The sequence below is a fragment of the Strigops habroptila genome, chromosome 7, assembly GCF_004027225.2.
Source record: "Strigops habroptila isolate Jane chromosome 7, bStrHab1.2.pri, whole genome shotgun sequence".
Classification (NCBI taxonomy): Eukaryota; Metazoa; Chordata; class Aves; order Psittaciformes; family Psittacidae; genus Strigops; species Strigops habroptila.
In genome coordinates, this window is record NC_044283.2 from 54,148,676 (window position 1) to 54,292,854 (window position 144,179).

Genomic DNA, 144,179 nt, shown 5'->3' on the forward strand with positions numbered 1-144,179 from the left:
TTTTCTTTTCCTCCTCAGTGAGGAGGCATGGAGGATGTAGAAGTGCTTTCTTGGGTTCAAGATCATGATGAAATTGGTCAGAAGTAGGATATTAAGCAGTCGCTCCTGATTTGTATAAAAATTTCTGCACCTTTGATAGTTTAAAGATTTTTAGGAGGCTTAAAGAATGAGTAATGAAATAAAAGAATTGTCTGTGTCCACCTTTCCATTATTTCCCAGCCCTTCCTGTGCCTGTGTCTTGATGCGGAGGTACATGAGCCACCTTCCACTGCATGTAGTGTTGATGAGTGAAGTGGAATCTTCTGCTAGTCAGTACCTCAGACTACGACATGGTACGTTAGACCTGCTCTCGCCAGTCAGCTCCTCCTGAATTGTTAAAAAGGGAAAAGAGATTGCGGAGGTAAAAAAAAAAAGAGGAATAGAAGGGAAAGGAGGAGGGGTGTTTGGTTTCCCTCGCTACCTACTTTTAAAACCTTCAGCCTTTGTTTTCCTTTTTGTCAGCAGGCCTCAAAGATTTAGAGCATTTGCCCCACTTCAGTCAAAGCTTTGAGCTGTATGCTTGGCACAGCTTGAGGGGAGCTTGACAGCCAGCAGCTGAGGAGTCGGACGTGAGCCCAGCTACTGCAGCTGGGAAGATGGCTCCAGATTCAGCATCTGGGTCATTTCAGCTGCCAAACGTGCTCCATCTATGGTCTTCCTTGCTGCTGACGCGGCTGGGAGAAGATGGGAGCACAGCAAACTTTACTAGAGGGAGTTGAAAGCAGAATCTTAGTTGGACTAGAGGAGGGTGCTCTGTATGAGTGGCTTATGGAATATAAAGTACAAGAGGTGGCAATAAAGTTTGATCTGAACAGGAATTAGGTTTGTAGAAGTTGAAATTCAGCTTTGCTCTAATAAATGAAATATTTCCCATTCATGGCACTGAGCACAGGAATACTTGCATGTGGGTCAATAATAACAGTTGCCTGTTTATTGAGTGCAGATGTCCTGAAGTTCTGAATTTGCATCTGTGTTTGCAAGTCATTAAGCTTTTCCAGTATATTATCGTAGGAGTGTACCAACTTGCAATATGGATTTGAATCTGGAATGGAAAGTGCGGTTTGTTGCTTCCTCCTTCCCTCTTTGTGGGGCTTTGCAGAATATCACCTTGGTAGGAATTTATTTGGGAAAACAGTATTGCCAAAGAATTTAATGTATTGCAATTGTCTGTTAATGAAATTTAGCCCCTGGAAATTAGGAGCTGCCTTGAAGTGAATGGTCCAGCTCTGTCCAGATGGGAGTTTTGTGAACCTATACTTTATTTTACACAGCAGGAAGGGTTGACTGAACAAAACATAAAACAACTTGGTTTTTCTTTCTTACACAAGTTGTATTTTTCCCCCAGGCTGTCTGACCCAGGGGTTTTGAAGTGACGATGTAAACGTCCTTCTAAAACCAGTTGTTATATAAATGGCAGGCTATTGACAAGACAGGAGTTAACTACAACATCTAGCATGGGTTCTTCAGAGCCATGAGATCCAGTGCTACCAGCCCAGTGCTCCAGTAGTGAATCAGGCCTCTGAGAAGCATTTTAGTGGCTTCAGAATGAGATTCACAGTTTTGGTTTTGTTTTGTTTTCTTAATGCCATGTTTGGTGTTTCTTCTCCCTGATGTTTGTTCTGTGGATAAGGCTTTTATCACACTTTCAGATATTTCTGAAACTTTTGAGGCTTGTTAGTCAAACTCTTTTGTAGATCCCCTTACTATAAATTAATGAACGTTTATCAGGCTGGAGGAGAAAAAAACAAGAAACTTTCTAAGTGTAGCAAAATGTGATTAGTTAGGTCTGTACTTGTTATTAGAAAGAGAAATGCATCTGAAAAAGAGATGTTTCCAGATTGCCCGCCTTAAAGAGGAAGAGTACGATCAGCCATGAGGACATGAGTCAACATGTGCTGTTTCTGCTGATACTGACTTTTTTCACTTCATGAAAAATTCTTTTCCTTGCCAAGAGATTGGAGAACTTCTGTGAAAGTACAGATGCTTGCTGTTCTCTAGTGAATTCTTTGTGTGAGCATCCACTGCGTAGCATCACGAGATACAAAATGTTTTCCATGTCTGAGAGTATTGCTCTTCAAGCCTGTGTCCATTTTAATACATATATATCTGATGGTTATTGCAAATGTTCAGGCTAATAATTTTTAAGTTATCAACACATAATTGCCAAAGTTTGATGCGTGTTTGTTATTCTTACATCTAGAGAAAGCCATTTTACAGTACCAAGTGGCTTTAAAGATGTGGGCAAAACCAGAAGCTGGTTTTGTAGTTCATAGTGACGAACTTTCCCTGAAAATGTACTGCTGACAGTTTTGAAGTTAACTTTTTCAAGAGAGGCAAGAGTCTTCTTGCGCCTGTAGCTACAGTGCTACATTCTTACATTTCTAACTAGTACCACACCAGTGACCCGTATCTCAGGTTTTTTATTCACTTCAGTTATGCAACCTCATAAGCAATTATAAAACTGACCTGAACGATGCCTATTTTCCTGTGCTTTCTGGAAGAGCTGAGACCAGGAGCAAAAGCAGGTGCTATGATTATTTTCAGAGCTAGATCTTTTCAAATTATACCTTCCTTCAGTAGCTTTTCCTGTTGTTCACAGACAGAGGGAACTGCTTCTGCTGAATTCTGTTAGAGAGGGGTTAAGTAGAGGCGCAATCTGGTAATTGTAAAGATGATTTGTAGAATGACCTGTCTTGAATTTTATGATCTTCTGAAAAGTTCACATGAAAACTGAAATCCCTTTTTATATACCATTTGCTATCCAATATACTTTTCCATTTATAAATGCACTGCTATGCAGAGTCTTAAATTAAATGTATATGATCACAGAACAGTATGTAATCAGGTCTGGGGTTGTTACTGATAATATATTAGTCAGATTTAGGTTTGTATGCACATGGAGCAGCTTTACGCTTTTCACTCTTCTCTTTCATTGCCTTAGAGGCTTTCTGTTTGGTTTTCTATAAATTGCAAATAACTTGCAGCAATGCAGTTTTTGCAGAGAAACTAACACCATAAAGCGCTAATGCTGGCTGGATGTTTTGGTTGCTTCTGGGGTAGGAATAATACAAAACACCAAACCTAGTTATTAAAGGAGCTGTTTCTTTTGTCATATGGTGGCATGAGGCATCACAATGAGGCATAAGGCCAAGTTTTGTTTCCAGCCTTGGGTCAGATGCTGCAAGTTGGCCAGGGCACAGGAGGATATTCTAGCACAAGGCTTTTTCTTGGCGGGCACTAGGGAACTTGTCGCTTACTTTGGCTGTTTCATGCTGCCAGATAACAGGATTTTTTCCTAGCCTGTTGTTCACTGCTGCTTTGCTTGGTGCATCTCTGTCCTGCCTGGTAACAACTTCTTCTATTCTGGTCACATTTTTCTGCCAGCAACCACTTCTAGGGTGGTTTTCTGTAAATGGACAAACCCTTACAGTATTTGCTAGTTAAAGAATGCAAAATTTTTGTCATTAGTAACGTAAACCCCCCATTTGGAGTCTTGGCTTCAGCAACAAAAATCTTGCGGATTAACCACTTTCACCAGCGAGAGGCTTTCTGATGAGCTGTGGGAAGAAGTGTGTGCTTGGTGGTAGGTCTGCAGTAAACAGCTGGAATTTGCATGTGGTGAATTAGCACCAAATAAAATTCCTCCTTTTTTTTTTTGCTTAATTATCCTTGCATACTCAAATGGATCTATTAAACATTTGTGCAATAGAAATTGGTAAAACCACACATTTACAGTAAGCGGGTTTTGATTGTGCACAGACTGAGATTGCTCTGCTCTGCTGGTCGCAGGGCCTGTGTAGGTAACATAATGGTCTATGATGATGAAGGGACCACTCTGTTCACTGACTCCTCAGCACGCAGTGATGCCCTGAGCCAGGCTGGAGTACTGCAGCCATTGGAAGCCCTTGCTTCAACTCTGAATCTTCAACTACTTTATGTTAACTTTGAGACCTGCTGTTTTGAATCCTACAAAGCTGCAATAGCAGCTTTGCTGCATCAGCAGGTGTAAGATACACTGCACTTTGTATTTCACAGGCTTTTTTAGCTGTAGGTTTTCTCTAAAGCAGTTGTAAAAGGTAAAATGTTTCTGACACCTGCTTGAAGTCCTTATTTCTCTGAAAACTACAAGAGGGCTAATGGGTTCCTTACAGCTGATGTAGCAATTCTTCTTTGCAATTTAAGGTGAGATTTCTAAAAGCCTTTTGTTTCAGTTGGAAGCCTGCTGATATTTTGCAGAGTGTCTTAAGCAGGTGAGGCACCTACCTTCCAATGATTTTTTTTTCAGCACCAAAATGCCTCTCAAATTAGAAGAAGTATTTATGGAAGAATTTGATTTTGGAGGTCCTAGTTTTATTTAAATCTTCAACTTAATTTGCAAAAGAATGGGGAATATTAGAAGAGAAGTGGTGTGGATTTTAATGACAAGTTCTCCCACCTCCCATTCAGTTCCTGAGAAAACGTGAAAGAAAACAGCAGTTTTTAGCCTTCAGTTCCTGAGAAAACGTGAAAGAAAACAGCAGTTTTTAGCCTTTCACTCGTATGTTTGCTGTTCGTCTACTTTCTTGAACAGAATCAGTTGCAAGACAAAACTTTGCTCATGCTGCTAATTAGTAATTTCAGACAGTAGCAATCAGACCATACTTCTGTCAGAAAAAGTACTGCTTCCTGATTCTTCACTTTTCTCAAACGAAGGGTTATCACAACTGCTTGTGGATTGATCTCTGGGCGCTGTCGTGACATTAGTGTCAGAGAGCCAGCAGTGAAGGTTAGGCACACAAATAATGTCTTAAGTGCCTAAAAAACCTTGTCTGAGTCCTTTAAGGAAGGAGTGTGGGTGAAGTAGGTTACAGGGAAATAACTTCATTGAAAGAGGCTGTGGATTCTAAACCCATTCAGGGCGCTTTTAGGAAAACGGCAGTGTCTGTGAAGAGTGAGATCTATGATAAGCATTTTAATAGCTTGCTTTAGAGTAGGAGACGGAAGATACTTGGTGAAATTAATTTCATCAGTATTAGATGAGGTTTTTAAAGTGGTAAATATTTATTTTAAAAAGGAGAGAGAATATGGGAGGGAGAGGGAAAGATACCGTTAATTTCACATAAGTGGTTTTCCTGATACAATCTTTTTTATTTCTTTAAACAAAAGCATCAATTGGAACTGAGGAAGAAGTCTTTCTTAAAAACCTGGCATTTTATTTTTGGCTAGGACTGAAAGCTATTGTTGCCTAACTTGATGCTAAACTGGCAAATCTGTGAACTGAAGCCAGTATTGTTACTTGGATCTAAATTTGTAGGGACATTTGGTTGTCTTAGAATAAAAGATGAGCATATAGTTTACCTCAAGGGCAGAGTTATCCTCTAAAGATTATTTGCATAGACTTAGAGCTGAAAACATTGCTTAGCTTATTGACACGTGACATTTAAAGTAGCAAGTTGATGGAAGGGAAGAATAATAGCAAATGATGATGAATATGTCAAATGATCATACAGTAGGCATGATCTTCAGCCACAGGCTCACTGCTTTTTGGCAAAAGGCAGAGCTTTTCTACAGTGGCAGTTAACATTCCAAGGAGGAAAGCTTTTAATGAAGACAGTGATTTTTGAAAAATCTTTTTTATTGTGTTTTTAGGGAATGAACAGTTCCAGTGACAGATAAGACTGGGCTTTGCTATGGCTCGTATCGGTTTGACTTAGAATGTCATTTTAATTCCTGTTATGAGAGTAGTGCAAACCCACAGGCACCTAGCTCAAATTACAACTGATTTATATTGAAATTGGGAATTAAAATCTAAAAAGCAATCTAAATAGATAAATCGGTCTAAACAAAAGCAGTGCCCATACAGCAGGTTACTCAGATTTAAGTGTAGCAGTTTGCTAATGCTTGCTTGCCCAGAAAACTTGCTTTCTTTTAACTAATATTCCATGTAGATTTTTGGCTACTGGCGAGGAAGGAGAGCCACTTGCTCTGCCTTCTGCGTGGAAGGAAGTTCTTTTGGAAAAGCTGTTGGATCTGCTGAGGAATAGAGAGAGAAGTTAACAAAATTTGATGTTTGACATGGCAGCTGGAAATCCAGCATGTGTTAAAGGATTTTAGATACCTTTGAATAGAACTGATTTCATGACAGAAATTAGCAAGAATCCTTCAACCCCAATTAGTGTATGTTCTGAAGAACTTTGCAGGCTTTAGACCACAGTCAAAATCTTCCTTATAAAATCTCAGTTTTCAACAGTGATTAAACCCACTCATTGTTAAATTGGCTGAGGGACTTTAGAGGTGTTCTGGTTGTGAATTGTTTCAGGGCATTGTACGAAGAGTTGAGTTTGAGCTAGCAGGTTTCAATGGGAAAAAAGCAGTGGCATTTGTTTGCAAATATGAGTACTGCCTATCTAATTTAGGATTGAGTGGAGAGGAAGAAATTGTTGCTGGTGATGTTAGTCATGACAAAACATTTCACATAAGAGTAAGATGGAAACATATTTCAGGGTAGCATAAACAACAACGGGATTTTAAGAATCTTGTCCATCTTGGGCTTTGAAACTTCATCTCAGTCAAGCGGTGTAGCCACTGCCATTTCTGGTTGTCCTTCTATTACCCAGCACTGCACTTTCACAGGTGGGTGCTGAGAAGTAGTAACTCGTATATAGTATTTTCTTTGTCAAAATCTGAGTCTTTTTTTCTGTGGCTTGTTCTCTCTGTCTTAAAAGAAGACACATAGGTGGTCCTACCTCAGCCTAATCAATATCCTGCAGGATTTTTTAGCCACTTACCTTAGCCGTAGGAGATTAATCCAATTTCAGAGAGTTGCCTCTCCAACCATCTTGACCACCATTAAATTGTGGAGTATCTTATTTTTATTCTGCTGAAGATTTTGTTTTGTTGTAGTTACCTTTTCTCAGCAGTGAACAGGACAGACCAATTCTTGGGTGAGTTGCTCATGTGGTTTGAGGCAGATGGAGATTTTTCTCCTAGCTCTGCTGGTTCATGTGTATCCCAGACCAGGTAAGCAGTGACTATTGCCCCAGCCAAGCAGATGTTGCTTCTGTGGCTCAGTGAAGTTGTTGCAGGAGGAGCGTGCCACCCAGAGAGAAGATATCATTTAAAGCATATGGCCTGAAGGTACGAGGATCTGGGAGGATAGGGAACAGACTTTTAGTCCTTGCTTTGACCTGGCTGAAGGCTGGTGGTTAAGAGGTTCACTTCGCATATTTCTGGCAGACATGTCCCCTTTCCTGGTGCTGCAGATGCTTGCTTGCTTGCTTGCTTTCTAAAGATGATCTGTGTATCTGTGAGGAGATTAACAGCGTAAATTCATACATTAATCCAGAGGTTCTCTTCCTGGCCTGTCATGTGGAAAAATGAATGTGTTGGGGTACAGTTTCTAGCTTCATCTCAGAAGCATTATTTTGACTTTATCTCAGAACTTCTGTGTTTACAGCAGGCCATTTCCCTGTTAGAGCTGCGCTCCTTTTGGCTAACTTCTTAGCCCAGTAGTTTTGTCACTGTCCTGACTTAGGAGAAATGTTCATAGCTCACAGGTTTCTGGCTATTTGTGGAGTTGCTTCTTTCCTGCATAATGTTCTACTTTGCAGTAGGTCCTTACGCTGGAGGAGAGGCTTCCTGGCTTTTAGCCCACTTGTGAATGCAAGGGAACAAACTGCAGTTGCGTTATTGGAGAGGTTAGTGGGCATTTCTTAGTCTCTGCAGTGTCTTTGTTTTCTGCCTGTCTTGCTTTAGCCTAATAGCCACCATGTAGATCAATCGGAGCAGGAGGCCATCAGTAAATGGAATGGTTGCTTCAAAGCCTTGTGCACTGTAGCAGTTTCAAAGGAGTGCAGACAACTGATGCTCCAGATTCAGCTGTCCTACAGCCTGGAGCAAGGATTGGGTCCTTAAGGTCCCACATTTGCTGCAAATTGACCTAACCACTGAGCTATCACTTGTACAACTAACTTACTGCCTTTTCTATTAGATAATCCAAAGCGGAAACTACAACAGAAGATAATTCTCTAGAACTGGTGAGTCCCTATAAGCACAACTAGTGAATCTGTCATCACTTGCTGTGTAAAGAAGCCAAAGTTAGCCTGAAGCATTGTTCTTTTATGTTACAGAGGGGAAATGGCTCTGGTCCAGGTGATCCAGAAGCCTGAGGAGCCAGACCATCCCGTGGTGTTGGCCTGATTAGCTGTAAATAATCCAGGCTCAACTGCCCTGTTCTGAGTCTTTGCCCCTTGCTGGTTTTTCGTGGAGGGAACGGGGAAGGTTTTCTAGCTAGAAGGATATCTCCTGTGTTTATGAATGGGACTGCCTGTATTGTGAACTGGTTTTGGTGCATGCATGGAATGAAGCATGGAGAGAGAGTGGGTTTATGAATGCTTGTACAGAAGCGTCTGGATAATTAACTCAGCTATTAAGTAGGAGCATTTAAATCCTTAAAGACATTTTCTGTGGGATATACAGGCATGCAAGAGAGGCATGGTTCGATGCTGACTTCTGCCTAAATTGCTCATCAGGAATTGAGGTGTCGTTTTTGCATCTGACCTGGAATAATTTATTCGGTATCACAAGGATTTAAACCTAGTCTTCCTGCCAGGGTAACACCATCATCACTAGGCCATTTTTACCAGCTCATCTGTCTCCACTGACAAGCTGGTGTGCTACAGTTGAGGGCCCAGGTCAATTTGCTCTTTTGGTCCTGCAGGAACAAATGCCAATTAGCAGTGGGAGGCAGGAGCGGACACCAACCCAAGTCACAGAGGGTATTCTAGGATAGCATGGTCACTCTTTCAGGTGCTCTCATGGTAGCATCCTAAGCCTTGCATATTAGTTAACCTTTCCCACAGTTGCCGTATGTGAAAGGTCTTTGATCTATGAATGAGCCCAACACATGGTGCTTGCTCACTGTATGTTAACAGCAGAGATGTTATTTTTGGCTCCTGAATTCTTTTTCTCCTTGACTATTAGAGCTGAAAGACCTTTCGTCCTTAAGACAGGCAGCTGTTCACTATATAGTGTGTTTGGGACGACGTGCTACATAAGGCTGACACCTCTATTGGGAACAATTTTTTTTGCAGAATGGGTAAGTGCCTTTTTAAATAGCCATTAAAAAGCCTAAATAAAGTAGTCATATTTAAGTTTTAAAAAGAACTGGTATCTTTGGAACATGTAATTTACAGAACTCGCTGCAGTAATCCTTGGTTTAGAACAATTCTGCACTAAAGTACTTGCTTTTTTCCCTTTAAAAACAAAACCAAACCCCAAACCAAAAACCAGACAGGTTTCCAGCAAAGGCTGGGGTAAATGAGTGGAATGGAAACATAGCCAAGTCTTGCAAAACTCCAGTATACAATTGCTGTTCTCTTGGAGGTCTTTTCTCCTGCCATCTGAGAGCATTCCCTTGCCTGGCCACTTGTTTTGCTTTTTTTTTTTTTTTTTTAACATAATCACTAGTTGCTAGAAATAAATATTGCAAGAACTAATATGCTGGTTACATTCTTACAGTTGGGGTTGTGTGCAGTGCACGCTGCTTTGAGAGGAAGCTGTTTTATAACATTTTTAATTATGAAATTTCTTATGCAACAGAGTTTAAGGGTCAGGTATAAACAATCAAATCACAAAGCTTCCCTGTGCTGTAACTCACCTATGTCATTTGTTGTAGCTCAAGCTTTGACTCATTCCACTCTCACACCAAACAAGATTCAGGAGCTAGAATACAAGGTATGCTGATTCAATGTGCAGTACATAGTATTTATTTTGCAGTGGTGCTCACAAACCATTGGAGTAATTTATCTATGGCTACACTGGGGTTTTTTCTTCTTTTTCACAGGCAGCTGTGTTTGGTTTCAGAGCTGTGGAATACCAGTCCCTGAACAAAATGGGAAGGGTGTCAGAGAAGTTGTTGGTAGCATTTGGGGCTTGAAAGACTCAAAGGCCTGTGTTTTCAGTTTTGAAACATGCAGAGGAGCTGCTTGCTGTTGTAGGAATGTCTCACAGGCACCATGGGCAGTAGGGCAGATCATGCCAACTCTCTGGATCTGACACTGTGAAAGCAGACCCTCTGCAGCCAATTCTGCAGGCAGCTCCAGTCCCCGACTGCAGGAAAATTTATACAGCTATCAGAAATCTAACTGTAGGCTCATACCCCTTGTGTGGGCATGGACTGCATCCAGAAAGAAGGGAATCCGTATTCCTAATCATCAGCTTAGAACCACTGCTGCGTTCACTAAGATTTTAGTAGGAAACTGAAGATAGAGGAAGGGATCATAGAGCCTGGTACTTCCACTTGGGCCGAATCTAACAGAAGCATAAGGGAGCACTGAGTCTGCCCATTGCTTACCCCTGGTATGAAAACAAGAGACTTCTCTTCTTTTTAGGAAGAAAATGTCATCTTCCAGAATGACTTTACTTCAGGTGAGCAAACAGCCGAAAATATACATTGCACTTCCTACAAGGGAAGACTGAGCCAAAAGTCTTCAGCTTTAGAAGTGCCTTCCAAGGTGCCTTCCTTGGCTTGCTTCTAACCTTTGCCTTTGCGGGATGCTGGTGCAAGCCATTCTTAGTTATGTTAAGCCAAGCAATTGACTTTAGTTTTATTACAAAGCTTTTATTAAAAAACAAATGCTCAGCACATTAACTCAAACTGGAATGACAAAAAAAAAAAAAAAAAAAAGGTTGACAGTATTTTTGGCAAAGGCTGTGCCTTACTATTTTAAAAAATGGGTACATCAATGCTCATTTCAACAACTGGCATAAAATCCCACTAACAGGCTAACAAAAACAGATACAAATACAGAACAATTGAAGTAATAATTCAAGTGCTGGGCTTTTTACAAGGAGAAGGGGAATGGGTGAGAAGGAGAACTCACTGCAGTCAGATTTGCTGGATGTATTGCTTATGTTTACAAAGTAGATGATGCAAGACTAACATGTCTACTGACCAGCTGACTGTTGTTACATTTATTTAGTTCTATAGGACACTGTATTATATAGACTGAGAGGCCACTATTTGTTACAAATAGTTTAACAAAAAGCCACCTTTTTTTCCATACAGTTTTTTCTCTGGCAGGCAAAAAAAAAAAAAACCAACAAAACAAAAAACTCCTTTTATTTAAAAAGTATTTCAGATTTCTGACACCTGTTTAAAAGCTCATACCTAGTAAAATATACACCAAAGAAATTACAAACTAAAAGTTAAAATATAAAAGCATTCAAGTTTCTTAAAAAAGCTAAAACCAAAATTGATCCTGTCGCACCATTAAATAAAAAGAAGGTTGAGTGTGTCATCCTGGTCCAGGCAAATTCCATTCCCCGATGTGCTGTATGGGGCAGCTGTGGTCTATGTTACTCTGTTGGCTGAAGCAGGTAGAGACAGCCATGCTACTTTGTTTGCTGACGTGATATGGACACAGATGAGATGGGGCTTAAGAGTGCAAGGCAGAAGTGGAGTGAAGACAAAAGCTGCTCTGCTGACCCAGGAGCTCATTTGCTCTATTTATATCAGGGCTGGACCTCGTGATAGTGAAGGATTTTGGCAGTGATTGTCTTTATGATTCAGTGTCTCTAGCAGTGACATCAGGGTGAATGACATCCTAGACAGACTCCTTGGGGGTGGTCTGTGTGGATGAAGGACACACCGAGGGTTTAACAAGCTTCCATCTCCAGAAGGGGTCCTGGTGTCGCCGCCTTTGCTTTGCAAGTTGAGAAAGCATTTCTTTTCCCACCTACAGGGAAGGAGGGAGGGGAGAGAGAGAAAGATAAAGAATATATGAAGCGTTTTTTTTCAAATCCTTCAAATAAGCTGTAACTCCGTGACACAACTGTATTAGTAGAATGTGCGTCTGCAATGACAAAGTGCAGGGTATTGCTACTTGCTCTTGCTTGAAGTCTGCAAGAATATTTGTGTGTTTTGGATTGCAAATAGATGTCCACACCAACTAGAAAGCTAGGGGTTTAAGCTGTTTAGACATTCAACATATTACAGAAGAAATTCCCTTTTGTAGTGGAGTTAATTCATCTACAACATGTGACCCAGATATGTTACAAAACTAGACATCCTCAGGCCTTGATACTACAGTGGTTGAGGTCAATTAAATCTCTACTTCAGAGCTTCAAGCTCTGCTCCCTGAGGAAATGCTGTCTTCTGTAAGCAGCTGTTTAGAGGAATGTGGTGGGTGAGGCTTGTGTAAATACTGACCCTACCATGTGTCCACATGACTGGGGAAGATTCTTTCTGCTCTTCAGTGGGGTAGTGAACATCTCCCAGTTGCATAAGAGCCATGGTTCTCTTACCTAGCAGTAAAGTTCACTAGGATCTTGGAAGGACTTATGTTCTTATAGCATATGAAAAGGTCAACAGGGCAAGCCTTATAGGTGTTGCTCATCCAGAGAGGAACAGTTCTTCATCACTAGATCTCTGGGTTACATCAGCTGACTTACACAATTGCTAACTCAACCGTCACCCCTGCCCTTCTGACCCAGACAACTGGGTTATAACAGGGACACTCCACCGAAGACTGTCTGATGAGTCAGGCAGTTTTCCACAGACCGACACATGCTCTCCAGTAATGGTCTCAGGATTATTGGTATCTCAAAAAAATCTCCATTAACCTCTAGGCCTCCGTGTACTACTCAGCTGCCAAACAAGTAGAGGGTTCAATGAACAGAGGTTTTGCGAATGACCCAGATTAGCACAGGAATGTAGTCTGGTGGGGAAGGTGAGTGAATTTACACCAGAAGAAACACAAAATGCTTAGTCACACAAAGACAGGCTGCCAGCACCTCAAATCACGCAAGGCAAGACAGAACAAGTTCATGAAGAAATGGTTTAAACCACGAGTCAAACTTCTGTTAGACAAATCATAATAGATAGACTGCTTGAGCCTGTAAGAGCCACAGCCAGAATTAATCAGCAAATATCACAGCAGCAGTATTTAGATGTGGGCCATTTATAACTGGGCACCCACCTCCCATCTGCTGCAGCTTCCGTGCAAGCCATTACAATGCAGAGTGTAAGCGGTGTAGTGGTTGACTACAGCTCCTGAATAAGAAGTTACAGAGGCTAATCTCCTCCAGGATAGAACATCTCCAAAACTGATTTTGGACCCTTTGATTTTAGTGAGCACAAGCTGAGGCCCCAAAATCTTACTAAATAAGTTGACTGCTCATCAGAGGCCACCCACATGACCATTGTTTTAGTGGAAAGCTAAGGACAATGAAGAAGTTTGGCTGCAGACTAAAGTGGAAGGGGCAAGTACAAATTTATATATGTAGCTTTAATTTGAAGAGCACTCTCCCCTTCCCAAATACCACTATCCCTGATACATAATGAATAATTTTCACCTGCTCCTGGTAGCCACAGAAGGACATTTAAAGCCACTGTGGCCTCTTAAACATCACAGCTGAAAGTCCACTGGCAAACCAGTGGTTTCAACAGAGGTGGTCTGTATTGACTAATTCAGTTCCTATTTCCTCATAAAACCTGCCCAAGTCCCAACTAAAAAAAGCCTTCTGAGCTTCCTGCCTTTTTTTTTTTCCTTTCCATAAAGTAGCACAGTGCTCCATAACACGTGTGGATCAAAGTGCTGTGACGGGCTCTACCTTTCCAAGGAGCACGAAAGAGAGGCCAAGCAAACAGCAGAGGAACACTGGGGAGAGCACCCTGCAGCTTTATATTTATTCTGTGCCTTTTCATCCCAGATTTTCAAAGGTTTGGTCCAGGTTGCTCTTCCTGGGAAGGTTTTCCTCTCAGTCTTACATGAAAACATTCAGCTTCCTGTTGAGGAATGGCCTTGAGGCGCCAGGCCAGTAGTTCACAGCAGTCTGATACAAGCGATGTGATTCAGAGCTACTCCCCATTAGCAGCCAGGAATGTCTACTTCACTGAAGGAAATGAAATGCTCTGCTGTTGAGATGGTTCCCTGCCTCCTCCCCCCTTCCCTTACCAGCAAGCTGTCTTTGAAGTCAGGAGGTTAAAACAATGACCATGACCTTGCTCTGGCCCTCAGCTTTTTCAAGCAGCAGCCATCACTTCTTTCTCAATCCAAAGGCAGCTTTTGCAGCACTTGCCTCCTTTCCATAGCCCCTCTCGGTGCCTGATTATCCCCTGCTCCAACAGAGAGGCTGCAGATACTACTGGAATGCTGCGAGAGGACAGGCCCAGTGAAGCCCCAAATACTTTTATTTCTAAGTGAATACTGCAGTGCAGCAAATTACACAGTAGTTATCCTGAAAACAGCATCTAGAACCCAGCCTTTCCCCAGCTGCACATTAAGGCTACACACTGGAAATTGCTTCTACTGTTGATAAACCAAATAGTACCTAAAAAATAAGAATGATGATGGTGTTGCCTTACAGATATAAAACAGGTCAAATCAGGATTCTTTTCAAGAAACCACAGGCATGTGCTAAGGAGACTGAAGACTTCCCACATCTAAGGCTTCACTGGGGGGCTGTAGCTGAAGTCTGGCCAAGCAAGGCATGCCCTAGCAAAGCCTAATCCACAAGTGAAGTCGGCACAATCAAAGACTGCAATTACAGCTCCCTGGCTGTGGTTAGGCTTCAAAGAAAGTGCTGCAAGTCACATTTTACATATGTGAAGTCTTGAGTCTGAGCCACAATAGGAGGCACTGTCTGTGCCATTTGCAGTGTACATCTGACTGCAGGAGGAAAAGGGGGAGAAAAAAAAAGCCCACCTCGAGAAAGAAACAGAAATAAAATTCAACAATAATTCAGTTAAAAAGGAAAGCCTTGATACCAAAGTGATAAAACTGTTTTTTGGAATCACTACAGTAAAACACAAGCCTCCTAAGAAGCCTGGGCTCAATGGCTGAGGGTAAGAGCATCAGAGGGGGATCAGAAGTCCTCCCCACACTTGGGAATGAGATGGATTGAAGGGTGGATCCGCAGGGGCCTTGTGCTCCTCCTCTAGTCTTTAGCTCATCTTCTTTTTTCTAGAACAAGGGAGAGGATTATGCAGCTTCATCCAGGTCATGCTAATTGGAAGAAGTTATGGAAGAAAGTCAAGAGCGTCTGGCTTGGTGCAGTAGAAAGTACAGAGTAAAAGAGAGAGCTAATCCTTCACAGAAAGCAAAAAAAAAAAAAAAAAGGCTACATATAATAATGGCAGTTATATGTATTTATTTTTTTTCAAAGTCAGTCTCCAAACCTGGCTTTTAATCCAGTACTTCAAACAAATGGCAAATTCAGGGACCCGGTAGCTGAAACTGTCATTTTCTTTTGAAGTCCATAACGAACATGTTCAACTTACTGCCAGGGTTTATCCAGTACTCCAGAAACTTGGGTATGCAAAACCAGGTCATTATTTATCAGGAAAGTTCACACTGTTTGTGAAGCCCCTTTGTATTTTCTTTAGCAGCAGAGCTGGAGAGAGTTTCAGGCGCAAGCAGATAGATGCCGGCACTGCAGTCTGCTCCTCTTCCTGCCCAGCTGTGCCATGGTTTGTGGGGTTAGCCTAAACCAGATCCTTGAAATGTCCTGGGCAAACAAAAACAAACACTCCACAACCTTTGTTGTTTCTAAACAAAAAACCACCTCCCAACAAAACCCCAGTCGTTTTAGTAATCCGATTTGCTGCAGGGTCCAACAAGCTGTTAGAGCACATGGATGGAGAGACCTACGGGAGACAGGAAAAAGCCCTCTCTGCAAGAGCTGGATACCAGCAGGCAGCAGAGGAAACCTTTTAAAATGCCTTTGTTGCCAAAGAAAGTACATAAAATTGTACCATAACACTGTAACAGATCCCGCCATGTTGAAGCCATATCAGTCGTAAGTTTTTCTTGGTTTTCTTGGTCCCCCTCCCCTCCCTTGCTACTGTTAGCCTCAGCCCACTGCCAGTAACTGTGAATGGAGACTCAAGTAACAAATTATCCACTAGTGTTTCAGCAACTACCGCTGGAAATACCCCTCCATTGACTACGCAAGGGGTCTGGATTCCCAAATTGGAGTCCTAAATTATGACCTCTTAGCCTGGCCTAAGCTTGGTGCCTTAAGTGAACAGCAGGAATGCCCCCTCCTCCATAAGGCACAGACCTCTTCCAGAGCAGGTTAGTGTTGGCATGGGAAACGCCCAGATCCCAGGTATTTTAGGGCTCCTGCTTTGTGCAGCTGAAGTCGGTGATGCCAAAGCAGGTGTGGCTCTTATCAAAGGCCCCCAGTGTAGGCAGCATGAAACTAGCAGCTCCGTATCACTGTGCTACAATCTTTAAAATGATCCTGCTGGGAGACTCAGGACATGTTTTTCCTGTTGAGGGTGGGAGGGGAGAGAGGTTCCATGTTTATAATAAAGAACAGATTACCTCTAGGCAGCCATCTCTAGCAGCTTCTTAAAGAGGAATAATATACTAAAAGTGATCTGCAAGGGTGGAAGAAAAGGCTTGTCTCCTTTTTTGTATCTTCATGGCATATAATAAATATTCAGAAAGCTATTTTAAAAATTACTTCTTTCATAGACTGAGAGCTGCTTAGAAAGATGCATCAGATTTAGGGGCACTGAAATTGCTAATTCAGTTTTCACCTACTACAACAGAAAAGACATGAGGTAGGGGTAAAGTAGTAAGTGAAAATTCTTTCAAAAGAAAGAAATAACATACGTAAAATTTCCTTCGTAGATCATCTTTCCTGCCACAGGTTACTTAGAATTTACACCGTACTTAGAAAGACAATCTCAACATTTAAATCTTCTAATACATGGAATAATTTAAATAGTTGCTTTCGTGCAACGAAAGGTAACTCAGGGGTAACCTGGATATCTTTTTGAGCTTCATCAACTCTTCTACACACAGACATTCACAGAGCAACTCTACCTGTGTAAGACAGCAGTACACAGGAACAACTACAGAATTCAAACACATCAACTTCACTTTGATGCAATTAAGTCATCTCAGCAGAAAATCTCTACTGATCTGAAATACACAAGCCTCCTGTTGGGTATCTCAGAAGACACGCATATGAGAAGAAACCCAACTGTTCATCAAAACATGGTCTCACCTAGTGTCAGGGCAAATGCACACACCATAGAACTGATTATACACAGTTATTTTGGCAAGAAGATTTTACCTCATGCAATTTCAGGCATCCCCAAGATGAAGGATGGGGAGCTCTCAAAATGCATGAGTTTAATTCTGATGCAACTTAGTATTAATGAGGAAACATATCTTACTTTTGCAAGGAGGAAGCAACTTCAGAAATTATGTCTCTCCTCCTAGTTAAGCTTTCTTAGTTCTCTTACCCCCTGCTCCTGCTCTACTGATGCCTGTGGCAAGAACACCAATTCAGAGAGATCATCACTGGTACCATTTCCCTCAGTTGCACCTAACCCTGCTCACACACAACGCCAATGGCACCTTTACTGCACCAATGATTCCAGCATTTGCTCCTAATGCTGGAACCAACAGAAGAAAGCTGGTGTCCGGAAAGGTCAGACTAAAATCCTAACTGGCTGCCAGTCTCACATTTAACTGACCAGGCACTGGTGCTTCAGCTGGCCAGCCCTGCTGTGAGCCTCCTTCCTTGCACAGCTTTCCAAGCTGCACATGTTCAAATCTGTTTATATGGTACAGTCTTAACACGTGGGTAAAGGATCAGAGATCTGAAACATGACTTGCATGAAAACTCTTAAAGTAGAGGATTAAAGAACTGGACTGGTATGAGAAGGCTGGCTCTTCTAGCAATGACTTTTGCATGACCAGATTTAGGCTTTTTGGTTCGGTTTGGTTGGTTTTGTCTTCAGGATGGTTGGTTTTACATTCATGTATATCAGAAGACCTCTCCAATCCAATCATAATCTCTAAAAGTCAGAGTCAGACAGAAACAACTCAGTGCTAGAGTTTGCTCAGTTTTGACAGAATTGCATTTAAATACAATTCTGTTGAAATTAGAGGACAGATTTCACCAAGCTTAGTCTCCAGAAACAAATGGGAAAGACTTTGCCATTGGGTGTCATAACAACTTGCTCTCTAGCTGTTCAGGAATACAGTAGCATTTTCTCATTTTGAAGCTTTTCACGTAAATACACTGAAGATGCCGAGGTTTTCTTCCAATTGGGAACGAAGCCACGTTTCAAAACCTTACGCTTTCTTTATGAAACAGTTTGTTTCTACAGAGTTTTTCTCATGACCTTAGAAGTCTTAATCTGGTGGTGAGTTTACTAAATTCACTAAAATACACCGTTCTCATCCACAGAAGAACGGTGCACCAGCCGTCAACTCCCTGTCTCCACCCTATCCCACAGGAAGAGTTAGAACAATAGTTGTCCCACTGTTCCTTCATTATAGCCCAAGCCGTCTACTGCTAACACCTCAGAAGTAACACTCTACAGGGTTTTTTTTAATCACTTGTAAATGTGGCTGAGTTCAAACTCCATCTCTGACTTTGCAGCAGCATCTGCAACTTGAGCATCTCTGACAAAATAAACAGGTTCTAGACATTCACCTGCTGAATTATCTACTTTTGCCCTTTGTCAGTGCCAGTTTAAAACATGAAATGCTGGAGACCTGCTTCATAGCTGACCATGCTACACCCCTGCTTTGTAAATACTTAAAAAATATTCTTGTTTCTCTAATCCCACATCTGTGCTGATTGTCTAGTTGAAAGTGTTCTGCTGGTTTTTATTTAGAAAACCTATGCTTTGCCCCTACCCTGACTTACCCTTATCCCTCCCAGTCTCTGACTGCACCCAAAATAGCTTTTATACTCTTCCTTCCTTCCTTCCTTCCTTCCTGCACTTGACTAGGGTCCTCCGCCAGGGTGGTAAGGGAAAAGGGAGAACTCGGTCTGCTCTGCCGCATCTCTCCCAGCAGGTGTCAGTGCCCTTCTGTACCTGCCACCCAAACAGTGCTTCACGTTTGCTCTTTTGACGTTTTTCTTGATGTCAGAGAGCCTGAAAGAGAGGAGGTTTTCTGTCTTTCATCGTGCTAAGATCAATCAGAATTAAGTTGCAGGAGGGGATCTGTCTGAGGGCTATACAACTTGTCTTTGGAAATTTCAATGCCTATCTGAAAAAGGCTGAAGTTAACCAAAGCATTCAATATGAATGTTTCATCCAGCAAATTCTCTGCTGCTCATTCTGTCCCTCTTGCCTATGCTGAAGACCACCGTGCATAGGCAAAACAGGGAATAGGGAAACATGGGTCACATGGGAAACACAAGTTTTAAAGCAAATCAGGACATGTCTCAGCACCACCACCACCACAAATTCTCCCACACACCAACTTCTGCACAAATCCTCCAGGCTCTGCCTAAAGCTTCTGAGCAGTCAAGGGGTATGTAAAAGGGTGGAGTGTTTGTTTCATTTTCAACTACTGCAGCAGCAATTTCAAGAGCACTGGACAAGGCAGGTTAGAAAGCATGTGCCTCAGACAGCAAGGTACCACATCCTCTTTGCATCTCCTTTCTAGGATGCTGGCCAGAAACTCATGGTCAACCATGACCACAGTCACCAGATGGTTCTTTTCCCCAGTATTCTGGCTGCAGATTGTTCCACTTGACAGTCTGCTTTCACAGCTTCACTCCATTTTATTTCTAAGTAATAAGATAAAGATATTCTAGTCATAAATTTTTTGTAACAACACTATCCAAAAATCACTTCTGCACCAAAATTTTACTAGTTTCCATGTAGGAAGCTTGAAACATTACAGACAATTCATTGTTTAAAGTTAAACAATCCGATCCTTTTAAGTACTTCTGATGTAAATCAGTGTTAGTCAAAGTTTTCTCATTTTTGGAAGCTTTGCTGATCTAAATGCCAATTGTCGTGGAATTTTGCAAGCCACAAATACACTTCTCACAGGTTTTCAAATGTCTATTAAGCTTCTCTATCACCCTTTTTAGCCCTTGAAGATATGCCAAAACACAATGTTAAATTATGTAGCTTGTGAGGACTTCCCAATTGCATCCTGCCATATGTCAGATGATGTGCCTTTTACAATTACCGTACGTAGCAAGTCATAAGAAGTTAACTATTTCCATGTTGCAGAACAATCAGGAGTTTTCATTACTACCCTTCTATTTCCTTGCTGATTTAAAAATACTCATGAGATGCTAAAAAATCATCCTTTTTTCCCTTCCAAAAGTCAAATTGGATAGGAAATCAGAGATTTCCACTTCTGACACAGAAACAGAATTGCCTCCATTTACAAGACTTCTAGAAGGTTGTGCTTAAAGTAATAAGAAAATACCACCCTTCTGAAAGGTGCTCAATGGACAATCTCTACATTGTCCTTAATCTTAGCTTTCCTCATCTCCCCTTCCCTCCTGGCTTCTCCCAAAGTAATTTTTAGCTTTATCAGGTCTTATTCAATTCTTGGTTGATTTCAAAGGAGAGAATAAATATGAGTTATTTCTTCAACAAATAAAAGTTATTTCAAACATTGTGTTAGGCCATGTCAACTGAAAACAAGATCCTGCTTGGGGACAGTTACACAGCTCTTAAAGAATGGAGACATGCCTTGGAGTACCCCAGGATAATACAGCAGAGAATGGAGCACCAGGTTGCGGTACTCCTAAAGCACCCTAATATTAAAGCGCTTTATGAACTGGCCATTCAGCCAGCTGGAGGAGATTGTGGAACTCAGCTGAATCCTAAGCAGTGAAGCCGTAAGAAGCCTGCTGCTGTGTACAACCCTGGGCAGAGGGGCAACTTAATGCTACCACCTTCACTTCTCCACTCAAATGATGTCCAAGCCAAAAAGCAGGTGAGAGGTTCACCTTAAGAATCAGTTATGTGCTGAAGTGCTCATGGACATTAAAAAAAAAACCCCAACAAAAAAGCCCCACACCCAAAACTTTCACAGTATCTTAAATCATTTCTGTTTGCATGTCTCTTCCGTTACTTTCCTCTGAACATCCCACCACACAACCCTCCCACCATTTCATCCTTCTCACTTACATCACCGTAATTACAGCCCTGGCTGATCTCCTTTGTGCTGATCTCGAGATTCTTTCTTTGGTCTTGCCACCTACTCATTTCTGATTCTTCTCAGATAACAGAACGCTTGTCTCCTTCCCAGACCTCCCACCCTCCTTCCTCCTCTTCCATCTGTACAAGTAAGAAAGCTAGTGTTTTCCTGTCTTCAAGAGCTCTTTGCAGCACTCACTGAAAGGCATTCCCAAACTTATTATCTCCATCCAGTAAAGACTACAACAGCTCTGCTGTGGGCCTGGTAAGATATTATGCTTGTGGGCAAAACATTCTTTGGATTAGGCTTGGAAAGGGCAGGAGTCTTAACCTTCAGAAGTTTACTTTGAAGTCTGGCTGGCTGATTCAGGTTCCCTAAATCATTCCATGTATTTACTTCCAGCTACAGCAACATCTGTACGTCTCCAGTGGAGAATACTCACTCGGCACATGACATTTAGTGAGGCTGCCTACACGTGCATACATAGAGTCAAGAGCCCACTTCCCCTTCAGTGGAAGAAGATGATACCTACTGTTCTCATACTCTCTTACAAATTGCACAAGGACAGAGGCAGGTATTACCAACAGTTTCCACACTGTTACAGAGCTTAAGGGGAAGGAAGGGAAGAAGGGAGGGAGGGGTGTAGAGGTAAAAGGGAAAGAGAGAAAACCCATGTGCTTAGAACATGCATCCTCTATTACAGAAAATGCAAACAGAGAAGCTCCATCAAAAGGAGTTCAGTGTAGGCAAGGCAGTTATCCTTAGATTGTAAGGCATCCAAGAAACCAAATATCCCCTGGTTTTCAACTGCCATGTGAACCATAGTTGTATTCCGATCCCAATCAAGCGCTCAACATCAATTCAGATGAAATTATGTGTGTTTTGCTTACTCGTACCATGTTAACATCAAAGGTAAAAATACAACAGTCATAAACCTGGGCAACTAAGCTGAAACACCAATTATAAAACTCAAGGTTAAAGCACTTGCTTTTTTTCCCTTTTTTTTTTTTTGTTAAATACTTACAGCAGTCGCTGTAACAATACTTTACATCTACATTTGTTGTGTAGGCTACAGAACCCAAATGCTGCAATCCCCATCTACAATCAGCATGACTCAGGCATACTGCAAAGGGCGAGACTGCTTGCCTGAAAACCTTTCGCTTAGCATAAAGAAAAAAAAACAGAGCACGCATTTCACCTTTTCACTTCAGCTTTAAAGAAAAAACAAAGTCTTAAACCCAACCAAGTTTAGACTAACCAGCTAAATGGTATAACTGCAGAAGAGGCTTGAATCATGCTGACTGACTGACACTGACACACTGCACAGAGCAAACTTAACTTGACTTCTTCTAGCTGAAAGTCCCAGCAGAGCAGAGGGGCAACAGGAGGCTGCTTTGCTGACCACTCTGAGCGCTAAGGGCATCATGCAGCCAGACAAAGCAGAGGGGATAAAAAGACCAATTCTGTTGGTGACTTTAGAAAGTGTTACTTTTTTGCATGGTTCCTGGAATTCTTACGGGTGTCCCAAGAGCAGTCTGGGTTAATTAGGCAGTGTGGAAGCAACTATTCTGTCAAATGAATGCCATTCCTACTAGAGAACATTATCACACTGAGAGGAAGGGAAGGACCAGCCTTCCAGCACAAACACTGTGAAATGAGGATCACACTGTGCTGTGTGCACTCACAAGCAGACTAGATGGTGTAATCACTACTCATTCTACCTTCAGTGCAGATGATATGATGTGAAGAGAGAAAACACACTCTGGAAATACAACAACAACAAACCAACCTGCACACATGAAATACCACTGTACAATTGAGGGAGAAATTCTTGCTATAACTGAAATACAGTCCCACTTCCTTAGCAGATGTTTTGTTAGTATACAGGTGTACCCAGGCCAGCCAGCATCTTGTAGGTCTCAGCACATAAAATGTACTCCAAAGCCAGTGTCTAACCTGCTCTTACAAACTGTGACGGTCTGCTGGCTGGGAGGGTTTGCACTGCTCAATAAACCCATCCCTGTGCTTCTCAGGCAGACTTGTGGCACGTCAGTGAGGTTTGGTCAATTGGACAATATGAAGGTTAAGAAGTGAGATGGTGAACACCTAATAGATAGCCGGTATAAAAACCATCAGTAGTCAAAGTAACAACAGCTTTGGGATATGATACTTCTGCAATTTTTGCTAAATTCATATTATTGCATAAAATTGATAAGAAAGCTTATTTCACAATTCAGTTTTATCATCAGGAAAGCTTTAGAGATGTTCTTACCATGCTTCAGATGTAGGCAGCTGTCATTCTGGGGCCTGTACCTGTAGAAGATTGTTTTCCTTTAACAAATTTCTGTTACAGAGTTTTTGCACATTCCAAATAAGTTTGTTTGCTACAGCATTACATGGATTTTCTTTTGTGTTTTTGGTTTTGTTGTTTGTTTGTTTTTATGGTTCTTATACCAGCCATTTTTGTTGGGGAAAACAGGGTGTTTCTTTGTATATGTTTTACAGGCAAAGAGGAGACCTCACTGATGCTTTTAGCCAACCTACTAGGCAGCAGAGTACACAGAAATGTAAAATACAACAATAAAAAATACAGTGGCTACAAAAAGGTCAGTGTAAAGTTTCCAGTGTCCAATAATCCCACACAGTATTTGAGACATAGTTAAGCCTGAGGATGATACAACACTGATTGAGGAGAAAAGCAAAGGTAAAGCAGGACAGTGACTGCAGCAATGCGCAAGTTCAGCCAAAGATGTTGATGCCATCAGGATGCTGCATGGAAAGGCATAAGGGAAAGGAAACATGTATTGTGTGTGTTTTCAAGAGCTTGCATTCAAAGTGAAGTATCTTAAAACATCCATCAGAAGCAAGTGTTAAGAGAAAAGCATGTAAAAATTAGATAGCGCAAGCCCTGGTTTCTAAAATGTACCTGAGGTGAACGGTAAGTAAGAGCTGGCCATGGCCTACCTGATGCTGATTCCTGCAACTTTTCTCTCTTCCTCTTCTTTTTCTTTCCCTGAAAAATAGGAAATTTTACCATACTGTTACGTGCACATAACTTTCTTTTGTTGCTTCCCCACCTCACAGCATAGAAACAAAAGCCATCTCCACAATGAGAAAGCGGTTAGGAAGAAAAAACAGTTGTTTTTGAGGTAGCTAAAACCTTTTCTAACCCGCTTCCAACTGTTTCAATGGTAACAAGTTTTGCTCTTGGCATCTGTGGAGTAATATATGAGCAATACACATTTTTACATCCACATGGAATTATAATTTCCGGCAGTTTTTCAACTGGCAGCTGCAAGCATCTAAAAGACTTCTCACGCTTAATAATCTGATGACACATATGTTGATATCGTAATTAATGGCTCTTACAAGTACTCTTCACACATTCAGATACTTACACTGTCATACATGGCAACAGCAGACAGGGTGTTGAAAGTACCTAGGACAACCATGATTGTCCCCGGGGTACAAACCAGCCAACTAAAACTGTTCTGATAATGCTTGTATCTTAATAACAGCCAAGTCTTGTGCGGCTGTGCCAGGAGAACACAGTGTGCAATAAGCGAACAGCAGACTGCTGTTCAGCAGAGCACCCTTAATGTGACCGAGGTGCAGGACAGAAATGGATGTCTGACAGCTGTCTTTCTCGGACACCACACTGGCACCAGTGTGCTGGCACAGGCTCATCACGCCAACCCACACACTCAGCCTTCTCCTGCACCCCCATCTATGGAAAAGGCCAGAGCTCCCAGTTCACAGTGTCTTTCAGGAAACAAAAGGTCAGTTTAGACCCACAATTTTAAACCTCAATCATCTTGCGTCACCCTAATTACCACTTTGATATTCCTCCATGTGACTTCTCTTTATTGACCTGTGTGCCAGTCAAAGTTTTGGTTTTGTTTGGTTTTGTTTTGTTAAAAAAAAAAAAAAAAGGAAAAAAAAAGTCATATCCATTTATATTTGAAAGAAGCCTTCAAGCTGCCAGGACAGGCTCTAACAAGTGAGCTTGGGCAAACCTTGGTGCAGTTGCTGTAAGTGGGACTGCAGCCCACTGTCCATCCTTCTGCCGCCCAGCCAGAGGTTACTCCACTCAGCACAGCTGGCAACTGCCAACACACATCCCAGTGTAGACTGTGCCACACACAGCAGCTACACACTGGAAGGGCTGAGGTGGAGGGACACTCTGTTCCATTAGCTAGCTCTGCAAGGCAACAGGATGGACAGCAGGTGATGAGAACCACCTCAAACCACTGCAGTGCTCACAGGAGGACAGCAAGGGCTGTCCAAGCGAGGGCTCCAGTGAAGCTGTGGCAGATGAATTTAAGTAGTCTCTAGTCTGCTCTGACAGTCTGCCTGCCTGATTCTCAAGCTCCTGTCCTTATTTATCCTGTGGCTGGCAACAGGGCTGAGCAATGCCTTGTGAGTGAGCTCCCAAAGACAGGACCAAGACTAGAAGTTGGAAAGCAGATTTCAAGGGCTCTGGGAGACTCACAGTGATATGCTTTATCGCTTAGGCACCAACACTTCTTTACAGAGTAAAGTACATTAATGCAGATGTTAACATGGAAAATCATGGAAAGAAAACCGTGTTTTATTCTCTACGGCAGGCTGACTTTAAGTGTCAAAACATACTGAAAGCTCATCTGAGATCCATCTAGGAGATACCAGAAGCAGAGGAACAGAAGGAAAAGGCTGGGCTGAAAACTAGTTGTCAGCATTTCCAAATGAGGAAGTTTCTGACAACTCCAACACACAGACACCATTACATCATGAAGACACTGTGATTCTCATGACTATCACACAACTTTGCAGGACTTCTTTGGGCGTCAGTAATAAAAACATAATAAAAAGCACGCAGATACTATCAACAGTTGAATAGCAATGCTTAACATTTTCTTGCAATTTCTGAAATCCTGAATAACCAGACACACCAAAATAGAAGAATGAAAACCAAGTAGTACATATTTTTTAATTGTACTGTTTTGTGAAATTCAGCCACATGAAACAGAAGAGTCATCCCTAAGTCACTTTCAACTCTCGAAATACTGCAGTAATATCTGTGCTGAACGAACACAATTTCATTTTTTGACTGCTCAAGTTAGAAAAACTGAAGCAAAAAAAGAAAAAAACAGATGACATGTACCTGAAAAAGTTTCAGTGATAAACTGTGATCTGCTATGATCACCTTCTCACCACCACTGCAACAACAGTGTGCATTCCTGCAGAGGCAGAGAGGAGGACAGCAAGAGGAAGGCAGTAGAATTCTCCATTGTAACATGTAGGACAGGAGTATGTCAGCACTATATTTCCGCACAGGATGTAGATTGGAAGCACATCAAAGAGAGCATCCATACGTGCCACCTTACACACTCCTAATGTCTATCAAGGCATTTAAGAAACTGCGGTCCACTGCTTATGCTGTATGGCAGTAAGCGGTGGCAACATATATCAGGTTCTCAAAGCCAACATGAGCAAGCATCACAGGGCATTCTTGAAGCCTGATGTCCAGTAAGCATGAGCTGAAAAGGCTCCAAAGTGGTTTGATTTTCCAGCAAGTACACTCAAGACACTTGAAATCCCCTCATTTTCAAGGAGTATATCATTAAGGCCCTATTTGTTCCCAGCTGTATTTCAAGACAGCTCTGTTGATGTGGTCTGATTACTGGAAATAAACCCTACCTGCGTAAGGTCATGACAGCTCATCTGCTAGAAAAGATGACTGTATAAAACAGGCAGAAACAAGCTGCTAGGGCTTGCAGTAGTGTCTGTGCTTACAAAATTGGGCATGGATGTCAGCAAGGCCAAGGCATTTGCGTAGTTCCTGTGTCAATGCCTTCTGTACCAGTTTCTATGGTTTCTATTGCCACTGTATTTAGGTACCTCAATCTTTAACATCCACAAGACATCACGAAGTACTGAAAAACTACTGTCCACCTAATACAGATGGAAAATTGACCCAGATATAGCATGTGCACTTCCTACCACAGTGAATAATGCCACAACTGATGGGGGGACAGGAAGGAGCCCAGATCTCAGGCTACGATCAGTCTCTCAGGATTGTGGCTTCTGAGTTTCATAACTTAACACATGACTACACTGACAGCTCATTGTAAGCACAACTGTGTAATTGTGCATTGCAAGCTGTGCAATGTGCTATTAACACTTGTTGGAGATTTAATTATAAAATAAGAGTAATTGTAAGAAAACTTCTTAGCTTCACCAAACGATACAAAAGCAGAATCTACCACAAAGTTTATTTACACAGATTTTACAGGCTTTATTTCAGAGATGGACCATTCTGAATTACTTTCAGCTAAAGTTCATTCTGCATTGAGACCCCTGGGCTTCTGGTTTTCTTGTAAGAGAGATACCCCTTATTTGCTCAGGTCTAAAGAAGATTTCTGGGTAGCAAGTGACCAAATAGAAAATCATGGAAAAGTCAAAGCTGTACAGTAGAACCTAAGCTTTCAGGAAGTACTGACCACTGTCTTAGAAAAAAACCCCACAACTTTCCATGTTTGTTTTTTCCCCTCAAAACCCGTGACCTTCATGAGAAGCATCTCAACAACAGCAAAATCCCAAGTTTTCTGAATGCTTGAAATGCAAACAAATATAAGGCTTATGTTATATGTTTGTCCGTCATCCCTCCATCCAGAACTTTCCACAAGTTAAAGAGGAAAAGAAGAAAGAAAGAAAAAAGTTATGTAAAAGAGGTTAATTTTTTCAAAAAGCATTCAAGTGAGCCACTTACATAGTTGTCTCTTGCAGACCAGCCTGGATAAAGCTGCATGTGTAGCTGCCTTTCTTTACGAGCTAGTTCATAATATTTCGCTTGTTCTTCACGGGAGAGAGCATGCCACTGCAAATAAAATAAACATAGCAGTAGACTAGGAAATAACTCATACCCAGGCAACAGATGACCCGAGAAAGTGTTTCTGTGACTTTGATTCAGTCCTTCCCTGCTGCAAACATAAAATCCATTAGGAACTGCAAGTAGCCATGTTTATTAACCAAGTTTCAGGCATTTGTCAGCTCCGCAACTCTCAAGTGCCTTCAACAAGACAAAATTCATTTATGGAAACAGGGCTCACCAAATAATCTGCTCACAGAACCATGCTTTCCCAGCATCGTTGTACTTAACAAAAACACCCACAAAACCCCACAAAAAAACCCCAACCAAAAAAACACCAACACACATCCCCCCCCTTAGCTCCTGACAAAACAGAAAGGTTTTGTGCTGCTTTTAAAGGACAAGCGCCCCACCATAGAAGGGTTTGCTGTTTTGGTTTTACACAGCAGCTACACATGGGTTTTCAATGCCAATGCAGAGGGCTTTCTGGGCACCACCAGGCTCCTGTTCCAAGATCTACCTCTAAGTATTGAGCTTCAAGGTACCTGCTTTCCGATTTCTTCTTGTTGTAATAAAGGAAAAGAAACTGGCAACTGCAGAAAGTTTCTGAGATACAGAAACCACAGAAAGGTAGTCTTCCAAATTCCATGAGTTGACCTCTGTGGCCAAGTAGGGATAAACTTCCTGCTTTTATGTACTTCAAAAAAACCCTCCAAAACTCAAAACCCCCTCACAACCTGCACATTTGAAAAGACAGCAGCTACACTGGTACCAAATCATTCTGTTCTTGTTGAAACACCTATCATAGACCTGAACCAGGAAGAGTAAAGACCTATTTAGAATGAGGTTACACTGCTGCACCATTAGACATGTCTTTTTGTTTGACTTTGACAACATGCATGGGAGGACAGGAGGAGAAGAAGATACTAAAAAACCAAACCAAACCCAAAAACCAGACAGACATGAAATGATTAAGACACTCATGCAAGAATAATTTACAGAATTAGGATTTCAAATCAGATCACATTTGTATGATTTAATATGTCATTTTGTTACACATCAGAAGATGTGAACTAAAGCGATTGTCTGTCTTGACTTGGCAAGTTCAATGTGTTACTGAAAGCACAGCGGTTCAGCCTATTTGCAACTCTCAAACTCCACATGTGCATTCCAAAACTGGAAGATAGCAAACATTGAATGTTATCAGAGAGCCCAGCATCAGCTCTTGAGGACAGAGGTGGTTCCTTCTCTGGCATGACACAGGGTATAGTAAATAGCAACCATGATTACTGAACACAAAACATTTGACAATAATTAATCTCCAAGCAATTTGGAGTATTGGATAACTCATGCATTGTTGGTACCATAGTAAAAGTGGAATTTTAGGTACTTTCACGGAGAACAGTACCTTGAAAGGAGGAGTCCAAGCTGCAGAAAACGCAGGAGCACTGGGTCTTGATTCGTTACCAAAATAAAATAGAGATAAACAATCCCTACTCAAACTCGGACTGGTACAAAAGTTATCCCTTTTCTCATTTATGGGACAGTCGAGGGAAAAATGGGCATTACCTCTGCTGCTTTCCCTTGGAAAAACAACACTGACAGTGAACATGAAGTTTGTAATTGTGGGTTGGCCTGCATATCTTTTCTTGGAGCATGGAAAGAACAAAACATGCCTACAATGCCACAGAAGCAAACGGCTCTCAGCAAGGCTCTGGGACATGTACCGGGATCATCAGTACTCAGCTGGTGACTTTAGAGACATACAAAACTTGATTAGACAAATTCCTGAGCAACCTGATGTAACTGGACCTGCTTTGAGCAGGTGATGGACTAAATGACCTCCACAGGTCCCTCCAAACCTGCATGACTTTACAATTGAACCACCTTATATTAATTTTTGAGTTCCATATCCACTGTCATCTAGCGTTGGTCTTTGAATGATCCCCTCATGCCCTGATGGACACCCGCCTCAGGGAGGACCCAGAAGGTGATTTGAATACTCCTTCCATGTGTGAATAAGGATATTTCATGCCTGAGGTGCTGACACCATAACATGAGTGGAAGAGACACCAATTCTATGATGTTGCTAATGCTTTTATTTTTTAGTTGCATGTTTTATCTTCTATAGCTAATTTGATAGTTGCACATTAGTTAGCACCTCAAGCAGAAAGTGAGCTATCACACCCATCTAAAGGGAAACACACACAAATTAGCAGCACACGTGAGTACACACACCCCCTCCTGTACATACCCTTCTGCCAAGAATCTGGTTGATAGCTGCGCTTTCTTTCAGAGTACACTCTGCTACAACGTTCGCTCTCATTTCTTTCATGTACAACATGAAAGCATTCAGAGGTTTCTTAATATGAGGTCTTTTTGGCTCTTGTTCTTTTCTCTGTTCGTGCTGAGGCTTCCTAAAACGTGGTGGAGGAAAGGGAAAGGAGGGGAAAAAAAGCATCCATTTACCTTCAGCCTAGAAAACCCCAGTGGAAAATTACCAACCTGTGGTTACAGGAGCATTTAAGTAGTAAGAATGAGAATTTCAGTGGGCATGTACCATCCACTTCCATATCTTTTCAGAGAATTGACTTAATTTAACACTCACGGAGCATGTCAGGTTGTCATTCTTGCAAATGACATTTGAGCTCTGAATCTACTCCAAATTTATCACTTGTGTCAATTCTCTTTTTTCCCATAGTACCCTAAAAGACCACTGCTATGGGCAGGAGGATAGCGCCTCATCCACTTCTTTCTCAGGCCTTTTGCCTTTGAGTACTAAGCAAGAAGGCTGCTTTTTACTAGTTAAGACTTTTTCCAGCAGAAGTTTGTGAGTTCACACTCAAGCAACATTCACAGGTAGACAGGTCTGTGATCACATCTGAATCCAGGTGATTGTTGCCAATAGCTAAGAAAGTGCTGAACTGGAATGAAAAAATGGCTTCATGTCTCATTACTTTTCCCAAACAGTAGCCCATATCTCCTGCTTTAGTTATAAGAGGAGATTTAAAATTCAAAGAGGTCATGAAAGGCACTTTTTTGTTGTTGTTATACAGCCTTGACTCTTCTTCAGATAGACTTTTAGTTCTTAAACATTTATGGATTAAGGGCTAGTGCAGAAAGGCAGACTCACACATGCATTAGCTCACTGTCGTTGTGCAGATGTTCTTGTTTTACTTGAGGTGTTACAATAGCTGGGTGAGGGATTCCAGTTGTGTGAGGGCCTGGAGGACCAGGAATCATGTGATGTGAAAACCTAAAAGAGAAAACAAAGGGAGGTCTGTAACCCTACGGAAGACTGGCATCAAGCACGTATGACAGCATCAGGGTGCCCCAAGAATGCAAACATTATGAAGCTTGCAATGGAAGACAATTCTTCAAGAGTGCATGAAAAATATTTGGCTAAGATTTGTGCATTGTAGCCCATTTATTGAAGAAAAACAAACAAACAAAAAGATTAGTTAACATTTTGATTGTAAAGAAGCTATTTTATTACCTTTCAGGCAAACAGTCTTAGCAATGCAAACAAGAAGTTTAATGGATGTACTGTTGCACTGACTAGCAATAAAAATACACATTTCTTGAACAAAAGCTGAATTTCCACACCAAGATATAAACATTTTAAAAATATCCACCACCAGCCAAGGCAAAGGAGGGAACTGCCATGCAGAAACAAATAAAATAAAAGAGGAGTCTTTTCAAGAAGTCCCTGATGGCTTTCTAAGGAATCTCCTACTTTTCAAGGTACTCAAGCCAAAAGGTTTTAACATCACTTCACCTAACTCACTATCCTTCCCTCAAATGCTTAAAATAAATTTTAAGAATCCTGAATCTGGGGGGATGGAAGGGAGACACTTTTGTGCTAAATAAAGCTTCCTTTCCTTAGTACGAGAAGGAAAATGGAAAAGAAAACCAAAGTACCACTAACTCAGTCATCCCACGCTACTAACCCAGGTCATCCTCAAGGTTATCTGACACAGATATTGAAGGTGCTGAGCATTGCAAGGTCAAGTGCAGCAGAAAACCTGCATGCTTCATTTTGTATTTTATTTTATTTTGGTGGAAAGTACCATTAACATCAAAAGCAAGCTTATACTACAAAGGTTTGCTGAATGAGTGCTGGTTAAGGAATGGCATCCAGTCTCTCCTTTCTCCATTTCCTAGTCCCTTTGCCCTTTTCCTTCATGTCATAAAAATAAAGCAAACACAAAGCCCAGTAACCAAAGCAAGTCATTTTATCATGGAGAAAGAATGGGTTTTCTTCCCAATCACCCTGACAGGCACATGCTTATCATTCCCCTGTAAAGAAGTGAAGGGACAGAGATAATCCAAAGAAGCCCACACAAATAGAGGCAAGAGGACCCACCACTTATCAAGTGGCTTGTCTTAAATCCCCATGCAAGAGGATGTGTCTTCTACAAGTCACACAAAAAAACCCCCAAGAATGGTATATTGCAACCTTGTGTACACCAAGCACAGGATGCAGAAGCTGTCTTTAGAGTGCAAAAGCAGAGGAGAGGAGGTCTGGAGTGTGTCGTGGCCAAGTCTCAATTAGCATTGCTTGCTTGCACTTAGACACAAAGACACAGTGCCTGATTCACACACCAGTACAAACACACTGTGCTGGCATTCCCTGCCATTAGTGGCTTTGGGCTATGAAATACCTACTTGTGAGCAAGTTTCAACATGGAGCGATACCTAAATGATTCAAGACTAATTAGCAACAACTTTGAAATTAGAACTAGAGAACGCAGATTAGAGTGACAATCCACCTGGTTGCATACTTGCATGAGCAAAACCCAAGGATGCACACTATATGTTCCATCTAGAAATGAACTAACGACTCATTTCAGATGAAACAGCTCAATTAATTGTTGACAATTCACTGGTGCTCCTAATTGCAATACTTCAGAGACTGCCAAGAAAATGCTGAATGAAACCAATGTGGGATCCAGGCAAACTGTATATACACAAAACAAGTTAAATAAAAATGTATGCATAAAGTTTTAGCTGACTGAAAAGCAAGCAAAGGCAGATCAAGATGCAAGCAGAAGAGCAACTTGCCCTCTAATGCCAGCAGTTACTCCCCAGTCAGTCATTCACCTCCTACACCTACCTGGACACGGAAGGGTCGACTGAAAGTGAGGATGGATAGGGCTGCCTGAATCCACTCGAGATAGGATATACAGGCTGACCTTGCCTGAGGTCACAGAAGAAAGGAACCCATCAATCACATGATACGGTATTCAGTAGTTACTCTAGAGTTACAAGCACTTGATGGGAACTCACTACCAGTCACAAATAAATAGCAATAGGTAAAACTTTCAAGAGTTCTGCTGTATTCAAAGATAACGAATACTTGAACGCTTTGGGCTTTCTCCCTTGCTATTGAAAGATTCCCCGTCCAGGCTTCCACTGGGGAGGAAAGCAAAACAATCAGCCTTCCTCCCCAAAGCACACGTGCACACACACACCCGCATGCACATTCTTCCATCTCTATCCCTCTCTCATCTAGTTTTAAAAGCACTGGAATCAGAGTTGGTTAACTAGCTCTTAGGAAACGGGCATCTTATTCCAAGTTGCTCTAGTGCAGATCAGTGCAAGCACACCAGACTGTAAATTATTAAGCTGATAAAACTGTTCAAAAGGTTTTCTAAGTCTTTGAAAACTTGGGACTCTCCCATTTGCATCTGCTACAGTGAGGTACAAGTGGGCAGCTTTTCTAAGAAAGTGGAAGTTCATTTGATTAAAACAAAACAAAACAAACCCCCAAAACTAACCACAGTCACCTAGAAGCCCACAGCAACACAAGTCCATCTTAACTACTTAAAGAGCAGACTTTGCAATCCATTAGCAGAAGCTTGTGTGAAACTCTTACCTTCTTCATACTCCCACATATATAGAATATTTTGTCACCAGCCTGCCATTTGGACTCTCTAATTTTCATCATCATCATTAGATTTTGGTTACTTTCAGTTAGCAATGGTTCAGGTCGTGACTACGATCAATACCCTGAAGTAGTATGCTATGATAATGCAAACAAATGCCAGTTCAGCCCAAATACCTGAAACAGCCCAGAAAGATCACTGCACACATCAATCCTATTCAGTCAGTTACTATTGACTGGCAGATCAGCTTTCAGAGGGGAAAAAAACGGATACTGGTTCAGGATACAGGTTTCACATTTGGATTACATTACTGGAAATGAGCAGTGCTCAAAGAAAAGGGGAAAAAAAAGATAAAAGAAAATAGTGGAGGTCTCAGCAGTGCTACTGCACAGAAGGCAGCTGGAAGCTGTATAGCATAAGGGACAGTGGGTATGTCCCTCTGAACACATCTTATGAGATCGGATCTTGTCTCTCCTCTTCTTTCTCTTTTCCCTCTTCCCTCCCCACAGACTCTGTAATAACAAGCCATTCAGAAGAAATGATTGACCACATCTGGAAAATGCCTGCCAGGAGCTGCCTGGTGGTGGTGGTGGAGGTGGTGACTCAACCAAGCAGCAAATGGGGAGAAGAGGGTATGGGGGGAAATTATTTAAAAAAATAGAGTCAGATACTTCCATATTTTAGTTTGGTTTCTGATAATAATTTGTTCCAAAAAGGCACTTTTTGCTGCACTTCCTGAGAGATTTGTGAGCAATACAGCATTTCACCGTCTTCTGCTCTCTACTTTCCCTGCTTGTTGTCACCTGGACCATGTTCCCCTCCCGTAAACACATCAAAAAATAACCCCCTGCATCACTTGTTGTGTGGGCACAGACTAGTCAAGATACAGATTCAAAAGCACTGAAATTGTTGCAGTTTCCTTATTCCCTGCCCCGACAGCACTGAGGGCAAGTACCTCTCTACCCCAAGCAGACATGAAGCACCCTGCCAAATCAATTACTCTGAAAATACCATGTGTTTCCTCCAAAAGGAAAATGACACCCTGAGTGGCAGAGAAAGAACCCGAGAGTGCTAGTATTAGCAAGAGCAGCAAAATCTCCCAATGACAGAGGCTTCCCTCCATGTAGAAAGTGTAAAAAGCAGCAGACTACAGAAGTTTGCTCTCCATTTGGGTGCAGTTTCAAGATCTCCCCACACACACACACTTCAAAGTTCTTTCTCACCTCCCCTCCCCTCAGTAATTGCAATTTTGTTTATTAAAAATTTACATTTAATTCCTTGAGAAGTGTTTTCTGCTATCTTTCCAAATGCCAAGAGCCACAAATCTGAGCCATAAGAAATATATAGACTTCAAAGTGAAATCTACGCACTTCAATTTCTGTACATGTTCAAAAACCAGATTCAATTCATTTCAAAGATCGACATTTTTTGATCTTTTCAACTAAAATAACATTGTAATTTCTTACTGCAGCAACATTCTGATTTTGTAAATGCTGCAATTCATTCAACAACAGAAAATGGTGTGAACCTTTGTCTGAAAAGAAGCTAAAAGATCTTACCAGCCAAGAGGTGGTGTTATCTGTCCAACCCCCCCTGGAGACAAGGGATAGAAGGTAGGGAGATCAGGAGCTGGAGGATGCCTGGACATGCCTGTTAAAGAGCACAGAAGAATGAATGACTTTCCCCTCAAAAGACTACATGTGAGCTACAGTTCACAGCTAACACTGTCAAAGCTACAATGGAATTAGGGCTCTGGATGAGAGCCAACCACCTTCCTGGTTAGTGTTAAAAGCAAAAGGCTACCCACACCACCTTTAAAATAATAAATAACCTGCACATATTGCAGTTTGAAGTGAAATACTGGAAAAAACAAAGTGGAAGGAGGAAATGAATGTACAGGCAAGTATTTGTGCAAGTTTAGATCTCCTGCAAAGTGTGTTAGGCAATACTGTCCTCTCCATGGTTTTGCCAAACCCAGCTGGATCCTGAAGACCTCTTCTAACACAGCATGAAACAAGAAGAAAATAAAGCGTTGTCAAAGAGGCAGCACAGCAGAGCTATTAGATTAGGTAAATTGCTACTTGTACATTTTCACAGGTTCCCTTATGGATTCACAGATTTTGGAAACTTGCTACCATGGAGGATCAGTGGTTAATTAAGAATCATTTTCAGGCCTGTAATGGTCACACTTGATATGATTCATTTGGCTTCCAATTGTCACTCCAGCTCCAACTAAGCTCTTCATCAAGTTGACTCCTGTGGGCTCCAAGGTCAATCTGTTTTGCATCGGTAGTATTTCATGGAAAAATAAGAGTCCCATCAGGAACGATCCATCGGCTCACATTCCCCAGAACACAGAGTCCTACAACTGCAAGAATCACCTCAAGATTAAAGCTAATCCTCGTCCCAAAAGGGTCTGTGGTCTCCATTCTTCACCTAAACCTTGTGCCCTCAGGAGACATGGAATTACGGTTGCAGAGGCCACAAAGACATCGGTTTATTTAAATGTGTTTGGGGAAGAGGGGGCTGAAGCAGAAGGAATTGTTAAGTCTACTTCACATGTTAAATCAGCTGCTTTAAAAGGGTATTAAATATTTATGTGGTAACACTCCAAAGGTCCAAGACTGAGTGTGTGCTACCTTGAGACTTGGTTTATAGATTGATGCCACCGATTTATTCCCCACCCCCAGTTTGTATTTAAATCTTCTGAATTTAATTACAAGATTTGAAGAATATCCTTCAGGACTGTGTACAGGAAAGATGGAAAATAATACTGGTGGTGGTACTGTCTCAAAAATGTTAAATTCCCAGACTTGGGACCATGACCTGGCTGAGGATCGGATTTCGGTCCAGCTGTCTTTCCAAAGGTGTAAAAAACAGCTGGTGGCTGACAGGAGAGGGAACATTTACGTACCCCTGGGTTTTTATGTGAGAGGGAATGATCTTTCAGAGCAGTTTAAAAAAACCAAAACACAACAAAAGCAAAGGTGAAAACCAAGCCCAGCATCTCATCTCTTTGGTCTCTGGTGATGGCTGATGCTCCTGGGAGTGCTGATACGACCTTGCCCTTGCCAGACCAAATTCTGCACAGGGAGCCGGGCTGCTCCTTCCCCCAAATCCATATTTCTGACCCTCGGAGACAATGCTGCTCTCTCTGCACTAACACACAGTGATTGTTGTTAGTCCAAAACTTCTGGCCTCTTATGGGGGGCTGCCAGCTACCCAAGGCCCAGCAGGAACACATGCAGCTACTGAACAGCCAGTGCTCTCCAGAGCAAGTTCTTGTGCATGAGAGGGTTAAGGAAAAGAAAAAGAGAGGGGGGAGAAGGGGGATAAAGAAGGGGAAAGAAAGAAGTGACCACCTTTAGCAAGGCAGTGGCTGTGTGTCCATCCTGAAGCGCCTGCGGTGCAAGAAGCAGTGCTGCGGGCAGGGGGATTTTGGCAGGAGGAGGGCTAGGGCGCCAGGACAGTGCCTCATTCCAGACCCACGGTGGGAGGCAAGGATAGAAACAATGGTTGGAGGCATTTGGCAGAGGACCCAAGGGAAACAAAAAAAATCCTCTCTTTGCAGCAACTGCATAGGCCACTTCATTGGGGCTGCTCCCACACGCCAGCGGCGCTGAAGCGGGGAGTATGGAAGGACCACACACATCAAGGAGACCACCACAGCCACAACCAGAAGTCTCCATCCCACATTATCCATCCGCATCTTCAGCAGACACTGAGCAAAGGGACCAAGAGCCCATTCAGGAACACCAGAGGGGCACAAGCTTGGCACCAGAGATGCCCCTGGCTACCCTCAAGCAGAGCCCATCGCCAGGCCTGGGGACCTTCAGGAATGGGTAGGTGAGTGGTGGTATGCGCCGGGGCTGGGCAAGGGAGAGGGCGAGAAAGGGAGAAGAGAGGAAGAGCAGGAGGAAAAACAAACCGGATGTTCAGTTCAGGTCTGCAGGACAGGAAGGAGTACAAACAGGCCAGGGGTGAAGGCAAAGAACTGGGGTGCAGGAGGGCAAACCCATCATGCTGTAGGTGAAAACCTCTTGAGCTCATGAACTGCAGCAGCAGGGTATGCCCCAGACACTGAAGCCAGCTTGGGCAAGAGCTGGAAATCCCTTTCTCTAATGTGCAGCACCCCTGGGATTTCAAGGAATGAGCAATAATAGCCATCCTTCTCCTGGGCACTTAAACAAAGGAGGAAGACAAATGAGGACAGGAGGTCTCCATTTGCTTCTTTCAACTCTGAAAACTACATTACACATGTATTTACAGGCCAGGCTTTCCAGGCAGAGTGTTTTTTTATTCCCCCTCCCTAAAAAAACCCAACCAACTAACCAACAAAAAGCAAAACACACACAGAGCGACAAAGCCATGGTACCTTCTGAATGTTATTATCTGTGTAGCAAGGCCAAAATAAAAACAGGGCATTCAGCGAAAGTCAGAACTAAAAAAAGTCTCTCTCCCTGAGCGCTGGTGGCTAGACACCTCTCCAGAAAAATGGGACATCTGTGCATGTGGATGTGTGCCCAGGTAAAGCAGAGCTTCATGATCTTGTCAACTAGGTGTCACGCCATGTGGTGGGACATGTGAGTGCTGGAAGAGGCAGGGAGAGGCACCCTCCAGGACTGGTCCCAACACATGGACTTCACGCCCATGCACAGATGTCACGACTACAGGAAATGCCTCCATAAACCCTCTGCTCCCTCTCCTTCCCTCCTTGCTACCAGCTCTCCTGAGTAGGCTTTTTCTCCTCAGGCACTTACACAAACGCCCGCTCAGACCCATGCCGGCCAGGATCAGTCCTTGCACTTCCCTAACAACCATCATGTTCCCCAGCTCTTGCATTCCAGTGCAAGCAAGCACACCCTCCCCAGGAAACCCCTGGGCTCACCAGGGCAGGACTCTCTGCACAGGCTAGGCATGGCACCTTGGAGGTTGTTGGTGTTTCCCGGGGGCCTGCAGACCAACCTGGAGCCGGGCTGATCTGACACTCCCAGTTGAGGATGTGGAGGACTTTGTTTGGTGGTGAGGCACTGGAACAGGTTGCCCAAAGAAGTGGTAAATGCTCTATCCCTGGCAGAGTTCAAGGCCAGGCTGGACAGAGCCTTGGGTGACATGGTCTAGTGTGAGGTGTTCCTGCCCACGACAGGGGTATTGGAACTAGATGATCTTAAGATCCTTTCCAATCCCAACCATTCTATGATTCTATGACTGACGTTTCAGCATCTGCATGCTGCAAGCTTTGGGCACCACATGGGATGGTGAGGACTGGCTGCTGCTTACTGAGATTTTAAAAGATTTTGATGAGTAAAGCAAGCCAAAATTATCACATTCAAGAGAGCATCAAGATTTAAACAGCCAAGTTAAATATCAGCATCACGTCAGAATCACCATCTCTGAAAGCAGGCACGCACACCTGGAACCCTCCCTCTAAAATACTACAATAAAAGCTCTATCAGCAGCATGGGGACACTGGGACCACTCTGCACCCCCACCATGCTGGGACAGGACAGGCTCACCTTGTTTGGAGTTGACGTCAGAGGGGATGTGAGATGGGTGCGACCCTGGGGAAAAGTGCTCATCGCTGTAGGTGATAAGAGGGGTGAGAGGGTGAACCGCATGAGAAGGCTGTACCACTGGCACCTTGTTTGACTGCAAGAGAAGAAAGAAATTAAAGTGTGTCAGCGAGGTTGGGTTTTCTGCATTAAAAAAAATCCAAACAACTAGCAAACACTCCCAAAATGCAATTTTACATATCTGCATTATTGAAAGTGAGGGGAGCAGAAGGGACAGACATGACATTGGGGCTGGTGTATGGCAACCAGGTTTGCTGCCAGAATTGGCATCCTTGAACCACTGGCGCCTGAGGAGGGATAAGGGCGTTGAGGAAGTGCATGGAAATGGGTGGCGGCTGGGAACAGGAGGAAAGGCATTTGGGAGACAGGGAGACCGGGCGGAGGAAGCATTGACCAGAGCACCACAGGGCGGGAGGAGCGCCACAGGGCGGGAGGAGCGCCACATCGCGCACCAAGGGCTGTGAATGAAGGACAGCAGAGCCAGCAGCAGCACTGAAGAAACCCTTTGGTTATGGGATCAGACTTAAAAAATACCCAAAGGTTTAAAGTGCAGGTTTGCCATATCTTCAGCCTTCAGAGCAACATGAGCTTCATCAACTTCGCTCCTCCTCTCCATCGCTCTCCTGCACAGGCACAGGACGGCTCAGCGGGGACAAGCCCCCACCATTGCCAAAGGTATGTCGGGTTTTTTCCCTTCCAGTTTTACAAACTCTGGTTGAAATCCCTTAGTCTGCGTAGCATGTAACTAAAAAAAACCACCCTTAAAAGCCTGATTTCATATATAAGTGGTTGGCAGTGGCCTCTCAGGGGGGTCAGTTAGCGAGGAAAGCCTCTGACCGCCCAGACACAGCTGGGAGGCCTCTCACCACACCATGCCAAGGGGAAACCAAAGTGCTACAAGTGCCCAAGAAGGTCCCAAAATGGGTGTTGTAAGGTGATGTCCATGCAGGCCAAGACGCACACTTCCCATCAGCACTTCCCACAGAGGCTCAGGTAAGGGGTCACTCAGCATGAGGGAGGGATGCCACCCAAAATCCCACTCTTTGATCAAGGCTGCAAGACAACAGTACTTGTTTGTCCCCACAAAATGCTGCTGTATTAACACTGCTTGAAACACAAGTTGTTCTTCCCATGGTGGGACAAGCCATAGCAATGGTACCAGCGTGTAACAGGCACTCTCATTTGTACCCCAGCAGTCTAACCTACCCCAGTAAAATTAATTATGGCACAAAAAGGTGTTAATTAAAATCTAAATAAAAGCGGGGGGGGGGGGGAGGGCAAAAAAAAGCTGTCCTTCATACAGAAACGCGGATATAATTCAGCAAGGACAGCCTGTCAAATATAAGGAATGAAGAAAAATATTAAGAGCTCAATGAAATTCATTTTCTTTGCATTCACTACTGAAATCCCAGCACCAACAGATGTTAGGACAATACTCCCTAAGTAACAACCCAGGATTTCTCTGGACTTCTGGAAGCAGAAGGGTTATTAAATGGACAACTCAATTTATTGTTAAGGCTGGTAGGAGTAGAGGAAAGGGAGCAAATGGGAACCAGTGTAGCATTTTTTGCTTGCCTTGTTTCCAGAGCACCACCTTAAGGAACTTGCATTAGCAGGCAGTATCTTCTTACTGTCTGACCTATCCCTCCAGTCATATAGCTCAGAATCTGGTGCCATGAATTTTTGCTAAATTATGCTATCCTTGCTCTCCTCTTAATTTTACGGTTTTCAACACAGATTTGCTTTCCTGTGGGAAAGAGATAAGAACCTGAGGATTTTAATTTAAGCTTCGGCCTTGTCTTATATTTTGCAAGATGGAGAGAGAAAGCGGTGCTAGTAGGTGTTTTAAAGCCAACAAGCATTAGGTCCATTTTTGTGACCAAATAATAAAAGCAATATGAATTCTCAATAATATCAGTGAGTTGAGTTGTAAAGGGGATAGCTCAGATTGCTATTCATCTTCCCTGTCTCTATAAATTCAACAAAAAACAGATGCCAACAAATTTCATACGATTTACAAATCAGGCCTTAGTCTTTTGCTACGAGGCTTGAGGGCCAGCCCACCATTCAGCAACCACTTTATCAACAATAAACTATATATTATGAATAAAGATCAAGCAATAGATGTATTTAGGTCACACACACACAGCTGCTAATCAGCATTAATTTCTCGGAATTTAGTAATTAACATTCTGTATTATACTGGATGTAATTGTCATGCACGCCCCTGGTATTAGGGTTACTTGCTTTCAGAAATCATCCATTTGTACTTTGAGCAAGCCAATCCCCATACCCCCTCGCTCGCCAGCATCCTGGAGATTTTATTTTCTTTTCTAATTCTCAGCACCTTATCCCCTAAGCCCACGGCAGCGGCTTTCAACGGGCGGAGGAACCATGAGAAGTCAGGAGAAAAGCAAACCGCTTGTCAGCAGGCTTAAAATTAACATATAAACGGGCCATATCTCCATTAAGAGCATTTGGGGGTCTGCAGAGCCAGAAACGGAGGGAAAAAATAGTAACAATAAATAATATTAATAGTAATAATAATAACAACAACATCAATTACAACAATAATTCTAATAATCTCTCCAGCCCACCTGTCCCACACCACTTTGGGAGGACCTATGGAGCTCTGGCAGCTAAATTCTGCTGGGCACCCAGGTGTGTCTCCAGACACGGGCACAGGCTGAGCCTCCCCCTTCCCTGTGGTCCCACCAAGATGACCACAGGGATTGACAGGGAGAAAACACAAGGCAACACATGCAAAATGAAACCAGTATGAGAAAGGCCTGAGGACATATTTTGCAAATGCCCTACAGACTAAATCAGTTCTGCTATGGCACCTGCCCGACACATCAACCCAGGTGGGTTATCTGTGCCCTCCTCCCAGAAAGGGTTCAGGGCGGGAGACCAAGATCTCGTATGCAGACCTGGATGCCCCTCTTGCTGCCCTCCCACCCCCCAGGCCAGGATCAGGGCAGGAACAGATTGGCCCCACGCACCCCATTCAGTTCCATGGTGCTGGCCTGTACCCTTCACCCTGGGGGTATCTGGACTGGGGACAATGCCAAAGCCCCTTCCACTGCCTACTGCTCACAGTGGGCATTACTGCCCCAAAGGCTTTTCAGGGCTGCGCGACACAGCCAAAATCCTACCTCTCGCTGAGGTACAAGGCAGTGCTGATTAGACTCCTATTGCAGCCCAGCATCTTTGCCCATAGGCTTCCTCCTCCCCCCACAAACATGCCATTCCTACTCTATGTTTCCTCTAATCATCTGAAGATAGTGCCTACACCTGCAGAAACTCTTGAGCAACTGCCAGAGACTTGAACCCAGGGACCACCAATCTGGGTCAATGTGATCTCCATGCAGAGGGAACTCAGTGCCCCACGCTTCGCTCAGCACCTGCTAACCAAGCCAGCAACCACCACAGCTCTCCCCAGCACACTGGTGACATTTACATCTAATATAGGCACGGTTCACCAAGCACCTTTTTAACTCAACACAACCTTAAAATCTTCTCCTGCAAAACCCAATCAGTCCACATGCCTTCAATGAGACAATCACATAATCACCCATTGTCCTACATGAGGTTCTTCAATATAACAGAAATTATACCCACCTACTGAAACCTAGTATTTTGGTGCACATTGGTACCTACGCAACTTCTAGAAATACAGTAAAGCAGATGAGGATGCAATTCTCATATCCAAGACAATCTGAAGAAGTTGGATGTTTGTTGAAACAGTTCCTAAAACAGCCTCGATGCAGCATATGTGGGCTACTACCACACCACATCAGTTTAGTCGCATTCATTAAACTCTGGGCATAAGCTTCTTCACACGACCTGGAAAGTAAAGGAAATTGCACATACAGCCTAGCTCAAGAGCTGTACTTTGGAAAACGTAAATAACTAAGAGTGAGGACTGGCAGGTTACAAACCTGAAGACCTTTTGTTATGCTTTAAGACACCTTGTCACATGTGTGTCATAGCCTGTTATGACATTAAAGGTTAATGGCAAAGGCATCACCCATGCCTGTTGGCCTGCAGATACCCAACTATGTTCTACAGAAGCCAGCTCAAGGGGACGCTTGCTCATAAGTGACCAAACCTTGGTGGCCTCCTTCTCAGAGGCCGTTGGCCCATGAGGGCTCCAGTCCCACTGCACAGTCTTGCTGCACCACCTATGGCAGCACAGAATCATAGAATGGTTAGGGTTGGAAAGTTCCAACCCCCCGCTATGCGCAGGGACAAATCCTTTGGGAACTGGCCTTGCACTCAAGGGACCTCTCCCCAGCCCTCCAGGGGCACTTCTGCTTGGGCATTTGCTCATCAGCTTGGCCTTCACAGTCGGTATCTTTTATTTCTCCCTAGCACGTGCTCAGATGAAGGCAAGGCAGTGCAGGCAGGGGACAGGCCTCAGCAGGGATACCAATAGGGCAAACAGGCAGGGCTGGGAGAATATACGTGTACTGGAAACAGCAAAAGCCAAATTATTTGGCCAGTCAATGGTAGGATGAAGCTGCTATTTGGTTTTATGACTGACCTGAAAAAAACCCCATATCCCTAATAAAACAACGGTGAGCAAAGGGTAAGAGCTCACAGGGAAGAGGACCCTGACCCAGCAGTAGGCATTACCCCAGCAGGTGCTTCACCATGCAGTGGACACCACTTTAACTGTATTGCTGTCTAAAAGCAAGGCAGGAACAATCGCCCAAGTTGGTACAAGATCAAATGTTTCCCTTGCAAACAGCAGCGATGGTTTGCAAATGGTAAAGCTTGAACTGTACTCAGACACTTGGGGCAGGGCAAGGATGGGGGGAAGAAATCCCCCAGCCATGGCATTGGCACAGCTGCTGCCATGCAGCTGGGAAACCCCTGAAGTGCTCTGCATGGGAATGCTGTACCTGGATTCACAGAGCTACTCACCATTTAAAACATGCGCCTGGGCTCTCACCCGAGGAGTATGCATTGAGACAGTTTAATCTCTGGTGATTTGATGGTGAAACCCTGCATATCGGATTTGGTCTGAATCCAGGGAGTTTTCTCTCATTTTTAAATACTTCTAAAGAAAAACACAGAACTCAAGCCCCGCTCCAAACACTAGCTAACACTCCAGTGAAGGCCTGCACCTGTAAGGTATCCTATATGCAACAAGTCTGCAAAAACTATAAAAAGCCTGAGACAGCCATAGCAAAAATTCCTGTAGGTCAGCGCCAGGCGAGGCGGGCGGCTGGGAGCTCCTGCTGGAGCTGGGGGGACCATTTGTTCCAGCTGCTGCACAGACAAAGATATTAAATTAACAACCCTTCAAAGGACACGCATCTACAAAGGAGGTTCGCAGAGAACCGCGAGCAAGTGAACCTGTGCACACAAGACCCAAGCATCCCTGGGTCAACACCCAAAGAGGTGCTGGGTGCTTTGTCTTGTTTTTCCTCTTGAAACAAAAAGCTGCTTCTAGGAAGCCAAAAAAGGCCCCAGCCTGTCTATTTTTCCTCTCCTGTCAACAAGTTGTGCATTGGGTACAGGCACCAGCAGATGGTCTTCTCAATTCAGACTAAAATAAGCCAATAAAAAAAAAAAAAAGACAAAACTTAAGGATGGAGAAATGCATGCATTCCCTTTTGTTCCTGAAAGAGGGGGTCATTGTGAAATAATATGGCTTTGAGTTTTTGACAGCAAATGTTAAATTAAGGGGGAAAACACAAAAACACAGAGCTCCTCCAAAAAGCCCCAAAGCAACCCCAAACCATCCCATTATTGCTGTAGCAGTACCTCAAAATAAAAGGACCAATAACTTGTTGGAGGATGAGGATAACTTGACCTGAAGAAACAAGAAAAATCCATCCCTTTTTTAGCCTATTTAACTTCTAGTTTCTAGAGCCCCGAAATCATCCTTAGGCAGACAGTTTTTAGCAAACCCAGAAGACAGCAGTTTTAGTTGTCCTCTCAAAATAGCGATAGCATTTTAATGGCTAAACTAACTCTGCAGTTATCCCTTTGCTGACCAGCTGTTGCAATAAAAATGCAAGACCAAGAAGAATGTAGTTTTGGAGCAATGTCAAAACCAGGCCCTTGTCCAGATTCATCATGGACAAGCTTTAGCACAGGAGGTAGAAGAGGAAATACCAGTAAGGTTTTTTGGACAGAACTAGTTACCAAGAGATGAAACAAGCTCATCAACACTAGCAATAATTGCAATTATAATTTGCCACCTCCCTGGGAGCTATCGTACAATCTCTTTCCATAGGCAACTTTGCAGACATGCAGCAAGCTTGATATATAAAGAGCTCAGTTTACCCCCCGTCCCCAAACCATTTTTTTAGAGCAAATAGTTTTATATCCAAAGCCAAGTTCCTTCTAGCTCCTGACGTCAGAGATCATTTATGCTTAATTTTTAAAACCTTCTCCTATCCTTAAGACAGTACAGTTGGGAAAATGACATAGAAGGTATGGGGGTGGTGGATTTGTAGCCTCTTAGCCTCACCTGAAGCTAAAAGTAGCAGGGATGGGAAAGCACACCCACAGGAACACCCTGCTCACAGGAAACAGGGACTTAGGAATATTGTGATTTATTAAAGCCAAATAAAAAAGGCGCAGTCTTTTCACCCTGCTTCACAACTCGGAAATGGGAGGCCATTTATCTCACTGACCTTTTGTGCTTACAGTCAGCAGGGTGACACCCTAGGGACTCACCATAGTAAGAAAGCAAAGCGAAATGGTGTATTCACACCAATGTGAAGCTTTACAGCTTTAAAACTGATAATACTTGTTCAGAACAAAACTAGAATCGAAATCAACATTTCAGGGGATGAAGGGATGGCTTGCCAAGGTCAGAAAAAAAATCCTTCCGGTCCCCTTTTTCCTCACGTAACGTACTTCAGCGCTTTGCCATGTAACTGAGTTGTATCTAGTGCTGGGAGCCAGGGAAGGGGACAGCAAGAAAGGTACTTAAAGTCAGTCATTGAAAGCTTGCCCCGTACCCCAGGACACATTGTATCAGGCGACCGCAGAGCCGCAGCATCTCAGGAGACCCCCAAGGGACAGAGAGAAGAAGCTGCCAGTGCATCAGCAGGTGAAGGAGGTACCCAGGGTCCTTGCTAGAGCTTCTCATGGTTATTTGGGAGCAGAAAAAGTTTGTGCCCCGTTTCCAGCTACCCAGACCGCCTTCCTTTTTGGGAAGCCCAGCAGCAGGTGGCTGTGGCTGCAATGCATGGAAAAGGCAGCTTCATGATTGTGGTGCTGTGACACGGTCCGCAAGCACATACATCAGCACCAAAGGGGGTGTCACTGCTGGAAACACCGGCAGTGTACAAGGATAGGCAAAAGGAGTCAGAGCAAACCATTCTGCCCGGAGCCCGAAGGGTCACGTGCACTAAAAACTTCAGTACAACAGCCAGGAGAGCATTGTAAAGAAAAGAGTAAATGCTATTTGATAAAGCCTGGAATAAGCATCTGTCTTAGATTACAATCAGTAAGCGGATTCAGGCTAATTGCAATGTTAGTGAGAAACCACCATGCTAACGGCTTGTCTGCATTCTTTTACCAACTTTCTCCCCATCCCTTCAGTCTTGGAAATTAATATAGCACAACTGTGATGGGGTTTTGCTGAAAAGTTGTAATAAGCATTTGAGTTCCCTCAAGACAACTTTAAAAACACAGGTGTTGAACCTCTGACAGAAACACACTTTATTTCAAGTGTTCATTAAGCACTGCCATTAAGTAAGTGATTAAAGCACACCCAGTATTAAAATAGCTTGATTAGAAATCCCCTGCTATCTCAATTTTCTTCTCTCCCGTGTCTTCTTAATTTGTTTGTTCTTGCCTGCGCAGGAAGGCTGTTGGGAGACCTGGAGTGCTGGTGAACCATGCAGGGAGCCAGGCAGGTCTTGCAAGGCTCTGATCGGGGGAGGACAAGCCCATTTCTATTTATGTACTGCAAGTTCACATATACACAGATTATACTTAGTTTTGCACAGCCCATTAGTTTTAGATTGGCTGATATGACAGTAAGTCCCCAGCAAAGCCACGTGCTCACAGGGAAAGCTTTCCCTGTTAAAATACTTGCAATGTTTGATTTCCTTCTCCAAACTCGGCAGCGGGTCCTCTCTGACGGCAATTAGTTGCCAATAAATATCTGCAATTTGCCAGACGATGCTCATTTTAAGCTCTTGTTCCCCCATGATGGTCCTTTCAACTTTGCTTATCCTGAACAGTTAATTCATCTTTTCCCTGATGTAAATACGTGCACCAAGAAGCCCACACACAAGTGTCAACCTGCCACATCAAATTGCACACGCGACCCCAGCGGTCACTAAGCACTCCCAAAACCTGGTCAATGGGACCACTGGCACTGGAAATACTCTGGATGGAGACAGGCCCCATCCTCTACCTTGCACAGCATCCCTGCTTCTGCCTCATGCATCCTTGCATGAGACAGAAGCTGGTCCTGCGAGCCAAAAAGGCATTTTCCCCCATTGCTTCCTGACCAGCCCACAGCCCTTTCTGTTTTCTCTTGGCCAAGGGGAACAGAGGCACCGCAATGTTTTAACAAGCCCAAACTCGAGCCTCTGAGTCACAGGTCTGGCTTATTAATTGTTTTGACGATAAGGACTGTTGTCCTAAACCAGCAGAGAAAGCCCACAGGACATCAGAGGAATCGATGCCCACAGCCTGGCCGCTTGCCAGGGCAGGATCAGCAGGGATGTTAGTGCCAGGGAGCCCCAGGGGTTTTGGATGGGGGAAAGCTGCTGGAGCCCATCCCAGTGTCACCTCTTATGCTGCCTTCAGTTCTTCCCTGGGGACAGAGCTGCTCTGGTTTCTGTCAGCAGAGCTGTCTGCTGAGTTAAGACAAAGACACAAGCTTGTTTTGCTTGCCTCGAGGTTATCAGGATCCCTGCTCAGAACAACTTTGGCATCTTCTCCGGGGTACTCAGAACTGTGAGCTAACCATGCCTCTCCTAGGCAAAGGGATGCACTTCATGGAATCATGGAATGGTTAGGGTTGGAAAAGACAGAATCATAGAACAGTTTGGATTGGAAAGGACCTTAAGATCCTCTAGTTCCAACCTCCCTGCCATGGGCAGGAGCACCCACTGAAATCAAGCATGAAAACTGCTCAGGCAAGTGAAATGCTACATAAGCATACAAGTTTTGTGTGAGACCAGTGGTCTGACAGCAGCCTCTGAAGCCCAGCGTTCCTGTTCTGCCAGACAACATGCGTCACAGGATGGGATGACTTTTCCTCATCGGCCTCCTCACATCCCACAGGATACCAACCCAGGCTTCTGGAGGGAACTGAGGAAAAAACCCATCCTGCACCCTGGTGACAGGAAGATGTCTTTTGGTATTGCACACACAGTGGATCAAAAGTGCTTGAAATAGGACCTCTCTTAAATGTGTTTACATAATGTCTATGTTACAGCCTATTCAACACCACATGCCATAACAAAGACCATCAGACCAAAGACTGAGAGATGGGTCAAACTCTCTTTGAGCATCAATTTTTAAGATGTACCAAATAGAAATTTTCTTGGTTAAGAAAATGTGAGAGCATGATATGCATCGAGAAGACATCTTAGCTCTGTCTCATAGAAGGACAAGGGCTCAGATGCCTGTGCAAGCACCTGACCCACCTTTACGTGTCCAAAACCTGTTCACCATGCCTGAATTTGCAACTTAGAGGTTGACCAGGCAGCAACTGCTTACTTCTAGCAAAAACCAGATCAAGCTGCGCTGGCCACGCCACTCAATGTGACTGATGTTTTTGGAAGTGCTCCTGCTTTGTCTGCCTTCTAAAAAACGGCAAGGAGCCCTCACCGCTGGGGTTTAAGCCACTTGAGGGGAGTTTCATGGCCAAAATGGAACAGACCCACGCCTAGATTGAAGCCCAACACTGACAGCTGGGGCTGTGTGTGAGGCATTAAAGGTGGTGGGGGCAGGCAGGGCTGGGTGGGATCGATGCAGGGATCACTCAGCATATGACAGGGTATGAAGGAAGAACCAGAGGGGCCATCTTCTCCAAATTTGAGGCTCCCAGGCTCCGCTGACCCTGCATACGCACTGGAAAAAGTTTTCAAGTAACTTCCATAAGTCCAGCTAAACCATATTAACAAATTTATCCAATAACATGCAAATTCAGGCTTTAATGAAAGTCTTAAGTCCCTACTCTAAGTGATTTGGACTTTTCTGCTAATGGCATCTGCTAATGACCAAAGATTTTATGCATTAAGTCTTGGCATACATCAATGCAAACAATATAACCATTTAGCAGAGGCAAAAAGTCATCTCATTAGACATCCATCACTGGATGTGGGCAAGATGGTCCAAAGGCTTAAAATAAAATATTCATTTTTAAACTAAAAAAAAAAACAAAAAACCAACCCTAAAAACGTACAAATGATTAGGCCAAAAGCAGCAGTCTGCCAAAGCTTCACTAGGATTGAAAATGCAAACTGCAACGTTTATCTGGAGGTAAAACGCATTTGCAAGTACTTAATTTCTGCAGCACTGTTCCACAGAAGGCAAAACCAATTTTAACAGGAATTAAAGCAATAGGGCCCTCCAGAAACAGGATGTCTCTTAGACAGGTTATTTGAACCACCAGTAGAAGGTCACAACAGGAATTATTTCTACCACATTGTGCAAGATGAATTCAGTACAAACAAAAGTGTTGAAAAGCTACCAACTTCATTTTATACATTAGCCTCATGGGGGTTCGTCATGTCAGTAAGACACAAAAACATGCCCTAAAATTACATTTACATGCACCTAAAAATATAAAAATCAGAGCACACAGCTAAGGATGAGCAAAGAATGACTCAAGCAAGGCAATGGCTCAAAGGAGCAGGGCTGCAAACACCATTTTGGGCCCAAACCATCAATGTTGTTTCATATGGACTCTTGGCGTAAACAGGACCAATTAACCTACTGCAAAACACCGCTGGATGCTGAGCTGCTGACGCATAATCCAAATGCTTCTTTACTATTTTGTATTTTCAGTGAGTTTTAGTTTCATTTGCCAAAGAAGATGGAAAAAAGGGACTGATGCCTCCCAGCCATGGGCTGCTGATGGGAGATGACTTAGGTCAGGGGACTACTGTAATTATAATGGGCTTGTGCAAGTTGCCAGCCTGTTTGCAAGAGAAGCAGAAAAAGGAAAGGAAAAGAGGTTCTCAGAAAAGATGGAGCACCCTACGTTCGTGCCTGCTGTCTCCCAAGGTAGCTTAGGAAAGCCTCTTTTTTCCCCCTTCCCCAAAAAGCATACATGGCAACCTCATGGCAAGCCTTGCCTCTAGCCGAAGAAAGGAGCCAATGAAGGACCCTTGAAGGGACGGTTCTACATCAGCTTTGGAGCTAGATCAGCCTCTGAGGGCTGCTCATCCCTGCCAAAACGCACCCTCGTGACCCAGGAGTCCTTAGCACCCAAAATGGGTCTTTCTCAGTGTCGATGGCATTGGCTCTCCTGCAGCTTTGCTCTAGGCCCATTCACCACTCATCCTCACCCCCGCCCTACCACCCTGCACCCACCCCTGGGAAGCTGCCTGTACTCCCTGGCTGCGCCTGTCTCATTTTACTGCACAACACCCTCGGGCCCCCCAAAACCAGGAACTTCATTCAGTTTTCAGGCTTTACCCATGCAGGCGCACAGCCATAGAATCACTGAATCACAGAATTATAGAATAGTTTGGGTTGGAAATGACCTAAAGATCATCTAGTTCCAACCCCCCTGCCATGAGTATCCTGGGGGCTGACCTGAAGGCTCTCAGCTGATTGCGATGGCCCACGCTTTGGCAGCCCATGAGATGGGGTAGACACGGAGAAACATGGAGCTCACCTGCTTCCCCTTCTCAACCCACACAGTGTGGTCTGTTACTACTAAGCTCATTCCCCCAGTTGGCCATAGGGCTTAGAAAAAAGTTGTTGGTATGCACAACACATGTGATGCCTTTTAAATCCCATGGAGGACATTTCTGCCTGCTGCTACTAATTTTTTAATTTTTTTTTTTTTTTTAAATTCAAGAACTGCCCTTTAAAATTTAAAAATCACTCTTAAAAGTCAAAAACCACACCCAGCCCACAGGCTGGTGCAGCAGGCACCTACATCCTCATAAAAACCCTGGGCTGTGCTTTGTAACATAGGCAGAAGTCTAAACATCATAAAAAAAAAAAGAGCCTAAATTGCCAGATTGCCCAAGTCTCCAATAAATCACCCTTCCAGATGGGCTTACGGCTGCACACAGAGCCCTGCTAGTAGCAACAGGTCACCCCGCAATTATATTTCAATCCTACTAAACTCAACAAACAGTGTATGAGAATTATGCTCAATTTCATTGAAGAGGCACTTCCGAAGTTCACTGTTGCCCCATTACCATTACCAACAGTTTGATTTTTCATGCAATTAGTGCTCCCCTGTGCAATTAACTCCCCCCCGAAGCTTAGCAGAGGAAGAGGTGGACAATTTCTTATCATAACTGCATCCCTCCTCAGTACTTTTCATGCAATAAGGACCATGCTCGGGAGAAATACAGCTGTTGTTGAACTCCGCAAAACACCACTAAACAATTTATCAGGCAAAAAAATTAGCTCATGCCTGGACAGCCTGGGGAAGCATCCAGCCCTTCTCCTACCTCTGGCAGGGTGGATGGTTGGGAGTGTCAGAAATGCCCAAATGAAATGCTAACCCCTTTCTTCTTTGGGGTGGACACATGAGGGATCTACACGAGACCTGCCGGCTGCACAGATGCTGCCACACGGCAGTGGGGCAGTGAAACCTGGAACTGCTGCAGCACTCAGCATGGGCTGGCACTGGGGCTGGCACCTCAGCCAGCGATGCTCCCTCCAGCTGCCCCCACCAGCCAGGAGCGTGGTCAAGGTCTGCAACCCATACTAGAGAAAATGATTTATCTATTTATTTCCCTTCTCCTTCCTCCTTTCTTTCCCCTGCTCCCAGCAGACTCCTTCCCATCCCCAGCATGGTATTTCAGAGGTCAGGACCAGACCCTCCCCTCTCCCCTGTAGAGGGAGCAGGTTTTTTAGCTGGATGCTCTGGGATCTGAGGATCATCTGGATGTTGGGCAGCAGACACATGCACTCCTGCTGCAGGGCCCATGGATGCTACACACAGACACATGTTCAGTTTGCTCAAGAGGCTGCATGTCCACAGTCAGTTGCAGAGTTTGCCATGTTTATTTGTGGACAGGGTAAATTTTTACTGCCCCTTTATTCAAGAAACAAGCTGAGAGGTAGATTCGGGGACATCCATTTCGGACCTTTAAACAAGGAATCAAATGTTCTTTTCTAAAAAAATATTAATTTTCCCCTTTCATGGCAGTAAGTGCCCTTTCTGTGTAGTATCACATGCTGATGGAGAGAAAGCTTGTCTATGTCATTCTTACTCCTAACTTATACCTAGAATAAGGATACCATAACCTCACTTAAAAATAAAAACTACCCCAAATTTCAAGCTGCTAACATGCTTCCACCATCTCACTTGGTCACAGCCAAGATGTTATCACACTGTGAATTGCTGACAGAAGTCCCCCCTGCCTTTTGTAAAGTTTTGGTGCCTGTGCCTGAAGACAAAACTGGCAAAAACACCATGCCAATCAGCCAGGCTTAGGACAGTGAGCCCCCAGCCAGAGACAGGCCTGCGAGCCACAGGGTGAACCCTCATCACCCCAACTTCACGGGTGCAGCCTCTCATGCAACCAAACAAGCGCAGACGCAAAAATATGTGTACACCTAATGTGCGGAAGTAGGGACGGGATTTGCCCATCTCAAACATCTCTTCCTTCCACTCACCCTCCCCAAACCTCCCTGTCCACACAGAAGCTGCTCGTGGGGGATAACCAGTTCAAAATAAGTAATTAAATGCCAGTCTATCAAAACAGTGGGAAAACAAAATCATCTCACTGGAAGATACTGTGGGTAATTTCTCATATGCCCAGTATTTCAAAACTCACCATTTGTGTCAATTGCACCAAACTAGGAGCTGAGAAGATGAGGAAAGCAGCTCCTTTGCTGTAGCACAGAGATGGAGTACAGCTTTTCTCAGCACGGAGCTCTCTTGCACTAAGTCAGAGGAAGGAAATGCTGCCTCCCCCACAATTTTTTTTTTTTTTTTAAATTTTTTTTTATTTTTTAAAGAAAGCACCTTTCCTCTTCAGAAAACCCAGACCAGGTGTTACGTGCTCTCAACATCAAGCTAAGTCCAGGCTAGCTAATCTGTACATTTACTCGTTAGCAAGATAAAGGATTTCAGCGCGGCGCAGCAGCCTGGGCTGTGGGAGCTGTGGGCTGGAGGAGTGCTGCCGGCAGCCGAGTGTCACTCCTGGAGGAATGCCTGACCTTTCCTGGGGCTTTGATCATGCTGGCTCGCAGCGTGAGATAACCAGCCCTTTGCAGAATCCGGAGGTAATAAAAAAAGCAGCTTTGAGGCCTCGTGTTTTTGCAGGGAAATACTTACCTGTGTTCCCAGAACACAGCCTAGTGCCCACCACCACCCTCCTCAGATGCCAACCTCTTTAAAGCTGAGCCTATAGCTGTCAAATAGGGGATTCACGTAAAAGCATTCAGATGAGAGTTTTTAGCTCTTGTTACATTTCTCTTAATTGAGAATTGTACTGCTTTTACAGAAGATGCATGTACAGAGACTCAAAAAAGACCAGAGCAACAGAAGTAAGGTCTCCAATTAGTACACGATTAAGCTGTAAGTAGGATAATAGGAGGAGAAATTTTGTATCTTACACAAACAAGATACCAAAAGAGATAGATAAAAGCACAGAAGGGGAATAAAGCTTTATCCCCTGTTCCCTTATGAACACTGAACCCATATAGAAAGAAGCGGCTTTGCTGAGGGGTTTTTATTTGTTTGTAATTATTTTAAATGGGGGTGTGTGTGTGACTTTCTCAGGACAGTTCGTGATGGGCAATTTAAATGAGCCAGTGTAGTACCAGGTTAGTAAAGCGTGAAACACCTGGGTTGAATGTGCTGAATCTGTAAGTCATAATTAGATCAGTCTTGAATACTTCCTTTAAAGTGTCTATGCAAGCACCACCTCCACCCAGCCTGCTTTTGGACACCTACCTAGAGAAGTTCACAGATCTTCTCAAAGCTAGGGTTATTGTTTGTTTTTCTTTGTTTGGACCACTGCAGTACAGTCTCCAGAGTTGGAGCTACAATTTCTTGGTGCTCTCTGCAGGTTGTACATGAGGCATGGGGCTCGCTTTGCAGCACTCCTCCGCTGCAAGCAGGCTGATGCCAAACCGAGCAGACCTGGATAACTGACCCCTCTGGGGGGGAAAAAAGTTGTGCTCAGCTATGCGGTCTTCCTCATGGGGTTAACTATGTAGATTTCAGATGCAAATTTTACTTTAGGGCAGGCTTTATGGTATTAAGAGTCTCTTTTTCAGCCTTCTGAAATTTCATATGTATACATGCTAGAGCTCTCTCATCTCTGTTAATTGGGTTTTGTGGAATTTCGAGGCCCGGGGGCCAAGAGGGGAGGGCTGCTGATTAAAGTGCACCGTGCAGAAGTGTTGCACAGTAACAGGAGGGAAGCTGAATTCCTCTACCTGCCTTCACGTGCGCACCCCGCCTGCCACTGTGGGGGAACCCTGTCTTTCTCCCTAGCCTTCCTGAAGATGCGAGGATGGCTCCTGTCCCCTCTGATGGGCATCATGGAGAGAATGCTCACCCCCTCTTCTCTGGTTGTGCAAATCGATTTTAGAGATTTCAAGGCCAGTCTGCAGCTACATTTGCTCACTGCATGGTGCCTGTGTCCTTGTGGCAGAACTCGAACAGGGCCGTCTCCCCACAGCCCTAACCCCAAAGCAGTGGCAACAGTGGGCAGGGGGAACCCACACTCTGACCTACACACTTCAGGACCATAAAGGAGGAATAAAACAATGCTTAATCTCCCTTTATCCCGTTTCATAACCCAGCATGTACATGTGTGTCAGAATTTGTTAGGCTGCAATGCCTGAATTGATGAGACAAGATTTGTGTGTGTGCATGCGTGTGTGTCTGTCCCCACAATGAGGGCACAGAAAATACCCATTCCTGCATTTGGCCGAGCTGTATCTCTCCACATACAAGGATCCAGTCCAGGAGCTTGCTCGCTGGAGCTAAATACAGATATTCACACACCCATTATAAATGCAGTCTAGTTTCATTTTTAACCCACAGGAGGGTGTGGAGGGAGAAGACATCAAAGCATGGACACAGGCTACCCTGGCATTCTGGGTGTGCAATTTTATCTTCCCCTCATTTCCCTCCTCTCCAAACCAGCTGCTGCAACTATCATGATGCTTGCCCTCTGGCCAGTATGCTGGAAAACTGGCTTCCAAGGCAGTCATTAATCTCTCCCCATTACCCAGCTGGCACAGGATTTTGCTTAGATCGAGGAGAGTCAGCTCTGTGCCCTCTGAAACACCAGTGGCAGCTCCTGCAGCCACGCATGCCAGGCATCCACTGGCCCCGCTGCCTACACCAGGCACAGCCTGGCGCCTCTTGCGATGCTGCAGCAGGGGGACCACTGCATGAGGGACACAAAGATGAAACTCAAACACAGGCTCTGAAGAGCACTGGAAGAGGATCTTTGATGTAAATTAAGTAAAACCTGCCTGTCAGCAGTGATGGGGAAAAGAAGCCCTATGCATCTTCAGGGGAAGGTGGCTTGGATCAGGGCTAAGTTTAGAGGCTGACTTCTTGCATAGCAATAGCTGCAGAGAGCAGCCCCTACATATGCAAGTTATGCAAGTGATATGAAGATGCATTTATCCTTCAGCAAGAAAAGGCAGCTTGGCAATGTTACCACTTTTCATTCGGCCATCAGGTTTCAACCCATCTGAGGTAACGGGACTGGAAATACACAGATAGGTAGGTGGTATGCTGAGCACAAGCAAGGGCTGCTCCAGTAAAGCTGAGCTGAAACGACAATAAAGCAGGCTTAGAGAGTAATAACATGCACTGCTGAGAGTTTGTTAGGGAGATAAAGCAATAATAAGTGCTATTGCCACCTGAAAAGCAGCCATTTTACCATCCCCCACTGTCCTAGCAGCACCATGAGGCAATGTTTGACCATCTACATTGGGACAAAAATAACTTTTTCAGAGAATACTTTCTTGTGTGTTGATAGGGTGATTCATACCAAACCTGTCATATCCTCTAATATCACTCATTCACTACTTATACAGTGGGACAATGGGGCCCACTGAGAGCCCTGTGTGTACATACGTAAACCTGCAGTTGATCTGTCAGTAGGACTGCAGGTTCCCCCAAGAAAAAGAAACACACAGACAAGTTTTTGATCTTCCTTAAAGTACCACTTATCTCAGCTTTTGTTTGTTTTCTGTTTTTCGGGTGTGAGGTAGCATCTGATGTGAATGCCACCCACTGTAAGCTATCTAAGCAACGAAACAACCAACATAAACCACCACTGGAACAAAAATAGCAGCACCTTTCTCTCCCGTCTCCCCCAGGCATAGGCCACATGCAGGATGGTACAGTCAGCATGCACAGCTACAAGTATAGTTTGCAGATCCCAAACTCAGAGGTGCTATGCATGGGTCTCTTGTCATTATCTTGCAGCCAGACACTCATTAGGGAACTGCAGAGTCCTTCCTGATGGCTACCAGAAAGAGCAGCCCTTTCCAAACAGCCGCAGAGCAGGCATCCATGGTGTCCCCTCCCAGCTGCTGGTGGGTGTAAACTCCAGGTTGGCCCTAGGGAAGCTGCCGCCTGTGGCACAACTGGGTGAGTGAGCATCAGTAGCAACAGCTCAGAACAGTTTGGTCCCCTGTAACAAGCCTAAACCATGGCATAGAGCCTTCCCCTGCTGTCCAAGTCTTCATCTTCTGACCTCCTCCTTGCTGTCTAGAAGGAGTGCCAGACCACAGCTAGATGCAAGACAGGGTACCAAATCCTAACTTGAATGGGGTAAGTGGTCTGAAAGGGATTTACTTGAGGTTGCAGGTTAAATCAATATTTGCCCATGCTTATGGCTTAGTCCCTCTTAACTCCAGAGCATGCTGGCCAACTGCAGCCATACCTGAGCAGAGGGGAGAGGTCTCCAAGCAACTTCGCTCCTACCAGTTTTTGGAAGGGAAAGAAAGGACACAAAACCCATCATCCAGGCAAGAGAAGGAGCTCTTACTTAGCAGGAAGCAGCAATCACCTGCTTTGCAGCAGCTGGCCAGGTGAGAGCATTGGCTCATGGGGCCACGTAAGCTCTCCGTTCCTAGCACATCCTTCCTCGCCAGGAAAGGACACAAACACCCAGGAAACCCAGCTGTGGGGTCTGCTGCCGAAAGCCTGCAGGGTTGCTGCTGAAAAGTGCACATAAAAATAGAGCCTGCACTGATGCTATATTTAGCAGGAGGGTGCACGCTTTCGGAAGAGCTGTCGCCCCTCCAGCAACAGGGGCAAGGCAACTGGGCATGCCCTTAGGACGGTCCTGCATGCCAGCCCCACGGGCTGTGCTGGATCCCAGCATGAGTGTGCCTTGGGACAGCCACATTTTCTTACAGAAAGGTGAAGGCAGGCTGCAGGAGACCATTTGCAAGCCTGCTGAGCAGTGGTCCCTGCTCCAGAGCAGCCAAGTGGGAGGCAGGAGCTCAGCCCTTCCTGGGAGCTGCACTGCTTCCCTATCCCACGAGTGAATGCTTCCTTCCCTGGACCTGGGTTCTTCTACCTGTGTAAGTAAGTGCAACAATGAGCACTGGGCTCTTTATAAAGCACTTACATTGCTTCATCCAGGTGCTCGGGAAAGACAAGCATGGCTGTAGGAAGTAATATAATAAGGGCTACCAAAAGATTGTGAGCTAGTGAAAACACAAAACCTCCAGCTTGTAAAGCCAAGCATCTGCCCAGAGGAAAGCCAAGGGGATGTGCAGCACAAGGAGATGTTGCTACCCAGTCCCTGTGGATGCTGCATGGGACAAAGTAGCACCTTCCCCTGCTGACTTGCAGAGCTCCATGGGGTGGCAAGGCAAAGCGGGGGGTGTCCCACCTCCCGTGCCCGGGAGGAGCCACTGAAAGCTGAGCTTCTAATTAAGACCATGGCTTCAGTTAATTGAGTCCAATTCACCTGTGACATGAAGAGCCCCAATCCCATCAACAATAATGGAACTGCATCGGCTTACACCAGTAATGACTTCAAATCAGCAGCATAATAAAGCTAATTCAATACTTCTTCAGGTCCAGCTGATGAGGCTGCCATGGGAGAGCAGGAGGACAGTCTTCCTCCTGCTGCCCTGATACCTCCTCTGGAAGAGACAGCAACACGAACAGCCAGGGGGTTGGGTTGGTTAGAAAAGCAGGAAATGTAAAAAATAAAACTAAGTTTCCAACAACAAGGCTAAGACTTACTTTTAACATTGAATCACTCTTGCAGGTGACCCTGTGCAAGTGCTCCACACGATTACCTGCCAGGGTGAGGAGAAGCAAAACCTGGCAAGGCAGCCACAGGTTTCCAACCTGCTGTGTGCTGCTGAGCCACCCCGCTGAGCCGGACCCACCAATTCAGGGCACCAGAGGCAGGAGCCCTGTGTTCTGGGTAGCACCCGTTGGAGCGTGGGAAGGAGCCCATGGGAGATGGCTGCGCGCTGGTGGCCGCAGGGAGGAAAGCAGAGTGACATGAAAGTTGCCCGACTCAGGCAGACATGCAAATCAGCAGCTGCACCAGCAACCTCCTAATTGCCGCGATGACAACCTCCTAATTGCAACGACGCCTGCTGCTCTCTCAGTGCAGAGCCCAGGAGGAAGCCAGGAGGAGCTGGAAGGAGCAAAACCCTCCCACCAGAGCAGAGGATGTGCTGCTGGGACTGGTGCTGCCCTGGGACAGCCTGACTGCCCCAGAGGGTGGGAATGGCATGGCTTGGCCCCCGGCCGCCCCACACAGGCCACTGCCTTGTGCACGCAAATTTGTCTCTGCCTCCAGCCAAAAAAACCTAAGCCGCCACTCTTCTGAAGAGATGCACATTATTCTAGAGCAGTCAAGTTATGACTGGTCTGATTTCCATAATACACGGTCTGCAAACATCTGCCTGTTATTTAAGGCTCGGCTCCACTGGGACAGAAGTTGAACAGGGCAGACCTTTGAGCGGCATGTCTACAGAGGGCTCCTTGCTGCTAGAGTGACCTCAGGGCAGAAACTTACCCAACAGGAGGTCAGGGTGGTCACTCCTTGCTCCTGCGGCCGCAACCGGCTTCACATTTCTGAGCCATGTGCTGATGATGCTCCCACTCCCATCACAGGAGGGCTCTGCCCACCTCTCCACCCCAAGTACCTGCTTACACCAACAAGCAGCCCCCAGAGACCGTGCCACCCGCAGGAGGACCCAGCCAGGGTATCTGGGCTATTTATCACAGACATCTGACAAATCATTTGGTACATACAGGTTGTCAAATCCTGTATCAGAGACATTTGACAAATCATTTGGCACATTCAGGTTGTCTGCCCTTTTTGCAAGCCAACTGTTGAAACCCGAGCGTCCCAATTAGACAAAGTTAAACGCTGCTCTCAATAACAAGCATTGCTGGCAAGAAGGTTATTCTGGCGTTATTGGACTGCTCCCTCCCTACTAAGAGACCGCAAATTGGTGTTTACTTTAGAGGCCAAGTAGGCCAGCTTTAAGAAATCGCATCTGCCCCGCCATCCCGCAAGCTCCAGCTTCCCAGGGAATCCCCCAAGGCCACAGGACAGGGGCACCAGCCCCTCACCACACACACCTCCATGCCATGCCCTTGCTCTACATTTAGGCCCTGCTCCATCCCAGCCTGATGCAGTGTTTGGATACTGGTTTTATTCCCTGCACACTGTACTGAGAGGGATGAAATAGCAAAGTCTGTGCTGCAGTGAGTTGACACAGGCTAAATCAATTAGCTGCTATTGCTGGGATGCTCAGCTAGGCCAGATCAAAAAAGACAAAGGAAGAAAAGCCCCATGCTGAGAGGAACCAGGCCCAGCCAACACATTTATCTCCAGTACTTTAATCAACATATTTGAAATAGGAAAGGGAGATGGCTGATGCTTCCCAAAGTGACTAGGTTCAGGCTTGCCTTCCTAGGGCAGGAGGGGCAGAGAGGCCAGGCAGACCGCTGCAGCTCCCATTCACCTCTGCTCCATCCTTTGTTTCCATTCAACACACACTTCAAACAAACAGAAAAAAATCACAATACTCTGTAAGCTCACTTAAGGCACTTTCCATTTCAGACTGGGCTGTTTAAGCCCTGTAAGTCTCCAAGTTCATCCTGATTCAAAAAACAGATACTGCAGCTTGAGCTTTAGCATCCTTCAGGAAGGACAGAAAACATCACAACACACCACATCCCTTGCATGTCCCTCTTCTCTGGCCAGGATTTAGTATTTTGCAGTAATCTTTGCTCTGAATCAACTGTCCCAAGGACTACTGGTCTTCCTCCCACTGCAAAACCACACCAGTCATCGGTGTCTGAGTCCAGCTCTGAAGTGCAGGAAAGATATGGACCTGTTGGAGATGGTCCAGACGAGGGCCACAAAAATGATCAGATGGATGGAACACCTCCCCTGTGAGGAAAGGCTGAGAGTTGGGGTTGTTCACCCTGGAGAAGACTCCGGGGAGACCTTATTGCGGCCTTTCAGTTCTTAAAATAGGCCTATAAGATGGGGAGAGACTTTTTAGCACGGCCTGTTGAGATAGGATATGGGGTAATGGTTTTAAACTAAAAGAGGGAAGATTCAGGCTGGACATGAGGAAAAAATTCTTTACAACGAGGGTGGTAAAATACTGGCACAGGCTGCCCAGAGAGGTGGTGGATGTGCCATTGTCGTGGAGGCATTCCAGGCCAGGCTGGATGTGGTTCTGGGCAACCTGATCTAGTTAATATGTCCCTGCTCACTGCAAGGGGGTTGGACTAGATGACCTTTGAAGGTCCCTTCCAACCCAAACTATTCTATGATTCTATGATCAGTAAGCAGCACATCCTGCACCCAACATTTTGAGTACCAAGTCTGGGACCTGGTTTTGCCTCTGCAAAACATAAGATGTTTCTTTCAAGAGACTGGCAACTATTGCTGACAAGACTTCACCTACAGCTGGGACTGGAGGAAACCAAAACTGGTAAAGGATGAAAGTGGCTCTGCATCAGCCAGCTGTATCTGGGCAGCCTCCAGCTCAGTTCCTCTTGCAGCCGCTCCTGATGAGAGGTATCATGCCATGCTGCTCTTCACTTCAAAGAAGACAACCATAAGGAGAACTATTAAAGCAATTAAAAAAATATTATCTTTAAGATGCAATCTACACAGAGATGAATGGGAATAATTATCAAGCTCCAGATTTTTATGTTTTTGTGTAGGTGGTTTTTTTTTAAGGCAATAACTGGATGAACAGTTCTTCTGAGTAGAGTTACCTACAGGAACTTCTACCTTATTGAGAGATCTGGAGATACCATTTTTTCACATGGTGGCCCACAGCTTCCATACAGTATCTCATAGTAGCATCTATACTCACTCACCCTTTTTCCATTCAGTTCATAATCCTAAAACACCTCTCTAGCAGGTCATGCAACTGATTACACAGAAAAGTGTGATTTCTGGTTTTCTCAAAGCAGCAAAAGCAGCAGTTCAGCAGCCTGAATTGAGAAAGCCAGCCCCGGGTTATCAGGCAGCTGTCTGAAATCATATCCTCAAATTCGCAGTGAAAAGCAAGACCTAACATCAATACCTTTGCCTTACTTGCATCTGCATATCCTGAATCCTTTATTCTTCCTTTTCTGTTCAGTTGTCCCACCTATAAAATGAATATTATAACACACTGCAGATGGCAAACAGGCCCTGAAATATCAGCTACTGGGCTGAAGTTGTGCACCAACTAGGCTTTCCCAAATCCTTTGAATATTAGTGCATTCCAGGTATTTCTGCACACGACGTACAATCCTTGTCTATAAATCACTTTTGGTTGGATAAATTTGTTTTCTGCTGTTGGAGTAGCTGTTACCTGAAGCATTACCTGTTCCTGTCTGCCCCTCATGTGCCTGTGGGCAGGTACCAGCACTAGCCATCCTGAGCCAGGGATGCCAACAGACGCCTTGAGCTTCTCCTGATGGGACTTGAACGTGCACGCTGGCCCGTATTATAAACACCTTTAAAGATGCAACAGAAACAGAAGCAGCTCAAAGCCAAAAGACCTCTTTCCAAAGAATCCTTTTTTTGGTTTCACTACACCCTGAGACGTCAGTCATGAAGAGTCACACAGAGGGGTTTTAGCTTTCATATCACAATTTTGGGGCATGGTGCTCCCTTCTTTACAGGTTAAGGCTTAAGCCATGTACTTGATTCAATCAAGACAGTTAATTAGTATTAAAAATTTCATGAATCAACTGTGAAAAAAGTTTAAAAAAACCTAATTAAAAAAAAATCTATTAAAAAAAAATCCTTTGCAATTCAAATTTATTGGGAGGCAGAGGGAGGGGAGAAAATATCCCCAGAAGGAAGCGGTTTTACTTTTTGGAAGATTACACATCTTTCACCAAATGCTTAAAAAGAAACCTCAGTTCATATTTGTAATAATAAGAGATTATCAGAGTCCTTAATTTACTGTTGAAGTTTGCAGTGAAGTTTCATACCTTGACTGAGGTGCAGCCTAATCCCTGTGTGTGATTACATTTAGGAGTGAGAGGGAGGTATGTGGAGGGTGGGGAGAAGCAACTTTTATTGAAGACAGTGCTTCAGGCAGCCCCGGAGCAGAGTGGATCCAGTTTGAAAAGAACTGGCAACCCTAAAACTTTTTGATAAGATAAAAATTCATTGATGTTGGCTCACACTAGGCCCACTTCAACTCTGCACTTGTCCTCTGTGTTTCCTTGGCATATCTGTTCCTTTCCTCTATCTGCTTTAGCATAACTTTATTTTTCTCTTTTATCTTTAGCTAACTGCACCCAGGGACTGGAGGGATTGATTTTTTGTTTTGACTTATTGTTTGAAGATCTGTAACTCAAAGCAGCTTCTTGCGCCTCTGATGTCTAAGCCTGAGCAGTATAAAAGGTAAAGCTCATCCTGTGTACCAAACTGAGCGGGGATACCATTTTATAATCAGTCATCTGTGTTTTATTTTGCCTTTTTGGGAGGAAAACTATTTTAAGACTTTATAGGCAATAATACTTTAAATAAATATTCTCATGGCAGATACTACACATGCCAGTTCTCTTTTTAAAGACAATCAGCTATTGCTTACTACTCAGGGGAAGAAAAAAAAAGTTCCTAATTAAAGGAGGCCATTATACATCAGAAGATATTTTGAGCATCACGTCACGCTACCAACAGCCTGCTGCAGCCAAAATGTTACCATGCAAATCTAAAAATGCTCTTGCTCGGAGATGCACTACCACAAGGCTAGCCTAAATCCCTGCTGGGAGAGGAAGGCAGGGGACATGAGACATGCTCCTCAATGCAGTTTGTAAGCAGAGATCTCTCACTGCCATGTTAATACCACCCTGTCCCAAGACATGGGGGGAAGGAGAAGGATTGTTGTTTGCTTCCTCCACCTTCTGAGGGCCAAACTCAGGAGATTTCTCCTTTCCCTGGGCAATTCTCCCCTCCATTCCCTAAAAAAATGCCGCTAGGCTGTTTTAAAGAAGCTTCTCTTCAGGATGCGGCACCCAGGTTTCTCACTGCACATACGTGATTCTGTATGGTAGAAAGCTGATAGCCATGGCACACACCGACTTTGTTTACGATCGCCCATCTCTGCTATTCCCTGAAGTTGCCCAGCTTGCTGAAATATGGTTACATATGCAAACATTATCTCCCAATTGTAACCTCATTTTCTGCTCTGCTGGACAGCGTGACCAGCATTTGTCATCTCGCCGCCCCCGCCCGCCACATCATTCATGTGTCTATAATTGTCATCAAGATGTGGCATGTCAGCAGGACTCCCGCGTCCGCTGCTCCCCATCTCCACGCAGTCACTCAGGTAACAAACCCATAATCTCGCCCTGTTTTCATGATGGTTGAATTACACATAATTGTTTCTGCACAGTGATTGATTTCTGCCTGAATAGAGACCTCTGCCTTTTTTCAATGCGAGCGAGTGGCAGCCAAGTCTCTCCATCTAGGAGGAGGCAGCAGCCTTTGAAGAGATCAAAGCCAAGGCTGCGAGCAGTTGTGCGCCCTGGGAATATGGAAAGCCTTTATGCTCTCAACCCCATTTCCAACATCATGTTGGATTGCAGCTGCATTACATTCTGCCAGCATTCTTAATGCTTTTAGTATTGACTCTGACATCACCGATAGCTGTTTTAAAGTAACAAAAGCTGAAGGATGACTTATTTTCACAACTCTGTAATTGGAACATGCAAAGTTAGGGGAAGGGAGCATTTGTTTTTAATCTGAGATACAAAAGAAAGCACAGAAAATTATATAAGTTCCCCGAAATTAAAACCACATTTTTCATATGGAAAGAACAGAGGGGGCATTTTTATAGCCTAGACCACACAAAATGAACTGATTATGCACATGCTTTTTCAAGCCTAAAGGCTGAAGTAAAAATACGATTGAGCAAGCAAGTCAAATTGGGAAAAAATATTGTGACTCACGGTACGTTTAGTGACTTTTAGCACCTGATGCAAGGCAAAGTAGTGCAGATGCCCAGGCTATCGCCTCCCTTCTGCAGCTCCTTGTAGCAAACTGACAGCTGTTCACTTACCCTAAACCAAACACATGGCAAAAGAACACTAAATCCCCATTAGTTATCTAAAAAGATAAATAATGATCTAAAAGTGTAAAATACCAAAAAGCTTCCTCTAAGACTCCCTTCTCCTCCAGTTAAACAAACAACTCTTAGGCTGCCTTAAAACTACTCTTACCACAATATCATTTCCAGGGGCATCAAATGCTCCCACGCTCCTCCTCTCTCCTCATCTGGCTTCGCTAGTGAAAACAAAAGTAAATCTCTATTGAGAAAGACTGTCCTGAACTTTGATTAAAAGTACGCCTACAACTGCCTTGAAAAAATATTTCCAGGGAACTTTTAAAACTTATCACTTGAAAGCAAGGGGGATAAGGAGGTTGTAAAAAGCAAGAGCCCGTGAGAGCGCAGTAGCAGAACCACTCTGTGTCCGTACGCTAACCAGTCTGAGCACCACTGCTACTTCGACGAGTATTTTTATTCTTGCTAAAACCACTGAATATGAGCTTTTAAGAGCAGTAATTTTGAAATATGGTAGATGCCACTACAGCACGCGGAGTGGTGAGGAAGGAAGAACATGCAAATAACGCACAAGCTGTAAAGAATTAAACATTATGAGCACCCATGTATTAGCAATAAAAATAATTTCCTCTTAGCGGTATCGTTTTTCTTCTGCTGTTTTAACATTCCTTTTTTCCCTGTAGTCATTAAAAAGCTAACTTAAAGACAACAGCAAAGGGATCTGCCCTCCCTCCCTGTGGACACAGAGCTTATGTCCCTGTCATTTCAAGGCTGGGAAAATGTCTCATTTTTACTTTGGCTGTTCCTTAACACACACTAACCACATTGAGGCTGAAACTAGAGCCAAACGCAGCAAGCTCTTCACTAAGAGCTTATGTAAAAACTTACAGGTTTTTTATTAGTATTAAGACTACTGTGTTAATCCAAGATTTGGTGTTTCCCCCTCCTCTTCCCCCCCCCCCCCCCTTCTTCTGCCATTCCCAGCAAATTTACTCCTTCCTCTGCACAGCCTGCTTTCTTAAATCAGGACTAATTCTTTGCGGCTCTGGTGTCCACTCTGATAACCAGAAGGATGCTCAAAAAGCAACACTGAGGAAAGAGTGGCAAGATACAGAGAGCTGGAGCAGTCACTATAAACAGAGGTATTGGCTGCCATGTTGGCAGGGCAGCTAATTCAACTTCTGCCTATCCCACAAGGAGTCTAAAGTATCTGGAAATGAATGCCAGCCTCCAGAAACTGAGCAAACAACATGCATAGCATTGCAAAGGTCTCCGAAACACTCGCCACTGTGAAGAAACAGCAGCAGAGAAGTCACTTTTATATGATGCTGCAACCCTGCCTTTCAGCATCAAACCATTACTGTGATGAAAAAGTATGTTTTACTGTAATTACTGCTTATTTTCCCTTCCAGGGACTTTTATGTTCATTTGCAGAGGATTCACTTGCTACTTGATACTTTTGCTTGAAAGCTTGCTACTTTTTTGCAGCTATTCAGTGAAATTTAAGAGACACCATTTAGTCCAAAAGAGGCACACGAAAGCTGTCAGCCAGGCTTTCATACTGCACAGCCCACCATACAGACTGCATGGGCAGCTCTCCATGCCCAAGCAGAGGCAGAGCTTCTCCTCACACAGCAATTTTTTTGCGACCATGATAGGGAGAAACAGGGGACCTGACAACAAACCTCACCAGTTCCTTAAATCCTGATCCCTGTAAAGTGACGACCTGCATGACTGCAGCAAACTGAGTTTTAGGTTTGGCTGTGGTGCTGGGGAATGTGTAGCTGTCAGATGTGGCCACCATGTATAGGCTGCAGCTACAGAGCTGTGAAGAAAAAAGAAAACACCACTGATGACCTGGGTAACGCCGGGGAGGTGATGCCACTGGGGCACACTGCTCAGGAATCACAAATAGAAAGCTGAGAGCTGTGCTCCAGTGAGCACAGCCTGGGCACACATTAATGTGGCAGGTATGTCAGGATGCCCAGGAAGAAGTTGAAAGCCTCCAACTTCAAACCAGCTGGCACCTCCTTGCGAACTGCCCACCAGAGGCTGCTGAGGCACAGGACACGGGCACCACTGAGGCAACAGCGGATGCCCACCATGGCTGGAAGAGGAAGACAGATGCCATTGCTGCCAAGATGCTGTCCCAAAAAGCTGCTTTGAGAAGCAGCTGAGCAAGGTCCTCCCAGCCCCACGGTAAACAAGAAAAGCCCCACCACACCGGTGCTATGGGGAGCCTGCTGAGAGGCCCTGGTTGGCCTTCCCCAGCCCATCATGTGCAAGAGCCACAAATAAACAGCAGCTTCCTGGGAGATGAAGTGCACCATGCCTGTTATCTAACTGTGTTTGCATTGAATTTCTGAGAGAGGGATGCAGACAAAAGTGGGGGGGTGGGGGGGGTGCAAATAATCACGCTGAGGGCAAGCAGCCTGCTCTCTCTGAGTGGAAAGAGCAAAGAGAAAACAGAGCAGGAAGATGTGGGTGCTGCTGTGATGGCAGGGAGGGAAAATGAAGAAAAACAAAGTCTGCTTTTTGACAAAAAGTTTTAAAGTTATTTTTCTTAAGCTCCTCCTCAGTCTTATTTAGAAACTTCAGTACGATTGTTTGGTCCTTAACTGAGGGGCTGGGTATGAAACAGCCACAGCCAATGCCAACACAAACTTTCTTATCTGCACTGGTTTTAATCCTCTTTATTCCCTCCCTCCATGCCCATCCCAGTTTTTACTTTCTCAGACTTCTGGTTTGTTTTCATGAAAAAACAAAACAAAATGAAACAAAAGCAACTCAAGAAACATATCTTTATAAACGAGCTGTCTTTCAGGGAGGTTCCTGAAGTGAACACCTTCCTCTAAGTCTCTGAACAGAAGTCGCTTTTTTGTGTCCTCCTTTGCAGAAGCTTCCTTCCAGACTTGCCTCTGCTTTTGGCAGCAGGGTGGGGGGGAGGCAGAAGACATGACCCCCCTCCTCCGTGCCAGCATGGGCGCCAGGGATACCTCCTGGGAATCTGCTGGCAGCCATTGACACGCTGCAATTTCCATGGGTCATGTCCTCACGCTAGACTCTACGTTGGGCAATTATACACAGAATTTACCTATTTCATGCTTAATTGCACAGGCACAAACTTTTGCTCCACCCCCGAAACAGCTATAACCTACCAGCAGCACTTGCATTACTATAGGCATCTCTCTCAGTCCTGGCTTAACCCCCTTGGCTCAAATCTCAGCCAGTGTCTTAACCAGCCGTCCCCCTCCCTGGAGAACCCACTGAGCCCAGCAGGGGAGAAGGCATGCAGATAAGGCATGAAAGGCCAACATCAGCCCACAGCCAACTGGTGAGCTATGGGCTCCTGGGCTGTGAAACGCTGTGGGTGCATGACCCACCCACAGACTCTTCTGCTGACTGAACCTGAGAAAATGCTTTGTCCAGTATTCACTGGCCGGAAAGATTCATTTAATGGAGGAGGGCATTTTTTTGTGCAGTGAGCATGACTGTGTAACTAACTGAATTTATTTACTTGCAGTGCTGGAGCCAGAGCTGGAAGACAAGTTCCTCAAAAACCCGTCTGTAATTTCCTTCTACCTCGAAAGTCTGCCTGTGTCCCAGACACAGGGGTTTCTGAACCAGCTTTGACTAAACCACATTTCCCAACTGAATATTTATTGTTCTGCCCCATTAGCCTGTAATACTCTCATTTACACACATATCCCTGAAATGAAAAAGAAGAACTTAAAAGTTTCAAAGAAAAAGGGAAAGCTTTCTGCACAAGTTGTTTTGGAAGGGCCCCTAAATTAAAGTTTCAAGCAAAACAGCATTTTGAGCAGTTCTCCTAGAGTCTCTTAATATTTCCTTATTACAAAGTATGAAGTCATCTTTTACAGGTCACTCAAATAAGAAGCTTAGTAGTTGCCAGTTAAAAAAAACCAAACATGTTTGCAAAAGTGCTGTCAAACTGTCTGGGGAAAGCCTAATAAATTAGCATTTTTTTGGCGGTTCTCCTATTCTGAGTTTTCCCTCTGAAGATTTAAATCTAAAACAGGGTCTCTGCACTATTATCTTAGAAATAGCCTCAAAATAACTGAAAAAGGAAAAAAAGTCTCTACAAAACCAGAAAATCCCCACACCTAAAAGCTAAGCTTTTTAAAGTTTTATTTCTTTTCTCCTCTAAATCCAGCGCAGCTTCCTTTTCTCCCTATACCAGGGGTATTTAAGACATAATGTGTGAGAGAGAAGGTTTTAAGCAACAAATTTTCCAAATCCAACACGCTCAGTTCAAACTTATTTTTCAAGCTGAATTTCAGTTGTGTGCAGGAGGAAATCAGGCAGTGAAGAGCAGACACAAACACAACCCAGCATGCTTGTGTCAGAAGGCAGCGGGGGCATTCTTCAGGGTAAATTATTTTAATTGCTTGTGTTTTTCAAAATGTATTTTAGTGTGTTCAATATATGGCTTATTTCCTCATATCCTCAAAAGCTCTCCCAGCGCCAGCTCGGTGAGCTCTCCTCCAGAGAGGAACTTTTCCTCTCTGTGTGGATCCCCAGGAGCCTCAAGGGGATGCTGCAAGCTGCAGCCTGCCCCACCACCCCAGGCTCCCACACCTGACCATCTCCCACCCACACACTCCTGCCCCAATTCCAAAAATCCTCCTCAAGAGGCTGAACCTGCATGTGCGTTTATATATGAGAGAGGAGGACCTGTATGTGAACATGGGGATCATTTTTATTCTTTGCAGGGGCTAATTCATGTGCAGGTGTTGAGGGGAGAAATCAGAGTCTCTCTCAGTTTTGAGGGGTCCCCGCACTGTGTCAGGCCTGGCTATTCTGCTTCACCTCAACTCTTCTGTTGACAACAGAAGAAACAAGTGTTTCTTTGGTTTAAGAAACAGAAACACTGCCAACCAGGTCCTGAGGAGTGCCACATGGTGAAACAAGCTACCACAAACCCCAAATTGAGGAGAGGGCATGGATGTGAGAAGGAAGTCACATCATACAAATGAATCTGGGAAGCCGCATGGCTGGAAGATGTGCTGCGAAGCCGGTTTTGCGGCACAGCTGCATGGGATGTAACACGTGTCAGTGGCGGGAACCTTGCTCACCGTGGGGGTACATGCATGGGAGTCACATGAAACTGCAGTGAAGGCAGTACAGGATTGGGGGTAGGGGGATAGAGCGCAACCGAAAATACAATTACCACTTGTAACTGCAGCTTCCTAAATTGATACAGCACCAATCAAACTTCAGAAACTAGAGACCCTAAACAGACCACTGGATTGTGGCATTTTAACAAAGTAAACAGATTTGCATTGCTGGACACAATTTATCGGCATTTTTGCACATCAGCAGGGAAAAGGCCTTCTCCCCAAGTGCTGTCTGCATTTGACAAGCGTTGACACCTTTAATCGTCACCTCCATATTGTACTTTTTTATACCACACAAAGCTTGCCAATGCAAGATTTGGGAGGGATGAAGAAAGATCAAGGCAAGAAGATATGCCAAGACTGTGGAGAGAAACAGACGGTCACAAAGATAAATCTCTAAGGCAGTTTTGAAATACTGAAAGAGGCAGAAAATTGATGAAATAGAGCCTTATAGCATAGCTAGGCGACCAGTTACTGAGACTGGCTCTGAGCAGCCAGCGTCACTAGGACCCCGACCCAGAAATACATGTCCTACAGGGACAGCTTTTTAGAGCTCATCACTCTCTACCTCTGAGCCAACAAAAGCCTCATGTTCCCTCTCCCTGTTTTTTGATGAATGTTCCCTGTTTTTGTACATGATGAATCAGACCATCTCCAGACTGATTTTCTTTGGATAACACCTGCATCCCCATCCAGATTTCTGTTCAAACCAGGTAAGGGGGAAGGTGAGCTGCCATCAGTACCAACGGGATTTCAGCATCATGCCTTTCAATTCTGTGAAATCTCACTCCCCATATCGACACCACGGGGTTTGTTGTAGCTCCTGTGAGTTATGGTCGTAGGCTTCATAGAGCAGGGCCATCAAATATGTGCAGTGCCTGGCACTGTGCTGGATGTGCAGCAGCAGCCTGCTTCAACCTACTTTTAAGCTTCCCTACTGAGAAAGCAAGGAGGGGGGAAAAAACAAAGGTCTACAAACAGATTTCTTCTGTTCTTTGTGGAAGCAGCCTTCCTAGAGCTTCCTTGCACTGAGTGCACACACGTACATCCTTGCTCATTCGAAGTGCCACACATTCAGAAGGTACTTTGCAGCAAACACGTGCAAGCAATCACAGGCTCCCAGGGGACTTCTTCCTGTGCGCTGGCCTGGGTGAAGCAGACCTGCCTGCTGACTTGTGCGGAGCTGTTTGAAGTGCAAGGCTAGAGTACCGAAAGTGCTTGGATAGGCAGACGCTTTTGGGAATTAACTGCTCTCCAGCTTGCCTAATAACTCCTAACCGAAATGATTCTCTGGGTTTATGTGTTACAGCTGGTGACGACAGTACACTTAGTTTCTAAGTTAAACCGCCCATTTTACAAATATTCAATCAAAGCCTTGAAACTTTACACTTGTAATTTTTGCTACGATCATCCTATTGATTTTGTGCCTCAACCTTACCTATATCACAGACACTTAAAGCAAATAAACAAACGTTGAGTCGACCTTTCAGTGCCATAAAAATGCTCTTCTACATGAGGGATTTGGTATCTTTGAAGATCACAGACAAAGATATTCTAGGTCCTTCATCTCAACCTGAAGCATCAGTGAGCAGCACCGCTGCCAGAAGCCAGGGGTAGGCATGCCACTTCTCCTCTGGCAGTTCAGACCACTTTTCTTCCCCTTCAGGAGAATAGGCAATCCCTGGCTGATTAGCACAGTTGGCGTACACGTTAACTGCCTACTGCACTTCTAGCTCAATCCCAAAGATTCAATGAATATATTTTTATTTAAGTGCTCAATCACTTTCTTGCTGAGAGGACAGATTCCTTTGAAGTGGGAAACCCAAACCAAATAAACATATCCACAAGATCCAAGTCTCAAAATAGAAGCCGTTGGGTTGCTAGATTAAGTTATTCTGAATGCAATTTTCTTAAGTGAATCTAATGCTTATGAAGGGCCAGAGTGACAGAGACACTAATCCCCAACTGCCTGGGCAGCAGCAGCACGCCAAGCAGCTGCGCCGCCTTTTCCCTGGCGTCCTGCAAGAAGGGACCAAACCCAACAGCCAGATGAAAACAGTCTTCACAATAGCCAAAACCAGCTTAGTGATAAAGGCCTGATAGCCAGGGTGGGGGTGGTTAGGGGTAAATGGGAGTGATTTACATACAACTGGAGCAGTGCTGCGTGAGGACAACCTGCCTCCTCCAGGTCAAGGACCTGCAGATCACCTGGCTTGTGGCAGCGTTGCCCTCTGACCAGCCACACGCCGGTGTGGACCGGTGTCCATCCATGTAAGAGCAGAACAGGACACCACAGTGGGCCATAAGATGCAGACCTCAGGCTGCAAAATGTTCAGTGTCTGTATTAAAGCAGACTCTTGCTCATCTGCCTTCTCCTGACAGACACAGTGTTTTACTACTTGCAAACAAAGCACATGCCTCTCTGTAATAGGACTTCAGAAATATTACAGCAGCAGTAAATGCTTTTGTGTGGGTTATTTCCTTCCCATATCAGGAGGAGTTTTCCCTAACTATAAACAGAAGTTAAGTACTCGGGAGGAGCCAGGCCTGCGGTACCCAGGCTTTACAATGCCTGCAGCAATGCAGCGCTGCAAGTATCTGGAAAAAGTCTTTTCCTCTTTTGATGCCTGAACCTGTGGAGCTTTAGGCTTTCTTCTTGAGCCATATCCTCACTGGCACTTGCAGCCAGTAACAAGCTATTCTTATTAACATTTTTTCTGGGCTGGGATTAAGTTGGAGAAGAGGTGGCACAGCACCAAAACAACAGGAATGAAATTTTGCTTTTAAAACCACCTTAAAATGTAAGTGACAGCTCTGCCATTTACAATTTATATTGAATCAGCTCCTAGATGTATAGAAAAAAGGAGATTTAAGACATAAACATTAACACATATTGATATACAAAAGCCCCAACTTTGACGATTTGTAATGGGTGGGGGTTTTGATTATGAAGCCACTCACATGCAATTGCTGCATGTGTGTGGCTTCAGGAGAACCTTCCCCACTTGCCCATTCACAATCAGACAGATTTGCTAATGGTTTCACACTGACAAGGAAAAGACATCAAAAGCAGAAAGGCTGTTTTCTTCACCAGTATGTCCCCAAAGACCACATGTACATTGGTAAGACTCTGCCTGGATCGTGCCATCTTATCAATGGCAACCAGATGAAGCTTCAAAGGCGAACCTAGAGGCCTCCTTTTCCAAATGGAGAATCAATTTCACTAAGGGGGACAAAGAAAGCACCACCAAAACTTGGTCCGCGACCATTCATGGCTTGGATTTGTGTTTCACAGAGGCCTGGCTCGTATGTTAGACTGATCAGCTGTGATGCTTGAGCCAGAGCAGCTGACAGATGCGTTTGTAGCAGTGAAGTCCCCTCTATTCGCACTGAGCAGATTCCTCTTTTCCCCTGGTGCTGGCATTTGGTGCGACTCACTGAGGACCTCAGCAAATACTGCTAAAATTCCTCCCCATGCAAACCCAAATAAACCCCACCAAGTTCTGCTTCCATAGAATCAGGAAGCTTTCTGCTCCTCTGCCCCTGATTTGAAAGTTATTTAAGAACTAATCGGCATGGTTTAACTTCACTGAGAAGACATGTACTGTGCAGGGTGAAGAAGCAGAGCTTCAGTGCTGGGTGAGCAGCTCCAGCTTGTTGAGCCCCTCGGCTGCCTGTGTAACCCACTTCCTTCAGACATAGGTCTGGGGTTGCAGGGGGAAGAAAGAGATGCGCAACAGGACCACAGCTGCCTACAGCCCTCAGAGCATCCTGCTCCGATGCCAACTTGGGAATTAGTGCAAAGCCTTCTGATGTGTGATTCGGCAGCAGGAGCTGAGCTCCAACATCTGTGCTACAAAGCCCATTTCATATTGGGCCAGGGAGCTTTCAGCTGACCACAGCTCCCAGCAATCGCCTACAACTGCACAGTCAGCAGAAGTGAGGTCTCAGTAAAAGACAATATTATGAATAATCAGGTTCATGTCCTTCTGCAGCTCCCGTACATTCCCCTTGAGGTCCCAGAAATTCCCCACAAGCAAGTGTACCAGTCTGCTTTCAGAGGGACCGCATGATACAGCGAGGGATACAAAACCCTCTCACTGAGGCTCTGTAGCTACTCATTCCTGCTATTTCTACCCTCACCCCTCCTCCTGTCCGTATTATCTGCACAATTTCTCCTGGGACTCTTCAAGACAGGAGCTATCTCCATATCCTTTGCCATGCAGAAGCACACAAGGAATATCCAAAACTTGGGCAGGGTAAGGAGTCCTGCGTCTAAACATTGTTCCTTGCATTCAACCTCTCTTAGCAGAATTCTTCACCATTTTCCAATGGATATGCTGTGGTTTGCAAGCGGCTGTAAGGTGTTTACAGATTGTATCCTCCAACCTACTTAACACCTCCAGCTGCTACAAAGAGACAGTTTAGCCACAAAGAAACAAACCCAGACCCCAACAACACAGAACAACAGACCAAAGGGAGGCTGCAGAAATCCTCTATCTACCCACAGAAAGTAATTTAATTCACTGGGGAAGAGGGAGGAACAAAGACGGAATTATTTTCTAGATGAATTTAAGACACAGAGAAATGATTCTTCCTCAGTAACCTCCTTTGTACCTAGGTTCCCATCACACAGACAAGAAAGGTTTGTTACCCCAAAGCCAGTCTTGTTAACGAAAAAGTAAGAAAACCCACACATGTTAGAAAACAAGCAGCTGTCTCTGTCTCCCATCTTCAGTACCCCCACAATGCTGAGCAACCACCAAAAGATATCTCGAGCACACAGGATGCACATTCACCAGGTGTTGCTGTGGTTTCAGCACCATCACGTGCCACTTCTCCTGCAGCCACCCAAACTAACTGCTTTGCTTTCCTACCTACCCAGCTATCTGATAAGAATACAAACTGCGGTGCAAGGCTTGTACCTGAACTTGTAATTAACACTCTCCTGCTCCTACAAATACAACTTGTAAAAGGCAAATGGGTTGCCAGTAAAACGAAAAAAAAAAAAAAAAAGAAATTAAAAAAAAAAAAAAAAGGAGGAGGAGAATGGGGAAGATGAGACCACTCTAATAATAGCAGATTTTGGAAGAAATACTCCTCATACACCCTCTCCCCTCCAAAAGCTGCACTGAAATTGCACTTCAGTTTCCTGCTTTTGCAGCTTATGAGACATATTGTGGCTGACTATAGGCTTGTATTTTTCATTTTACAAAGCAACAACGCAAAGTGTTTGCCCTTTTTTAAAAAAAAAAAAAAAAAAAAAAAAGACCTTTTTCTTTATCCTGCATATGCTGGTGAAAGTAACTTTTTTCCCATTCCAAGACAGCTTTGCTCTCTGTGCCATGGTATAATGAGTCAAGGCCACCTCGGTCATAGATGGTCCCTGTCCTGAGTCCGGCTGCATTCCCCCAAGGATGCATCCCCTGGGCAGTTTGCAAGCAGCCGGGTCTTTCCAAGGTGGAAAAAGGATTCAGTGCCCCAGGGCGGCTTTTTAATCCTGCCTAACACCTCCAGGCAACAGATGCATCAACAAGAAGCAGCTTTGTCATGCAAATGGTAGGGCGCAGGTACACACTGCAGGGCTGCTCTATGCACAAATGGCCAGTGGCTGACACCCCAGGGGACACCTCCACCTCCATGGCTCGCTGATCTCGTTCGCTGATCTTGGCTGCTCCTTGCCCCTGACACATGCCCCAGGAAAGGGCAGCAACAGCAAACCTGTGGGGTGGTGGTGGGGACCCCATGAAGGTGAACAGGGAGCACCGTATGGCATTGGAGCAGTGGTTGGCCAGAAGCGAGTGTGTCATCTCCTGGATGCAGCGTTTTGATCTTGCACGCATTAAAGCCCAGCTGTCAGCTAGGAGACTAACAGAGATTATAGTTCAATTAAACAAAAAAAATATTTAATAACTCAAGCGTGTAGCCTTGTGGTTAAACTGAACGAACTCCAGGCTTATGTCAACATTGCAGCCCTGCAACAGCACTATTTTACCGAAATAGCGGTGCTGCTCTAACATGCAAGAGCAACACTGAACTAAATTAGCCCCTCAGATGTTCGGCAGGCAGCTTCACAATTAGAAAGCAGATGTGTTTTCCCCCCTCCTCCCCTCCAATGTACCCACATAGGATGGTTCCTCAAGTACCTGAGCTGACAGCCTCCTGCAAGAAGTCAATATGCTGGGGGTGTCAATGCCAGATCAGCGCAGAGCGGCAGCCCCACAGCATGCATACGCAGAGAAAATCCTCAGTGAATAATTAAACTGGATTTTGTTGTTCAAAGCCTTGCACCAGCACTAGGGACTTTCTTAGGAAGGTAATGTGGGAAAGAGAGAGTAAAAAAAGGTCTGAAGTTTCCTGGTCCTAAAAGGGGCAGGTTCGAGCCCTCAGTTTCAGTGCCCTCTCTTGAAGCTGCATCCTTTTCCGCACAATGCATCTGAACTGAAGTTTTCTGTAGAGCAGCATTTACAATGACAAATACCAACAGGTCATCATGCTTCACCCTAAATGGCTGTAGGCCTCTTAACTGTAATTTATACACAACCCACCCTCCACCCCCAAGCTATGGAAAGCAATATACTGCATAGAGGTTTTGCAAACCTTTCAAACACAAACGGTGACATATAAAAAGGGCAGGTCCATGTGTTTCCCAGTGCCAAACTGCCCTGCCATTCTGAATCTGAACATCCACTAATTTAACACACTTTGCTACTGTCAATTACCAATACTTTTTTGCTTTTGAAAAAGCCACAACCCTGAAGAAAAATCAAGAACACTGGAGAACAAAATAATGCCAGTTGTTTGACAGAGACCGACAAGTAAAAATTTAAGAGCAAGGAACATGGTAAACAGCTTTATCACAGGGAAATAACAGCATACAACTTCTCATATCACAGCACATACAACTGCAGCGGGAATTTTCAGCAGGATGCCTACAAGCAAATTTATTTCCCGCTCCACTCTGGTTCTGCTAATATAATTTCCACAGCTTGTTTTAACATTGCCTTCCCATCGCTCTATACGTATACCAAGAGGTTTACAAAAATAAATGCGAATAGACTACTCAAAATTAAAACTACATTAAAATCCATTGAACGTGTGTCTACACCAACGGAAACAGAGGGACCAACCTGGAAGAATCAGTGCCTGCCACAATGTAAAAGAAAGCTGTAACTACTGCATCACAGTTGATACTAATTCCTAAACGAGCATTTCACAATTTGTGGCTGAAGATACAGAGTACGTTTCAAAGCAATGCTGCCAGATACATAAAGCCTTCACGCAGAGCAACTGATGGCAGAAATAAATATCAATCAACAAAGAGCAATGCCACATCTGAAGGAAAAAAAAAAAGAATCCAATCTTTTCATCTTACTGACAAGCAACTTTAGCAGTTCTGCTTCCAGCCCTAAATTTTCCTCAACGAACGAAGAGTTAAAGCCAGAAAATTCACATCTGTCCCAGTCACTACAAAGACGGCATTTACATCATTCCGCCATACATTATCCTACAGTCGTAAACCAGGGCTCCCCCCCCAAAGTCCCCAGCCCTGTTCAAAGGACGTCAGACACCACAGACGTTAATCTCAGCTTTTCCACTGCGATCACGACCAACACCTCTAAGAGCTCTCAAACTCCATTGGATGGAGGCTCTGAACAGCAGAAGTACAACCTTCACCATAACTGAAGCTACTCAAAAATTCCCGACATGAACACACACTGCAGGATGAACAGGAGGAAACCCAGCTCGCCAAAACCAGTCTTTGGAAGAGATAACTCACTGTTCTGGGGATGGGTGGCGACAGAGATCCATTAGGCATGTACGGGTCATTATTCATATTTGGCATCATGATATACCCAGAATAACCAGAGTATGATGGTCCCTTGCTGTATAAGCCACTGTCTGGATGCTTTCCTACGGAAGAGGAAACAATGATTACATTATTCCCCACATACACATTTCTTGTAAGTTAGAGCACTTAAACAGGTACTGTGCATTCATAAAAATATTTTGCATGCAAACATTTCCTTACTCATGAAAATCACCTCTGACAGAAAAGGATCACAGCAATCTGTAATAACATTTTTTTAAGAAGAGTTAGTTCTTAAACGAGCAAGTACTCCCAGTGAGGAGTTTATGCTTAAAATACAGAACAGCCTCAGAGTAACCAATTTATTTTGCTAGTCCCTGCTCAAATCCAGGCAGAAACATCAGCAATGACACCACATTTCTCAAGTAGCAGTTTTCCCCCATTTTATACATCACTCTAGGATTTGTGGATTCAGAAGTATTGCCAGTATCAGTTTCCAGCATCATTGTTAGGAAAGGGAGGAATAGGGCAGTGATAACTAGGTATAACCATTTCCTTCTCTTGATGAGCCACTGTATGCAGCAAACAATTCATTCTAGCCATGCTCATCGGCAACAATTAGAGGGCAGGGGCTGGCTTGGAAGGAGACCCTAACGATTTTGGGCAGTGGACTGTTGAACACACATGGCACTACAGACAATAAAGAAGCCAAATGAGGATAGCTATTTTGTAGGAAAACAGAGAATTTGAGCCCAGGTCCTGCAAAGGGGAGTGAACAGGTCTCCCACCTACATGACCAGTGACAGTGATACTACTTGAAAGTGAGGTTTTAAGAGGATGCAAGGCTGAAAAGGAAATGACAGAGCTGACCTCCTCCCCCTCACTGCCAAGATCCTGCGAGCATGGGCATTACTGCTTTTAGGCTGTTTAATAACCAATTCGGATTATGATTGCCACAGAGTCCCAGAAAGCACCAGGACTGAACTGTGTCTGTCTTTATATGGAATTTATGATCTGGTTTAGTTCATGATGAAAAGCATTTCATTTTAAACATAATCTCCCATCCTTTACAGCACACGTTCTTTGTGCGTGTGTCCAGCTTCCTAAGTGATATTCAGAGAACTCTGTCATTTCCTCTCTTCTCCTCAATCAAAATTAACCAGCTGGTACGTTAAAAAAAAAAAACCAAGAGGTCTGTTCATGCTTAGATTTGGAAGAGGCAATTTAAGCCACAGACTTTGGCTATGGGGAAAAAGCACTGAGTTTCTGAACACACACAACTCAGCTGCACTGTATGAGTGAAGAGATAGATGTGTTTAAGCTGATATCCTAAAAATCGTTATTTCTTCAGTGAAGATCCATTTGGCCTACTTATCAGTTTCTAAACAACCGAAATACCATTTGGTCACTCAAGATAAATGTCCGGCACATTGATTTCCTTTTTAAATGTGCTTCGAAAGCACCCTGGCATCCCTCTCCCCCAAAAGGTACTAAATTTATGTTTCCCAAAAGAAACCAAGCTCCAGTTTGAGGACCATGTGGAGGCTCACAGGGGAACTAGGAGGGACAATATCGCAAGACAGGACCATGCTCTTCTCACCTTCCTCGGGGTGCTCTCTGCCTTTATCATGGTAGGAATCTGGCGCTTGATTCTGCCTGGAAACCTGACCGAAGGGAATCCACCATCAGAAAAGAATAAGAAAAAGAAGAAAAGTCATTGTATGGATGCTCATCTATCTGTCACAGCACTACAGCTTCTTGTAGAAGGAAAAAAGTTAAAGCAAGAGATAAGCATCTTTCTTTTCCATCTTAAGTCGCCTGGAAGGCAACTATACCAAAAACGTTTGTGTAAACGATCGTTTTATGGCAACGGGAATAACTATGGAGCTTTGCAATGCGTTTCTAGCAGAAGCGCCCTACATTTAACGAAGGGGCCTTATTTCTGGAAAACATTTGTAGCTTCGGTGGCCAAAACACTCTTGGTTAAAAGATACCAAAAATAATAATGGGGGGGAAAAAAAAAGGAAAAAATAACAAAAAAACACAAGAAAAAAGAAAATTAAAAAAAGACAGGTTCCCCGCTCGCTCTGAAGTTGTTTTAGTGTCGGGAATTTCTTCCCAAACAGTTTTATGCAAATCCCTTAAAGAGTTTACGGCTACTGCTCCGACCCCGCGGATTTTACCGAGGAAATTTCATGGCTGCTTGAGGTCTCATACCACGGCACGTCGGGGGACTCGCGGGAACTTTCTCGTCCCGGGCCGAAGCGCGGAGGGGGCCGCCCACACCCCCAGCCCGGCTCTGCCCTCTGGCCCTTGGTAAGGGGAGTTCAGTTGGGATGAGGTTTTTCATTTAGGGGAAATTCGGAGAACAAGGGTTTCCCCGTTGCCCCGCCGAAGCTCCCTCCCTCCCGGCGGCAGCGGCCGGACGCCGCCGGCATCCCGCACCCCCCTTGGCCGCTCCGCGCTGCCCCTCGGAGGCCCCGCGGCCGCGCACCTCGTGCCCGTTGGCGCCGGGAGCGATCTCGGACTCGTTGACGAGGGAGGACTTGATGTCGGCCAGGTCGCCCTCTTCCTCCGGGTGGCTGATCTCAGCGAAGATCTTCTCCTTCTGGGGGTCCCCCTCGTCCTTGAAGGGGATCATCTCGTCGGTGGCGCAGAGCTCCGGGTCCCCCCCACCGCCCCCTGCCCCCGGCAGCTGCGGCATCCTCACGGCAGCGCGGTGTCTGCTGCGGCCGCCGGCCCGCCGCGGGAAGGGGAGCGGGAGGAGCAGAGGGGGGAGGAGGAGGAGGAGGGAGGAGGAAAAGGAGGAGAGAGGAGGAGAAGGAGGAGAGAAGAAGGAAAAATCCCGTGAAGTCCTCGGGGTTGCTCTCGGCAGCTGGAGATCCCCGCCCGCCCGCCCCCTCGGGGCCGAGGTACCCCCGCTCCCGCACGGCCCCGGCCCCGCGGGGAGCCTGACCCCACAGAGCCGCACGGCCGGAATAAGTCGAAATACTCCCGTTTGTGTCCCGCCCGCCCCCAAGGACAGCGCCGGGACCCGCCCCCCAAGAGCCCCGTCCCCCCACTCACCCCCCCCGGGGCCCGGGCTCACCCTGGGGGTGAGGGTACGCGGAGGGGAGCGCAGCCCTCCCGAGTTTCGCCTCCGAGTGAAGTTGCCGCCACCCGGGCGGCCTCGAGTTAAAATGGCTGGGGGGGGCGGGCAGGGGGAGGGGGCGCCCCGGAGGACGGCGCTCCCCGCGGCGCGCACCCACCAGGCCTTTGTCCGCCGCTTCGCCCGCGGCTCCGGGCACGGCTGGGTTCAGCGGCACCGCGGAGAGCGGGGGGGCGAGGAAGCGGCCCTGGGAGGGAGGGAGGGCAGCAGGGAGGGACGGATGGAGCGGGCGGCGAGGCTCCCCCCCGCTTCCCTCCGCGCCCGCGAGAAGGGAAAAAAGTTGCCGCCGCGGCGCCTCCGCGCCCCCGGCGGCCTCCGTGCTCAGCGCCCGGCGCGGTGATGGTACCGCTGCCGGCGGGCGCGGCGCCCCACGGGGGGCGGCGGTGGGGCGCGGGGCGGTGGAGGCGCAACTTCAGCATCGCGCCCGCCCTCCCTCCGCCGTCGGGGCGGAGCGGGGACGGCGAGGATGAAAGGAGCCGCCGCCGTGACTGACAGCGCGCCCGGGGCGGGTGGGCCGGGCGGCGGGGAGGGGAGGGCGCCGGCGGCTCGGGGGGGAGCGGGTGCGGGGTTTCCCCCGGGCAAACTTTGGTCCGGCTGCGCCGAGCAGCCTCTGTGTGTGTCTGTGTATCTGCATGTACCTGTGTGTGTGCGTGTGGCGAGCCGGGCGCTGCCGCTCCCATCCCTCGCTCCCAGCCAGGAGCCCGCCGAGGCGGGCGGAGGGACTCGCCGCATCCCGCGGCAGACAGACCTGCTTTTTTGGGGCTGCTTTGTTGAGACTTCCCCTTTGGAAGGGGTAGAAGGGGGGCCTGCTGTGGCCACATGGAGCTGCTCGGGTGGGGGGAGCAGGGGCTGTGTGCGAGGATTTGCCTGGGCTCTTCCCGTGCCCGCTTGGAACGAACGGCAGAATTAACACATCCCCATGGAGCCCTGCAAGTGCCCGGCAGAAACATGTAGCAGACTCCGAGCAGCAGCGGGGAAACGGTCCGGACTGAGCTCGCCCCAGTATCAGGCCGGTACATGAAGCCAGAGCAGTCACCGAAGTTCACCCCTCCACGCTGTCCCGCTCCTTCGGCCGCCGCGCTGCCCCGTTAGCTCCCGGGCGGCACGGCATCACCCCGGTGCAGAGCACAAGTGCATTAAAATACATTAAAAAAATAATAAAACCCATCCAAACAAAAGCAGGCGCTGCGCCTGGGAAACGTCGGGACCCGCAAATTTTATATTGCGAACGCGATGCGCTCACATTTTGCAGGAAACAACTTCCCATGATTTTGGCATTGGAAAAGTGCGCTTCGTGCTGTGCACATGCCCCGCGAGGTTCCTGAACCTCTAAGCGTCGGGAGACGGGGGAACAGGAACATGTGGATGCTCGATCCGTTTCCAGCATCTGCTGAGCTCGGGCGGGCGGGCGGGCGCGGGACCCCCACCCCGCTCCTGCCTCGGCACCACCGTCCACGGACGAGCAGTTACTGTCCAGCTGAGAAACGAGACCCGCCAGACCCTGGGATAGGGAGACGGGGGTTGGACTCCTCATGTCGAACAAGTGCGTAAAATAAATAATCGAGAAAGAAAGAAACTGGAAATGTAAACCCTGTGAAGGGGCTTAATCGTGGGGCACTCCCGGGGTGCAGGGGAACCCTCTCTCCCCCGAAGGCGGCCGGAGAGAGGCGATCGGGAAGCGGTTGTTTGGAAAACAGCAACTCGGCGACGGTGTGTGCGCAGAGATGCCGCCGCATCCTTCCCGCCCCTTTCCTCTTCCCCGGCGCTCGGCGGGCATCGGACACCCGGGCCAGTCCCAGGTGCTCCGGGCCGGTGCCTTTGGTCTCCCGACCCCCCGCCCCGCCCCGGGCGAGAGCCCAAGCGTGTCAGCTCCCCCTTTTCCCGACGGGGCAGCCCGGCCCGGAGCGGCAGGAGTCCCCGCCGGAGGGGCCGGCAGCGCGTCCGCCCCTCTGTTTCGTTACCTGGTCCCTCTGCAAAAGCAGCCTCCCCCCTCCCCTTCGCCATCCCGATGTCCCCCCCTTCATGTGGGCTGGAGTTTTTCCCAGATCAGTTTTTGGTAGAAGGATTTTGAGGGCAGAAAAGGACCGGGGGGGATGAGGGGGGGGCGGAGGCCGGACGGCGACGGGGTGGTGGGGGAGAAGGTGGAGACCGTAATGATTTACGACAAGAGGATAAACTCAGGAAACCTCAACTCCAACGCCAGATTTCACTGGAGACGACGCAAAGCTGTCGCTTCACCCTCAGTTCGTGGGGCTGGGGAGGGGGGCACGGCAGAGGAAGGGGGGAAAAGGCCCGCGGTAGTGGTCCGCTCCCCACCCCGCTCCTGGTAGGACCGCGCCGCCCTCCCCGCCTCAGCGGGAGCGCTCCCGTCGCCGTGCCCGCTGCCGTCCGGCACCCGGCTGCAGCCCCGTTCAGTACTTAAGCCGGGGTTATTTTGGGGGGTTAGATGCGGTTTTTTTCTTTTATTTTAGCGTGGTTTTGTATTTTCGTGTAATTTGTTTGTTTGTTTCATTTTGCACATTTATGCATTTTAAGTTGGTTGTTTTTTTTTTGTGGTTTTTTGGTTTTTCTTGGGGGGGGTTGGTCGTTTGAGCAGGTTTTGCGTTTTAGAGGGTTTTTTTTTTTTTGTTGTTGTTTTTTTGTTTTGGGTTGGTTGGTTGTTTTTATTTGGGGAGTGAGGGTTGCATTTCGGCGTTGAGGCTTCCGCGCTTGGCACACTCCCCGACGGCCAGCGAGGCTGCCCATCCCCGGGGCCGGGGGGTGAGCAGGGAGGAGAGGGAAACCCGCCGCTGTCCCCGGGGGGGCAAGCACCCCCGGTGAACGCAGCGGGACGACCCCCGCGGAGTCCCGGGGGGAACGACCTAGGAGAGGGAGGAACTGGGGTACCAGGTACCCCCCGGGGTGCAATAAGCGGGGAGGGGGGGGGACACCCTGGCGTATGGAGCGCCGTCCGCCGTCGGAGGCCCCACTATAGGGGCGGGAGCGGGGGGCGGGGCGGCGGCGCCTTTGATGTCCTGTCGGCGGCCCCTTTCATCCCTCCCCGGCCCCCCCGGGCCCTTTGTGTGACTAAATTTGGCAGGAGGCTGGAGGCGCGCCAGGGCGCCCACGTGTGCGCCGAGCTCCCAGCTGAGCGGGCGAGGGATCTCTTCCGGGTAAGGAGACAGCGGGGGAGATCAAAGAGTTTGGGGAGCTGGAGCCGAAATGTGCAGTGGAAATAAAATAATAATACAAAAAAAAAAAAAAGAAAAGAAAATCCTCCGGGCGGGCCGCGTGCCAGCCCGGAGGCAAGGCGGAGGAGGGGGAGCGCTGCGCACATGGTGGGGAGGGACCGACCGGCGGGAAGGAGCTGTTTTTCTCCGGGAAGGGAAAAAATATAATAAAAATAAAATATATTCTTGCAAGGGGGGAGAGGGGTGTTCAGTTATTTTCTGAGAAAAAAACAAAAAAATAAAAGAAGAAAAGACTTGACCAAAACCCCGAACCCTTTTGTTTAAAACCACCGGCCTGTGGAGCCAAGCGGACTCCGCCTGGCAGTGCCGCCCGACGGCGCGTCCCTGCGACCGGCCCGGCCGGGGCTGCGCGGTCCCGGGGGGAAGCTCCCTTGTACGGATCGACACATAAGCAGACAGCGGCAAAAAGTCCCTCTCCACACTCCCAGTGGCCAGTGCCAGTTTGGAGGGAGCCTTTCTAAGCAAACTCTCCGCGGGTTTTCCTTCCCCGGGGGGAAATGTCGCGGGTGGCCCCCGAAGGGTGAGCGCGCCGGGGCGGGCGCCCTTCTCGGCAACCCCCGCTGTGCCTTGCGGCTTCCTGGCGGGACAGGCATGCACCCCGCTGCTAAGGGGTTGCGCGGCGTTTTAACGGGCTGTGAGGAGCATGGAGGGCAGAGCTGGGGTGCTGGGGGTCCCCACTACTGCCCTGCAAGCCCTGCCTGCCCCGAGGCTATGGGGTTGGCCACCCACCTCTGGTTCCCCGCGGCTCCCTCAGGACTGTAAAGCACAAACAAGGACGTGGGATTTCAGAATCTCCCAAATCAAGCTTTTACAGTGCCTTTTCAAGGCACTGGGACTGAATTATGCGTGTTCCCTGGGTCTGCGTTTGACACCCTATTTAGATAACACACCTGATCGATGTGCAAATCGAATATATAGGCTGAACTCCCGAATTCCTTCTGAAGCAAATAAATCCTTCTCCATCAGTATGTGCGATGAGCAGGCCCCGAGCAGGGATGCGACATTAGCCCTGGGCTCTGCAGCGTTATCACTGTGGTCTCCTGCACATATTGCTGCTGCTGTACAGCATGGCTGGGGAGCCAGCCCTGGGCTGCCTCAGGATCCATGAATGTATTTAGAAATACGGACCTATTCCTTGCCTCTAAAACAAGGATAATACTTCTAAGCCTCCTTTTCACCCTGTGAGAAAAATGCGATATTGCATGTAAGAGGCTTGCTGCTCCTTTGATGAAAGCTGTTAAGAAAAGCTGTAAATAACAGATCTGGATGGTTTTGGAGCAAAACCCAAAGCACCCTCACTCTTGTGTTGTATCAGGCAGACGGTCCCTTTGGTAGTGCAGTCCCTTTTCAGTGCTTTTGCAAATGCAGGGTCCAGATAGCTGGTGTGGCTTGGGGGTTGCGTTCAGGTTTGGGTTGCAGACACTGGCCTAGAGCCCCATAGCTGCTTGTCATCATGGGTCGCCCTCTGTAGTCTCCAGATGCTGCTGGGGCTGTGGGGTTCTGAGTGATGAAGCACTGATGCTGGTTCCTGGCAGCCTTTGGGAGGCTTAGGCAGGGGTGGCGTGGGGAGGATTCCTCACCACGTTCATCATCATTTCCCTCATGGTGGCTAAAAGGCCTTCTGTGGTTGGGGAAAGCCAAGAGGATGCTGCTGAGTGAGGGGAACTGCTCCATATTTGCCACAGATTTGTACTTGGAATGGAGGAAAAAAACCCCAAAAAGGGAATGATGTGTGCTGGTTTTGAAAACTCGGTTATTATGAGTCCTTATGAAATGCAGGCTCCTTTTTTAAAATTATAACAAAGGGCATCCTGGCTATGTTTGTAGCAGCTATATCAAAGAGCAACTGCACTTCTTGTTTAAAGCTACTTTGAAAGAGATCACATGTAATAGGTATTAGGATATTAAGAGTGTATATGTGCTTTTTCCTTTTTAATTTACACATCCAGCTTTCCAGTTTTGGGATGCCATTAATGTTCTTAGCTCAGAATTACTCTGTTTGAAGAGCTAGGTTTTCTTAGCCCTTGCAACAACATGGGCTTTATGAGATTTGAGTGGGCAAATCTCACCAGCGCTTTTTTGCTGTAAGAGCTTTTGTTTAGAGGAAGGCATTGGTGGCTCAGATCTCACGAATATGTTAAATTATCTTATTTTCAGATTAAAATAGTTAGCAGTTCAGGGGCTGCTTTCTTCATTCTTTGAGCACAAGATAAAATAGAAGGGAAGTGACATGGTTTATTCAAATAAATGGTGTCATGAAGTAGCTTGTGAACTAACCCTTACACCAAGCAGTGCCGTTGCAGGATTATTTCTGGTGACTCATCAGATCAGATAATCCACAGTGTGTGGATAAAAGGGGAAGCAGGACTCAAAGTCAGAACCAAACCCAGAAGGCCACACATGCGAGAATGCAAAATGTGAGGTTAATGTTGTATTAAAAGTAAGACCTGAAAATAGCACTGCAATGTGCTGCCCCCCAGCAGGGATTTTTAGGCTGAGATTTTTGAAAGGGCTGAAGAGTTGTTCAAAGTGTGTAGAGCCCTACATCCCCGAGGGAGCCTTTGAAAATCCAGACTTTAGTAGTCTTGTTGGACACTACATTTATGAGATATTCTGGCTGAAGAAGTGTGTTTTAATTGCAGAGTAGCAGTTTTGCCCGTTTACGTCAACATTCTTAGGGGGGGAAGTTCTTCTCCTGAATAAATAAATGTTATACGTGTCCTGGAACAGATGAGATTTTCTCCGTCCCTGAGAGCCAGGATGCTGCACCTGGGGGGCAGTGTCCATGGGCAAGTTTTCAAAGACCACTCCAACTGAGTTTTGCTTCTGCTCCTCTATATTTACATTCAGAAGTGCCTGTGTGTGTCTCCCACTGCAACTTCTTGGGTACACAAGGGAAAGGCACCAAGGGGCTTTTGCCAGGGGTTTTGTGCATACATTGTTGGAAGCCTTATGTTGAATATGTTTATTTCTATTGGTACTTGCTTGTACAGTGCAAATTAGCATCTGTGGCCCCAGAAGTATGTGAGGTGCTTTGCGGAGAAGTCATCCTTCTACAAAAGCCCTTGGCAAGGCTATAGCTAGGCCTGTTGTGGATTTCAGCATAAAACAATTGATATATTTTGCCAAATATATAACAAACATGCAGAGCTGACTGTGCACCAGCATTTCCTCCTAGCTTTTGAAATGGTGGCCGTTCCCTTTCTGTGTTCCCAACAAAATCAAAGCATCTTGTAATCCCTCACTTGTTTTTAAGTGACAGTAGTCCTCTGTGCCCTGACAAATATTGCCGGCAGAAGCCTGGTAGCTCCAGACAAGGTCCTTTGAAAGAGGTGGGAGGGGAGGGAGGCTCCACGGGCAGCTTTCCAGCGGCAGCTGTGCACTAACGGCATGGGAGTGTGGGATGTTTCTCCCGGGTTAGTAAGAGAGTTCAGCAATGCAGTGAATGTGTGCTCCCGGAGCATGACTCCTATTTACTCTTTTTTGAATTCCCTGACCTCTGTCTGACCAAGTCTGTCGCCCATACGCAGCTGGACAGGGAGGGGGAACCACAGCCTGGCTGTGCCGGAGATCTCACTGCGCTCAGAGCAATGTGCAGCACTCCCCTGGGGGAAGCGATTGAAGCAAGTAATGAGGTGGTGAATTTTCCTTCTTGCTGAGGAAGTTATTTGGAGGTGGGTCTGATTTTGAAGCACCATCTCTTGCTTCCCAGGGAAGTAACTGCCATTAATTTGCCTGACAGAGGTATTAAACAGGAGCAGCTGAATGCCAGTCAAAGGCAGTGGTGTCTGCTAGGGAAGTACCAGAAGACCATTAGGTGCTTGCAGGAGTCTGGGGCATTGTTCAGAGCCTTGTCATTTCAGCATCACAGCTTCAGGATTTTGGGTCTGGTAATGATCTAAAAGTACACGTCTTCACAGTGACTGGGAGGCAGAGAGGCACAGCATATGGCGACAGCAGTTAGGGCTCTCCTTTTGGCAAAAAGCACCATCAGCGCGAGTTGCAGCTGACCACCTTCCACTCTCTTCTCCTTTGCATCAGTCTCATAGGCTAATGTGTCCATGTCCTGTGAAAAGGTGCAGTTTTGGCTTGCAATTCAGAATTTCAGAAAGGCTCTCTGAGGCTGAGGGAAGTAAAGGGATGTGAGCAAAAGTCCTGCAGGCATGGCGGGGTTGTCAAAGAAGGGTGAACACCACAGACAAGGAGGTTTGGGTCAAATTCTGCAGACCTTGACTCATAATTGTGCTGGAGCAGGGACCTAGAGATGAGACCCTGAGCTGAAAAAGAGAGGGGTGACATTAAGGACAATGTGGGCTAGAGGAGAAAACTGCAAGTGAATGGTTGCACTTACCATCACAGAATTCCCTGTGGAGTGCTGGCCTGAGTCTATCAGACCACTTGTGTTACTGCTGAGTTCAGCCAGAGCTGTGCGTTCTCAATCCCCTGGGAATAAGCCCCGGAGGATGGTTTCTGCCTGACTGGAGAAGGGTAATGAGAGAGAAGGACCTGTTGAGACTGGCCAGGAGACTTGCAGAGGCTTGAAGCCAGACAGGGTTCAGATCGTGGCTGTTGTTGCTCATCTGCCAGGTCAGGCCATTACGCCATGATTGATCAGCCATCTTCCGGCTTGTACATCTCCAAAGAAAGCCATGCTTTCTCTCCTGTTCCTACCTTACCTCCTCTCCTGTGTTCCACTGGCCAGAAAGAAGGAGTAGCTGCAAAACTTGCATATCTGGGTGAACTTTCAGCAGCGGAGCCAACCATCCTTGCCCACGTAGCATGCTTTCTAACAAACAAGAGACTCCAGCTAATAATACTCTTCTTGGCTAAAAGAATTTAATAACTTTTACTAATTTCAATGTGTAATTAAATTATGAAGCTCCTTGCTGTAAGATGTTACAGTGGCCCAAATGATGAATGGATTCAGAAAAGGATTAGGCAGACACATTTTGGCTATGAAATATGACGGGCTGGGTACAACCTTCAGCTTAAAAAGTCCCTGAATCTCCAATTGCAGGCAGTCCTTTGGGGTACAGGGAAGGTTATGCAGCAGAGGAGGGTAGAGTGGAAAGCCGAAAACTGCAGGAACTGACCAAATGCATGCTGTGATGAAAAAGTCAGGTGTCTGCAATCCAATCTAATATAAAATGAAATTTAATATATCAATCAAGAGGATCACTTCTTTTTTTTTTCCCTTCAGAATTTGAATTTGCAGCATGCTGCCAGTCACTGGCCTCAAGTTATAACCAAGATTAATACCAGCTGATGTGTGTATGCTGCTACTATGTTAATAATGAAATAAAACTTTTCCTGATTTATTTGTCTGTCCCTCGAGGAATTCAGTCTCTCAGACCTCTCTCACAGCCAAGACTACTTTTTATAACATTTATTTATGTTTGCTGTCCAGGAAGCATCTAGATAGTGTTTCATAAAAAAAGAAAATCTTTATGCAAGAAAAATCAGTGTTGAATGGTATTTATATTTTTATAAAGAGGGTACCATTGGCATGCAGACAGGCTGTGGCTCGATATTATAATGTTAACGAAAGACCATCCATGAAACACACACCATAATAAAAATAATATTAGACAACTAGAAAAATCGTCTGTGAGTGGGATATAATTTAATTTGTGAGATACTATTTCAACTTTCAGTAAACCTTTCTGTTTTCCCTTGAATGCAAGCAAACACCTTCTTATGTTGAGCTCTCTTCTTTTCCTCTTATGCACCCTGCATTTAGCCCTGATATGGGCATAGGATTCACCAGATTATTTTGCATTAGAAGAGTGCTATCTTTAGCGAGAGCAATTAAAGCAAAGGGGCTGCGGGCCAAAGCACTAGAGCTGTATAAGTATAGCAGAAGCTGTAGATTAAGCTGTATATTAATTACTCGGTTCCCTACTTGGAGCTATGAACAGTGAATTCTTTAATTTTGTGTTGCATTTTTAAGGTAGTTTCTGGTTCACTAAACCCCAACACATCAGGAGGTTTTGTATGTAGATATTGAAATGGTTGTGCTTTAGGAGCTACTATGGATGTTTTGAAGAACAGCTGAGGCACACTCTAGAGGTGGATCCAAGGGAAGGGTGCAGAGCAGCTTTTGGGGGTGTTTAGGTCCGTTGCTTTATGCAAGCTCTTGCACAGGGTTGCAAAGAGCTGGTTTTACTTCATCTGCACCCCGACCTGTGCTGATGGATTTAATGTCGTGGTTCTGAAGGAAGATCTGATTGGGGCAGGAAGATCCCTCCACCTGCTCCCCCCAAGGTTTATGAAGGTGCCCACGCAGCCTCTATTGCACATGGAATGCTCTCTGAATTTGCAGGTCTCTGCCCCAGAGGACCTTCTGCTTTGGAGTAAGATCCTATACTTGAACTTATTTGAATTATCCTCATCTGGGGAAATTAATTATTCTTCAGCTCCTTCTCACCTCTCGGAAGCTGCCTGTCCCCTCAGTCACACTTTTGCCTCCCTTGTTATCGCTGCGCATCCTCCCTATGCACTCCCTACAGCTGGGGAAGCCTGCAACATCCCCCGGGAGCTGCTGTTAGTGTCAAGCCAGGCACCAGGGCAGCTGCCTTGTGCCCAACTCTAAAGCAGGGCAGGGTGTTCTATTAATGTTACTTTGTTCAGTTGATCTGGATCTTGTTAAACATACGTGCTTTCAAAAGTCCTGATTCTGACCTGGGAAACAGGTGACACCTTGTAAGCATTTTCAAAGGGAGTTCTCTTTGTCTGCTGTGTAATTTAGGCCCCTGCATTAAATACAACCTGGCGTGGAGCAATGCCTGTAACTGTCGTGCTTGGGCCAGTGACTGCATGTCAGTTCAGCAGGGCTCTGTGTAAGTGCAAGAGCCTCCACCTGAAGTGCAAGAAGTGGGGGCAAGTGCAAGAGCCCAGGCTAAGGACCTCTGCCTACAGTGGCTATCATCTGTCCACAAGCAAGGGTGTCCTTTGCACCTTATTCCTGTCAAAAATGCAAATGCATGTTTATTATATGGTAGAAGAGGAAATAGCACGAGCAACAATTTTCACTCTGATTCTGAAATCTACCCTAATGGTAATGGAGGGATCAATAAAACATAATTTAGTAAGCCATGCAATAGCTAACATTTAACTTCTCTGACCCTTTTGTTCTGCCAGGAGCCTAAATGTCAGCCATCGCTTGGGTGATGTGGAAAAAGCATGGCTTGAAATTGACCCAAGTGCTCAGCTTCCTTCAAGATCCATGTGTAGCTGGAGGATCCTGGAGGGAAACGTGGACAAGAAAGAAAACGCCCAGGAAGAAAACTCCCGTGCCCTGACAGGACTGTTGGAAGTGGTTTCAAAGGAGATAGGCCAGGCTGGTTGAGAACAAAGACCACACAGCACAGCGGTGTGCTTGGCAGAGATGCAGGAGAGGAGCCTGGCTGGTGGGCAAGCCATAGGGGAGCCACACACCAGCTGGGCAGTGGGAAAGTGAGGACGCAGCAGCTTTCATACAGGTGGGAAATGCTCAGGTGCAACCGGTGGCTAAACTGAGTGATGTTGAAGAAGATGGATGAAAGATGGGGAGGAAATCCTTGAAAGTTACTTTCTGGTCATCTCAGGGCTGGAAGAGCCGGCTAGGTGTTCTGAAAGCAAAGCTTATTAGAGGCTTACAGCACCCTAGGTCTGACCACAAGATGTGACATTGCCTTCGCAATTGCCCTCGGGGAGTCTTTCCCTCTGTGCTGGATGTATCAGACCCTTTTGCCTGTGAAGTTATGTGGAACAGATGGATGGTCTGAAAATTGCCCCAAGGTGACTTACTGTCTCGGTCGTAATTTTATGAGGTTCGGACATGAGGCCAACAAAGAAAAAGAAAACCACATTGACCAAGACCTACAAGTATTTAGTGACAATTGTTCCTCGGTAAAGGGGAGAAAACACGAACTCTTCATGGAGGAAGTCAAGGAGCCAGTTGCCAGAGCCACCACAGTGCTGCTGAACTTAGGGTCCTGTAAGAAGTCTTTTGAAGGAGTCTGGTTGCTCATTCCTAATCTCTCAGCTTCCAGCACAAGGGACAATGAAAGAATTTTCAGGCACATACTTTCAGCAGTCTTGGCAGCAGTTGCTTAAAATTAATCCTTGCTTGTGGTTTCAGAGACTTGCCTCTCAGAGCAGGCCCATGGTATCCTCTGTGTTTGTACCATGAGGAACATGACAGGACTCCAATCCCAATTAGAGTCTGAATGTACACCTATATGTGCATATATGTGTATGTATATGTATAGCTTATATGTCCAGGCTGAGTAGCTTGGCGTGAACATCTCTGCAGCCGAGGCAGTGGCCAAGGAAGGCAGATTGAGGACGGTCTGGGATACTCTTCCTTGTGCTGTGCCAGCAGCACAGCTCCTTGTCTTGCTGCAGAAGAAACCTTGCTTTCCCCTTTTCTTTGCTCAGATGAAGTGTACTTGGCATGCCTTTTTCTTGACAGTTGTAATACTGCAGGTCTGTAATAGTCACAAATATTAATTAAATGTGTTATTTCAATTTCTAAGTCTTTGATTAACTCATGTGGAGGGTGGCGGCTGCTTGGTGGGAGCCTGTCAGAGCAGCAGCACTTACTTCAGCCATACAGCATAATACAGTGTATGGTATGACTTTGATTCTGAGGTTTGAAAATGTCTTTATTTCAGGTAGATGGCCAAACTGGGAAGCTGTGAGGGATTTTCCTAAGGGGAAGATTTCAACCCTCTCCCCGGAAAGGTGGGAGGCTGCTGAGCCAGGGCATTTTATTTGTTGTTACCTCCTGCCCTGCCTGAGTTCAGCTCATGTAGCTGTGGGGCAATGTAGGTACGCCTAGCTGGGCTAGTTTGCTATAATTTTCCTTTCCAACAGAAGGTTTTCTTCTGTGCAAGTTACTGTATATGAACACAAGCTATTGTGCTGGGCTATACCATTAACTGTACTTACTTAACCTAGGAAGGTTTCTATAAACAGCCCACCATCCACTTAGTAATGGTGAGTAGGCCTGGACATTCAGACACATTGGCATAACAGGAAGGCTTTATCAGCAGGAATTTTGTGGTAATACTGATTTATTTCATTTGGATAAAAACTATAAGGACAGCTCTCTAAGTTTGTAGAGCTTTAAATGCCTAAAGCAAACAAAAAACTATTAGAAGAACACAAACCTGCTCACTCAACTCTGCAAGTCCAGCTCCTCCCTCAGAAACCCACCTCTGCTGACTGCAGCCTACATAGATATTATTTGCAGTGTGAAGAGCCTTTGCTGATGCTGTCCTGGGAAAGGCAGGGAAATCTCTCCGTCAAGCTGAAGGAGCCTCACAGCAAAAGCTGTACCCTGGAGCCCTTCTTGCTTCAAACATCATGGCATCTGGCACAAGCAACTCTGCCAGCTGTGATGGTTATAGAGTAGTGCATGCAGAAAAGCTGCCAGCCATCTGGAGGAAAAAAAAAGGAAGACACCCGACAGTAAGATGTCACGTATCAGGGATACTCAATAATAATGGCACCTGCATGTCATTTAGTAAATAACCTCCATGCTATTTAGTAAACTCAGTTTTGGGGTGGTGTTGGCCATTTCCCTGATGTACAGGAGGATGTACCCCACTTCTCTACTGCTACCAAATTCTGAAGTTGTTTGACATGAGAGTCAATGAAACATACCATCTCATCACGTTCATGTGCCTTTTAGTGTGTTTCAATTTAAAAATATCTTTTTTAGCAAGATTCTAGAGCAAGATTTACTTTTAGCTTCTTTAAAGCAATTTGGAGCCAGAAAAGAACAAAGAAGCCTCCAAACCCCAAATGAAATGGTGCTGCTGAACAAAGGGGCTCTTGTTTGTAAACTTCCATTTTAAAGTGTTGGTGCATAATCTACTGGAACAGTTTTTCATCTTTCACTTACAGAATCCAATTTTTTAAATACTAACCTATTCAAGAGTCAAGTACTCCTGAGGACCTTTTTGAACGTCTTTTCAGTGCTGCGTTTCTGTTTCCCAGAAAGCTGAACTTACTTCTCCCCCATGTACTGATCCTCTTAGATAACGTCTCCAACAGGAAAAATGAGAGAGTGTTTCAGTTTGTAGAAAAGCAAAGTTAAAGAGACTGAGCTGGATCTGTCCTACAGTCTGTCAGCCACAGAGCCTTCATCACTTAATGATACCTCATGTTTCTGCCATTTGCAGCAAAAGAACAGGACTCTGATTCAGAAAAAAAACCAATCCAGGAACATCAATAAAAAAGTCCCACTCCCCCCTCAATTTTCCTTTGAATCTAGACATGGTCTAGCCAGGAGAATTTTTTTTCTCTGCACTTCTACCTTAATAATTCTGTCTACATTGCTTTGCCTTTCTCTGCTGCCAAAGCTAAGTGTTTGCTGAATTAAATAAACCATGCTGTGTTGAAAGAGCTTGTGAATGCTGCTATTGTCACCAGAACCCTTTTGCTGATCTGACCCCAAATCCTAATGCCAACTTTGCACTTACTGGTGTGGTAGCAAGTGAGCAAGAATTGATCACCGATGAGACTAAAAGAATCTCCAAAAAGTCATTGTATAAGCTGGTTTTGTCACCATGCAGCAAAACTTCATGTATGTTTTATCTAGTTTGGAATCAGTTCTGTCTGTCTGGAAAGGTGTATTAAATTAGTAAATGCTTCATAAATTAGCAACACATTCAAGAAAAGCTTTTTGTCCTATAGCTGAAATAAAAATAGTTGATTATTTCAGTTGCAAAGTAGTTATTAATATTGGATTTAATGAATTTACAGTGTTTGTATAAAGCAATAGGGGATGCTGCAAGGAAATGTATCGTTCCTATCTGCATTGTGCAGAGGAACTATACGGCTGATGCAATGTAAAGTACCTAAGATGAAAAATTAGAGCCATTTCTGACAAGATAGTTTCTTAAGACCTTAATAGGAGAGGCCTGAATTTTCAAAACAGAACCCTAACAATTAAAGTCCCCTCATTTTGCATGTCTTAAATGCCTATGTGCTGTTACATATTTTAGAACCAAATGCTACTGTAAAGTTCACATAAAATATTGCATCTCTTGATTTTTGTGAGGTCTAGAAACAAATGCGTCCACCTTAGACTCCAGTCAGTCTTTGTCAAACTACCCAGGAAAAGAACATCCTGCCTCAAATCCTCAAATCAAGTCAGAGGTTATTTCCTCTGACACCTATTGTTTTTTCTCCTTTTGGGCATGCTGAACAGTAGCAGCAGAAGGGATGCTTTGGGGATTTATGGCAAGGAGCTGATGGCTCAGACCAGTATTGGAGTTCCAGAAGTGGTATTGGCTTAAGGGTTTCGGTTACTCTGTTAACATTTATGTGAGACAGCACAATAGCCTTTTTAGATAATGTTTTCCTTTCTGCTTTGTTTTTCTTTCTGACAGTATAGCATACAAAAACTCAATGTGGTTCTACAGAGAGCTGCTGCATGAATGATTCACGCGGTCTCTGGACCTTGTATTTCACCAATGTGCCTCCTAACCTGAGAACTATGGTCTCAGGCTTGTGGTTTGGGTGAGTCATGAGCAACCCATCACCTGGCAATAGGAGAAAAGCAGGTTTTGTTGACTTTTCCCAGTTTCGTCCTTGTTAAGGTATACTTGCCACTGGGTTACCTGTGGTCTCATGGAAGCACTCTGTGACACTGACCTTTGCTTCTTAGGCAGGGTCCCCTGCCTTTATTGATGCTTTTGTGTCAAAGGTTGGAAGATGCCTAGTTTCTCCAAAAATGGGCTCTTTCTGTATGAGCTTTCTGGTTTATCGAAATAAGAGGAGTTGTATTCTTCTCGCTTAAGGTATGAGAAGTGTCGTGGTTTATAATGCTTTCAGGATTGAAAGCAGAAGCTCTGGGCCATCAGGGCTTGCTGTGTTGACAACACAAGGGAATGGCAGTGGAAACTCACTTCCTTCCTCTGTCAAGGGAGAGAGAGACCTGTGGCTTTTATAAAATCTCTTGTTCAAACAATGATGCCAGCCTTGCTGCAGCAGTGACCATCAGAGTCCAGGTTACCTTTGACCCCTGCCACGCAAGGCTGGTACCAACCAAACCGATAATTCACATCCACTGGAATTCAGATTGCAGCTCAGAAGTGACTCTTTAAAAGCTCGGGAATAATTATTTCACCTGGAGTTGGAATTTTTTCTCCAGGCCCAACTTACAGTTTATAAATATGTGAGATGGGAGATTGGTAATTCAGTTTATAGTTTGTATGAACCCTGAAGCTTATGTCAACGCTGTTATCTATTATAGAAATGCAAACATGCTCTTTGATGTGTTATTCTCAGTGACTTGGGAGGATAAAGACGGAATACTCTATGGGCATTTGTTGAAGAAATTAAGAAATTGCAAGTCTACTAGAACCTAATAATATTTTCATTTATTTTTTTCCTCTTTTGCAATATCCTTGATTACAGTAAGTTAAAAACAAGAGAAATATTTCACCCGTCTAGGTTTCTGCAATAGAAGAGCTCAAAACAGTTTCCCTGCTGTGCTGAAACCCCTTTTTTGAGTATACGCAATGTTTATTATATTATAGTGGAAGGGAAATTTGGAGCCACATATCTGATTTACTCTGTCGGACAGATTTTCTTGCTATAGGAGCACCTCCTGCTGGCTCTGCACTGCACTGCCCTTGGACTGCTCCCATTTTCCAGACTTGGGAATAAAAAAGGAAGCCAAGCAAGCTTTCTTGACATAAAGCATGGGAGAGCGTGGGACCAGCTCTGCTGCTGTGAGTGGTGACAGGGATGGATCTGGTGGCTGGCACTACCCAATCTACTATGCATATTCATATAGCCCCTAATGAAGTATTGGTACTCCACTAACTGACTCCAAGAGGGTTGTAACACACTTTCTGTTCCCCCATTCCATGGTGACCCAGCTGAATTCCACAGAATAACTGTCAGTAAAACTCAGCAACAAGGAGGCGAGGAATAGCAAGATGACATTGGGCTTGTCCCTGGTAGCATCAACTAGTCCATGAAAAATAATTTGGAATGTTTTTCCATCAAAAATGCCATTTTTATAAATAAAAAAAAGTGGACATCTATTGGGTTTGTGACCATTTCAGTGAATCTTATTTGAAAATACAAAAGCAAGATATGAATATGTCCCTTTTGATTATTGCCACAACAAGCAGCTTTAGTGTTTTGTTTCCAAGCAATTTTTTCTTGAAGGTTTGGTTTTTATTTTTTTAGGAAGCAGTTAAAAAGTAATTTTTAAAAATAAAATAAATCAAACTACAAATGCTATGTTAAAGGGAAGCTAAATAAGCTATCCTGACCAGAGTGGTTTTCCCCTTGGAAAAATAGAACAATTGAAAAGACTTGCTGCCATTCAGATGCACAAGAAAAATAAGTTCAAAATTTCAACCTTTCCCCCAGAATGAGAACACTGCCAGCTCTGACATGTTCCTTTCGGTGATCAAAGCTCTTGGGATGGATGAAGATGACATAAAGAAAACGTGGTTTGTTCATTTAAATGCAGTGGGTGGGGAGAATGAGAGAGAAGATTGTTGTAGGGAGTAGGACTCAAACAGAAAATAAGCTGTAAAGATCTGTTCATCAACACCTATTACTAGTAGTAAGCATTAATACTGTAGCAGCACTTAAAGGCTCCTGTTATTTATTGTTATTCCAATAGTATATAAAGAGGCCATTGAGACAGACACCAGAAAACAAGCACAAGAAGACACAGACCTTGTCTCTATAGCAATTAAGCTTTTGTTTTTTCAAAGGGATGGCCCATGGTTTGTTACACAAACATTTTCTTCTTTATTGTCCTGTTTTAATATTTCGACACACCCTAATGAAAGCACAGCATGCCACTACAATGCCATGCTGTACTCTGTAGTCATGTATTTTATGGCTGTGTGTATCCTCTGGCATGTTTCTGCAGTCTCCTCCCTTGGTTAATTGTCACCTATGGCTGGCTGACTTCTCCTGGGGAGATGCCACAAAAGTGATGGATAGGGTTCAGATGACACCCGCCGCAAACACGCTCATCAGCCTGGACAAATGCTCAGCCAGGACAGTGCCATAGTCCTGTACTCTGTATGGCACACATTTTACAGAAAGAAGAAGCAGGAAATAATTTAGAAATACTGTAGGAAATGGTTTAAAAATTCTTGGGAGGTATTTTGGTAAATCTTGCTGCTTGTAAAGCCAGACTCCTTTTACCTCAGAGGGACTGAAAGGCAGAAGAAAATGATGACTAATACATTTTTAAGAATTAGAAAAAGCTGCCTAACCCCGTATATTTGGAATACCAGAATATTACCATTTAAGTCTGTGATTTTCAAAAGAGCTTATGGGAGTGTGGCACCCACACCTACTCCTAGCCCCATTGAAATGCATATTAATTTGCTATCAACTTTCATGTGAGGGATCAAAACTCTTCTGTTCTCACTGAATTTCCCTGCGAGTTTGGTGACTGTTGCAAAAATCCCGGCTCAAACCTCCTAGCTGTCACTCTCCTCTCAGGGGTAATTGGGTGCCTCTTGCAAAAATCCCAGGCTGAACAGCCTGATAACTCCTAGCTTTCAGGGTGGAAGCAAGCACTATGCATCCTATCTAAAAGCCAGCAGGAATCTCTTTTCCAGTGCAGAGGGTTTTGACATTTTAGCCTTAGCTACATCCCTCAAGCTGGATGGAGTATGACCTGTCTGAAGCTTGTGATGGGTTTCCTTTGTTTGGGGACCAAGGACAATCTATGTCTGGGCAAGAGAAAGCAATATTTGATCTGGCTGTAGCAATTCTTTTCTATTAAGTAGTAACTCTTTGAAAGGTACCCAGAAATTTGCTGCTGACAAGAAGTAGGTCTTGTGAGCTGGACTAGGGGGTGAAGATGGTTGGGGCAGTTACAAACATATATTGCCATATATTCCTAGCCAATTTCTGTGCCACTGTCACACAGATGCCTTGGTTTTTCTGAGATGAAAAGTAACCTATGTGTTATTTCATATGAAATTACTGCAGTGAAGCCTGTTCTGTGCTTTGCGAGTCAGCACAGAACGTAATCAGCAGTGGTCAGTGGGATGCTGCTGCAGGGGCAGAAGTAGTCGCTTGTACAAACCTAATGATGTGTGTGTGGGGGTTATGCTTTCATGTCTGTATGTGGGAGCACACACCCTGCCACATGCACACACGCATGCAGACAGGCAGCAGCAATGACAGCGACTGCTCGTGGAAGAAACAAATCTGCTTTACACTAGCAGCTCTGGATCTGTGCTTTATTTAGAAGGAATAATGTTCATGTATCAAACAAATAAACTGGCCCTGCTTGCCAATGCTCTCAGAGCAATGGTAATTACATAGATTTTTGGTCAGTCCTGTCATATTTACTCCACTAAGTTGATTAACCTACGTAATGAGTACAGGGCTGTGACCAATACTGACCCCGCATCAAAGGCTGGTATTGCTGCTGTGTGCTGACCTGAATTTTAATTGTTCACTAGGTTTTGTAACTAAACCACAAATGTGCTAAAGAAGAGATTAGGCATTTTAGCTGGCAGCGTATGCATTTTCCCAGGTGTGCCAATTGTGTACACTATAAAACGTCTGATGCCCACCTCAATATGCAAGTGTCTAATGGCATGCCACAGATATCTAAAGCCTCCTCTTCTTTATTTTCTTTTTAGCTTGATATCTTAAAATGGGGATCAAATGTAATTTATATGTTAGAACTTCTCTATGTACATTATTGTGTATCTCCAAAGCTCTCGCATAAAGGTATATAAATAAATCAACAATGAATAAATTAGGACTTCAAGTGCCTGTGAAGTTCCCACAGGCTTACACACTTGGTCCTCAGAGTCCAAAAAAGCTACTGCAGACAGATGTGTTTTTCTTCTTCAGGATCATCAGTGTGGTACATCTGTTGCTTCAGCCAGTGGCTATGCCAGACTCCAGAGAAAACACGTTGCTCTTTAAATGAAGACAACTATCAGAAATAAATGAGAACATTTGGAAAGCTATCCCTGCCTCACTTCTGTTTGAAAGAGACTTCTCTTTTGGAAACTCTTGCAAACATAAAAGAGAGGAACTACTCTGCCTCGCTCCACAACATTCTTCCCTCTCTCATTTTGCTAGAGAAAAACATGTGTTTCAACATCTGAGTTTCCAGTGTGTGCTGCCTTCTACCTCATATGTCTGCTCCTTTGGCGAGAAGTCCAGTGTCTCTGTTGGCACAGCTCCCTGCTTTGCTTCTGACCACACAGAGGAGGCGGAACTAGAACAAAGTGGGTTAATCCGGAGCTGGGTGGGTTGTGCTGGAAGGGAGTAACTGGGAAGAAGGTCCATCTTTCATTCATAACATTTTGTTTGAAACATATGGGAAGAATTAGGAGCTACATTTTCATCTTGATGAGCTGAGACTTCGAAGCATGTCTTGAGATTTATGCAAGACCATCAATTTGGTCTGAGACTATTCTTCTTTGGTGTGCTTGTACTTCTTCCATCTTCCTGTGATTTAGTCCTCCTGTGATCTACCAGTGAGGGGTGTCATTAGGACTCACAAAAAGTTGTTGACTCTGTGGATTTGATTGTGAGCAGAGAGTTTGGCTGAAGGAAAAGCAAAACCCAGATTTCTTTCCTACAGGAAGACTGTTGTGCATAAGGAATAATGATGGCAAGATGAGAAAATATGGCAGGTTTGGGGGTAGCAATCTCTGAGATATAGGTTATTTGTCTCATGCCCTTGGTAGCCAGTTCTTCTATCATGGCCAATTGCAGTTGTCTACTGATGCTTTTGAAAAAAAATACAATTGTGCGTGGCTGTGTAGTTTGCTGGGATGGTGAGACAGTCCTAGTCTTTTTTTTTTTTTTAATTAAAAAAACCACCCTTCAGACTAAAGAGAACCCACCTGGCACTGAGTAGTGTCCTGTAGACACTAGTCTTAATGTAATATTCAGAACGTACTCTCCCGGGACAATCTCTGCTTTGTTTTCCTTTCCTGTGTGCTGCCAAGGAATCCCCAAGGCATCTCTGGGGAGATTTTTCTTTCAATGGGAGAACTGTTTATTCAGCCACGTAGTTGAGTTCACCAACTGGATGTGTTTTTTTCTTTGCAGAGTGCTCCAATATGCCCTGATCCACCCCGAGAGCCTCAGAAGCCAAATGAGCATTGCTTGGATGTGAACTTCTCTGTCTGTTTCCTAGCTCAGGTTGCTTTCAGACACAAAACTTTGCAACATATTTTGGTTGTTCCTGCCATGAGGGTAATTTCTGCATGCTGGAGTTCTTAAGAATGCTGATTTACGTTATACTAGCAACAGTGTACTGACATTGTTCCACCATTTTGCGATACTTCTTCATCCATTTAAGCATGTGACCAGCGTTGAAAAAATCAGTGAGAACTCTTAAATGCTAACTGGTGGACTCTATGAAGAATGATACTTTTGTTATCAGTCCTGAATACACACAGGAACCTTGCTTCCTTGTTCAGAAGCGCCCTTGCCTTTACAGAAAATACCATACCTGAAGCCTGACAAGTCTGGCCTTCTTGAATGCATTTTCAAGGACTGAGTGTTAAGTAAAATACCTGCTGACTAAAGAAAATAATGTAGCCCTGCCCAAAATACTGATATGGTCTAGTCTTTAAGAGTGCCTGCATGCACCTGTAAGAGCAGGGTTTAGATTGTAAGCCCTCCAAATTTTCCTCCTCTGTCTTAAATTTGCAATGATGAAAGCCCCTGTAAGTGCATAACGATGCCTCCAAACAAAAATACATAAATGTGCTAAAAAAGGAAAAGTATTTGCTTGCCAGAAATCTCAAACTCTATGAAATAGGTTTTGACTCTTAAATTAAGACAATAGTATTCAAATAAAATTAAATGGAGTAACCCAAGATTGAAATTGTAATACAAGAATGAACAGGGAAGAAAAGTCATAAACAAATTACTCAAATATAATTTTGAGGTAAATATGTTAATGTAATATAACTTTGCATACTCATTTGAAAGATGTAATTTAAAGAGAGAATAACCAGTTTAAAATTAATATAATTTATTAACAATTAAAAATCATAACACAAGCAGAGGGAGGTTGGAGGTGAAATATTGGGTTTCCTTTGATAGGTAGAGTAATTATGAAGTATGCTTTTGAAGTTCAAGAAGAGAGCCTTAGGACACAACATTTTTTAAAGTAAAAATTGGCTTGCACTCTGTTCAAGTGATTTATTTGCACTAAGAAATGGGTGTGAGACATGATGTGATTTAAAATGTCATCCCTTGATGGAACTGCTTGAGGGTGACATCATTTTTTTTTCTTTTTTCTCTCCTTTTATTTATATATTTGGCTGCTTGATTTCTGAAGTTTTCTGTCGTAGGGAATCTACTGAAATTATGTAGAAATTAAAAAAACCCCCAAATCTCCAACGCCTCACCATACCCCAAAGAAATCTTCCCCCTGAAGTTCAGGAAGCTGAAAGCTAGACTCTGGAGAGAGCCACTGGGAAGGAATACATATTTCAGCTGCACCTCTGTCATCCATGTTGCTTACCTGGTGGCCAACTTTGAGGAATACCACTTGTACATGCCACCAAACAAACACATGTAGAAGCGTTGCTTGTCTTCAAAACCAGGCTGTTCCACACATCCCTGGATGTGGAGGACCCCTCCTCCTCTCTACATGCCTTTTTGCAGGAACACTTCTAAAAGTTGGGAATGGCTTTACAGCTTTTCTTATGAGCAACACATTATATGATATATGTGACAGCTAGTCAACATGATGAGTTTTGTGACATATTTGCTTGCACTGGGCTTTACTGGCAGGAGGAGGAAAAGCTGGCTTTTGTGGCAATAGGCCAGGAGGACAGCGGTGGTGCTATGGTCAAAATACACACTTGCTTACCTTTGCAGAGTCATCTTTTCTAAAGATTTTGCTTACCCTCAGTGGCATTTCTATATGCCTGGTGTTTTTTATCACAAATCTCACAACTTTTGTTGGAAGCCCTAGCTGTTGGAGGCAAGCGATTTCTGTGAGGATCTCACAGATTTATCTTCATGGTGAATATCAGGATGTTTTACATACTGCTAGCTGAATAGGTCTTGTGGTACAAGCATCTGGGCACACAGTAGCTCTGTTGGGCAGCTGTAGGTGAGATCCACCAGTGGTTGCTTCATATTGAAATTCCAGCTAAATTAAAAATAAATAAATAAATAAAAGAAACCCACAAACTCTTGAAGTTTCTTACAGATGTGCTTTTGAAAGCCATGAGATGTGGATGTTCCTCTTTCTCCGAGCTCCACCAGCAACTGAAAACAAGGGGAATGTATTTCACCATCAGCATGAATAAATTATAACCAAATACACACGGGGCACATATCTGTCAACTAAGAGAAGCCACTTTTTTTCCTTGTCACTTTTCAGATAAAATCACCATCTAATCTAAAATACGGCAGTCTTGCGGAAAGTCTGTGAATTCTCTTTGTACGAGGAGCTGTAGCAAAGTTTGTAGCCAGACTTGTTATAAAAACACAGAAGTTAAAAATAGCTGTGCAGTCAAGGAGCGGGATCCAGCTCTAAATGGGTGGCCCAGTTTGCTCTCACATTCAAGTGTCATAAACAAAAATCAACCCTTTTGTTTTTAGGCTGCTGCTGATAGCTTTTTCTCTTGCCATGGGGAAATGTTGGCACTTCCCTATTATCTGACAACTCTCAACTATTTTTGTTCGCAAGAGGTCTGTGTCAATGAAGTACCAGTATCATTTTGATTGGGAGCAGCACACCACTGGGAAGGCATTTCTGGTGGGGGAGAGTGAGTAGCATTTTTTTTGTGGAAGATTGGAAAGATTTCTGCAAGAACTTTGCAAGGAGCTTACTACACTTTTATTCGGAGCCTTTCACAGGACTTCCTGTTGCTGCAGTCAGTAGACAGAATTGCTGCTGGAAGATGGATTAGCTTCTGGTCCCACTCTGACAGGAATGAGGAGTGCATGAATTGCACAGCACAGCATTTTGGGTGGAGCAGTTCTGGAATATTCATCCCAGCTGTGTCTCACACCAGGTGGCAAAACAAACTATAAAGGGCTGAGGGGCTGAGGCTGCAGACTCCCATCTTCCCTGCTGTGCTGTGGGAGGGGGCTATAGTGTGTAATTGTTGTTCTCCTTGTTGTGCTGGGGAGAGAGCTGAGGTTCTGAAGGAGGAGGGGTAAGAGATATCTAAGTTGATGTAAGTCTGACTGGAAGTATTTAGATATAAAGAAGAAGCTCTTTACTGTGAGGGTGGTGAGGCACTGGAACAGGTTGCCCAAAGAAGTGGTAAATGCTCCATCCCTGGCAGTGTTCAAGGCCAGATTGGACAGAGCCTTGGGCAACATGGCGTAGTGTGAGGTGTCTCTGCCCGTGGCAGGGGGGTTGGAACTAGATGATCTAAAGGTCCTTTTCAATCCTAACAATTCTATGATTCTAAATGCTTGGACAAAGAACTGAGGCAAGCTCGTCATGTTTTCTGACTTGTGCTAATCCTTAGCCTTTCTAGAGCCTTTGCTGTTTTACTTTGCAGGCCTTGTGTATGTGTATTAAATGTGGCACAGGGAGGTCTATATCTGTGAAATTGGAGTATAATATTTATTGATCTCAAAGAGTTTTTCTGAAGATAAATTTTGCTTTCAACTGTAAGCATTTTGAGACTGGTTTCTTGTCTTTTGTGACTGCTTGGTGCCAGGCAGAGATGATGGATGATGTTGGAGACAAACTGTGGAAAGTGCTTTAAAATCACTGGATGTGGGGGCTAAGAAGTGAAAAGACATTCCTCTATCTTAGTTGTTTAAAATGTTCACAGTCCACAGAAAGCTGTAGGCATGTTCTCCATTACTCATGTTTTAATGTGTGGCCTTATGAGAGCAACAATATCTGCTATTTTCCTAAGGCTGATATTCCTTATAGTTTACATACCTCTGATGCAGTGTGAAGAGTAAAGCCAAAGTATATATCTGTTGCCCAAGATATATTTGATGCTACTGTAGCCTATGGTGTTCTACTGCTGAATCAGCTTTTGCAAGACACTTGGAAAGCTGTTACAAAGCTGGGAAGCACATGGCTAATCCATAAAAACTTATGTACATAAAGCAGTGTGCAAACGACACCTACTAACTGGAAATTGTTACAGATAAGAGATTTATCAACTGAATCACAAAGTATTATTCACAGTAAGTACTTACACCAACTTAATAACCTAGAAGCAGTTTTACCACTCAAACAACCTTCAGAAGTATCAACTAATTTGAAAGAGTGGGCTGCTGCTAAAATAATAATGAATCTAGTCTTGTTCTTCCCTCTTGGTAGCTTCAGGGCTTTCTCTGGTGGGGTTTTTGGTATCTTCCCTCCCCCCCCGCCCCATTCATAAAACACTAGATAAATTCTAATCTTAAACACAAACTTAAATCCCTCTGGGTTTAGAATAGCATTTCAGCATGTGCTTAAAGCTTACCACATCGTTGTCCATGACCTGCACTCTCCTTCACCAGCAGCAAGACCCAGCATGGACAACCATAGGTTGTCTCTTGGCTGGTGAGATGTTGAAGTATGGGTGGTAACCCTGCTCCTGTGCTGCATCCTCATAAATAAGCACTTGAGCGTAACTCTAATGGTTTGCATTGTGACAGAGAGATGGGGTACCTGTTGCTGTCTAGCAGGCAGTTTTGGCAGTTTTGTGGTGACCCTGAGCTTGCATAGGTCAGACTGCCAGTGCAGGAGGAGGCAGAAGTGCATCATGAGCCAGGGAGTTTGCTTGTGTTTCTCTCTTCCTCAGTACCTAATTAGATGAGCACCTATACAAACACTGTTCCCCATCTTTCCCCATCTCATCTTCCTGCATTTTGGTTGTGGGCTATGCTTGGGCCACCACACCAGTCCCAGCAAGGTGACTACACGAGATTGGGGTTCTCCATGTTGGTATTGCTATTGCCCTTCTTCACTTGTGGGTCCCTTGCTTTGGTGGGGCTGGGTGCTCACACCACCTGTGTGGTCAGTAACTACATTTCCCTGGTGTTGGGGTTGCTGCTCTGTTTTGTCTGCTGTGAGGGTTTAAAAGAACTTTCTTATCACTAGTAAGCTGGTGAGACTGCTGTGTGTAGCTGAGCGTTTGTAATAAGGTAGCCTTAAATGCTGTTACTATACCTGATGCTGTAACAATTTCAGCTGCTTAGCAAAAAATATCCAGGAAAGATCTCTAGTCCTTCCCCAGAGGGGAGTGGGCCTATTAAAGTGAATGACTAAGAACCTGCTGTGTTGCTGGCATAAGCCATTTACATATTTAGCTAATGAAAATCTACTTGTTTTAATTTCGGTGAAGTTTCTGCTGCCTTGCAAGCTTAGTGTTTTGCTTTGCAGTTCAGGAACTGCTGGCCTTGCAGTGCAAAGGAGCTCTTTCCTTCTGTTCAAGCTAAAAGGATGCTCTAGAAACTAGGGTGGTGATCCAGGATGCGGCAGGTTTATGTTCACTACTCTGCTCTCTTATTGACTGCCAGTTTGATGCAGGCTTAGCCTTCCCGTACCCCATCTCCCTGTTGAAGAGGACACAGAGGTACTGTGAGACTGCTAAAAATTGCCTTTTCATAGTACAGTGGTGTTATGGTCTCAGGTATACTTGCAGGTGAATATAATCTGTATATTGATACAGTATATTGTTTCTGTATATTGATATCCAGAAAGCTTGCCAGTGGATTGCACATTCCACTCATACCATTGGAATTAAAAGTAAGAATGTTACTTTTTTAGTTAAGGTCTTCTGGACACTAGAATTGCACTAAAATTAGTTAAAGTCTGTTTATTGTGGGTGTCTTCTGGTAGTAATAGGGAAGTCACCTGCTGCCTAGCCTGGGCTGCTTCTGCGATGGGAACTGGTTTGCTGAAAGCTGGGTGCCTGCACTGCAGGGTGTAGTGGAGACATACTTTCAGTGTACATTTTCCAAAGTGCATGTATTCAGTGTTTGACTTCCTTCACATACAGCAGGTATTCCTGGGTGACTACTATTGCTTCATGAACTGTGGTTCAGGTTATCTATATGTAATGCATCAATTGGTCAAAAGAGATATAAAAGACTACTAATAGTGCCTTTTGAATTTCATGCTCAAACACTGGGAAAGGCCACCAGGGCCTTGCAGATTTGTAACAAAATTGTATATTCCTTATGTGTTTGTTCCAATAAATGTAGGCAGTGCTCAGCACCTCTGCGAACCAGGTTTGTCCTTCTGAAAAAATAACTATGTTAAAAACCCCAAATTTCTTAGCCTGAAAACTTCATTATAACTCTTTGACCTCATTATTTGTTGAAGGATATTATCAAATCTGAAAGAATAACCCATATTATACCTGTCAAAATTAGGACAACTACATGTATGTGTAATCCAGCTGCTGAACTGTTGGCTCAGCTTCTCTCTAGGAGGGCTGCAAAGCCACATGGTGTCTCTGGGTACTGGATTTTGTACTTGGACCTCTGTATTAAAACTCATACAGAGTGACAGCTCCCTATTGGGTATACATCTGAAGAGCCGCAAGAGTGCAAGTCATTCCAGCAAGGGTCTGGTACAAATTACACTCAGTAAATTGGCTCCAGATAAGTCTATTTTGGACTGTGGAACATGAACTTGTGTGGTGTACTAAAGCCTCCTATTTCTTGCCCTATCCCCTTGCAGGGAGCTACCATTGCAGTCATAGAAACACAGATCTAGAGGCTGGCAGGTTTTGGATGGCAAGATCCAACTAGATCACATTTTGCACGAAGACTGCTATTAGCCTCCTGGGCATATTATTTAACAACTGGGAGACATGCAGTGGGATCTAAGAGCTGTATCAGATACTTCATTTAGCTGTAGCAAGTTGTCTTTAAGTGGCAGCATGCATCTTGATTTTGATATATGCAGCCTGAGATTACGGAGGAGGTAGACATGATACACTTGTTTAAACCTCAAAACATATTTTAAATAATTGATTTCCATGCATCTAAAGTAAAGATCAGTTATTCAAAACACATTTATATTTGCAAAAAAAAAAAACCAGTATGACAAAATAAATACTTGTAAATAATTTAAAACATATTTGGAAAACATATTTGGAGGCTTTTAATGTTGCAAAATATGTCTCTAACAGTGGTAAAACCTCAATAAATATGATTTAATAATTCTTTGTATATTTAATACATAAATGTGCTATTTAGTAGAAAAAATATTTAAAAGTTTGGCAATGGGGAGATGAGTTCATAAAGCCAGCTTCTAAGTTTAGACCTGTTTCGTGAAAAACATGCACAGTTATAAGTATATGAGAAGAAACTGGTATTTATATTAAGAATCCCTAATTATTCATCCAGTGCAGGTGCAAAACAGTGCTTCCTAATCTGATAAAGCTGTGTCAGGGAGGTTCAGACTTGACAACAGGAATCATTTCTTTACAGCGAGGGTGGTCAGACACTGGAACAGGCTTCCTAGAGAGGTGGGTGATGCCCGAAGCCTGTCAGTGTTTAAGGAGCTTTTGGACAATGCTTGTAATAATGTGCTTGAACTTCTGGTCAGGCCTGAAGTGGTCAGGCAGTTGGATGACTGTTGTAAGTCCCTTCCAGCTGGACTATTCTGGATCAGGTGAGAAGTGCTCAGTGAGGCTTTTCAGGCTATTAAGACCAAGAAGTGCAAAGTAAATTTTAAAATGGATGGAGGTAGCTAAAGGAGAATTTCTCTAAACTGAGGTTTTGATTGCTTGCTCTATACCAGTAATGTTCTGCACCTCTGCAGAAAGCTGAGATGTGCTTCTAGGGGCATATCATTGCGTCAGAGGTAGAGAGAAATACTGCTAAGCTTGGTCATCCATTGGAGTAAGGACTGGGCCACCTCCTAAGACAAGAAATGAAGGCAGGGCTTTTCCAGCTCTACCCTTCCCAGAAGCTGGGCAGCTGCCCAAGTCCCTATGACCATTTCTCTTCTCTACCCCGGCAGCCATGCATGCCATGGTCCCACTGTTGGAGTTTTAGTTCCATGCTTGCATCTTACTTCCTGATGTAAACAAAAGGGTGAGGTATAATTCTTACTTAATAAAAAAGAGGCAGGCTGGCTGTCCTTCCTTGGGCAGAGTTTCTGCTGATTTCACTGGGTGCTTCCTTGGAACAAGGACAGCAGAGCATGCACCAAAAGAACACTTAGACACTAAACATTTGGTGTCACTTCAGTCTCACTTGTAATGTGATTAAGCTGCCTGCCTGTAAAATGCTCCCTTCTTGTAGTAAAACAGCTGTTATTCAAAATCCGCTTCAGATATTGAAGTTCCCTTCCCATAGTGAGATCAATTCTGATGGAGGTAAATATAGATGGACATAGCAGTTTTGCAGTCCATAGATTTTGAGCTGGTTTTGATTGTATGCCGGTTACATACTATCCTAATTCAATTGGCTTCCTTGGAAATAGTTGCTGGTTGCAGTGATTTGAAGGCTTTGTCTACGTGAACTATGTTTAACTGAATTAAAGTGTGAATGTAAATCACATTCCTTTTCTTCAAGTCTCTGTGTGGGTATTCTTGCACTGAGAACCTTCAGAGTTTGGGCTAATCCACATCCAAAGTTAATTAGCACCCTAATCTGTTCTGTGCAACTTTCTCCATGGTCAGCAGGCTAAATCAATATTGGTCCCAATACCTGCAAGCTCACAAATTGCCATGCCTGTCTTTATTCATTCCCATTATATAGCAATGTGATTATATATTCAGTGTTTCTGAAATATTCTCAGCTTGGAATTCCCCAGTTAGAAGTTAAATGTTTCATGTTGTGCTTGTTCTCTCTGTCTCAGTGTGATGAGGATGCCTGAATACATGTTAACCTCCTTGGCCTCTACAGTGAAGAAGTTGAGGTGAGCATCATCTTCCATACTATCAAATACTATTTTGCGTGCTTTTATGGAAAGGGTAATGCAACACAGAACGCTGTACATGGTTTCTTCCAGCTCTGAATTAGTCTCTTTTATCTGTCTCTGACCACAACAGATGTTGGCAGCCTTTCTATTCCATATCCTTAAGTCATACTAAGAATATAAGTTCCGCTTAGAGAAGCTGTAAGGGGAAAAAAATTAACCCTTTCAGGAGGCTTTTCCCTAGTTTGTTTGTTTTTTTGTTTTTGTTTTGGGTTGTTTTTTTTTTTTTAATTGTGGTGCATTTTTTTTTTTTTTTTTTTTTAAGCTCTTGACTTAATATAAAGGAAAAAAGTCAAATGTCCAAAATGACATAATCTTCGGGGCATCCTCATTTTAAATTACAGTTAGCAAAAGAATTTGCATGGAATGGCAGCAGTGCTGTAAAAGGCTTGTGAGTATAATCTTCAGTATAGACACCACAGATAATACCGACCATCTTTGCAAAAATTAGTCGCTCTTGCACTTAAACAATCAATCTATTTGTTTCATTGCACTGACTATGGTATGAAACATTATTTTGAATATTTGGAGAGAAGCAGCCTATTTTTCCCTATAGGCAGAGTTAACAAGAACTTCACATACCTAGATTCTCTTCAGGATAACCTTGGACTGTTTGCTTTCATCTTCAAACTCAAGCTAAAGCAAGAAAGAAAAAAACCCCCATGACTATAATTGTGCAGATATTTTACTCCCTGTGTTTTACTTAAAAGCTTATCAGAAAGTCATACGAAAGAAAACATTAAATATATTTATGCTGCAATAATTTGACAAGTGCCCATTGTATCTCCACATAGCCCTTGCAGTCTCTTCACTGCTGCTCTCTTTAAGATGACCAACTACCGGAAAGACCCTGGCAATGGCAGAACCAAGCCAGCATTCTTCTTACCGTTCTCCTGCTGCACTCATACCTCTAACAGAGCCCTGTACAGCCTGATGTGTAGCTCGTTACATACCTTCAAGGATGGGGGCTGTAAGGATCTAATTTTACCAACTGACATGGGCTGCAGAAGCATACACAGCTTGCTCATATCCTTTGTGGAGTTGGAAGCGGAGCAACCTTTTTTCTTTTCTCCCTTTTTTTTTTCCACCACACAGAGACGCCATCACATGTGTTCAGAGGCTGATGAGCTGAGAAGGTCTGGGAGCCACATGTGACCAGCAGAACAAGCATCAGTGTAGAACAGAGTTTCAGTGGGAGAAGACTTTTGGGAAAGTTCCCACAGAAATGCCATTGTAGCATTTCTGTCCTTGTTGGGCCTGATTCCATTTATTCTGAGGCTACTTTACATCTCCCTAGCACCACAAAAATACCTTAAAGCGTGCATAAAACACACTTGCAATCACATCAGGGCACTCTGGCATCGCCAGGAATGTGCCAAAGGGCTGCTTGTGTCAAGGTGGATCTGGCCCACTGAGTTTGTTCATACAGTAGCTTCTGCTGAGTCACAGTGCTTGCCTCACAGCCAGGAAAAGGAAGGGCTTGTTCTCATTAGGGGACATCAATGCTATCTGGTGGCTGCAGAGCACTGGGGCGCAGAGTGTGCTGGGGGAAGGTCACAAAAGGCTTTCTGGAATGCCAAAGCAGGAACACATTAGTGTGATGAGCAATGCAGTTGGAAAGATATTTTCAATAATACAACACAGTGATTTATCCTTCAGGCTTAATCTCCCAAGTGTAAAATGTAGGGATTCATCCCTCCTCTCCTGTGAGAATGGAAGCAAAAGACCTTGGGAGGCTGGCATGTCTGCACAAGCAGGCAAGTCTCCATCCAGTTTGCTTGTGAAAGTATGGGCATCACCTTCTCTGAGGGCAGACCTGCAGGTCCCCTCGCCTGAGTCAGCCTCCAAAGTAGTTGTCCTTTCAGAGAAGAGAGCAACAGAAGCAGGCTGGAGGAAAAGGTAGTATTTCCCTCAAATTATAGGCTCTTGATATCTCAGTTTATATAGTTTATAATGGACTTTTTTAGGTACACAGAGTATAGGGAGGGACTGGTGGTAGTGGAGCAGCAGTGGGGCAGGTGGTAAGGGGAGGGCTGCTTTCAGAATCCATTAGTCTTGGTCATCATGTTTGGGGCAGGAGATGGGGCTGTGGAAGCCGATAGGTTCCTACTGATGGAAATATAAACCTACAGCAGCAGCTTTCCAGCAGCCTTCTGGATTTAGGCAGGAGGAGGAAGGATAAGTAAGGGCATCCCTCAGTCTTCCCTCCTGAAGCTAAGAGGATGTAGTGAAGTTTAGAGCTGAGAGGTCCTATCTCTGAAGGAAGTGTCCTGACCTCTGGCTTAGGATATATATCTGGTCCCACTGACATCTCAACTGATATTGAAGTATTTTATATGAGGCTTGTAATTTGGGCAAGGCTGCAAGCCAAGAATTTCAGAGGCATTCACCCCCACTGCTGTGAGACTTAGGATACAGTGAAGAGGCTCTGGTCTCTGCCCCTGAATTTCTTCCTGATTTATGTCAGACCTTGCAGTATCCACCAGCACCACCTTCCTGGATTCCAGTCTCTTGTATTGCCAGGGTACTATTAAGGGCCTCTAGCCAGCATGCTGCTGTGTACATGATGAGGATGCATCCCCCCTCAGTCAAGGAAAAGAAGAGATTTGAGACTAAGGGAGTGCTCTATCCACTTTTAAATAAGTGGGACACGCAGTGACCTTCTGCGGTTTTGTGCATCTGGCCCTTTGCTTTATTTGGTTCTCCTCTAAGCACCCACAAATGAAATGTTTCATATTGAAAGCATGTTTTGTGCCCAGTGAAATGGGTTGCTTTCACTGCTGCAAGGAAAGAAATGAAAACTTCAGAAGGGCTGCAGTGAGGACCCTCCCCTGTCCTCCCTATTTTGTTGCCAACCTGAAAAATCGTTATTACTGTAGTTCAACTCCGGGCATAATGTCAACATGTAAGGGACAAATCATGAAATGTCTTGCTGTGTGGGGGTTTTGGAGCTTCTAACTGTGAGACTTTTCTTACTGGGAATTGATCTCACATGCTCAGTGTGTGATTTAAACAGCAACATGTCTTGCAATTGCTATAAGATAATATTAACTTATTTTAAAGCACACCAGACCTGTTGGTAAACGTTGTTTAATAACTGATAGTCAGAAGGTTGCTTAGTTGCTTGTGGTAATGTGGTCTTCCTCTTTGCAAGATTGTTGGTCTTTCAAGTGGTATCCAACAACTCTCCTCAAAAGAGTGGAATACTAGATTCAACCAAGAAATGCTTTGAAATGATACTTAATCTAAGGCTGCTGGTGTTACGGAACATGAATGGATAATATTTTTCCTCTTCAAATTCACTTGCATGTGATTAATTGCAGTATTTATCCATAGCTAAGTATGGTATAAAGCTCTATCTTTACTAATCTTCATTGCAGTTCAGCAGGTGAAATATTTTTAGATGTTACAAATGGTCTCTGCTCAATGTTAATTTCTCTATTTCATTAATATGTACTTTTGCATATATATAAAATTCTAATATACTGGAATTCTAGTGATTATTTCTTTTATGCTAGATAAACATCTAGTATTTATTGAAGAATATGGAAAAAAATTGAAAATGAGCCAAATGGCACAACTGAGAGCAATATTAGTTGCTCTCAGTCTAATCTACATGTTCGTGGGATAATTTTCCTAAAAGGATTCCTAAAAGCATCCTAAGTAATTTCTTCCTTCATAGGAACATGAAGAGGCCATTGTCCCCAGCTTCCCTTACACTGCAGTGTGGGACAGGCATGCTAGACTTAGCTTTCAATAAAATAGGTTAAATTCAGAAGTGCTGGACACACAGCTTAGGGTGTTTTAAACTAATCTAAGAATAACACTTAAAGATGTAAAGGAATAAATTGGATACTTGGAAGGTTCGTTCTTGTCTCTGTGTTAATGCATTCCTCTCAGTTGCTCAGTTCAGTGTAAGCCTGGAGTTGACACAATTCCTCCAAATATACTTTTTATTATCGTTGTATGAATGACAGCCATTCCATTTTTGTGAAGTAGCCTATTGTCTGGTGAACATGCTACTGTGGGTGCTCTGCTCCACTGGCTGTGAGTGAGTGTGCACAAATGTTCAGAGGTCTGTTAACCTGAAAAAAAAGGCTGGCCTATTGTCCAACAGCTAGAGGTTGAGACTTGAAAAATGCCCATCCAAATCAGGTTAAGTTTGTTGAGCACTAGTAAACTGCTGGAAGAATATAAGGCTCAAGCCAGTGGGTACTTGGTTCATTTTGGGGCTAAGGAGTTCTGTTAACATTGGTGCATGTTCACAAGAGTCATCAAGTCATGTCGTGACCACAGATAATATTACTTCAGCTAAAAAAGCTGTGAGTAAAATACACAAGCTCAGATTTTCTTTTGTCTAGCTTTGTTCTTCTGTCTGTTTCTTGAAACAATTTACATATGAAATAGTCCAAAGGTTAAACTGTTACTAACCCATGATGGCAACTAAGTTTCGTGAAATGGCTACTAGGATCCTTAAAGAAAATATCTGCACTTGTTGGGCCAGAGCAGGTTTTTTTAATCATGATCCTCATGTGGCACTTTGAATAGTGTTTTAGTTTGGGCTATTAGTTTCTTTTTGTATAGTATTCTTTTCTTGCTGCATGTTTTTATTCTGGGATGTGACTAATTAAAAAAAATATATTTTTGCCTCAATTAATGACCATTGTTGCAGACAAACGTAGCTTTTTCTGATACTTGGCTCTCGAGTGTTCAGTGACATGGTCTAGAGCATTCCTTAGTACTGAGCTTTGGCTTCATTTGGTCACCTGAATCTGCAGACTGAAATTCTACTTGACCATGGTCATCTTCTTTCATCTCATATCTTGAATGCCACCTCCATCTTCTTGGAAAAAATAGAGTTGGAGGAGAATAGTAACTCCCCTCTCATTTCATTGCCATCTGATGTTTTAACTACAGATGGTGGCTGACTAATGATGAACATCCTGTTCCCTTCTGCTGCAGGAAGTCCATATAGAAGAGATAAGAACAGAGATGCAATGGGAGCTGGTTAGGCTCCCCGCTGGGGCTGACTGCCTCCTCACTCTTGAAGCTGCAAGTCTCAGCACTGTGCTGAGCTCCCAGAAACTGGAAGTGGCACAAAAGATTGCCATGTAACTCCTGATGTTTTTTGGGTGCTTGAAATGGTGATGCACCTGGCTGACTCTTTTTTTTGTTCTTTTAACTAAGTACTTCACTTTTTTGAGGTTGACCAATTTAGTCCATGGTTTGAATTTTTTTATGGCTTTACTTGGAGAAAAATGTACCTCTGGTGACTGTATCTCTGCTCAAATGTCCTACTGATCCAGTGTTAGTAAAAATGAAATAGATCTTCAGAAGAACACAGTTCTTCAGTTTGGAGAAGAAATCCCTGCAGATTTCAACTCCCAAGGCTTGTGTATCTTGCTTGAGTGGATGGAGTAGAGAACTCTGAACTGCTAAGCTCAGCTGCAGCAAACTCACCAGCTTTTGCTTGAGAAGATACTACCACTTGAGCTGTACAGAAAGCATGAGCTTGAGGCAGGAAAGCTCTGAACTCTCCAAATCCCCGGTTTAATCTAGTGCTGCAGTTTTTGCAAGAACCCTGAGCAGAACTTGAATTTGGCTGGAGTGGATGTGCTGAACTACTCTTCGCATTTTTTACTTTCGGAAACTTGTATCTGTCCAGTTTCAGAAATACTGATCCTCAGAAGTGATAGAGCCTTAACATACAGGTCGCTTCAGAAAAGGCATACAAAGATAATCTTCACCCCAGTGTGAGGCAGTTGCTAGTTAATGCCATTCAACGAATAGGAAAAGATATTAAATTTGTAGGATGTAAGGTATTTCTCTGTTTTAATGTTCCATGAATTCTAGTGTTTGGCATGGTAACCTTCATGTGATAAATTACACTTCTAGTTTATTTTTACTTGCTTCACTTCTGCCATTGCATCAATAAAGTCCTCAGAACTAGAAAATCTTCAGAAAACAGTTTAGGTACTCACCTAAGAACTTTTAGCCTAAGTATTTTCTTCTTTCTCCTGCTGCCTTTCTAAATACTTAAAATGCCTGATGTAAAAAAAGATATTTAGGGATAAATTGAAACTAGATTTAGGAAGCTATATGTTGGAAGCGTGTAGATCTAAAAATAGGATACTTCTGCTATTAGTGATAGATATTCTAAGCCTCTCAAATGATTACACAAGAACTCCTTAGGGCTAGAAAGGAGCAAGATGACAGATATTAAAGTAGTGTCATTTTTAGGCTTTTTTTTTTTTTTTAATATCTGGGAGCAATGCAGCAGGATTAGTGGTAACTAATGCAGTATAGGTTTAGACAAAAAGTAGTCCCAGCAAGCAATTTTAAGTCTCTCCAACATTATCTGATATTGTAAGTAAATAGGAATATATGTTGACATGACCTGATCTGTTGGCATGAGTATGGGATACTAACTTTAAACTAGCATCCAATTTAAAATGTAACAAATGTTTTCCAATGCCCATCCTCAAGTATTCCATATATACTACATCTCACAATATTTTGCATTGTGCATTTTACATGTGCTGTCTCTGTGTCAAAGTTTATCAACAGTTAGATATTTTACGAGTATCTGGCTGTATATACATTACTGTTGGTGATCCTTCTATTATTAGTTTTACTCAAGTTCACAGGGGAAGCATTGTTTCTATGCCTTGGGAAAAACTTGTAAATCTTGTAATAGAGTTACTTTATAAAACAGCTGCAAATAGTTTTTCTCCAACCCGCTCCTTTTTTTCCCCCTACTTTTTGACACTTTCTGCGAAGATTAGCGATTTTTGAAAATGAAAATGTCATAATCCTATAATATTCAGAAGCCCCGAAGTTAAGTTTGGAAATCTTAACTTTAATTAAGCCCTTTCCTTTCCCCACAAAGATGTGAAAATAGAGGAAAAACAATTAAAGAAACATCCTAGGCAAAAATTTGCAAATCAGGATTGTTGAGAAAAGAATGCCACTTTTGGTTTAGAAAATACAGCTATTAAAACAAACAAGCAGTGGACTAATTATAGTTGTGGGATAGCTATTCTGTCAGAGCTGCAAAAATGAGGATAATGGCCCACACTCAGGGGAGAGAAGGGAGTGGAGACAGAGGATGCTCGGTTGCGAGCCAGGCGAATAATGATACTTCAGCATGTCTAATTGTCTAATGCTGCAGTGTGTATAAACTAGGGCAAGCCGTATGTTATACAAATTAAAAGCAACTCAAGACTGTCTTCTTTTTGTATGAGCTCTGCTTTGCTGCAGAAGTGTTGGCTTTGGGAGTTGTTTCCTGTCTTGCTTACTGCTTGGCTCTAGCATTATGGAAGTGGAAGTGTCATTCAGTCAGTTTTGAAAGATGCAGTTGCATCAGCACTGTGTTACTGTGAAAGACTTTTCCTGTAATTTTGTCTTTGAATGATCTCCAACAGTCCCTCTGTTTTGCCTTCAGAGATGTAAGTTGGCAAGTGCTCAGTGTTGCTCTAGGTCGTGTCTTTGGATGTGAACTGAAGGTCTTCCTTGTGACCTTCCAAGTTGGCGTGCGGAGCACTGTGCATGGGATACACTAAAGGGAACTGGAGCGGTGAGGCTTTGCATCATCTGGCTTCAGGCATCGGAAGTGCTTTGATTAGGAGCTTAATCTCCCTGTAGTAAATGCAGAGACAGGCTTCTCAGAGGAGGGACTCGGGATACCGAGACAAGAAGCCTACCTCTTTCAAAATTCTTCTGAGTTTTGACATTACAACATTTGTAACACTCCTCCTAAAGATACTAAGACCTGAAAAACCTCTTTTTTTGTGAAACTCCTGAAACAGATGGGACCTTTGAGAAATTTCAAATAGCAAAGAAAAGGTATCTTGGGAACTTCTGTTTTTCCTATACCACAGCATGCTGCCTTCCAAGCTCACCAAGCTATATCATAAACGGAAGGTGGCCAGCTCTGTTCCTTGGTTGCCTCTGTGGATATTTACCCCCAGCAAGCATCACTGTCTGCCTCTTCCTTCACACAACCCTTGAACCTATCTTTGAATTCAGTTCCAGGGTTTTGGTAATGTTTAACTATCTTATTAAAGATCTTAATTTAATCTGTATATTGTCTTTGGGTAGTAGTAAAAGCTGGCTAATAAGAAAGAAGTTACACTGTGAACTAATTTTAATGTGGTGGGAAGGTCTTAAGGCTTGTGTCCCATCAGTGTTTTCCTGGACTGGGTCATTTAGAGTCCAGCTCTGTTTCAGGCTTTCCCTAGCACAGGGTGCTGTCAGCTGCTCATGTGGAATGCTAGTGAGTCTCCTGCATCTCAAGGACTGAAAGCATTTTGGCTCCAGCTTTAGCAAATGTTATTGATTTCCACCACCACCCCCTGCCCATAGTAAATTAAACCTGTGCAAAGATTAAGGTAGCAGGATACTTAATGTGAAAGGAAATAAGTCAGTACATCATCTACCTATGGCATACAAATAAAAGAAACAAGCAGGTGCTTCTTTTTTGGGAGCATCACTGTAACTGATGCTGAAGCATGGGAACAGTGTTTCCACAGAGGCGGTATGTGAAATGGTTGGTATGTTTTCTCATCCTATGTGAGGATGAGAAAATATCAGGTAAGGAATTTCTTCTTTCAATACCTAAAGCCAAGTTCTGATTTTAGTTAAACCTAAAAAAATAAGCTGCTGTCCATGTATCACTGTAAAAAAAAAAAAAAAAAAAAAGTCTACCTTGAAGAGATAGGAACATAGGTTCTGTAGAGAGATTTACAAAATCTTTATGCTTGGACAAGGATTAAACCCCTGCCTCTGCTGCCCCTGCAACAGAGCAGGGTTTATCTGTAATTTTTATCTTTATGGTGTCAGACTCTTTTTGGTGCTCTTTGGGATTGGGGAGCGAATGGGAAAATGCTGAAACCTGTGAGAGGGCCTGAGCGCAAGGGGTTGCCTGATTCAGGCTGAAGGTTCACCAGATGGAGGTTATTAAGCAATCAAATTGGAGAGTGTTTATCAGAGGTAACCAGACTTCTGAACTGCTTGAAGTTATCCTGTCAGGAGTTGAAGGTCACAGGTCAGATCCTTCATCAGGTTTCCCTGCAATAAGCTTTCAAAGGCGAGAGCCAGCACTTTGCAAACTGCCAACATAAACATCTCCTTCCATATAAAGCTGGCAAATGTCTGCATATGCAGGTATATGCATATGTCTCTAATTACCCACACTTCTTTCAGGGTCAGAGTAAAAGGAAAGCCACAAAACCATATCTTTAAACACTTCAATATAAAACCATGGATCTCGGCATACCCAAACTTTGTAGAGTTTGAAAACCTTATCCCAATTTGGATTTTGTCTATAACACACATCTCTACTATAGCCACAAGTTCAGTATGCTCATGCCTTTTAGTAGTTATGCAAGAACATACCCAGAGACAGATTTGTGTAATTAAAATCCTGATTACTGAGGGGATCAGCATGTGATGAGGCAAGAAATGGTGGCTAATATCTGATGTTATCTTGCAAAAAAGAGAGCCCTAAAGCTTGAATTTGTTTAATGCTTATTTGGCTTCCCATATATGAATGATACTGATCATCTTTTGACAAGCACCACCGATGATAACGGGTGAGAGCAGGAGTGTTATTTATTTTGGTTTGCATTGCTGAGCATGACATTTAAAAGCAGAGAAAGGCATTTGTTTTAAACCTTTCAAGGACTGTTTTCAGAGTCAAGCTTCTCAAGCTTCATCTTCTCACTTCTGCAGGACTAGGTGCTTACAGCAGCTGACCAGCTGTGACCCAGCATCATCAGCTGCTAGCAGGCATCTTCTCTAGTACTGCTGAAGGACACCTCTGTAGTCACCACTGGTTTTGGTACACATCTGTAAAAAGGGTTATACAGTGTGTTTGATTTCTGGAACAAGGGACTGGATTTTATGACCTAAAAATCCCTCTGAGAACTAGATACGCTTTTATATTGTTAGCTTTTCTTGTGAATTGGAAACTTGGTGAAGAAAAAGACCAAAATTACTTTACTCCCTCTGAAATTTCAGTGCTTCTGAAAATCACATCCATAGAGAGATCTAGTTAGACACTGACAAAGAATCCTTGCCTTTAATTAAATTCTAAGTATTTCTTGGTAGTGATTACAGTTATTTTAATTATTTCTATAAGTATGACACCACTGGCTCACACTGGAGCTTTTCAAAATGCATCTCTCCTACCTAGAAGGACAAATAGTATGCTCTGATGAGTGAACTCGTGATTTGGAGATAACTGTAGTTAACAGATTAGTGTTTCTATGATTTTAAAGATTCAGCTGTCATCTTTCATTTGCTTTTAAACCTTGCTTTTCTTTTTATCCTGGGGTGTTATGGAAGGAGTTTCTTGTAAAATTGGAATGATCCAAACCAAAAAAAGAAAATTAAAGAATACCCACAGTTCCCATGAGAGATGTGGAAAACATGGAGATTATTCAAGCTTTATTGGGGAAAAAAGGGTAAGAAAAGAATGAAGAAGATAAACAATTCTACCATGTAGGTCAAGAGGGCATCCCAACTTGCAGACAATATTGTGTAGGCTGAAGATAGCATTCCGGTGCCTGTGGGGTGGCTATGACTTGTTAGAGCTCTGTGGTGAGCCATCCCCTGGTCCTGCTTATCTACTCTCTGTTGCCCCAAACTTAGAACTGTGCAATTCCCCTCCTGTCACAAAAGCAAGAGGACCTGCTCCATTGTTTGATCAAAATGACATCCTTGCTCACATGAGGAGCACATGTGGTACATAGAGTGGAGCATGTGCATCTGTATTAGGTTGCCTGATTTGAGTTGCAGGACAGTCGTTTCTGTATCTGACTGGTAAATAATTGAGGTGGGATTCAGTGAATACCTCTAAGTGAGCAGTACACATCTGGCCACATGATGAGGAAGGTTTCCTGATGTATACCCCACAAATGTGACTAACAGAGGCAGTATGTATCAACAAATTGTCTACCTCGAATGTAGGCTAGTTACTAAATTCAGCATTCATGCTAATGGACATTAACATTTTAATCTGTTCTATCCTCAGAAAAAAATTGTGAATTTGTAAATGCAAGATAAAAACATCTTTCTTTGACTTAAATAGTTTTGCGAGAAAAAGGCTGCAAACAGCATCATTACCTATTCTGTTCAGGTTTTCATAGATGGGACTATTCCTAATTCACTGAACCCTGTCTAGTTCACAAGGAGAAGGCAAAGAAGTGAATAGACTTTATTCCAGCACGACAGCTGGGAATACAAGCAAGTATCGCAAGTCCCAGGTGAGAACCCTGCTCTCCAGGCATACAGCAGTTAAAAATGCTATCTCCAAAGCCATCCCTTGCCTGCTTGAGAATACCTCACCAAGGGCTGAAGGGATAGTTCAGATGGAAACTAGAGGTTACTTGCATTTGGCTAGTGATTTAGGCACTGTAACCAGACAACTTCTGCTTAAAACCACTTCCAAATGAAAAGGAAGACTTTGAAGAGCTCTCTAAAACTGGTTACAGGTAATGCAAATACTACAAGGTGCCATGAAATACATTAGATAGGGCAGATAGGGAAGTGGGATTTCTTCTTTACCTAAAAGACTTAGTTCTTTTGGAAGTGTCCTATTTCACTTCGCATTAGCTACTGTAGTGTCCTGATCCACTGGGTACTGATCCAATGAGTAGGATGTTGTCTGAGGGCTGGTCCCTCATATTAATTCCTGTAATTCTTAGTATCTGAAATTACTTAGTAATTGGGTGACAATTGCCATAATCACTCACACTATTCACACTTTGAAACATGGAATATCTGTTTTCCTCCTGATTCTTTTCCACTTCCCAAGTGCTCTTTTAAAGTGTTTCTCAGAGACTCTCTAATTGTCTACATATCATAATTCCCCAAACACTTTAAAATAAATGTCATCCCAACCTGCAATATTTCCATATGTAACCTTGCCTGTATAATAAATGAACAGAAATCAAATACTACTTCACTTATTCAACGTTTCTGCTGCTTTTTAGACAACTTCAAAATGGCATTTATTATGTTAGCAATTTTAATTATTTATATCAACTTTATCTCCAAATCTGTGCTTCACCTCTTTTGGGTACTTGCAGAAATCTTTCATTCTTCTAATCCTCCTCTAGCTCATATCAACTTGTTTTTCCTTTTCTACTTTTGATTTTTTTTTTTCTTTTTTTTTTTTGTTGCCTTTTGTTTTTTTTCTTGCAAACCTTAACTGGCTCTGCCTCCTCATTTAGTTTCTTCCTCCTCCTCCATTTCCAATACAGATTATTCTTTGTCCTTGGAGCTTTGAGCGGTCCCATGTGAACATTCATCAGTTGCTTCTGCTGCTTTGCTGACATGAGTGTTGCAGTGTGCAGAATGGAAGAGTCAGCAATGCATGGACCTTGATTATGAGAAGACCCTCCCCCTGCTACTTAAAACCTCCCTTGCAAACACTGGAGGGGAGGGGAAACACATGGTGGAGCTGATACATTAATACACATACAATAGCCCCAATTGCCTGCAGGAGTAAAAAAGCCTGAACACCTAACTTGAGAACAAAATTAATTTTAAAATGTAGGTCATATGCTAATGCAGCTCCCAGTGTAACCTGCAGAGCACCACCAAGCACAACATAGGAGTGGATTGTGCCTTCTTGTTTTTCTTGTTTGCTCTTTTTGCTGTTTTCTGTATACAACTAAATTAGCTGTCAGAATCAATGACCATGCTAAAGAGAGGATTCCTTTGTCTAATGATCAGTAACAAAATGTTTTGCATTATTCTTATGGTGGGGACTGTGGATACTCCTCCTTCATTGCTGATGCGGAAAGGAAAGGAAGGATTTCTCCCATGATCGTGTTACCTGGTGAGCAGGCTGTGTCGTGGGGGATGCTTGCTGACCCATCTGTTTTGTGCTCTACAGCAGTTGTGCCCAGATGCTCTGGCCAGGGGGACTGGAGAGGTCAGACCTACCAGCAGAAGAAGTTGTGCTTTGTGGTTGCACCCATGTGGTGTGAGCAGACTTAGTGCATTCACACAGAAATATTTGATTTACATGAATTTGGTAGACTCAGTGCTTTACTGAAACATTAGGCATCCTGTCTCCTGCATGACATTCACAATTTGTCCATATATGAAGTCTCTGACTGTTGGATGACTGTTCAGCTCTGAAGAGATGGTTTTTCTACTACTATTGAAGCTGTGTCTTTACCACATGGTTTAGACATTTGCAAAGTTCAGGACATTAAATGGAGGCTGTGACAGATTTAGAGCTTCACAGTAAGAACCTATGAATACCGTATGCTGACTTGGGTTATTGGGCTGTTTACTGCAGAATTATATTGTTTAATACAGGGGGATGGAGAGAAATAGGTGAGAGAAAAAGATGCAAGATAAGCTAATTGTCAGAAGTTCAAGTACTAGAGGGCAATGCCAAAACAAGAAAGAGGCAAAGCTTGTCAAGAAAAAACATGCAAACAAATGCAGAAGTGGCATTTGGAAAAAAAACCCAAACACCAAAAGTGTCTTAAGAAAAGGGGCTGGTTGGCTTTTGAACCCCTAAAGCACCTATCTGGTGAAAGGCTGAATATGGGTGTCTGAGGAAACTGAGCTTACCTATGTAAGTGCCTGGAGGAAGCAAACATGTATGCCTATAGCAAACATACTGGCTCTTGCCTGCAGAGCCTGGTGAACTGTATAGTGTGTGTTAAAATGGGAATTCAGTGATGCCAATTAGTATTGTAGGAGTTTATTTTTTGTCTCTTTTAGTTGTTAAAAAAAAATCATTGTAAAAAGATTTGTGTTTTCTTTCAAGATCATTTAAAATATTTTCCTTCACTTTTTGTATCAAAAGGCTCAAGAAATTACAAGCCAAGTAAGACATCATTTCAGGCCAGTAAATTTCTTTTTTCCTGCCTCAGCTTTTCAACTCAGTAGAAAACTAAAGGGATTTATGCAGAGCCAAAGTATCATTTGGATCTTCCAGCAAACCATAAGAAAATCAGCCCATATGGCTGTTTATAGTCGGTTCTGTACTTTAAAAACTTCCTCCTCAAAAAGCTACCACTAAAAAACCCCAAAGGTTTTGTTTTAAGACTGTCTGATCACTGACACTTTGCAGTCTGATTCTGATGGAAGAACTAGGAACTGAACCTAGTGAATAAGAGTAAAGTCTTTATCAAGCACTTCCATCCAGTATGGCAAGTACATCAGCATAATATATGTTCCCTATGCTGGCAGCACTGGGCTGCAAGCCACTTGGCTAACTGATATTCCAGGAGCTTTGGAGATGTGGCTCCTGCTGTGCATAGAAGAGCCTGATTTCTTGGCAGACCTGTACAGCCCACCTTGATCTCCATGTGCTTGGATCTGGAGTGGTTTGGTATTACTGCTAGTATGTTATAGCTGGCAAGGCAGGCGCAGTTAAGCTAGTGTGAGCATTGCAGGAGAAATCATGAAATACTGCCCTGAGAAGATATAAGCAGGCCCCTTGGAGAGAAACAGGTAGAGCTGTAGGTTCCCACAGTTACAACACAGGTTGCCATTAGAGAAAGGACTCATTAAATCTTGTGTGCCAAGGACACGCAGTCATTTTGTTGGGTTGCTTCTAACAAAGATGAGCATGTGGCTTCTGGCACAAAACGTGAGGAGAACAAAAGAATTCCACTATTTCCTTTTTGCTACTGCAAAAAGTAATTGCCACAGTCATTTATTTGTGAAAGCTGACTGCCTGGATAGGGTGGTTCCATGAGGTGTTGAGAAATGGCTTAGATGTTGTGCACTTGAATGGTCATTCTACCAAACAAACAACTGCCCATTTAAATGTCTACTTAATTATAGTGGTGCCAGTTTGTCCCATGCTTGTAACACTTGTGTCAGCATTTTTACAATAAACCTTCATTACCTGAATTTTATATCTGCCTGTAAAACGTTGCTCTAGGCAGGTGTGTGATGTAGAAGATAGAGGTAGAAAAAATATAAAAGTGTCCGTTACAAGTTAAGTTATAAGTGGGCATCATGATTTTGAAGAAAATCGTGTAGCTTGGCCCTATCTAGTAGACTTGCAGTAAAGATATGCCTACTGCGGGGAAGAGCTTCGACCCTTGCTCTCCTTAAGTGGAAAGCTGTGGGTCTTGTCCTGGAAAGGATGGCAGCTGGTTCTAGCACTGCATACTTTAGTCTGCTAGCCCTCAGTTGAACTGGTGGTTACCACATCTGCTGTGATAGAGCCCTCCGACAAAGTCATTTCATGTCTCTAGTAAACTTCCATACCCTCAACTCTTGCATGAAATTACATTACATATTTTCCAACCCCTTAGCTTCTTTTGTCTTTCCCCTCTCTGCTTTTATCTTTTGTTTTTGGGTTTGGTTTTCTTTTTCAAAGAAGGCAAAACAACAATTTTGATGATGTCTCCTAGCATCACAAGAATCCACAAATGAAAAATTCAGCAAACCAGTGTTACTGATTCCCACACACCTATGTTTTTCTGCAGCTCTATGCTCTCTCTCTTAGAGGCACAGCTTTCAATGCCCTCTCAAGAGAGAAAAATCATTTAGAACAAGGAGGTCTTTCCCTGACTGGCTTTTCTAGTCTGCTTGACTTTCCTGCCTCTATCTCAGCTGTCCAGGTGCTTCTGTAGTTTCCTAAACCCAGCTTTGACTGGCTCACATCTATTAAAGGGCCTGCTCATTTACAGCACTCTGGTGACATGAGGAAGTGCTATTGCCCCCATTTATTTGACTAAATGTAGCCCAAATGAGATTTAATGACTTGCCCAAAGGAGAGCAGCATGGACAGGAAATGATTGAGTCTGATCTGTCATAAAGAAAAGATAACTTTCCGCCTTTTCTGGGTAATTATGTTTTTAAAGAGGAATTTGGGAAAGATATTTTTAAAAAGCACTAACCAAGATGTTATATGAGACTATCTTGTCATACCTTAGTTTATAATCCCACAAGTTGTGTTTTCAGACTTTTACTTGGAGTTTAAATGCATGTTGTCAGTTTTGCTCATCCACTTTTCACATCTGCAGGTGTTCACTTTTGTTATGTTTGCACAAATTGGGTATTTAAATGTCAAAACCCCTGATATGATCATGTCTTTGGTTCATCTTCCCCTGTTGAGGTAACTGCAGGGGCCTCTATTTATAAACTAATGGGAATTAACAAGACAAATGTAAACATTTCTTCAAAGGGATTGTACTTGGAAACCTTAATTAGAGGGCATGAAGCCATTAAAGAGTAAAAGCCTGCTGGCCTGGGGCTGGCAGGGAATGCTGGCCTTCATAGCTACAAGCCCAGCCAGTTTCTCTACTCTGAAGGGTGTTGGTTTTTTTTTGTTCAGAGAAACAGTTGGAATAGTCCTTTTCTTTCTTTTTCTTTTCTTTTTTTTTTTATTTTTTTTTATTTTTTTCATAGTTAAGGCTGAGATAATTTTTCCCCATGCCCATTTTAAATACTTTATACAACATCTACTTTGAGCAGTGTCTTACAAATATATCCATGTGCTTCTTTCTGACATGTATGCTGGCTGGTGTTGAGCTTCGTAGAAATGCCCATTTTGTAAAAATTCTTGTATTTCTTTGTTAAAATTCATGTAAATAAATCAAGTATAATCTGCTAAAACCAGAGACAGTTTTTAATTGCACAGGAACAGAACTGAATCTCAGTGGCTCATAACTTCTCTATTTTAAAGCGTATTCTGCTTAATACTCTTCAACATGTATCTTGCAGGCCTTTTTGCTACTTTCAAAGAGCAAACGACCAAAGGGAGAAGAAGAAAAAAAAAAAGTTATATTTTTTTGCATTTCTCTATGATTAAAATGATGAAAAAACCTCAACTGAAATATCCCTTAATGAAATGAAGGGGAATTGTTACTGTTGGTATAATACAAATCCTAGTGTTACTTTTGTGGTTGTGAAAAGGATGTGTAGTGGGCCTGGCTGGGATAGAGTTAATTTTATTTGTAAAAGCTTGTAGGGTGCTATGTTCTGGATCTGTGATCAAAACAATGTTGATAGCACACCAATGTTAGTCACTGCTCAGCAGTGCTTATGCAATGTCAAGGCATTTTATGCTGCTTGCGCTGCCACACCAGCACACAGGCTGGGGGTGTGTGAGAATCTGGGAGGGGAGACAGCTGGGACAGCCAAGCCCAGCTAACCAAAGGGATATCCCATGCCATATGACATTGTGCTCAGCATGTAAAGCTGGGGGAAAGGAGGAGGAAGGGGGGACATTCAGAGTTATGGTGTTCATCTTCCCAAATAACTGTTGTGTGATGGAGCTGTGCTTTCCTAGAGATGGCTAAACACCTGCCTGCTGATGGGAAGTAGTGAGTGAGCTCCTTATTTTGCTTTGCTTGTTTATGCAGCTTTTGATTTGCCTATTAAACTATCTCAACCCATGGTTTCCACAGTCGCCTTTCTGATTCTCACTCCCATCCCACTTGGGGTTTGTGGGAGTGAGGGAATGGCTGTGTGGGCACCAGCTGCCTACCAGGGTTAACCCACAACAGGGCAGAAGCATGTCAAAGGGAAAGTAGGTGTTGGGTATTTGGCAGCCTGACTAATGAGAATCATCAGTAGAGGGCATGTGGTCTGAGACTGAAGTCACATTTCACAGCTTGCTTTTCCTTTTGCAAGGCTGCTTCTTTAGGGCAGCTGGAGAATGTGCAGAAGTTGAGGTAGGAGCATGACAAACGGAAGAAAGTTGTGGATAAGAGTACAGCTGAGTACAGTTTGTAGAGGAATTGTCTTGAGCCAAAGGAGTGTCTAAATTGTTAGGGTGCTTTTCAAAGAGGTCAGCGTGAATGTCCTTACAGTCCTCCCCATGCCAAGTAAAGGAAACCAATCCAAGGCACTGCAAATGTGTGTCCTTACCTCCTGCAATGTCAGTAATCCGCAGGGCTTTTTGGATGGTGGCCTTATTCTTTGAGAGCAGAGTGCTAATGTGCATGATCAGCTGGTGAGCTCTTGGTCATCTTATCAATTCTTTACACCTTGTGTGTTTTTCTGCTGTCTTGTTCCAAGAATTAGATGCAGCATCTCCAAAGGCTCTGCCAGTGCTCTGGTTATTTTATTTGTGTAAAACACAGTCAAAACTCCTGAGGGTCAGAAATTGTTCCAATTGAAGGTTCCTATGGGATTAAGATTGGACCCTTCATTAGGGCCCGACCAATGAAGCTGTTAGTTTGGTCCAAGAAATTTAGTGTCTGTTACACAGTTGCAAGTCTAAGTGCTGGTGCTGAATAAGGAGGGCTGCCTGGGTAGCATTATGTTGCTAACTATGCTAAATGAATGCAGTCCCAGGGTGACTGTTTCTAAACTGCATAGTGGAATGAATTATAGCACATGACTGAAAGGAACGAATTGGGTAAACTTACTTTGATGGCAAAATGGCTTCAAATACATGCCTCCTTCCTACTCCAAAAGTCTTCAGCGCATCTGGTGTGCAGGCTATGATCTGCACTTCTATCCTGCAGGGTATTCACCATCTTGTTGCTTGCTGTGTGTACTCCCTGCAATGTTTCCTTTCAGGTACACTTGTAGTATTGTGCATTAGAGATTCACAAGGAAAATCCAGCAAGCAGTGCTTGAGATTTTCAAATGACAGGCAGATAGCTATTAGCATTAATCCTCTTTCTGTATTCTCCAAAGAGCTCTTTGACAAGGGTGTGTGCAGGACAGGAAGCACTTGACAGGATTCAGCTCAAATCCCTCCATTACAAATGAAGGAAATGGAGACCCTCCATCATCCCCAGCATTGCTGCAGACAGCCTGCCCTGGGAGGCAATCTCTCCATGGTCGTATGTGGTGGGGGCCAGTCTCCTGCATTTGCCTAAAAGGCCACCCAGGAGTTGTGTGGGCTTGGAGAGCAATAGACACTGAAAGTTATGGTCAACACACAAGCCTGCAGCCAAGAGCCCCTAAAACAACACTGAGATGAGCACTGTGTGGGGTTGTATGGGTTTTTTGATCCGCAGCATCCTCATGCCTCTTCTTCCCTTGCTTGTGCGTGATGGATGGATGGCAGTGAAGTAGCTCTCCTGCCACTGCTAAAAGAAGGGTGATCCCTACTCGGTCAACTGGGTGCCTTCAGGTCCCGCAGGGCCTACCTGGAGCTGTTGGCAGCCAGAGGAGAAGGGGAGTGGGATTACAGAGGAAAGGTGGTCGTAGCTTCAGAGGCTCTGCACCTTAGACTTGGAGGACAGTATGGGTCAGTGCTATTTCTATAGGACTAAGAATAGGTTGTCCTACTGAGGTTGTGTAAGTGGGACTGGCAGTAGGGTTGTGCCTAGGAAATAAGAGATGTAAAGTTTTTTTATCCAGAAGGCAGACAGCCAACTGGCATGTCCATGTCTGACCATCAAAGCGTCTCTCTTCCAAGGTTGTCTGTGACTTTCGGGCTGCATCTCATGGCTGTAGGAAGGATTACTTATTGTTTAAATACAGCCCCTCAAAACTTATGTGTAGAGTGAGAATTTTCCCTGTTCTGGTTTTTGTACGTTATGAACTTCCCGATGCTTCTTAAATAAATTGCAAGCCATGTATTTTCTTTATATATTGCTTATCTGTACCTTTAATAGACATAAAAGGGAGGAAGCTGGCCAAGTGGGTTGGCTGTGGTGAAAACAGCCTTTCTGTGTTGCATATGTATGACTGTGTACTGTGGGCATGCAAATCTGAAAGAGTGTGATCATACTTCAGCTGATGTCAGTGAAGTTACAAATTATAAACAAAATCAAGATTTGTCTCACTGTGGACTTCTTTGAACATGCACTTCCTTGATCCATGGTTGTAGCTGATTTACAGTTAGTGGCTACATAATTCTGGACTTTTCTGCCAAAACCCATCAGCCTTCCTCATGAAGATCTAAGCTTTTCTTTGGGAAGGAAATAATTCAGTTAATTTGCTGAATAAGTATGTGGTAGAGCTTTGTGGGTAAGCCTAAGGGAGAAGATTAAAATCACAAAACACATTTGAACATCAGCTGGCTGTATGAAATACAAGACAATGAAAGTCAAGACAATGACAACAAAAATTTAATAGTTTATTTAAAAATTTGTAGCATTTTGCTGCAAAACTGCATAGTGATCTAGGCTCTGAAATGCTTGTGTGTACGATGGGTACTCTAGCTTGTCTTATAACAAGACTTGGATTTAAACAAAAATGGCAACTGGAAGAATATTACTTTGTAGAAAGTCTGAGGATGCTCTTCCCTCATTTGCTGTCTAATGATCAGTCTAGCTATTGCTACATGTGAACTCTTAATCTTAAATTACATTATCTCAAAGAAACCAATACTCAAGATTTGCATTAAAGGATTGCTTTTAAACAAATTGTAGCAATAATCACATGATAAATTCTGGCTTTCCATAAGTTCATTAATGTCTGCTTCTGACTGCCCTGCTGGCATTGTATCTCTCTCATGACACAACTGTTGACTAAGGCTTGATGTTTCATGCATGAAACTTTGTGAAAGTTTCACCAGACCACACAGCTGATTTGAGCAGCTAGGAGGCTTCATCATCCACTGCAGACAATCACAGTTTGAGAAACAAGATGGGAAGAGACAAGAGGGTTCTGGGTTTTTAAAAAAAGCTAAGCCAAAACCCCTTCTGTATAGAAGTGGCTAGTTAAATTAATGTTACTTTATGTAAATCCAGTAAGTGGTTATGACCATGAAGTGACCAGCAGCATAGGAACAAGGCTGAAGTTGAAAGAACAGACAAGCAGGTCCCAGGAGTGTGAAGATACATCACGTTTAGCATTTTCCTGCTGTTTGGGTTTACATCATGAATAGCTATGTGGTCTCATTGCTGCAAGTGGACACCATCAATTCAGCTTTATCTTGTTTGTATTCATAGAGCCTTCTGTGAAATATCCCAATTTCAGCCTCAAGGATGCTGCAAAAACCAGAAGCAATTTGTTCTGGTGGTCTAGGAAGAGTAGCCCTTCTGAAGAAGAGAAATAAACTTTCCCTGCTTATAAAATTAAAAAGATAATGAAAAATGGGGCTTTGAAAAGCTTTAAGGACAGAGTCTTTTGTATTTGGCCTGGCTGTGGCCAGGTGACTTGGTACCGAACTGGAGGCATTCATGAGATTATGCTGGTAGCATAAGATTTGAATTAGTGATGTTTAAGCCTCTTAAAACATAAATTGAGGTTGGGACCACAACATTGCTTGAAACTGCTAGTAATAACAATGCCTCCATATCTGTGGAGTCTGTTTAAAGGAGTATGATGAAAGTTGGGGGGGGGGAAGTAAACACACAGTTGCTGCCCCTTTCAGAACCTTTGGGTATCTCAAGTTCCTCACTGTCCCCATTGCATTGGCCACTGAACTCTAAGGGGCTCTACTGTGCTTAGCTTAATGATGCTTATAGTTAACTGCTATCAGTCTCTTTGGGGTTTTATCTTGGTTCTTACAGTGCTTATTGTGGTTTAAACTATCAAGATTCAGAGTGTGTGCAAGTATCATTTTTAACTAAAAGGTGTTTTCCATTTCCATTTCCATCTTGTTCATAGTCCTTGAATTAAGTCACCATGGAAAAATGCCAAATAATACACCCTCTTTTTGGCAAATAAATGTAAAAAACTTGATGCCTCAAGCATATTACATGCTTTGCAGGAAATTCCCAGCCTCTTACAACAAAGAGACAGCCAGGCACCGTATCAGCTTTTCAGAGCAGATCAAAATTGCAGTTACTTGCAGGAATTGTGGAGGCGAATGTCAGAGCTCACTTTTTTGAGCACCATTCACATGCACCCCTTTCTAGATGCCTGGTATCCAAGATGTGTTCTGTGGCCACTGTTTGTCTTTAAGGGGCACTATCATATAAACCAGATATCCATAGCAACTTCAAAATGCTAAGAACTAAAATAAAATGGCACATATATCTTGAACCGGAGAGCCCAAGCGTATAACATGTTACTGAGGTACTATTGTATATTTCATTGGTAACAAGAGCACTTTTTATATTGGAATACTTGAATGTGCTTGAGGTGAAATTCCATCCCACAGCAAGGAATTTAAGAGTTGGACATCCTATTATAGGAAGACTATTTGGTTTGTATTGATACATTATATGCTGATAAACCTAAATGCATTTTGATAAGTATTTTATGTGGGATCGGACTATGTAAAGCAGAACCACCCTAAACAAAGGGCTGAGCCTAGAAGACACATTATTAATGCAGTTACTTGTGTTCTAGCAGAAAGACGTAAATTGCCCAGTTCATGTTCTCATGTCATTATGTTAGCCTTCAGTGCTTGTGCCCTGCATGCCAGTAAAGTCATGGGAAACTGGGCTCCCATCTTGACGTGGTGCAGCATACAGTGAGGACTGAGCAGTTTGCACACGTACAACCCCCAAGGCAAAATAAGGGGTATTTGGCCTTGCTTATCTCCATTCTCTTCCCCTCTTCACAGTTACTATGGTCTGAAGGATGGGATTCTCCCAAGGGAGACACAAGGCATTTGTGGTGTACCAGGACCAACCTCCCTTACATAGGTTTCAAAACAAATTGAACTGCACATCTACATAGCTGTGATCTCTGGGACAAAAAAAAAAAAAAAAAACGAACACGGAAATCAGAGTCAAATCTGGACTTCCCAATTCAAAACCCAAGGACAGCTTAAAACAATGGTTGTACATGTACTGTGACTGATACTTAGGATGTGGGTTGCTGGCAATTTTTTGCTCTTCAGTCACAGTAAGAAAAGCTAGGGGCAGGACTCCTAACCTCATTACACAATAGTTCGGGTTGAAAAGGACCTTACAATCATCTAGTTCCAAATCCCATGGTCGTGGGCAGGTACACCTCACACTAGACCATGTTGCCCAAGGCTCTGTCCAGTCTGGCCTTGAACACTGCCAGGGATGGAGCATTCACAACTTCTCTGGGCAACCTGTTCCAGTGCCTCACCACCCTCACAGTAACGAACTTCTTCCTTATATCTAACCTGAACTTCCCCTGTTTAAATTTAAACCCATTACCCCTTGTCCTGTTACTAAAGTCCTTAATGAAGAGTCCCTCTCCATCATCCTTGTAGTCCCCCTTCAGATACTGGAAGGCTGCTATGAGGTCTCCACGCAGCTTCTCTTCTCCAGGCTGAACAGCCCCAAATTTCTCAGCCTGTCTTCATACAGGAGGTGCTCCAGCCCCCTTATCATCCTTGTGGCCCTCCTCTGGATTTGCACATCATCCTTACATGTCATTTGCAGATACCAAAATTCTGATCAGAAGCTCTGTAAAGCTGATACAACAGGATTAGCGGGCTTTGGTTCATGCCATAACTGCAGGCAACCATTGCATACTGGCCTGGACTGGTGAGGCACATCCCCGAATGCTACTTTTGTTTCATGCTGGGGAAAATCTTTGGAAAATGCTGACCAAAGGGAAAAGTTATTTACACTGCATGAGTCTGACTGAAAACCCTGTAACTTCTGTTAGTGCTTTTATGCCCTCTGGAATTTCTAGAGCAAGTTTTTCTTGCCTTATGGATAAAAGAGGTGCCTGGATGTCTCAGAATGTGTTATTTTCCTCAAGTCAAATATTCTGATCAAGATGGAATTAGTTCTGTTTTCTCTTCCTGTTTACCTGTACCATATTTCATGCAATGGGGCACTATGGTATCACTTAGTGATGCAGGAGTGTACGTAATTTCCTTCTTCCTCCTTAGGATCTGAACACTTCCACTGTATACTTGCTTGGATTACACATTCCTCACTTCAGGCTGCTTTTTCCCTGCTGTTGCTCTTTCCCTGCCACAGCTTTTTGAAGACACGAATAAAATTTGGACTTCTAGCGCTTCTTGTAATTTTATCAGATAAATGTGGACCTCCTGTAAAGCCTAATGATGTAAAAAAATCAACTGTGAAAGAGGTGCCAAATTCAGTCCATGAACATTAGCAGTTTTATAGGAAGAGTTTATGGTGGGAACCCTTTGTGGAAGGTTCATGTCACTTAGACACAAATAGCTGTAGTGACAGTACAAAATTATCTTTGACTTCAACAGAACCAGAATTTAAAGCTTTAGTTTCAAAATGCAGTTGGGAGCTGAGTTACTGCTACATACCGGTGTGATCAGGAATCTAGATTCATAGCTTGAAAAGCTAATTGTGCAATGTAGCAAAAATGTTCAGGAAGGCTCTGAAAAACTTCCCTTTTCCCTCACATTTTATTCTCACTTATTTGATAGCCTATGGAGTACTGCCTTTCAGTTATCCATGTAGGAATGCCTAAAAGTTTGATACTTCTAGAACTTAAAGTATGGAAATCATTTTATCGCTCTAAAGTCAGATTCTGCTGTTACTCAATATTTGCGTGGAGCCACAGGTGATTTACATGGCCTCTGGCCCAAAGATATTACAATCTAAATTGAATTCTACAAGACAAGATACTAAGGGAGATAACAGCAAGTAAAGAAATGGTAGAGGAATCTGCTGGACAGGTTTATGGGCTGTTTGGGAAGTACCATTAAGCAGCATGTCAAAAACTTTTTGCATTTTTAAAAGTAGGGCAATGATTAGCCTGTTATTATGTGGAACAGTGTTGTGGATTATGGAGCTATAGGAAATAGTCTTAAGGAAGGAGTTGCATGAAGCCTGTGGGAGCAGATCCATAATAATCAGACTGTATGCTGCAGAAATAAATATCCTATTTGACTAGAAAGCCTAGTTGTTTTTTGGGTTTTTTTCTCCTCTTCACTGAAATGGAGCAGTGCACTGCTCAGGAGCTTTTGAATCTAACGCTCGAAGCACCCACACATTTGGGTTTTCTCTGCTACTTGCTTTTGAATTCAACCATGAGCTAAAAAAGGACCCTGCCTCCTCCTGCTCCATAAGCAACTGAAAATAACTCTATAGGTTAAAAAATAATGACCATTTTTTAATTGTTTACTGCTATTTATTTCCTTTTCTACTTTCTACTTTTGAAAAATCTTCTGACTTTTGAAAGACTTTTCTTCCTTTCCCCTCTTGATCCCTCTGTTATTTTGCTTCTTTTTACCATATTCCTTACATTAGCTCAGACTTTCTGTAGCAATTATAGACTTTTGTTCTTCCATGCTTTTGGACCGATGTCCTTGAAAACTCCAACCCCTCAAAATGGTATTTGTCAAGGAAACTGGCAGTTTTATGTTCCTCACTCAGCACACCAGGAATTATCTGCACTGGGCTGACTCTCTTAGTTATAAGGCAAGATCAGTCTCTTAAAGCACACACATACCATTAATTTTTAATGTCATTTTGTGACTATCTGAAATTCTCTTTGTGCACATGTTTCTATTTTATCAAGCATGTACTGTGCCTTGTGATCGTGGATGCTTGCGAAGTATCAGTCTTCAGCCAGGGAAATCACTTGGGCATTTTTTAATTAAAAAAATTACTGGTTTAATCTGAAAAAGATGATGCCTGTAGAAATAAACCAAAATAATTACCATAAAAGATGTCTCTCTAGCCTGGGATCAACAATGTTCTGGCCGAATTATACCCATAAATGGATCCAAAGATATTTCCTAAAGCACTGAGCATTGTTGCCCAGAGAAGTGGGTGCTTCACCCCTGGCAGTGTTCAAGACCAGGCTGGAGAAGGCTTCGAGCAACCTGGTCTAGTGGAAGGTGTCCCTGACCATGGCAGGGCGGTTGGAATGAGATGATCATGAAAGTCCCTTCCAATCCAAACTGTTCTATCATTCTATGATTTTATTTCTGCAACAGATGACTGGGTTAACTTCTTCTCTGTTGCTGATGCTGATTTGCTCTGACATCTTATGTCTCTTACTCCAGCGTACATACACACACCATGACATATGATATGTCCAGCAGTTTGACCCCTTAACAAGGGCATAATGCTTCACAAGTTAAACAGAAAGTGTGGATAGCTTATCTACCTTGTTCTTATATCAAGCCAAGGCTTAACATGAAATTTTCCTGGAGGAGGGAATATCTTACCTAACAGTCATGTAAAAATTCAAAATGTGAGAATGTTCCTACTTTATTTTCATAACAAAAAAGGTTATTGCTGACTTGCAGTGAGAGTTTTCCATTACCCCAAAGTAAGTATCAGCATAATACTCTGAAATAATTTTCTGGTTCAGGCAAGTTGGCTTTCCATTATTTACTGGATGATATCACTTTTCTTATTCACTGTTAAATCCAATTTGGTCTTCTGGGCTGAGGGTGCCAGTTTTGGCTAATCTGACACATTCATTTTGCTGTATTGCAAAATATACAAAAAAATATGCCCCTGGCCACCCTAGTTGTGCTGGGCTCCATCAGAGATCCTGCATAGCCAGGCTGTCTCTCCTGGGGGATGCAGCCCAGGGTAGGGGAAGGGAGAGGAGGATGGAGGGAGACAAAGGTAACCTCAAAGCAACTTCATCCCTCTGTTTTCCTGCTGCTCCTTCAGCTTTTGTAGGAAACATGATGCTTTGTGCCCAGTGAGATGGCCCAGAGTAGACTCTAAGTGCATGTGCTGTGGCACTTTGTTTATGCCCCTCCAGCCTCTGGTATGCTTTTATGCTGGGGCTTCATGGGAGCTTGCACAAGACAGCTTGTGGTTGCACTATGCTAGGGAATCAGCAGCAACAAACATTGTGATTGTTTGCCTTACTGATGGGAGGAACTTGGTCATTTATAGCTAGATTGGCAAAACTTAGAGAAAGGGGGTAAGTCATGTCCTCATACACAGGTTTTTTGTGGAGGCTGCTGTTTGCTAAGGGTATAGAGCCAGTTAGCCATGTTGTATCTCTCCCTATGCTGGTAGGTGAGGGGATGATGGAGTGAGCATGTCTTGCTTTTGTACCAAACTCTCAGTTTTTTGAGTGTGGATTAAAATTTCCAGGGCCATCAAAGTGTCATGAATTGCCTGGGTGTCCTTGTGAGGCAAGCGAGTTCTGTGGTGGGCTGCAGGCCAGAGCATTGACACACTACGACTCCATTGCTGCCTCCTCACCTGGGTTTTCTTTTGGTAGAAAGCAGGAGGAGTTGGATGGACTGCATGCACTCCAGACTCCTCGGTATTAGAGGGAAAATGTGAATCTGAAGCTGGGAAGCACTTGTGGGATCCCCAGTGTAGTCAGACCCACTGAAACCAGAGTTTGACTGGCTTTATTATGCTATCCTTGGCAGAGCCTTGTAGATGCAGGAAGGAACCACTCACTGCTCAGGAAGCATGAAATATGAGCACAGCCAGGGGTTTTTCTCTTCCTACTGCTTCTGCTTGGAGCCAAAGCAACATTGTCCTAACTCATAATTTATGGCTGTTCTTTATAGCAATAAAAAAAATTGGAAAGAAGCTTTTTGGCACCATTTGCTGAAGTTCTTTCTCTTAATACAGTCAAATGATTCATAATTAGAAAGCATAGTGTACTTTACTCACTCTGTTCTGTTCTACAGAAACTCATTAAGCACCATGCATCCAAGCGCACTGTTTTATGTAAACAAGACCTCCGAGAGAGATATAGATGTCTGATAAAGATGAAAAGGAAAACAGACTAATACCAGGCCGCATTAATAATGGCCATGTCATGTTCTTAGAAAACAAAAGTCATCTGCTGTGCAATTATTGCACATTTCACAGCAGGAGGGAGGCAAGGTAAAGAACAGAGATGTATACAGAAAGGCCAGCTATGGATTTGAGATCCAAATGCTTTAGTTGCAGCTAGGTTTGAAACTTTGCACAATTTCCGCTCTGTGATGAAATGGGACAGTCCCCGTTGTGCTCCCAAGTGTTTAAGGCTGGTGTTTTGTGAGTGTTCTTTACTGAGACCTTCAGGATGCAGTTACATTTCACACAGAACTCATCTAACCTTCAGCAAATGAAGCTGACCAAATTTGTTGTCTTATGTTTCGGTAGAGCTCAGGTTACCAATGCATTTATCTGTGGCCTCTGCTGTTAATAATGTATTTGAATGGATAGTTCAAGTTTAAAACTTTGCCTGTGTCCCCTGGTGGAGCTGTGTGGATGGTTTGAGCTCTCTGAAGTAGTCTAGCTCTTCCTTCCAAGGGGCAGAAGGTCTGACCACCTCAGCCTCCCAGCTCTGCCATGTTCTCTGTGGGTTTTGGAGGGGTCAGCCCTCCTCAGCCGAAATCAAGTTTTGCTCTGCTCTCTTCAGGCTTTTGTTTGTGTGTGCTGTGATTCTCATTTCTGAATTTCAGAAACCAGAAAAAGTACACGAGAAAAACTGTAAGTAGAAATGGCTTGGAGAGGCTTTCAACCAGCTGTTTGGAATGGAGAGAATGAGGTGTTCCCTGTGATGAGTCCTACAGTTTGCTTAAATATCAAAAAAGGAAGACAAAACCCAAGCTCCACAATCTTTGTGAGATCACCAAATTGGCATAACTTGAAGTAGCCAGGTCTAAGGACTTTAAGCACTTGTATACTATATGCAGTTTAATATATAAAATAGTTATATAATATGAATATATACATGCATATATACATATGCATATACAGATGCACTTAGTAAAATCATGTGCTTTTTTCTGGTAAGAAGCAGGGTTTGGGGCTTGACCAGTTTGAGGAGATATATGGGACTTCCACAACATGACTTGCTCCATTCTAAAGTAAGCAGAATTTAAATTAAAATGTCATTAACAACAGTTTGCATTATCCACATAAAACAACGCAAAGGCCAGACACTTCCACTGAGACTAGATAAACATGCCAGAAGTATGCTAGCTTGAATTTTAACTGAGATGATTTTAAAGGCACAGTTTATGTAAATATTTGTGCTAGTGTACTTATAAGAACTGAGCCATCTTAACTTTTTCCGCAGATAATCATATAGACTCAATGAAGTACAGGCTGTAGGCACTTATGTCATGCCTTTCACTTCACTGACAACAGTTGTCCTGTGTAACATAGTAGGCCCGATTATCAGCAGCACTGAAGCAAATGTTTCAGCCTCTTTGAATCTTTCTCTCCAAGATGTTTTCTGAATAAAGTGTTAGTTTCTTCTCTGTTCTGTTTTCTACAGAGTCAGTGGCTGTGGCTGATGCTACATGATCATGATCAAGAGTTCCTAGAGCTCAGTCTTTATGTATGTGATCACAACTTGCACTTTTCAAAATAACAACAAAACTTCATTAGAGCAATCGGGCTATTAAAATAAAGGCACACTGAATATGAATATAGTTGATTTTGGCCAGTTCCCTTCAATGGCCTTCCATTGTAAATGACCTGTTCTTCTAAATCACTTGGTGAATTTTGTTGAACATGCTTTCTTTACACTGTTGTTAAGATCTTTTTCTATCTGTTAAGCTTTTGACAGTCTCTGTAGAAGTGACTATGCTGCTCTTGTCTATTAAAATATTTTCTGTTGCAAGTACTTATCACTCATTCTGCACCTGCGTGGTCAGAGGCTAATGGTTACGTTACAGCAGTGAGGAGAGGTTCTCAATAAGTGTCTGCTTATCCCCTGGAGCCAGGAGGGTCCAAACTCACAGAAGATTCAGTTTCAGGGAGTCTTCTGTTTTCAGGTTGGGTCTCAGAATAGGTATTTAAGAACTACCCTGTAATCCAATTGTGGATGGGAATCATAGCAGAATGCTTACTTGCAGCCCATGTATTTTCTGCTATTGAAGATACTTAAGTAATAGATTCTCAGCTGCTATACAATTTTGCAATAAAAACTCACTAGCTTTCCACTGCTCACTCTGAAGGACACTCAAGGAGAGAGTGAGCTATTGCTGGAGTGTTAACTTGAATGGGTTGAGCAGAGATAAGATAAAGTTTGCTTAGTAGAAAAGTACTGTGCTGGTGCTGAGTGATTAGTGGACAGTTCTGTTCTACACAGTCCCTCAGTTTGCATGTGCTCAGTTTACATATGAAACTACGTATTTCCTAGCTGCTGGCCTCCAAATCAGATGAGATGTCAAATGAGGTTCCTCCTGTCATTCGCAGGAAGTCTTAATCAATGAAGGTGTACACCAGGTGAGCACACTGAACAAGGATAAGCTTTACTCTGTCAATGAACCGCATGCCAAATTTCTCAAGTGGCTGAGACCCATCAGGCTTGTATCTTGGAAAGCCAAGGAAGGTGAAGCAGTGGGCACAGTTAACCAGCAGGAGATTGTGGCCTCTAAATGCACAAGCAGGAAAGGAGGACATAAAACTGCATGCCAGAGAAACTTAGGAATACTGGCCTCTGCCCTCCCTGCTAACTTGCTTCCTGCTACAGCTGCAATTTTGGACTGGCACAGGAATTACATGATGGCTGAGCTTTGTTCCTGGCCATGTGATTCATCCTCAGCCTGAGAGTACACTTGAGCTGCTAGTGAACTGCACATACTCAGAAGGCAGAGTTTGACAATCCTTGCGCTAACTTATGTCTGTGCTTATGAGGCTCATGATATAGGAGCCACCTCAATGGTGACAAATTAAGCCAATGCTCAGTGTGCTTGAAAGCCCTCCCTAGTCCCTAGTATATTCACTTTCTTACTACTTCAAAATGTAGCTGACACACTTCTATGTCTTCTTCCCCTTTTTTGCTGTTTTTATTATTCTTCTCTCTTTTCACTCTTCCTGTGTTTCTATCTTTATGCTGATTGAATATTAATGATACACATATTTTGGCCTAAGTTTGATGAGTTGAATGTTGAGGATTTGGTCTGTTTACTGAACATCCATGACCCAGATGGTTTTTTGTAAAATCTACCATTAAATTAGTAGTATAAAACAAAAATATTAGAGATGACGGGTTGCTGTTATTTAAGTGCAATGATAGGAACATAGTAGGAAAATCATAAATTTCACATGCTGAATTCTTGCAGACATAGTCAAGTAGGTTGATGGAAAAGTTGTGAACTAAGTACCAACTCCTGGCAAAATTGAAACTGAAAAGCCAAAAAATTGGTTGGTGCTTTGTTTTTTATTTTTTTTAATAAACAATTAAAAGATTGAGGCAGCTTGAAGTAACCAAAGTGCCAATGTTTTCTAATGGAAGAATTGAAGCAGGCCATGTGCCTTTTGTAAGTATCTCCAGAGGATTTACTTCAATCATAAGTCAAATGTAACTAAAAGTAAGAAATGCTGCATGCCCATAAGATCCAACCACAATGGAGTTAACAATGAATTGATTTTATGTTAAACTGTGTAACATTCCAAACCAGCAGCAGAATTCAAAACTACTTCTACAATGGGAAACATTCATGCAGCTGCCTCAATAGGATATTTTCCCCTCTCCAAGGTTGGAGGGTGGCGTACATTTCATAAGACTGGGGCTCTACTTTTGCCAAATTGTCATTTTGTTTGCAAGTTTGGAGGCCAGAAAAATCATTTAAGAAAGGAAGGAAAAGAGGTCATGTAGTGGCAGCAGAATGGCCCCTTCATACATGCTGGAAGGCACTTGGCGCAAATTATATAGCAGCAGAAATGCACCCGTGGCAGCTTTTGTGGTGGCCATTGGCCTCTACCCCAGCCACTCTCTGCTCCCTGTTCTGTTGACCAGTGTACTGTGGAAAAAGTGAATTTCCCATCCAGTGCGTTAAAATCCAAAAACTGCTGCATGATTGATGGCGTTTTGCTGTGAGTCATACAGATTTTAAAATAAAAATGGGAAAGCAAAAGATAATTGGTCAGCTTGTAGCTGGGAGGTGGTACTTGTTTGAGATATACGCAGATTATGCTTTTCTCTACTAGCGCAAAAATCCCCACAAATGATCTGAAAGAACAGTCAACACTGGGGTGAGGGGGTGTATGTGCATGGTGTGCCTGGTAGGGTTTTCTACCCCCTCTTGCAAAGCACAGGCCTTAATGAGTTCCAGGGGGACAGTGGCTTGTCAATCACAATATACTTTTCAAGTAATCGTCATCTCTGCCCCATCACAGAACCACAAGGCATGAAATAATTAGAAAGCCCAGAGTAACTGCTGTGTTTTACAAGAGTAAAATCCTTGTGTGGATCATTTACATAAACTTGTCACTTCCCATTATGGTTCTAATGCAAGCTGGGTAATAATCATGGGACCAGGATAGGGGAGGTCAAGGTATGATGCTCCTCCATGTTTGAAGCACAAGGTATGCATGTGCCCAGCTTCCATCCCCCATTGAATTAATGGAAAGTATCTTTTATTTTCCATTAAATAAGAACTATTCATGCTGCTATGGTAGCAGACCATGTGCAGCCTCCTCTTCTTAAGAGAGAAAAAAGGCTTTTGCGTCAAGCCATTGTTAGGGGAGAATTCACTTTGAGGAGCATTTCAAAGCTGATCCGATAGGGGAAGGAATAATGTTAAATATTTGGTATGAAATATTTATAAGCTGCGCACATGAACATCTGACAGAGTAGCCTGGAAAATACACATTCTCATCTTTGGCAATTTTAGCTCTTTCTGTTTGAATGAGAGGGTGGAGAGAAGGTGTGTGTATAGTGAGAATTGTGTATGTGTATAAATGCATCTAAACACACGCATGCACACACGCATGCAGAGGCAGACACACTTTCGTACAGACGCCTGAATGGGTTGATGGGATTTAAGGCAATCTGCATCTGAATACTGCTCTCCAAAGAAGGTATCAATAAGGGCTTGCTGAAGTCTGTTTTAATCACTGTGCAAGAGAAAGCTCTGCACTAGCACCTATTGCGAGGGGCATCCACAGAGTAGCGGAGGTGATGGATGCTGCTGCTGCTGCTTTCCAGCAACCATTTTGTTGGTGTTATTCACAACTGTCATAGGGCACCATCTGCATTTCTGCCACAAGAAAACAAGCCTCTGCTTTTTGCACAGATTGACTTTCCCCATGTGCACCCCTGCATGTCTATCTCATTTTACTTTTATTTTAAAAAATGAGTACAATTAAAGGTGAGCAAAGAGCAGATTTGCTTATAGGCAACCAGAAATGTGGTTTTTTAACCTTTTCATCTCTTTGGGATAAAACAAGGCAAAATTTCTTTCTTTTTTTTTTTTCTTTTTTTTTTTTTCCCCAAGGGTCTGAGAGAGGTTTCAGGAAAATGGGTTATCACCTCATTCTCAGTCCTTATGACAAGAGATAAAGAGAGAATGTAATGGCTCACTCCTTATGACAGTCACAGTGAAGTGCATGGGGATGGCATATATTAAATAACCAGGATAAAGGAAACCATGTGATCTGCTTTCTTATAAGGGGATCTAATAGCTCTCTCTTAGAAACCTTATTTCCTTTTCCTTTTTTTCTTTTTTCCCCCATGTCTCTTCTTTGCCTGCCCCACTTGTACCAGCTGCAGGCTGTTATTCTCTGGTGTAAATGCTTGTCTCGTGTAGGCTGTAAACAGGTTGGAGCAAGACCTTTCTGTCTGTGAAGATCCTTTTTACATATGCAGAGCTATACACATATTAATTAATAGCAATGGTTTTGATTAACTAAAAGGCCATATGTTTTTCTTTGTATGGGCTGAGGATTCTCTCTTTCTTTAAAAACTGCTAGATCAAATGCCCTGGGCAGGCTCCATGCATTGTACAACATGTTTTAATGTGAGCAGGCAGCTCAATAGCAAGGCAGCATCATTTGCCCTCATCTGCCAGCTTTTGTCTTTGAGTGGAAGTGTGGGGCCTGGTGAGAGGTAGGATATGAACTGTGTCCAGACTTTGTTCCTTATCTCTGAGATCACCAAGAGGGAGAGCATTGTTGATGGATTTAAATCAGCTTTTTCTCCCCTTGTGCACAACAAAAGTCTAAATCCCTTTTCAGACCAGATTGCTCCATTTCGCTGCATGGGCTAGGCAGATTGGAAACATGTTTGTCACTCAGCTTTTCTCCCAACCTAATCAGTAGACACTGGGGTGGTGGGATTTCGGTGCTCAGTGTATCACCCTTTAATCTATGGAGTTGGCCTTTAAAAGCTGCTGATGGTGTTGCTGCTATGTGTGAGCTGCTGCTGTCTTTCATTTCTGAAGACAGATATAAAAATAATGTTAACCACAAGTGTAAGCAGAGGGTTTAGCAGGGATTTGAATCTAAAATGTGATACTTAACACTGGCCAACTTGATTTGGTCCAGCAGAGCTGAACCCCTTATTCTGTTATAATAAAGTGTGTTGTATATG

General features: G+C 43.8%; 1 protein-coding gene across 6 annotated transcripts; it reads right to left on the minus strand.

The window, feature by feature from the left end:
- Nucleotides 1-10,623: 10,623 nt before the first annotated feature.
- LEF1 (lymphoid enhancer binding factor 1) lies at nucleotides 10,624-80,654 on the minus strand. Of its 6 annotated transcripts, none has more exons than XM_030491542.1 (12): nucleotides 80,391-80,654; nucleotides 79,497-79,560; nucleotides 77,867-78,000; nucleotides 39,203-39,335; nucleotides 35,246-35,336; nucleotides 32,915-32,998; nucleotides 30,932-31,054; nucleotides 30,053-30,215; nucleotides 27,700-27,807; nucleotides 23,913-23,961; nucleotides 23,221-23,261; nucleotides 10,624-11,756 (listed from the first exon to the last, which is right to left on the minus strand). In XM_030491542.1, exons 1-11 carry the CDS (start codon nucleotides 80,598-80,600, stop codon nucleotides 23,227-23,229), a joined length of 1,194 nt encoding a protein of 397 aa, XP_030347402.1. In that variant the 5' UTR covers nucleotides 80,601-80,654; the 3' UTR covers nucleotides 10,624-11,756; nucleotides 23,221-23,226. The 6 variants fall into 6 exon arrangements, with proteins under 6 accessions (XP_030347402.1, XP_030347401.1, XP_030347406.1 ...); XM_030491543.1 differs by lacking the exon at nucleotides 10,624-11,756 and adding an exon at nucleotides 15,161-15,667; XM_030491541.1 differs by lacking the exon at nucleotides 23,221-23,261.
- Nucleotides 80,655-144,179: the final 63,525 nt, after the last annotated feature.

Bases quoted from the DNA above. Each gene is read 5' to 3' on its own strand.
- LEF1 (XM_030491541.1), bottom strand. From the start codon at position 80,600: ATGCCGCAGCTGCCGGGGGCAGGGGGCGGTGGGGGGGACCCGGAGCTC. The intron at 35,337-39,202 runs GTGAGCCTGTCC...GCTCTTTAACAG, and splicing joins TGACGTCAACTCCAAACAAG to GCATGTCCAGGCATCCTCCA. The intron at 31,055-32,914 runs GTAGGTGTAGGA...TTTCTCTTTTAG, and splicing joins GTCGACCCTTCCGTGTCCAG to GTTTTCACATCACATGATTC.